Raw genomic sequence first — 144,179 nt, 5'->3', positions numbered from 1 at the left:
CAAGTCCTTGACCTAAACCAAATAAGGTTGGATAGTGGATTTATTACTTCAAATGTTATTTTCAGAAGATCAATTTTGTTTCCACTGGAAGAAATCCACATCAAGAATCATCTATATGCTGATTTGTTTTTTTGAGATGTTATATGCTGACATATTCAAAAGTATAACTTTATCTGATTTGGAATGTGGTCTCAAATTATTCAGGAGTTCACTGATTATTGATAAAGCATTAGATGGTTGGAGGTAAGGGCCATATGTTATTCTCCAATTCATCGCGACCTTTTCTCAAAAAGAGATAGAACGCAAATAGCTAATCTTAAGTTTGTCTAGATTAGTAATCAAGCATAAAATGTTCATCTAGCATTTTACTTGGGGTACTTGGTGCAAACTCAAAGAAATCGAAGCAAGATAATTGAATAATGTAACAGCTGTGAGATACGGGCTGAAGTCAGCAGCCCCAGCCGACTTCAGCCCAACTCTTCTTTTGGGAAGAGCCGGAACAGAGAATCGCGATGGCGATCCTCTCCGGCTCCTCCGGGGACAAATGGGGCAAGGGCGCCGTGGGTATCCCGCGACACCCCCCCTCCGGTCAATCTGCAGCCAACCGCGGCCACGGATTTCGCTCGACCGCCGCGATTTTCACGGCGGAGAGCCGTTACAAGGGGATGATAAAAAACCCTATTTTTTCCTAGGACCACCTCCAAATCCTCTTCCTCTCCTCCCTTTCCTCCCTCTCCTCCCTCTTCTTCCTCTATTCTTACCTCCCAAGTAGGATAAGTCGGGGTAAGGACTTCGTAAACCTTACGACTCTTCCTTCATAGTATAACATCACTTTTTTTAGAATGTGCCATTCTTTCAACTGGCCGGGCGAATCGAAGTTATCTTCCGGTCAACTATCCACCCAGTCTCTTCCTTCTCCTTGTTTGAGGAAGATAAAAGAGGCATTGGAAGAGGAACTCTTGACATCGAAAGCAATAGGAGCGAAGTGAGCGCTTGGTTGCCCTGAGTTGAACTTTTTTGTCACACCCTAGATCGTGCTCAGCTTGACATCCGATCCAACCTAGTAGTAAGCGATCCGCCAAAAGCAACCAAAATATTCCGACCAGCGTGTCTTTCTGACCGAGCGCCGTCCGGATTCCTCTCGCGGCCTTCCCCTATTCCGAGATCCATCTTCTTGGTTCTGAGCACTGCTATCGCTGCCGCTTGTCCACCAGATTGAGCAGCTTTTGTGGCCAGGATCTGCCTCTCCGCCACTCGCCGGTAAGCCCTCGGCCCTTTTTGCTCTTCGATCTAGTCGAATCAAGCATAACTTTTCTCCCTTTGTTTTGGCCCCAAACCGAGACCACTCTCGGTCTCTTCCTCCCCGTCAGTCGCCACCGCAACCGCCGGCCGCTGGCGGCCGGCTGACCATCGACCGAGGGATAGCCTCCGACCACCCAGCCGGCCCTCTCCCTTCTCCCGGTTCCCACCTCCCCTGCCCATGGGGAGTTCGGTGAGGAAGAAGGCCCATTATTGGCCGTGAGCAGTACGATGGGCCCATTGGGCCCTGCTCACCGTGGGCCCCACTTGGGCTCGGTTCAGCTTAGTTGGGCCCTATTTGGGTCATACCCTTGTGGGCCCAACTTGGGTCTAGTCCAAATCCGAAATTCGAAAATTCGAAACCTGAAACCTGAATCCAAAATCCGAAACCCGAAATCCAGTTCAGACCCGAAATCCGAAACCCGAACCCATTTGGCCAATAAATAGAATTTTGCAGTGAAGCACGAATCTCATCGTCAAAACTGATTTCTATTGATTCCAACTGAGCCGTGAGTCCATTGAAGTCGTTGAGATACTCAACCACGCTACCACCATTCTTCATGCGCAGATTGAACAGCCTTTTCATGAGAAAGACTTTGTTTGATGCCGATGGTTTCTCATACATCTTCGACAATGTTGCCATCAAATCCATCGTCGACTTTTCGTTTTTTATATTGAACGCAATCTATGGAGAGAGAGTTAACCTGATTGTGCCAAGCGCCTTCCGATCAAGGACTTCCTAATCCGTGTCGGACATCCTTGCTGGTTTCTGTGCCTTTCCTCCAAGAGGTAAATAGAGATCCTTCTGGTAAAGGTAATCCTCTATTTGCATCTTCCAGAATCCGAAGTTCACACCATTGAACTTTTCGATCTGCATCTTGCCTTCGCTCGCCATGTGTAACAAACCTTGCACTCTGATACCAGTTGTTGGGAGAGCAGGGGATATGCCCTAACCAAGGAGAGCCCGTAATCCCCAGCAACTTCGATAACCTGTTGGGGAGGACAATCCTAACACGGAATTGCAGGATCTTACACCTTGCACGAGACGAAAAATAATACGAAACAAATCGCTATGGAGGACAGTTAACACGACACACCAGAATTTACCGAGGTTCGGCAAAACTTGCCTACTTCCTCAAGACCGCTTGATTCTATCGCAGTAGAACAATTACAATGGAGAACACAATCTCGAGTCAATCACAAACTGATTGCTCGAGCAAAGGAGAAACAACCTTCTTCCATTTACAAGAGAAAAACTCTTCACCTCAATCTCTCACGGGCTTAGGGCTTTCTCTCTATCACGTTGTAACCCTAGCTGCATAGTGCGAGTCGACTCTAGATTGCGCGAGTCGACTCTATCAGGCGAGATAGAAACATCCAAAATCTGGACAAAACTCGAGTCGACTCCGCCAAAGCGCGAGTCGACTCCCGCACAGTGCGAGTCGACTCCAAATTGCGCGAGACGACTCTCTCAGACGAGACAGAAACATCCGAAATCTGGATAAAACGCGAGTCGACTCTGGCACAGTGCGAGTCGACTCCGGCACGGTGCGAGTCGACTCCGGCACGGTGCAAGTCGACTCCTGGACTGCTGGGGTCGATTTCACTGCTGCTGAAAAAACCTGTAGAAGCTTTCTACATCCAAGATTTCGATCCGGAATACATCCATGTGCAATCTGAAACACCTTGGGTCTCCACACACTCCAACAAATTTTATCATCATCAATTAAAGAAAAGAAGATAGAAATCATACTTTTGTAATTTTTTATTTTTTAAAATATAAAATTATATTAAAAAATTAAAACTATAAAATATACATAATATATGATTACATTTTTACTATAATATAATTTTTTACTTTAGTAGTGTAAATAGAAAATAATCATAAATCATTTAATTTAAAAAATTATATAATATATAAATTTTATAATAATTCTAATATTTATAATAGTAAAATTTTCAAATTTCTAAAAAAAATATTTTTTATTTTCTATCAAAGGAAAAAAAATTATTAAAATAGTTGACTATCAAAATATTATGAATAATAATAATATCATACATATCCATACCTATTTAATGAAAAGGAGAGAGAAAGTTGGAGCTCTCTCCAAAATTTAGAAAAAAATTGAAAGTACAAAAAAACAGATGAAAAAGGAACTCCAAGCCCGTACAAAAAATCAGATGCAAAAGGAACTCCATAGAACTTAGATTCTTATTAAGTTTATTTTTCATACAAAGAGGAGAGAGAAAGTTGGAGCCCCTCCAAAATTCAAGAAAAAATTGAAAAAAAAGTGTAAAAGAAAATCAGATAAAAAAGAAATGCACATAGGATTCTTATTAATGTTTTTTATATAAAAATATTTGAACTTTTATTTATTTTTTGGACTTTTATTAAAAAAGAAACCACCAATATGCTAATTCCTATTTAGATGCGGACGTGAAAGTGGGACCAAGGCGGCACGTAATTCTCGCCAAAAGGAAAGTAAGGCCCTGCAGCCCCGTTTGCACCGCATTTTATCTTAACTTTTAGAAGAAAAAAAATGCACAAATTTGAAAGCGTCATCTTGCACCCGGTCGCTTCGTCATCCTATCTCATATAGTTGTACCAATTTAAATATAAGTGTTACCTCTTAATCTACTTAATCTCATAATTTTCTTATCTAGAGATAAGGATTGGCGGAATTCATAATTTTTATATTGAATTTTAATTATAAAATTGGTAAAAAGAATAAAATTGATAACATATTGATAAATTCTTTTTTAATATTATAGAAGAAAATTTGTGGCATGGGGTACCTATAGAGGCCACGCATTTTTTTTTATTTTAACATATGGAAAGTTGTCACGGGCTCGCAAGGTAAGGTTGCATGTACGAAGATACACTGACTATTGACTTCCAAAGCGGACACCTGTTTGCTCGGTTGACCCAAAAAAAATGACGAAGGCTATGTGACACCCGCTAGCTTGACCCCAAAAAATGACAAAACTGCGTGGAGAAGTGACAGCAAAAGATACCGGACCCTCTTATTATATTAATATTCATATTAATATGAACTCTTATATTAATATTTTGATATAGAAGATAAATAAAAGGTTTTCTTATTTTCTTAATACTAATTTAATAAAGAAATTTAATATCTCATATTAACATTTATATTTAATATTCAATATTTACATTTTTTATGAATCTTTATATATTCATACTAATATAAGTTCTTACATTAAAGTTTATATATTTAATATTTTTTGTTCGTGAGATGTTAATAGTAACATTATCAGTGAGTATTAAATATATTTTATTTATAATATTTTTAATTTTATTGTTTTAATTTTTATTATTTTTTATCATCAAATTATATTTTGATTTTCATTATTTTTCTATGCATTGCACGGATATTATTCTTGTATAATATTAATAACAAAGAAAATAATACTTTTGTAATATATAAATAATAAATTATCATAATAATATCATTATAACTGTTTGATAGGACGAGTGAGGTGCCAATGGAAATAGGAATGTATCACCATCAAATGCGGTGCGCTTCGCCACTGAGGTGGTAGCCTAGAGGAACGGGGCTTTATTTCCAACCAAGTGGTTCCGAGTTTGAAACGCGCGCACGTCGATTAAATTATGGAGACCGGATGCTTCCTGCTCGGACATGGAGTCTGGGAGGGCTACTGGTCCGCTGGTAACCTCGGTGGTGCCAGGTGTGACGTACTCACATGGAGGATTCGTGCCGGAGCCCAGAGGGATAACCGAGCCGGGCCCACGGGTGGGGAGGGTATGAGTAAAACCGGCCGGGATGCCCAACATATGGTCATTTTTTTCCGCATCGAACATTCTCCTGGCAGAATGGGGGTCCAGTAGAAGCTGCTACGCAATGGTGGGCTTGTCCCTTTCTTCCCCCTTCCCCTTTTTTTAAGCAAAAAAAAAAAAAAGAAGAAATGGAAAAAAACGTTGTGCGCTTCCGCGTCAATCCGACCCCAAAAGACATTGGCGCTTGAATACCTTGATGGGAGGCAGCCCGCAAAAGGGAATCCCTCTTTGGTGCCCAGCGTTGTTTGGCTTGAACATTGGCTCAGTTCGATTAAAAAAAAAAAGAAATTTCTGGAAGCTGAAGGATCACGAAAAGAAATTTAATATGCACAAGAAATTTATCAGGAAATTGAAAGTCACCAACTACTTGCTTTCCTAACGCTAGCTAGCTAATAGTTTGGAGAGATCACACCTTCCAAAATCGGCATTGTAGAGACTTGCTTTCTTTTACTCCATAAAACCCAGCTTTAACTTGATAATGGCATGACATTTGATCTCCAGACATCATAGGCGTTGTTAGGCTAGTTGTCCCGTCGACCATGTTGAAGCTTCCAAGCACTTCCATTGCAATTTTCCAATTGCAAACCCTAATCTCTCCCCTCACCTTTTTAAGCAAGAAAGATATGAAATGCAAACGCTAATTTGGACCCAATTTCACAATGCAAACCTTCTTGGTGCGAACCCCTAGTCCCTTCGATCTCTAATCTCATGAGTCCCTCTCTATGTATCGGTTACTCTCTCTCTTCTCCCCCTCTAACTACGTACAAAAGCTTTTAATTTCCATTTTAACTTAGTTTATTCCATGTCATTTCCATCTCATTTTTGTTATTTTCCATGCCATTTTCAAAATTTTCATGTTACTTCCACATGGGCACTTTAACAGCAAAATTGAATGCTAGTTGACAACAAGCCGGCATTGCAACAATTAATAAAGTACTGCCCCCATTACAAAAAATTAAAACAATATGCTGTATTTGAAAATTTTGCAAAAATATAGGAATTTTTTTTATCATTTAACCTTTTTTTGCTATTAAAAATTGAAACCTCCTTCAAGAGTCTCAAACTACTTTTTTTGCTCTTTGAATGATCTAGAAGAATAATAGGACTCGATGCGAACCATTTTAGTTACTATAGGTAGTGCGAGATAGGATCCAAAAGCAAAATCTACTATATTGGAAAGCTGAAATCATGCGTCAAACTTCTAGAAGCCATAATTTGGTCATACGACGCTCGATTGAGATGATTTTTTTTCTTTTGAAATCAAATAACTTTTAGAGATCTACATCGTAGAGCCAGTCCTTTAAGGGGGTTAAAATGGACCAAAATTTCATCATTTGGGCTCTGAAGCGGGCTGATCAAATCAAAAATTTTATTTTCAAAAAAAAATTTGACTGAGTGTATCTTCCAATCTGAAAAATTTGATAGAGAGGCAGAAGACAAAATTGATATAGAATTAAGATCTATCTCCAGTAGAATTTTAATTATTTCGAGTTTTTTTTTCTACCATTCATGTCTATTTTACTAAAGTGAATACTATTAGAACTAGAAGAGAAATTTGACCTAACTTGTACAAAGAAGGATCTCATCACTTCTATTATAAATAGAGACATGTACCTTAGTTCTATCATCATTGATGAAAGAAAAGGGATGTAAACCCTACTTTCTTGTACTCATTCTCTTTCTCATCCTTTCTTATATGGTTGCACTGGTTCAAGTATAGATATGTGTTACCTCTTAATTGCCGAGATGATGAAAGAGCTAAAAGAATCTACTTGAGACTACCAAAAAGCTAGGCTAAGTTACAAAATGTTGGAATGACGATGACATATCCTCATCCACCGAAGGTGCTTATATTGTTTATTTATCTTTATCAATTCTTATTTATGTTATATGTATGTATCAGAGACAATCCAACTATAGATATTACATTCCTCTCCAATATCATTGTATTTTCGAAACTGCAAGAAAGTTGTTCGCATTATAAGTTTAGGAGATCATGTTACCAGAGAAGCTAAACTTAATAAAACTAGTACTTGGCACATGCATCTGCATTTCAAAGAAACAGGGCCGGCTCAACTTTTAGACGATTTAGGCGGTCGCCTAAGATTTCGGCTCAAAGAAGGCCCACCACAGTAAAAGCATTAAAGATAAAATAAAAAGAAAAAAAAATTATGAGTTTATCTTAAGCTGATCCACTATAAAAATAAAAAAAAAATCTCAAAGATAAAATAAACTTAGCCTCTTAAATATATTGGGCCGCTCCCGTAAAAGAAAAGGGATGGGATGGAAATGTGAAAAGAAGTAGAGCCAAGGTATATATGCGAGTTGGTGGGAGGCGGCCTTTGTTTGTATCCATAAAGGTGGAGACGACGAAGCGCCGTGGTGGGCCGCATTCACGCAAAAGAGTCCAACGTTGGCTCTTCATGAGAAGTAAGCTGAGAAATAATTACCTGTACGGACCACGCATATATTCTAATTTTAACATACCGAAGGTCCCCAAGATTGGGCGCATGAAGATACATTATCTATTGTCGCTCGCCTGTCTGAAAAGGACGAGAAAAGTTGCGTGGAGAAGTGTGGGTTAAAGACACGGGGCCCTTTTATTATATTAATATTCATATTAATATAAATTCTTATATTAATATTTTGATATAGAAGTTAAATAAAAGGTTTTTAATACTTATTTAATAAAGAAATTTAATATCTTATATTAATATTTATATTTAATATTCAATATTTACATTTTTTATGAATCGTTATATATTCATACTCATAAAAGTTCTTACATTAAAGTTTATATATTTAATATTTTTTGTTGGTTAGATGTTAATTGTAACATTATCAGTAATCATTAAATATATTTTATTTATAATATTTTTAATTTTATTTTTAAAATTTTATTATTCTTCTATTATCATCAAATTATATTTTTTGGCGGTCGCTCTTCAGGTGCGCTTCCGCGTCACTCCGACCCCAAAAGAAAGAAACTGGCGCGATATCATGATGCAGCCCGCAAGAGGGAGTCCCTTTTCAAGATAATATTATTGCTTGGGACATTTTGCATCACATATACCCACCCCGTTCCGCCTACTTTTCAAGATAATATTATGGCTCGGGACATTTTGCACCACATATTCCCCCCTTTAATTGCCCTCGGAACTTATTCCCCTCCCCATCCCCACTTTTTAATTGCACCCAAACCCCCGCCCCCCACCCTTCCCAGCTTGTCCCATTGACAGCTATCTTTTCTGAAGAGTAAGGAAGGAAAGATCCAGACGTTATTATTACAGGTGATTGAAGAATCGTATTCAATATGTCTTCCGCTGGTATATCTCAAACTTAAATACATTATTATTGTGATTCTAAATCTTAGCATATGTATTATGGAACCCAAACTGCTGGTTTCCAACAAGTGCCAATAGAAATGCATGTGCGCATCAATCACCATCCAACGCGGTCGCTGCCTGGGGACGCATCCTTGTCATTCGTCAATCTGATCCTAAAAAAGAAATAATCTGGAAGCTGAAAGAGCACAAAAGGAATGATCTCTCTGCGGCTCAGCCACATGCTAGGCCCTTACTGTAAACAAAGGGACAAAACAGTGACCCTATAAAACTTGATGACCGGGTAGCAATCGCTTTAAATCCTACTTTTCTATTTTTTATTTTTTAAAAAAATATAAAACTATATTAAAAAGTTAAAACTATAAAATATGCATAATATATGATTACATTTCTACTTTAAATACTACTCTTTCAATCATCTTCTGTAGCATAAATAGAAAATAATTTTAATTTAAAAAATTATATAATATAGATATGTTATAATAATTCTATAAGCCACCAACTCGGATACATCAATCCTGGCTTGTTTCGGTAGAACTGGCGATGTCGACCTGGCTTGTTTTCGTTCGGATGAACTTTCTACTGAGGCACAAGACGAAGTCCCCTGCCTTGAGGCCCGGACACGATCTAAATGACTTTGATGATGCCCCCGGCCCCACCACGGTCGTTGCAGATGACGCACTTCATTGAAATTCCGGAACGGAACCCATCGCAGGCATTTTGAGGTCTCTCTCTCTCTCTCTCTCTCTCTCTCTCTCTCTCTCTCTCTCTCTATATATATATATATATATCCATCCGTTTCAGTCCCCTAAATTTAGGAGGGTCTTAGCTCATGGTTAAGATGTGCGAACAATATAAGCAATGAGGATAATGACTATCCATGCATGAAGTACATTGAAAGATAAAGACAAGTATGGCTACTAGTTCTATCTCAATAGATGACGAAATGAAGGAACATTGTACATAACTAGAGAAGATGATTGCCTAACTCATCAAGATCTTGTCTCGATTGGTGATGCCTTTAAGACAAACATCAATAAGTCCTGTAGTAAAGCTATTTTCCATATCTAGAGAGAATAATCTACCATATAATAAAGAAGACTAAGACCAGAAACCATCTCCGTGTAAAGCTAAGTAGTTCAGCTGCAATATGGTGAAGCAAGCATTTTTCTATCTTCAATGTTGATTTAGTAGGAGCTAAATCTTGTAAACTAGAGGAGCCCTGATCTAAGAGGATTATAAGACTCGATATAGACCATTTTAGCTACTATGAGTAGGGTTGAAAAGAATTTAAGAGTAAAATTCACCACATCGAAAAGCCAAATTGCATGCCAAATTTCTGGAGGCCATAATTTGGTCATACGCCGACTAATTGAGATATTTTTTTTAAAAAAAATCGAATAACTTTTTAAGATCTACATAGTAGAGCTAACCTCTTAGGAATCTAAAAGGACAAAAATTATATTGTTTGAGCTCTGAAACGAGCTGGTCAAAAAATATTATAATATAGAAATGTTATATCTTAAGCAAATGTTCTTTCTTTGCCTCCAATCACATCTGAAAATGACTTATAAATTTTATTATGAACATCCCCCATTGGTTGCCTATCCACGACTGCCCCGCCCCCCTCCAATCACATCATATAGAAATGTTATATCTTAAGCAAATGTTCTTTCTTTGCCTCCAATCACATCTGAAAATGACTTATAAATTTTATTATGAACATCCCCCATTGGTTGCCTATCCACGGCTGCCCCGCCCCCCGCCCCCCTCCAATCACATCATATAGAAATGTTATATCTTAAGCAAATGTTCTTTCTTTGCCTCCAATCACATCTGAAAATGACTTATAAATTTTATTATGAACATCCCCCATTGGCACGAAGCCTCATACATGGGTAACAGGGTAGTCAAACCAACCAAATCTTTTCATATGAAAGCATTCTTAGTACAATATGCTGGTCAGTACCCAAATACAGAGTTTCTATGTAGTTTATGTACACAAAAGTATACTTGCTTTACCCGAAAGAAGCCCTGATACAAAAGTAAGTGTCTTTGACAGCTATCAGTGGTGAGGATCTGAAAGAGAAAATGTAAATAACGGGTATGAGCTACACAGCTCAGTAAGTAATCATACATAATCTTACCGGATCGAACATAATGGTAACCATGTTTATGCAGGGTTTGAGAAGCTGACATGCATATTATCTCACAATTTATCAAGGCAAAATATGTATGCTGGGAAAACAAAGCAGTATTTTCAGTCAAACAGAATTTTCATAAAATATGCATATGAAACCGTGCCCCCGGCATGCCGTGGTCCATCCTCTCGGATGCTACTGCGAAGTTAGTCTCGGCCACTGGCGGGGCCAGCTCAGTTATTATTCAGCCACTGGCGGAGCAGGCTCAGTCATTCTCGGCCACGAGCAAGGCCAGCTCAGTTGCATTCGATTAGTAGCATCTTTGAGTCCATTTGTAGTGCCTCTTGGCTAGATAGTATTCCGTTATACTAACTTGCATGCATGATTAAAATATCATCATAATCATGGTGCATACATGGCCATAGTTTATGAGATCAGGTAAGTTACTTATCCATCATAACGTATCATGCATGAATAACACTTTAAAAACTTAACAAACATAGTACTCATATGATCCATAATAAGATTAAAATAGATTACTTACCTCAATTCACTTTCCAAATTTCTCAAGTCCAGGTGACAAATCCTTAATCACCTAAAACAACATCATAGGGATTACATTATTTCCCATTTATTTATCATAAAATTTCTTAGTTCATCATACTATGAACTTACTTGCTTGGATCCCATCCAAGGATCTAGCCCAAGTCCAATTTACCCAATTTAGAGCCTTTGGAGCTCAATTTGGCCTCAAATTAGTTGAATTGGGTTTAAATTGGGCCTGATTCATATTCAATTGAATCTGCTGGAACTAACTCAACTTAATTGGATTCGGACCCAAATTAATTTAGGCTTAATTCGGTTCGGACTTGACCCAATTTGCAGTTTGGGCTCGTCCAGACTTAGCTCAATTGATTGGGCTCGGGTTCAGGTTCAATTGGCTAAACCAATTTCTTATTATTGGGCTTAACGGGTTTCGGACCCGAACCCGATCCGTCCCATTGGGCCGGACCCGTTAAGGATCTCTTCTCTTCTCTTTCTTTTTCTTTTTTTTTTCTTTTCCTTTCCATTTCCCACTTTTTTTTTCTTTCTTTTTCTTTTTCTTTCTCTCTCTTTTCTTTTCTTTTTCTTCTCTTCTCCAGAACCTTCCCGACTCCCTCCTCTCTTCCCCCCTTTTCTCCTCCTCTCTTCTCCGACGAAGGGAGGACGACGAGCGGAGGGGAGGACGGCAAGCGGAGGGGGCCGGGCCACGACCGGCGGCGTCCGCGACCAGGCCCTGAGGCGTCCCCGGCCGAGCCTGCGGCGCTCTTGGCCGCGCCTGCGGTCGACGCTCGTGTCGACGGTGCTCGCGGCCGAAGCCGGCGGCCGCTGCACACGACGACGAGCCGGTGAGTCTCCTCTTCCTCTTTTCTTCTTTTCCTCTCCTCTTCTTTCGTGACCATAGAGGGGGGGGCGACCCCATGCCGGGGCTCGGGGGCCGGATTGAGGTCGGCCGGCGGCTCCCGTGGCGGCTGTAGCAGCCGCGGCCCGTGGTCGCCGACCCTCTCTCCTTCCCGTGGAGAAGAGAGACCTCGAGGAAGGAACAGCCCGCGGCGGGGACCGACGGCGCCGACGACCCTCGCGGCCGCACACGGGAGTCCCCTCTTCCCTCTCTCCTTTTTCTTCTTTCTTTCTTCTTCTTTTCTTTCCTCCCTTCTTCTCTTCACCGAGACCCCCTATCCCACTGAAGATGAAGAAGGGAATGGGGCTCCGGCCGACTGCAACCCCCCGGCCGAGAGCCGGCAGCGGCTGCAGCCGAGAACCGTGTACGGAGTCCCTCCTCTATTTTATTTTGGAACAGGAAAAAAAATAAGGAAGAAACAGAATGATCAGGGAGCTTACCTGGGGATGAACTGCGGTGCCTCCTGCTCCGGTGCTTCAGCCATCGTCCTAGAAAGTCCTTGGGGAGGAAGGAGAGCGGTAAGGCTCTTTTAGGTGGGGTGAGGTGTCACCCCCAGCTTTCCCCTGAAGGACCTAACACCTGGGCCTTCCTCTGATCCCCACCTGGCCCTAGTCCCCTGGACCACCGCCATCGCGCGCGACCTCGCCGTCCCCCTCCTCTCCTTGCACGCCCTCGGCCTCTTCCCCGTCTGCGTCATGGGCGCCTTCCGCTGCCTCTCCCAAGTCCCACCTCGCTGTCTCCAGCGATGACGACCCCTTTCTTGTCCCTTACGTTCCCCACCCCATCCATATGGTCCGGCGCGAGCTCCCCGACTTCCTCCGCGGCGACAGCCCCATCACCGCCGCCATGGACGACCTCAGTGAAGGCGAATCCGGAAGCCTTGGTGTCGTTTTTCAACAGTTTCGCCGAGATCGAGTCCGCCTACGCCGACCTCTACTTCAAAGTCGACCGCATGCGGTCCTGGTTCGTGGGGCCCGTCGCGCTCGCCTCAGCCAACGCCGGTGACCTCGCCGTCCGCGGGGGCGACGACCCAGCCGCCGCTGCCAACCGCGAGCGCTGCCTCTTCTGGCTTGGCACCAAGAAACCAAAGTCGGTGGTGTATGTCTGCTTCGGAAGCTGGAGCCACTTCTCCGGCGAGCAACTGAAGGGCATGGCATTGGGGTTGAAGTTGGCCTGGCACCCGGTTGTTTGGGTGGTGAGCGAGGCCGCCGGCGAGGGGTGGATGCCGGAGGGGTTCGAGAGGCGGTTGGAGGGGAGGGGTCTGGTGATAAGGGGGTGGCCCCTTAGGTAGGGGTTCAGCTGCGAGATGGTGAAGCAAATCTTTAGTAGGAGCTAAATCATCTGAACAAGGGAAGATATAGCTATAGTAGGGTTGAATAAGAAAGTAAAATAGGCCAAATTTTGGTCATACGATTGTTGATTGTGATGATCTTTTTCTTTCTAAAATTAAATAACTTTTTGAGACCTACATTATAAAGCTAATCTCTTAGGAGTTTAAAAGGGCCAAAATTTTATTGTTTGAGTCCTAAAATGAACTACTCAAATTGAAATTTTTTTTTTTCACCGAACGTATTTTCTAATCTGAGAAGAATTCGATAGAGTAATTGAAAGCAAAGTTGACATGGAAGTCGAGATTTACTTTTTATAGAATTTAAACTTTTTCGAGTTTATTTCTACTAATTATATTTATTTAAAAAAAAATAATCTTTTACTGTTTGATCTCCCCTACTGGATTAGAGAAAAAAAGCATTAGAAAAGGAAAAATAAAATATAAGATAAAAAGTAAAAAAGAAGATAAGTCAAGAGAATAGGGGATTAATCACAAATGACTAATAATAAAATATAATTATGTGATTAATTTATATTTTTCTTTTTCCCCACATCAATGAGATTTTGATGGACGGTAAAACTGGTAAGTTCGAGTTCGAGGGAGAGACAAGCTGCCCTGTGTAAAAATTTTAGAAAAGTTGCCCTAATAACCCCTGCAGATAATTTGGATCTCGGCGTGCATCAACTGCCTGCTGTTATACCTACTTTTCAAGATAATATTATAGTTTCTAACATTTTGGATTAAGCCCATGGAATGGCATATTGTTCAAGAATTTGATTGCCTCAACCAACCCCCCCCCCCCCAAATTCCCTCAAATCGATATGAACTTGGCATTCGGCCATATTCTGGCATCTTCTCCAAAACCAATTGCAATGATTCTACCGAAAAAGAAAAAAAGCACAACCAGGCCCAATTTTATTTGGTCAGGTATGGATCAAGAATTTCTTTAATTAGAATGAGATATATGGATACAATTTTCTAATCCAAATTTTAAATAAATCGAGTATGGGTTAGAGCATTGTCCCAATTTGGATTTTAAAGGTCGTATTCTATTTGAAAATTATGATTAAATTAAAGCATTATCCCAATTGGTTACCCAATCTCGGATTAGGCTGAGCATAGGTCACAATATTTTTTGCACTAATTAAAATTTTATGATGGTCAAATTCCCCGGGCAGCAAATTAGTGAGTGGTAGGAATAGAGGAAGTGGGCTGTGAAGGAGACGGTGATGGGAAAAATCCTTGCTTTGGTTGTTTAGGTCTCGTTGACCGGGATAGCTATAATTGGGCCTACTGTAATCTGTCCTTGTTAAGCCGCAGCATTATTTAGTTGAAATTCACTCATCAAGTAGGGCCTCTTCTTTGGAGTCATGCTTTAAATAAGCACCAGTCGTGGGTCTGCTGTCAGCCATGCACTAGATTTTTTTTTTTTTTTTTTTGTCAAAATGGTATTCCATTTCATATACCTCTAACGTGAGTACAGTCAGACATATCAAAAGAAAGTAAACAAAATAAAAAGTGTGGGATGCAATCTAAGCTAGTCTAGAGAACCTCCCTAGTGTACCGGGTAATATAGGAAGCAACCCAGTCTGCTGCACTGTTATTTTCAGTTAACTTTCTTAATAAAAAAACATCATATTTCATGAGATGTTATTTGCATAAATTTTCATGGAGCAGGAAAAATAAATAGGCAAATAGCTAGCACATTGAGAGCATACTTCTGCTTCATATGAGGGTTATTTCATAAAATATGTTAGATGGACGTCAAGATATATTTACATGATATCCTACTACGCAATTCTTTCTAAATAAAGTAAGATTAAGGGAAAAGTTAAGACCATAAATTTTCAATAACGTTTCATATAAACTAACTCTTGTTGAGAGAAAAGAAAGGAGACCCACCCGCATTACAATTATTTAAATCAATATCTTTCGAGATGCATCATTCATGAATCAAACATAAAACATCAAGTTACTAAAGAAAAGGGATATGACCACTGAAGCAAACCCTATTTCACCTAGAGATGGGCATCGGGCCGTGCCGGGTCCGGCCCAGGCCCACTGGGCCACAGACTAAACGGGCCGTGCCTGGCCCGGCCTGTTACTAAACGGGCCGTGCCAGGCACGGCCCGCTTAGCCTGGCCCGGCACGAGGCCCGTGGGGTGGCGGGCCGTGCCGGGCCCTGGCACGAGACGGGTCGTGCCTGGCACGGTCCGTATGGCAAAAAAAAATAGCCGTTACGGGCCGTGCCTGGCACGACCCGTCTGGCAAAAAAAAAATCGTTGCCATAACGGCTATTTTTGGTTTTTACCCAAAATACCCCTCCCAGCAATCATAAAACGGCTAATTTGAGGGGTATTTTGGGAAAAAAATATTTGGAGTCCTATAAATACCCCTTTCCTCCCTCATTCTTACCGCACCAAACCAACTCTTCTCTCCTTCTCTACTACTACTATTTTTCTTTTTTAGCAATATTTAGCAAGTGCTCTTCTAGCAATTCAAAGTACCCTTAATATACAAGGGGGATCACTTTTAGGTAATTTTGCATATAATCATGAAAATCAAAGAAAAATACTTGTAAAATGGATAGTTAAGGATGAATTACCTTTTAGTTTATGTGAATCTTTTAATTTTGAAGAATATGTTCAATTAAACCTACAACCTGCTTACAAAAGAACTAGTAGGCGTACATTTAGAAGAGTAGCTGTGACTAACTTTTTAGCAATGAGACAAAGTTTAATTGAAACACTCTCTACTTTAAATGTAAAAGTTTCATTAACTTCTGATATTTGGTCAGCATCTGTAGGTAGTAATTGTTTTATTGCTATTACTGCTCATTATATTGATAATGATTGGCAATTAAATAAACGTATTCTTGCTTTTCGTGCTTTTGATTTTCCACATTCTAGGCAACAAATTTCAAATGCCATTTATCAAACTGCATGTTCATATAATATTAATGATAAAATTATGTCTATTACTTTTGATAATGCATCTAATAATAATTCTGCTGTTACATTATTAAAGGACTCATTGAATCCCATGTTAAATGGAAATTTATTGCATATTAGATGTGCATGTCATATCTTAAATCTTTCTGTTCAAGCTGGCATGGGCATGATTCAAGATGTCATTTCAAAAATTAGAAATGCAGTTTCTTTTATTCATGCTTCAAGATCAAGATTTCAAGAATTTAAGGAACTATGTATAAATCATGGTAAACATTTTAAAAAATTTAAACTTGATGTAATTACTCGTTGGAACTCAATATATAGCATGATACATGATGCATACCCATATAAAAACTTATTAAGTGCATATATTAATGATCGTGGATTAGGCTTTACATTGACTGAAATTGATTGGAATAAAGAAAAAATTTTGGAAGATTTTTTGCTTAGTTTTTATAATGCTACTAATGTTCTTTCTGGTATTTATTATCCAACTTCATGTTCATTTTTACAACAAGCATATATGATTAGTCAAAAATTTGCAGAATATAGATATGATGATGTTTTAATGCCTATTATTGAACAAATGGAATCTAAATGGAATGAGTATTGGGACAAGATATGTCCTATGCATAACTTAGCTGCTGTATTTGATCCAAGAGTTAAATTGAATGGCGTACTAATTTTACTTGATGCATATTGTAAAAATATGATTCAAGATCCTGAACCTGCTAAAATTGAGATAAAACAACTTCTTTATGATATTTATGCTATATATGATGAAAAAATTCGTGGATCTAGATTTTCCGTACAAAGCTCTATTTCTTCTTCTAGTAGTTCTTGTTCGTCATCTATTTTTTCATTCATTGCACAGAGAAAACACACACATGCTTCAAGTTCATCTTCATCTTCTTCATCTTTAAGTAGTGAACTAGAATTTTATTTACGAAATGATCTTCAGTCTGCATATGATGAAAATCAAATAGAGAGTCTAGATGTATTATCTTGGTGGAAGAGTGTTAAAAATCAATATCCTGTTATGTTTGCAATTGCACGCGATATTTTAGCTGTGCCGATGTCCACAGTAGCATCGAAATCCGCTTTTAGTGCAGGTCGGCATGTTCTTGACGAAAAGAGAAGTAGGATGACTGGCGAAACGGTTGAGATGCTTCTCTGCTTCAAAGATTGGTTGGATGCTGAGGCGAGACTTCAAGATAAAGGTGGACATGATACATCCTCTGATGATGATGATACAAACACTACTGAATAGTGAATACTGATGATTAGTAAGATTTCGATCATTTATTTTTATTTCTTATTTTTTTATAATTGTACATTTTTATTTTTTTAATTGTTAAAGTGAGTCATCTGACTCATCTCTATTATTTTTCCTTTCTTATTGTATTCTGGAGGTCAGACCAAGGTCCAAACCTCCCTTCATGTACCATTTTGATTTAAATTAATAAACTGATAGGGGTCTATGCCAAACCCCCCACCATTAAGGTGGCTTTATATTAATAAATCCTTAGTTCCCAATATTTATTAATTTATTAAAAAAAATTTATTCTCATTTATTTTAAGGGGGACGAGCCGTGCCTGGACTGGCCCAGGCCCGGTTCAGGCCCTTATGGGCCGTTCCGGGCTAGTTCGCGGGCCGTGCCGTGCTTGGCCCACGAATCGTGCCAGCTCAGGCCCTTATGGGCCGTGCCAGGCTAGCTCGCGGGCCGTGCCGTGCTTGGCCCACGAATCGTGCCAGCCCAGGCCCTTATGGGCCGGGCCGGGCCGGGCCTTCACCTTTATATAATCCAACTTTCACCCTTGTGATACTTCTTCTTCCCTTTATTCTCTCTTTTGGAAAGATGAAATTTTCATTCTGTTAATCAATTTGAGCCCCAGACCATTCCCTTAAAAGACAAAAAGGAAAAAAACTTAATTTCGCGTCAACGATAAGCAACAGTAGAAGTTTGAAGATAAGCCAACAGGCTAGCAGGCTCCTTCACATGTTCACATTATCATCCTAAGCCATCAAAAGACCACTTTACTGTATACCAACATATCTTTGATGCTATGTCATACAATTCATGCATTGATAATTATGTGTTGTATAAAATGCTTGAAGATACGTGCATGGCATAAGCCTTAATAACTTTTTCGACCGATTAGTTCGATCGCAGTTATCCATCATTATCCCTCACTCAGCCATCTGCATACCAGAATCTAAGCAACATTTATTAGTTGATAAGATTAAGACTCACCCATATATTCTTCTTTCGCTTGATTGAAAAATCACTCATAAAATTAGTCATGTGCATTACATGGACAAAATTACTTTTAGCAGGTCAGTTAGACATTGTAGCATTTGGTTGTTGCTCCATTCATAAAAGTCATTCAACAAAGTAGTATTTTTCTGTTGCTCCATCCATTAGCCCCAGATAAGTAATTTTCTTATGTGCGAAACGAGATAAGGTATTTATTAAAATGGTAGGAGTCTCAGTTGGCCGTGACGTGGATAGACAAGCGCAATTCCATTCAACCAGAAACAAAAGAAGCCTGATCACCTACAGAGGCATCAAAAGAACCTGCAGGCCCAATAGCCTATTCCAAAAGATGTCAAAGATCGAATATTTGAACTCAGATTTTAGGCCCATGGGCAAACTACCACCCAGAGTTCTAAACCCTGATTAGACTTCGATCTGCCCTAGGCTTAAGTGGGCCAATAGCAGTAAGCTGAGAAATAGTTGCAAAATTAGATTTGGACTCTCCTCACGCATCTTGCTATTCAAACTCGTTATCAAACCCACGGTAAAGATCGGGTTGGCCAACGATCTAGATCATAGGTTCCAATAAATCAATCCACCATACAGAGTTTACATTTAAAATATATTAAAAAAATTAAAATTATAAAATATACATAATATACGATCACATTTCTACTTTAAATACTACTCTTTCAATCATCTACGGTAGCACAAATAGAAAAAATAATAAATCATTTAATTTAAAAAATTATATAATATAGAAATGTAATAATAATTCTGATATTTATAATAGTAAAATTTTCAAATTTCTAAAATAAGACGAAATACATTTTTTATTTTCTTTCGAAGAAAAATCAATTTTTATGAAAATAATTAATTATCAAAATGTTATGAATAATAATAATAATATCATATATATTCATACCTATTTAATGGAAAGGAAAGGAAAGTTAGGGTACTCTTCAAAATTTAGAAAACAATTGAAAGGAGCCGTAGAAAAAAATTAGATTGAAAAGGAATTCCATATAACTTAGATTTTTTTTTTTTCATACAGAAAAGAGAGAGAGAAAGTTGGAGCCCCTCCAAAATTAAAAAAAAATAAAAAAAAATGTAAAAGAAAATCAGATAAAAAAATCCACATAGGATTCTTATTAATTTTTTATATAACAAACTTTTGAACTTTTATTTATTTTTTGGAATTTTATTTAAGAAAACCAACCAATACGCTAATTCCCATTTAGATACGGACGTTAAAGTGGGACCAAGCGGGCACGTAATTCTCGCCAAATAAAAAGTTACATGTAGAACTCCGCAGCCCTGTTTTTTTTTTTTTTTTAGTTTTAGCAGGTGCCTCATAGTATACGAGTACGGACGCACCCAATAAAATTAGAAAACAAAACATCGCGGAGAGCCCTAGGCAGCTCTCCCTCCTACATTCAGAGAGTACCGCCTGAGTGACTAGCCACGTAAGAGGCCACCCAATTGGCGGCCCCATTAGCCTTCCTATAAACATGCTTAGCCAGGAAGGCCTCCTCGTCACTACCCATCGCCCAAATATTACGAAGTAGGGGATGGTCCCACCCCACCACCCGTGGACCCTCCTGAATCCACCCTATAATGGTAGCCGAGTCACCCTCCATAATAATGGAGCCAGCCTGCAGCACTCACCGCGCATATCTGAGGCCCTCCCATGCAGCCCTCAGCTCAGCACTGGGAACCGAGATCTCCAATAGGTGACAACCACCAGCCGCCACTACTCGCGAACTCAGGTTCTGAATAATGAATCCAGCACTCCCTCTATTTCCTCCGTCCAGTACCGATCCGCCGAAGTTAATCTTGAGGAAACTTGGGGATGGGGGCTCCCAGGTAAAAAAACACCGTGCGAGGCGCTACCTGAGCAAAATGGAAGTTTCAGGTATTCCGAGCTATCAAAGGCCCACCTAACGAGATATCCGCAGCTCCATTTGCACCGCATTTTTGTCTTAACTTTTAGGGGAAAAAAAAATAAGTGCACAAATTTGAAGGCGTCATCGCCACAGCACTGGGAAACACTGTATCTCATCGAGCACCCTCCACGTGCGTGGATAAAAAGAGTGCGATACCGGAGGGCCGTTAGAGGAGATGCGAGGAATCTCATCCATCGTCCATTCCAGGGTATCGCAATACATATACGGCGACACAAACTACCTCCGATGCTTCACTTTAAACCCGTCCCTTGGCTACTGAATATAGCAGCCACCTCCTTCCCATGATCATGTGATCATGACCAACTCATTGGAACTGCAAAACAACATTTCTACTAAATCAACAGCTACTGGCTCTCCTAACGTTAGCTAATAATTTGGAAACATCATACCTTACAAAATCGGCGCTGCAGAAATCTCCTTCCTGCCTTTCTCTTACTCCATAAAATATAGGATTTTTTTTGTATGGATACCCTTCTAAATATCGGATTTTGCGTGAATACCCTTCTAAAATTGATATTTGCATGTATACCCTCGTAAAATACTTGTTTTGCTATTCTATCCGTTTTTATTCTTATTTTTGCATATATACCCATGCCATCTAACGCCGTTAAAAAAATTAACGGTTTCAAATTAAAATGACTAAAATACCCTTAATGGATAGGCGTGCAAATAGAAATTTTTATAAGGGTATACAAGCAAATAGTAACTTTACAAGGATATTCATACAATTTTCTATATTTAGAAGGGTATTTACGCAAAAAAAATTCTAGTAGATGGAAAGAATTTAGATACATTAATTAATGTGATAGCTTTTATAATCCTGTATTTATTAAGAAATGTATTTGGTTCTATGGCCAAAGGCCTGTTTCTTTATCATGAATATAACAAAAATATACAATAAAATTTGCAAATTGGTTGTATCTAGATTTACCTCCAGCAATTGATCTGATGATGGGATTAATATCATAAGGGGAGTAGGGTTCAAGCGCGGAAGGATGGCAACAAGCATAGGTTCACAGAATCCAAAGGAACCTCGGTCCGTCAGGATTCTCTCTCGATCTATTACACTGTTGATACCTCAGTGTCTCGGTAGCTGGCTTTTTTTTTTTTTTTCCTTCTGTTTTTTGGTTTTTTGTTTCTTGTAACTTTTGAAGGGAGAAAGTGAGGGAACACTGAACGAAATATGGGTCGTGTCAGTTTTCTGCAATGGAATTGGATTTTGGAAGAAGGTCTGGGATTTTGATTAAAAAAAAAAGAAGGTCTGGGATTTTTTTTGTCCTCGTGAGAGGGGAGCTGGGAGACGCCAAGTTCCGTCCAATCAGTCATATAGATAAAAAATAGTGTGATATGAAATTTGGCTTGGCAAGTCATGAGTCATCTGTTCTGACTGAAGGTCAATTGCAAGTCTTTCAAGTCATGGGTCACCCAGCACCTCATAATTATGATATTTGTGCTTTGTAGTTCTTGATTAAGCCAGCTTTTAATCTTTATCGTTAACTTGGAATTGAACAATAATGGTGCCTGATTAAGGGAGCTCTGCAATTCTCCTGCTAGCTAGGGTTCTTTTTAATGGTACACGTCCTAAGGATAAAAGTCCCACCAGTGCAATCTTAAGTGCTCCTAGCTACGATAACTCCTAGAGAGGAAGAGAGAGAGAGAGTGAGGAAAAAAAACCAAAACAAAAACAAAACAGTGTCACCATAGTTGTAGTAAACAAGAGATGTATTCCTGTACCAAGATTTGCATTTCGGTTTAATAATTCCAGCCATTAAACACCAACCAAGATGAATAGGTAGGAGCAGAAATAATAGCATTAATGCTATCAACCTACTTGTACTAGAGAAAAAAAAAATCTATATCCAACATAATCTTCACTGCTCCAGCAAAACATGCGATCAAATCTGCAATTAGCAAAAAAATGAAAAAGAATAAGTATGAGAATTAACTCTATATCAACTAATAAATTATATTTAGTAATAATGCTAAAAGTGATCCAAATAACTTGAAAGCAAATAAGGTGCAAAAGTTAGGATAAGTATATCCAACATGTACCAATCAAGATTGTGGGTATGCATTATCTTCTCTAACTAAAGTTTCCATTCTCTTAGCTTGCTTGCAGGGTCGTCCTTCATTTTTTTTCCCTCTTGGTGCCACGAACACTGCATGTGTGCCTCCTGAAAATGACACTCTTCCTCTTGAACCATTTCTCTTAGGCCTGCAATATTTCAATAATAACCAAGTGATAAAACACAAACATCATTAAGTTAAAGTAGTGCTATATGTTACCTCCCAAGCTTCTTCGGTGCAGAAGAAGAGGACATTGAAGCTTGAGATTCCTCCACTACTGGATTTTTGCAGGTTTTTGCATGATGCCCAAGCTCACCGCAACGTTTATATTTATGCATCTTCTTCGATGTATTCTCATCTGTACTCCTAATTCTCTTCTTTTTAGGCCTTCCTGGAGGTCTTAGACTGAGCTTAGGAGGCAATACCTTGTATCCAATATCAACTTTTATCCATTGAGCCTTGTCAGGTAATGGTCCAATTTCTAATGCATAGGCAGTCTTATACTTGGCAATAGTGAAGTACTCCGAGACAAAATTTTCTAAATTTGCATCTCTCATACTATAAATAAAAGCTGCAGCATGCACACAAGGAATGCCCGATACCTCCCACAGATGACAAGAGCACCTTCGTTCATTTAGAATTACTTCATGTCTTCCATTAGTCTCAATTACTTCTGCTCTGTAATCACTAGTTCTATAAACATTATAATTACCTAGCTTAAGGCTGATGTCTCAATTACTTCATTAGCTCTACTACACTACCTGGGTTTCTTCTCAAAAGCTCCTCCTTGAAATCCTCCATTCTCTCAAAAAAATCTGCCCAATTACCATGAATCATGGACATGGCAAGCTCCTTTCCTCTCCAAACTCTGTGGTATGGAAGCTCAAGATGATGGAATTGCAACAATCTCCTTCTTAACTCAATAGGCGACAGGTCACCCTCTTTTCGTAGCCAACCAATAATCCTATCACATATCCAAAATTGTGTGGCCATCTTGTTGCCACATTTGTTTATAGATGAGCACGTATGAGGTTCCTTCAATTTTTTAACCTGCACATACAAATAGAATAATATATTAATACATGCAATATTTTTCATAAGCACTGTAATTAAAAGCTAACATATTTCAACCAAAATACCTGAAATGTATGACCATCACATAATAGTGAAGCATGAAGTCTCCAATTACAAGTTTCATCTTTGCAACTCACTGTCATTCTACCAGGCTCACTTTTAAGAACTCTTACGGCAAATTCATTCAATATAGCATACTGACTCAGTGCCACCTTGAACTGTTTTCGACTTGTATATTTTGTCCCTACGGCCATGTTAGGATCCTCAATGTCTATCTCATATGTCTCTCCCTCGTACTCTATGACATTTTCATCATTATCATCAGAATCGATATTATAAATACTGTGATAGCTACTCTCAGAACCATAAATTTCAGTATCTGTTTCCTGCTCTTCTTGAAATAAAGTTTCATCATTTACTTCAACAAAGTCATTATTTTCAATAGTAGTAGCTAAAGTATCAATGCCTACCGTAGCTAGATGCTCATTTTCGTTGTACCTTTGGTTTTCTCTTACTTCATCCTCTCGAATCTCTTCTATTGCAGTTGCAGTGCTTCTACATATTTCAATTTGATCTTGGCTGCCTAGTGTTGATTGAGAAAGTTGTATAATATTGGCCTCTTTTGTGACAAATATAAAGCACTCTTTTAAATCCTTGTACTCTTCAAACAAACTCATCAATTTTTGATCTGTGTCTAATAACATGTAAGACTTAGGCATTAAATGTCTAATCACAGACCAAATCTTTATAGTCTCTTCAAGCTTCAAATTGAAGGTATGCACTATATCATCATATAGGTCCTTGTAGCAATAACAGTCAACATCAACTAACCAGCTCTTTTGTCTTCCAAAGTGGTACTTAAGTCTTGCAGAATCCTTAACCTTCTTAAAATGTCTTCCAAATTTTACCTTCAATTTGAATAGTTGTTGCTCCATTTAAGATCCTGTACATTGAATACATAAATATGCACGATATAAATTGTAAGAGAGTGTGTTTATCAACCAAACCTATCCTAACAAAATAATAAAAAAGAAAGAATAATATACAGTCATACTATGTTTCATTAATCAATCAAAAATGGGTGATATTTCGCCTTTCTTATCCTCAAATAAAGTATATGGTATGGGGTTAGAAACCAAAAAATAGAGTTTTAATAAAGATTCACAGCGAAAAATAGGAATGAAATATAATTAGCTACAACAACCATTATTGTTCTTCTAACACTTGTAATGATATTTTTTTGTTCAGATTAATAGAAAAAATAGTATAAACAAATGAAAGAGAAGAAAAGGTAAGATCATATTGAAATATCTTTTTTATGATCAACAGTTGGAGAGTTTTTGAAGATTTGAAAGATGGATCGCGTCTCCGAAGAGGATAGATTTCGAACCAGAAGATGTGTTTATCATCTGTTGGGTTACAGACCAGGGAGGAAGGAGGAAGGAGGAAGGAGATCGCGCCGTCGGGAACGCCCGCGGCGATCTCGCGAGCGCGAACTCCCGATCGCGTCGCGAGCGCGAACTCCCGATCGCGTCGCCCGCCATCCCGCGGAGGGGGGGGAAGACGGGCGCGGGGGGGAGGGGGTGATGTGGAAGCCGGGCGCGGGGAGTGGGGAAGACGGGCGCGGGGGGGGAGGGGGTGATGTGGAAGCCGGGCGCGGGGAGTGGGGAAGACGGGCGCGGGGAGGGGGTTGGTGGTGGGGGAAGCCGGGCGCGGGGGGTGGGGAAGACGGGCGTGGGGGGGGGGGTGGAGCCGGGCGCGGGTGGAGGAGGGGGAGCCGCGCGCGGGCTCCCCCCCCCCCCCCCCCCCCCCCCCCCCCCCCCCCCCCGCCCCCCGGCGGCGCCCGACTTCCCCACCCTCCGCGGGCTTCCTTCCCACGCCCCCGCGGCACCCCCCCCCCCCCGGCGGCGCCCGACTTCCCCACCCTCCGCGGGCTTCCTTCCCACGCCCCCGCGGCACCCCCCTCCCCCCCCCCCCCCCCCCCCCCCCCGGCGGTGCGTCTTCCCCGACCCCCGCGAGCTCCCCCCCCCCCGGCGGTGCGTCTTCCCCAACCCCCGCGAACTCCCCCCCCCCCCCCCCCCCCCCCCGGCAGCGCGTCTTCCCCAACCCCCGCGAGCTCCCCCCCCCCCCGGCGGTGCGTCTTCCCCAACCCCCGCGAACTCCCCCCCACCCACCGGCAGCGCGTCTTCCCCAACCCCTGCGAACTCCCCCCCCCCCCCCCCCGCGGCGCCCGACTTCCCCACCCTCCGCGGGCTTCCTTCCCACGCCCCCGCGGCAACCCCCCCCCCCCCCCCCCCCCCACCCCGGCTTATCAAAAATCCTGATCGCGGGCGTTCGCGATGGCGAGTCGCGATGCCGCTCGCTCGCGATCTCCTTCCTCTTCCTCCCTGTTCTGTAATCCAACCGACGATAAATAAAAATTCTTCTGACCGTTAGTGGTCAACGCGAGCTATCTTTAAAATCTTTCGGCTCTCTTGATCATTAAAAAAAATATTTCAATATCATCTTATCCTCTCTTCCGTTGATTTATACTATTTTTTTTATTAATTTGAACCAAAAAAATTATTATAAATATTAGAAGAACAATAATAATTATTGTAGCCGATTTTATTTCATTCCTATCTTTCGCTGTCAACCTATATTGAAGCTCTGTTTTTTGGTTCTAGCCGCATACCATATATTTTATTTGAGCATAAATCCTATTAGATATTTTCGTTATATTTATGATAAATAAACATCCCTCTCGTCACAGAATCAAATGCATTTCCTAATAAATACAGGATTATAAAAGCTATCACATTAATTAATGTATCTAAATTCTTTTCATCTAATAAGTTTTTTTTTGCATATATACCCTTCTAAATATAGAAAATTGTATGAATATCCTTGTAAAGTTACTATTTACTTGTATACCTTTATAAAAATTTCTATTTGCACGCCTACCCATTAAGGGTATTTTAGTCATTTTAATTTGAAACCGTTAATTTTTTAACGGCATTAGATGGCATGGGTACATATGCAAAATAAGAATAAAAAAGGGTAGAATAGCAAAACAAATATTTTATGAGGGTATACATGCAAATATCAATTTGGAAGGGTATTTACGCAAAATTCGATATTTAGAAGGGTATCTATGCAAAAAATCCAAAAAAAATAAGTGCACAAATTTGAATGCATCATCTGGCGCCCGGTCGCTTCCTCATCCTATCTCATATGGTTGCGCCAGTTTAAGTATAGGTGTTACTTTTTAATCTGCTTAATCTAATAATTTTTTTATCTAGAGTTGACTAAGTATATCTTTCAATTTGAAAAAGTTGATGGAAAGATAGACGACAAAGTTGATATAGAATGTTGGTTTCCACATGTAAAAGTTGAGGAACAACTTTAGACGCGAACCCAGTTACAAGTTTGGTGGAGCGCCCCCCGGCCCCGCGATAACGACTTTGAGGCCCGGACACAACTTTGAACCCGGACCCGATTGCAACTTGGTGAGCGCGACCCCACGCCCCGGAACCCGATTAGAACAATTCGGTGAGTATCGTAAACAAAGGGCCAAAACCATGGCATTCTAAGACTGGACGACCGGGCTGCAACCACTATGACCAAACCATCGTATGTCTATGTTTTCCCGTCTGGATCAAACCTTGTCGCATGCTAGTTTCGTTGCGTCTTCGATGTAAACAAAGGGACCGCTGTAAAACTATGCCACACAAAAACTCGACGACCGGGCTGCAATCGCTATGACCAACCATGCACCGTGTGTTTATATCTTCCGACTGAGCGGCATTGCCATCTTTCTTCTCCTGTCCAGGAACAACGACTTTGACGAAGCCACGTACGCCCCTCTTCTTCTGCCTAGATACAACTTAGTCGAAGCCACCCCCTTCTTGTCCTGAATAGTCCAAACCATGGACGACTCGGAGCACTACGATCCGGATGGTGGATACGCACGGCCGTCACCTTCACTCCCCTGAGCCTCCCCTTGATAATATATAAATAATAAAATATCACATTGATATCATTATAAATGTTTGGTAGGATGAGAGAGGCGCTTAAGACTATCGATTCCCTCTTTGGCCCCCCCCCCCCAGCGTTGGAACATCTATATGCTCCACGGTACTCGGGTAATTAAACGAAGGGAGACAACCATAGGCGACCGGGATGCACCATTGGCATTGGCATCTTTCTGTCCCCCTCCGTCTTCTTCTTTGAAGAAGCGACCCCCTTCTTCTTCGACGAAGCGACCCCCTTCTTCTTCTGGCGTGTATCTATATATTCCATTAAATGGCTACCCCAACTCATCCTGAAAAGTCCCCCCCATGGACGACTCAGAGCCCTACGATCCGGATGGTGATACGCACCGCTACCTTTACCTCCCTGAGCCTCCCCTTGATCCACAAATAACGTCTTGGCCATCATTCCGCTGGGAAGCCGAACCATTTTCACCATCTCTACCACAAGTCCCCAACAACGATTTTGGCCTTACTTCATATCAAGAAGCTGCTCCAGTGCAAGAGAACGAGCCGTCCCGGACAGTCGACAATACCAAGTCGCTGATCAGAGAAACTGACTTGCTTCCGGAGACAGATTTTGGTAAGATACAAAAGAAAGGGTAGTTTTATTTATCATGAGAATCGGGTAAGCCTCACGAGGATATATAGTTTTGAAACTAGGTTAGTTTTATCATAGTATCGCGATTTCCATAAGGAGTCCATATGTGATCTGTTTACTCTGGTTATCCCTTCTTGTTTGTTTTTTCCTAATTCTGTCTTGATGATTATAGGCGGATCATCACAACTTAGTTCAGCTTATGCTACTGGAACTGAAGGGAGGGGTGCAGGTCTCACCGGACCCCAGAAGAAGAAGACTGGAATCGCAGCACAGGTAGTTAATTATCAGACGCAATCTATGCACTTGGCATTCACTTGGCTAGGTCAATATGGACGCTTGAAAACATCCTCGAAGATGTGGAGCGCACGTGGCTCTAGCTATCTTAGAGTGAGTAATCTGAGTTGGGGCAACCTTCTTCCTAACTTTTACCGTCCGTTGTTGTATGTCTCTCTTTGCAGCGGGAGCGGACGAAGAATATGACTAAGGAAGAGCTAGAACAGTTTTTCGACCTTCCCAGAGAACGAGCCGCACAGGAACTCAACTTGTCTGTAACAACGCTCAAAAAGAAATGCCGGGAACATGGCATAGCATGTTGGCCTTATCAACGACCCGGTTCTCTCTCTTTCTCTCGCTCTCTCTCTCTCTCGCTCTCTCTCTCTCTCTCTCTCTCTCTCTCATATTGTCTAGAAGAAAAATCGGACTCATACCCATTTATTGACCACGTGACAGGACAACCAAAGTGACGACGTGGACTGCACGTGTATCAAATATTTATTAAGCGTTCCATGGAAATAAGTCAAAGGGTATTACATATCTAAATCTTCTTCCTGGTGAAGGCAAGGAATAATTTTTGTTTGGCTGCAATTCTTGAACTACCGGTGATGGGTAGAATTCCTACGCTTGTACTATTATTGTCAGGATTCAGTGGTATTTTATTTAAGATGTTCTTTTGGGGTCATGAAATCGGCCGGAGGGGTGCTCATTTAATTTTCTGGGAGATAATTTGTACACTATTTTTTGCTTTGTTTTGCTTGTCCTTTCTTTACGCTCGCCCAAAAAAAAATTCACGGTTTGACCTCCCCTACCGGATTGGAGGAAAAAAGCGTTAGGAAAAGGGAAAATAAAATATAAGATAAAAAGTAAAGAGAGGATTAAGTCAAGAGAAAAGGGATCGGTCACAAATGATCAATAATAAAATATAGTTATGCGATTAATTTATTTTTTTCTTTCTTCCCTACATTAATAAGATTTTGATGGATGGTAAAAATGGTAAGTTCAAGTTCGAGAGGAAAAAACAACTGCCTTATGTTATACCTATTTTTCAAGATAATATTATGGCTTCTAACATTTTGAATTACACCCATAGAATGGCATATTGTTTAAGAACCAGATTGCCTATTTTTCAATATAATATGATGGCTTCTAACATTTTGGATTACACCCATAGAATGATATATAGTTTAAGAATTAGATTGCCTCTGGCCAACCTCCCATTCCTTCAAATCCATATGAATTGGCATTCAAGCATGTTCTGGCATCTTCTCCAAAACATCAATTGCATGCTCATAAGTTGTTCTCGATGATAGAAGAAGATACAAAAATGTTGAACATAATATTACCACACTCAGGGAGCAATCCTTCCAGGTCACATCAGCGAATAGCTTCTTGACGTTCTACCATTCTGTGCTTCGCATACTTCTTGAGATAATGTTGTAGCTTATAGTGTTCGGATTACGAGTGCGGTCGAGGTACTCATCGCAGGGTGTATTTATTGAGATTGAAAGAGAAAAATATTGACATGACTCTATCACAAATAAAAAAACACATGACCAGGCCCAATTTTATTTGGTCATGTCTAGATCATAAAATTCTTTAATTAGAACAAGATATATAGATAAAATTTTCTAATCCAAATTTTAAATAAATCAAGTATAGTTTAGAGCATTGTCCCAACTTAGATCTTAAAGGAAGTATCCTATTTGAAAACTATGATCAGAGATTAAAGCATTATCCTAATTGGTTGCCCAATCTCGAATTAGGTTGAGTATAGGTCATAATTTTTTTTTGCACTAATTAAAATTTTATGATGGTGAAATATTTTGGGCAGCGAATTAGTGCGCGATGGGAATAGAAAAAGCGGGCCGTGAGGGAGACGGGGTGGTCATTGTCAGGTCCGTTCCCTTACGTATCAAACTCCGACTGTATCCACGTAAAGATTAGAAAGACTTTACCCCACGTGACCCACGATCTCATAGCACGAAATTACATACAGTCAATTTCGGCGTGAACCATTTGCAGCGCGGGCTCAAGTAACCGGAAAAAAGATTCCAACTTCTAGGGTTCAACCAGCCTCCGAATCTCCACTGGCTTTCCACTCTAGTCCGTATCCGTCACCCTCGAATCCATGGGTTCCGTGACTTCCGTCTCCGGCAAAGCGGAGTCCGCGCGCCCACTCCGTGTCTTCTTTATTTCCTCCTTCGCGACGGGCCACATGATCCCCTTGGTCGACATCGCCCGACCTTTCGCCGCCCGCAGCGTCGACTCCACCGTCCTCCTCACCCCGGCCAACGCCGCCCTCGTCCAGCCCACCATCGACCGTGCCGCCGCCGCGGGCCTCCCCCTCTGCCCCCTCCTCTACACCTTCCCATCCGCCTCCGCCGCCCTCCCCTCCGGCGTCGAGAACATCAGCGCCCTCCCCCCCCCCCCCCCCCCTCCGAATGCCATAAAATCGACGCCGCTTCTCTTCTCACCCGCCCCGACCACGACCGCCTCCACCGCCCCGATGCCGTCGTCGTCGACACCCACTTCCCCTGGACCACCGCCATCGAGCGCGACCTCGGCGTGCCCCGCCTCTTAATTTTCCCCGCCCTCGGCCTCTTCCCCGTCTGCGTCATGGGTGCCCTCTTCCGCCACCTCTCCCACCTCGCTCTCCAGCGATGACGACCCCTTTCTTGTCCCGGACCTTCCCCACCCCATCCTTATGGTCCGGCGCGAGCTCCCCGACTTCCTCCGCGGCGACAGCCTCATCACCGCCGCCATGGACGACCTCAGTGAGGGCGAGTCCGGAAGCCTCGGCGTCGTCATCAACAGTTTCGCCGAGATCGAGTCGGCCTACGCCGACCTCTACATCCTCGACCGCATGCGGTCCTGGTTCGTGGGGCCCGTCGCGCTCGCCTCAGCCGACGCCTGTGACCTCGCCGCCCGCGGGGGCAACGACAAGCCGCCGCCTTCAACCGCGAGCGCTGCCTCTACTGCTCGGCACCAGGAAACGAAACTCAGTGGTGTATGTTTGCTTCGGGAGCTGGAGCCACTTCTCCGGCGAGCAACTGAAGGAGATGGCATTGGGGTTGGAGTTGGCCGGGCACCCGTATGTTTGGGTGGTGAGGGAGGCCGCCGGCGTCGGGTGGATGCCGGAGGGGTTCGAGAGGCGGGTGGAGGGGAGAGGTCTGGTGATAAAGGGGTGGGCCCTCAGGTAGTAGTAGTTCGGCTGCCAGACGGTCCAAGCATTTTTCTACGTTCCATGTTGTTTTAGTAGGAGCATCTCCTAAACAGAAAGAGCCTAAGAAGATTATAAAACTCAATATAGGCCATTTGGCCACTGCAAGTTGGGCTCAATAGAATCCAAGAACAAAATTCATCATGGAAAGCCAAATCGCATGCCAAACTTCTGAAGGTCATAATTTAGTCATACGACAACCGTTCAAGACGATCTTTTTTCTAAAATTGATTAACTTTTCGAGAGCTATATTGTAGAGCTAATCTCTTAGAAGTTTAAAAATACTAAAATTCTATTATTTGATTCCTGAAATGAGCTGGTCAAATTGAATTTTTTTTTTAGAAAAGATTTTGACTAGATGTATCTTTCGATGCGAGAAGAATTCAATAGATGAAAAACAAAATTGATATAGAAATCGAAATCTACTTCTTATAGAATTTTAATTTTTTCGAGCTTATTTCTAGTAATCTTATCTATTTCAGCAAAATGAGTTTTATTAGAATTAGAAAAGAAAACTAACCTGAGTTATGTAAGGGAGAAATAAAGATATGACACCCAGTTGCTTCCTCATCCTATCTCATATGGTTGCACCAGTTTAAGTATAGGTGTTACCTCTTAATCTACTTAATCTAATAATTTTTTATCTGGAGATAAATATCGGCATCATTCATCATTTTTATATTAAAAATTAATCATAAAATTGGTAAAATGAATAAAATTGATAATATTGCTAAAAAATTTTAATATTATAGAAGAATATTTGCGGCCCATGATACCTGTACGGAGTACGCATATATTTTAATTTTAACATACCGAAAGTTGTTACAGGTCCCGAAGATAGGGCAGCATAAAGATACATTGCCTATTGACCTCCAAAGCGGACACCCATTTCTGATGCTCGCTTGACTGAAAAGAAGAACAAGAAAAGAAGTGTGGGCAAAAGATACGGGACCCTCTTATTATATTAATATTCGTATTAATATAAATTCTTATATTAATATTTTGATATAGAAGTTAAATAAAAGGTTTTTCTTATTTTTTAAAACTTCTTTGATAAAGAAATTTAATATCTTATATTAACATTTATATTTAATATTTACATTTTGTATGAATTGTTATAGATTCATACATAAGTTTTTACATTAAAGTTTATATATTAATATTTTTTGTTCATTAGAGGTTAATAGTAACATTATCAATAATTATTAAATATATTATATTTGTAATATTTTTTTATATTAAATTATATTTTGATTTTTATTATATTTCCATGCGTTGCGTGGATATTATTATTGTATAATATTAATAACGAAGAAAATAATATTTTTGTAATATATAAATAATAAATTATCATAATAATATCGTTATAAATGTTTGATCGGACGAGAGAAATATGAATGCATCATCATCCAATGCGACTGTTGTCTGGGTCCGCATCCTTGTGAATCCGACCCCAAAAGAAATTGGCACTCAAATATCTTGATGAGAAGCAGCCCGCAAACGGGAAAGCCTCTTAAGTCCCTCTTTGGGGCCAGCGCTGTTTTCGTTTCAACGTAGACCCAAACGTGCTTCGAGAAAGACCAGCGACGCCGTGCATTTAATAAGAACAAATTTTCTTAAAGTTGAAGGATAAAAAGAGGGCACTAAGGGTGGTGGACCAGGCAAATGCCCTCGCGGCAATAATTCAATAATACTCAGCCATATGCTAGGCTCACCACGTTATCTATCATAAACAAAGAGACAAAACCATGCCACTAAAACTTGACAATCATGACTGTTGCTGGAAATTGGACCCGGGGGCTGCCGCGAAGCCAGGGGAGGAGGAGCTCCGCTGCCGGAAGGGCGGACGGTGGTGCGCCGGCCGGCTGCGTCCTCCTGTGGAGTGAGTGAGCGAAGAAGGGAGTGCATCCTGTCCTGTCCTGTCCTGCAAAAAAGTCGGTGGCCGGGCTTTCCGGCGCCGGCCCTCCGATGCTTAAGTCAGAGGGGGCGAGTATATGGAGAGAGCAAGCAAGAGAGCGAAGAAGAGAGATATGTGGAGAAGATAAAGAGAATATTGTGCTCAATTGTGTCTGTGCTGTTTATTTTTTGTCCCGGTCCGAGTCCGGGTCCGGTCCCCCCCTTTCTTTCCCCCAGGTTCCCTTTTATAGAGGGATATTGTGTTACCTGGGAGGTGACAGGGGAATTTGTCCTCTTTTGTAATAATTGGGCACCATTTGGCCCATTAATGGCGTAGTGGAGAATAAGGCTGAATCAGACCGGAACCAGGAAGTTGTCACGGTCGATCGGACCTGTTGGAGTGGTTGAACCGTCGGCCGTGGTGGGCCTGGGATCCGTAGATGGTAAGTGCATTTATTACCGAGTGAACCGGCGGTCAGGGAGAGCCATACGCTTTGATGGTTCAGTGATCCGGAGATCGCCTTGAGCCGTGTTCATTAAATGACTGAGTGCGTCGGAGACTTGAGGGGGTCTCATGCATTAATGGCAGGTCGTGCCGAATACCTGCGGAGATCTTATGCCTTGATAACTTGGAGATAGCGGCAGGTTGTAGTGGAGTTGCCAGGTCCCTTAGAGGGTTAGGCGGGAGTTGAACATTTGGTCAAGGCAATCGGCTCGGCAGGGGTGCCGAGCCGAGCTGGTCGCCCAATGGGGCGCCCTGTGGCGGGGTCACTCCTAGTACTTCTGGTCGGCGCCCTTCGGGCTCACCTTCTAGCCGAGCGCCTCTATTTGGCGCTTTTTGTCTCTGGTCAGCGCTTTCTAGTCGAGCGCTTCTCTGGTCGGCGTCCTCCGGTCGGCTCTTTCTAGCCGAGCACCCCTACTTGGTTATTTTGGTTGGGCGCCTCTTCTTGGCGCTCTCTCCGGTCGGCGCCCTTCAGTCGAGCGCCTTCCTGGTCGGCACTCTTTGACCGAGCATCTTTCTGGTCGGCGCTCTTTGGCCGAGCGCCCTTCTGGTTGGTGCCCTTTGGTTGAGCGCCTCTTCTCGGCGCTCTCTCTGGTCGGCGCCCTTCAAAAGAGCGCCTTCTTGGTCGGCACTCTTTGACCGAGCATCTTTCTGGTCGGCGCTCTTTGGCCGAGCGCCTCCGCGGCGGTATGACTTGGGGTTTTTCCCCCAACACTACCCCCCGACTTCCGAGTTCCAGTTGGCTACCAGCTGGAGCACGGGAAGTAGCTTTAGTTGGGTCATTACGAATTCCGAAAATTTTAATTTATTGCGCATTTTGAATTATCGGACGCCCCGAGGTGCCTCTAATAGGCGGCGTCTCTTCTTTCCCGAAAAGCCTCATTATTGGGACACCTTTTGTGAAGCGTCCTCGCATCGTGGGCTCATAATGGGGCCGCACGATCCGATGGGGCGCTTCGGCGTTCGAAGCGCTAGCCCTAATTAAATGTGTCGTTCTGTCTTTTGGACCGACATGTGTGGTCATCTCAACGGGGTGCGGCTTTTCTTTTTGCCGATCGGGGCCGTTGGGGAGGTTTATATAAACTCTCCCCTGGCCCTCCGTCCCCTTCCTATTGCCTTCTGTTTCCAGCTTTTCTTCTTCCAGTCTTCCTCAGACCGAAGTTCCTTTTCTCCGGCATCTTCCTCAGGTCCCCCTTCTTTTTGGATTTCTTTTTCTCTTGCAATGGGTTCTCTTCCTAGTGAGGTCGAGTCCACCATGAGCATCCTGGAGGTCGAAATGACCGAAGAGTGGTTTTTCCCTCTTCACGAGTTCCATTTGGAGCCCGCCAGGCGAAGGGATCGGGTAACCGATCCTCCGGTAGGCCGGATCGGAGTGCATCTGGAGTCGCTCTGGGCCGGCCTTTGATTTCCTCTTCACGGCTTCGTGAATGAGTTGCTAACAGTTTGCCAGTTGGTTCCGGCGCAACTCACTCCGAATGCCTGGAGGACAGTGGTCGGTTTCCTGTCACTGTGCTTACTGCACGGGATTCCGACTTCTGTCAACGTTTTCCGGCGACTTTTTATCTTTAAGTCGAATCCGGGAGACGGAGAGTGGCTTTATATCGCCCTTCGGGCGGGTCGGCCACTCTTTCATGGTGCCCCCTCGTCCATTCATGACTGGAAGAAGAAATTCTTCTTCCTTAGTTCTGAACGGTCCTGGGGGTTTGACCCCAGGTGGGGGCCGGCCCAGCTTAAGTCTATCAACAGCCCCCCCAGCTTTCTCCACGTGAGCAGGGGATCATCGACACCATCCGCGGCCTCGAGGATGGCATTTTGCTGAACGGCCTCATATGTGAGGACGCTTTAGTGAACGTGGGCCTGAGCTCGGCGCGTCCCCATGGTAAGAGTAATTACAAGGTGTCTATTTATTTCCTTACTGTTCTAATGTTCTAATCCTGTTCGCCTTTGCAGATATCGCAAAGATGGTGACTAAAAGCGAAGTCCTCTACGCTAGCTTCCAGAAGAGGGCAGCCGAGCTCTCGGGCGAGCCCACCGAGCCGAGGAAGAAGCAGAAGGTCTCGGCGACCCCAGTGGCCGAGGCGGGCCCTTCTCGCCTCGCACATTCCGAGGCGGGCCCTTCCCGCTCCGCGCACCCCGATGCTGGTCAGAGGGAGGGCGCGGATTCCAGGGGCTCGGGCTCCCGGGGAGCTTCGGTGGTGCTCCCATGCCCGGTGCCTTTAGCGCAAGTTCCTGGTCGGCAGGATGCTTCAGTTGCCGACCAGGGGAGAAGTCCTGCGGGTCCCGCGCTTGCGCGCCCCGCTCCAGTCGTGCGGCAGTCAGATCGGCCGCTTGTCCGACCCCAGCCCCCTAGCTCCGAGCCGGGGAGCAGTCAGGGAGCCTCGGGGTCGGCTCCGCCTAGGCCAGCCGAAGCTGGCCTTCCGGGCCCATCAGGCTCGGGGGAGCGAGTGCCTCTTGCACTCACCTGGTCGGTATTCGAGGGCGATTCAGCCCTCGAAAACCCTCGAGTGGCGCGCGAAGTATTTCGGGTCGCGCTGCTCCCGGCCGACCGGGCCACGATACAGTCCATGAGCTACAATGCCTTCATGGACGCTACCCGCTGCAACGCCGTCCGGGTAAGTAAAAATTTTCATCTGTGTAATTTGTAAAAAGAGATTTTACTCGCAGCGCCTTATGTTTTTCTTTTCGTCTCTTTTACAGCACTTGCACGAGACGGAAATGCTGATGCACATAGTCCAAGACTACCGGGAGCGGGCCCAGAGGTGCCAGCATGGTTACGAGGAGCCCCAGGCGAGGTACCTGGCCGCCGAGGCGAGGTACCAGGCCTCCGAGGCCGAACGTCAGGTGCTCCAAGAAAGAATTGGAGCATCCAAGGAAAGAATTCGAGCTCTGACCGCCGAGCTCGATGAAGAGAAGGGCGCGCACACACTAACAAGGTCCGAAGTGCGCACCGCCGAGGCTCGTTTGGCCGCAGCCGAGCTGGCGTCGGCCTCCCGCGAGCAGGAGGTGGGGAATGCCCGCCTCCGACACTTAGAACTCGAGCGGGAAATAAAAACCCTTGAGCGGAAGGCCGCATACCACGAGGCTCGGGAGCTCGAGGCTCAGGAGCAAGCCCAGAACGCGGTGAGGCTCTTCCGCGAGTCGGAGGAGTTTCACGACCTTCTAGCAGAGGAGGGCGTGAATGGGCTGATCCAGGGCTTCCGGGATTTCCGCAACCAACTGCGGCGGCTCCTCCCGGATTTTGACGTAAACCTGCTTCAACCGGGAGCAGGGGTCGAGAGGCCGGAGGCGGAGGCAGAAACTCCGGGGGCCGACCAGGGAAGTCTGGCCGAGGCGACCGAAGCCGCCCCCGAAGCCGCCCCCGAGGCTACTCCCATTGCTGCCGAGGCTACTGAAGCCCCGACTGCTGAGCCTACCGCTCCCGATACTGCCGAAGCCGAAGTAGTCGAGCTCGAGCCTTGATGTAATTTTTGTTATTTTGTTTAGTCGGGATGGCCCCCCATACTTGTAAGAGCTAAACCCGAATCTTTGTACTTAGCCTACGGGCTTTTTGAAATGAATATATATATTTTTTTTTTTTGGAAACTCGTCTGTTGTAGTCCAAGTTTCTCCGCTCGATCCATTTTAGGTTCCGAGGATATGGGCTCTAGGGCCTCAGCCTTGCCCGCCACAGGGTTTGGTTTTAGGTTTGGCTAGCCGAGCTCCATTGCTCGGTCCTTCGACCAGTGGTATAGCGACGCTTATGCTTATACTAAGGGGATTTGGGTTTGGAGAATTTTTCCGAGCCTAGTCCAGAATTCGACCAAGCCCTGGGGCGGTCGCTAGGACTTAGATTTTTTAGCGTAGTGAACTTCGAATCCGAGCCTCGGGTTGCCGGGGCGAACCGGATTCTTTTCCAACGAATGGGTCGAATGCTCGTCAGCTCATGACGGAGATTCAACAGACTAGGTTTATACCAAGTTTGTTGGTATCGTGAGTGTTTTCACGCCGAGGCGACTAAAAACATTCTGCTCGGAGTCCACTCTTTGAGGACGTCGGCAGAGATCCAAAACAGATAGGATCATGCAGAAACATTAAATAAATGGGTACCTTGTACCGTGTGCGTCCTTGCGCCGGGGCGACTGAAGACGCTCCTCTGCTCGGGGTCCGTTCTTTGAGGACATCGGCAGAGATCCAAGAACAGATAAGATAATGTAAAAAATACTAAATAAATGGGTATCTTGTACCGTGTGCGTCCTTGCGCCGGGGCGACTGAAGACGCTCCTCTGCTCGGGGTCCGTTCTTTGAGGACGTCGGCAGAGATCCAAGAATAGATAAGATAATGTAAAAATACTAAATAAATGGGTACCTTGTACCGTGTGCGTCCTTGCGCCGAGGCGACTGAAGACGCTCCTCTGCTCAGGGTCCGTTCTTTGAGGACGTCGGCAGAGAAATCCGGCGATGGAGAACGAGCCGAGCTCGTTGGTTGAAGCCGGTGGAGAACGAGCCGAGCTCGTCTTGGTCAGTGAAGACCGCATCCCAACGTATCGAGGCATCCCGAAGAATCGGGGCATCCCGAAGAATCGGGGCATCTCGACGTCTCGAGGCATCCCGGCCGAGGTCGGGGTAGGAGAACGAGCCGAGCTCATCGGTGGAAGTCGATGGAGAACGAGCCGAGCTCGTCTGGTCAGTGAGGACCGCAACTCATATCTCGACGTCTCGAGCTTCCCTATAACCGGGGCATCCCGATGTCTCGGGGCATCCTGACCGTGGTCAGGGTAGGAGAACGAGCCGAGCTCGTTGGCCGATGGAGCACGAGCCGAGCTCGTCGGTGGAAGTCGATGGAGAACGAGCCGAGCTCGTCTGGTCAGTGAGGACCGCAACTCATATCTCGACGTCTCGAGCTTCCCTATAACCGGGGCATCCCGACGTCTCGGGGCATCCTGACCGTGGTCAGGGTAGGAGAACGAGCCGAGCTCGTTGGCCGATGGAGCACGAGCCGAGCTCATCGGTGGAAGTCGATGGAGAACGAGCCGAGCTCGTCTGGTCAGTGAGGACCGCAACTCATATCTCGACGTCTCGAGCTTCCCTATAACCGGGGCATCCCAACGTCTCGGGGCATCCTGACCGTGGTCAGGGTAGGAGAACGAGCCGAGCTCGTTGGCCGATGGAGCACGAGCCGAGCTCGTCGGTGGAAGTCGATGGAGAACGAGCCGAGCTCGTCTGGTCAGTGAGGACCGCAACTCATATCTCGACGTCTCGAGCATCCCTATAGCCGGGGCATCCCGACGTCTCGGGGCATCCTGACCGTGGTCAGGGTAGGAGAACGAGCCGAGCTCGTTGGCTGATGGAGAACGAGCCAAGCTCGCCGGCGGAAGTCGATGGAGAACGAGCCGAGCTCGTCTGGTCACTTAAGATCGCATCTCGACGTCTCGAGCCATCCCGACGGATCGGGGCATCCCGTTGTGGCAGGGCATCCCAATATATTGGGGCATCCTGACGTCTCAGGGCATCCCGACGGATCGGGGCATCCCGACGTCTCGGGGCATCCTGACCGTGGTCAGGGTAGGAGAACGAGCCGAGCTCGTTGGCCGATGGAGCACGAGCCGAGCTCGTCGGTGGAAGTCGATGGAGAACGAGCCGTGCTCGTCTGGTCACTTAAGACCGCATCTCGACGTCTCGAGCCATCCCGACGGATCGGGGCATCCCGTTGTGTCGGGGCATCCCGACCGTGGTCGGGATAGGAGAACGAGCCGAGCTCATTGGTCGATGGAGAACGCGTCACGAACTCACGAACATCTTCAGGGAGTCCTCGTAAGTCCCCCATCATCCCGAGACATCGGGGCATCCTAACCGTGGTCAGGGGAGGAGAATAAACCTGGTATCATGAGATAACCAGGAAAATCGGTGAGCTTGAAATGAGTATGCAGACCATAAGTTTATTATGAAATGAAATTCATAGAATGAAATTCAATAGTTGAATAATGAGGGACCCATTGGGGTTCTACTGGTGGTACGCGCGGAGATTTTCAGAGCTCCAGCTCCGCGAAATGGGAGTCCCATCTAGAGACTCCAATTTATAAGTTCTGGGTCGGCGGATGCGCGTGACTCGGTATGGTCCTTCCCAATTCGGGGCCAGCTTCCCTTGCTCAGTTGGTCGGGAGGCTTCAGCTCTTCTGAGGACGAGGTCCCCTGGTCTGAAAGATTTGATTTTGACCCTGGCGTTGTAGTACTAAGCTGTCTTTTGCTGGTACCTCGCCATACGAACTCGGGCGACCTCCCTTGTTTTCTCGACTAGGTCAAGGTTGTTTCTGAGCTGCAAAGAGTTGGAGCTGGCGTCGTGATGCTCGACTCTTGGAGAAGGAAGCCCAATCTCTAGTGGGATAACAGCCTCCGTCCCATATGTCAGGTTGAAGGGAGTCTCGCCGGTGGGGACGCGGAACGTCGTCCGGTAAGCCCACAGGATATTGTATAGGTCTTCGACCCACTGTCCTTTGGATTTGTCGAGCCTGGCTTTAAGACCCTGCAAAATAGTACGGTTTGTTACCTCGGTTTCTCCGTTTGTCTGCGGGTGCGCGACCGAGGTGAAGCAGTGGTCGATGCCAAGCTCGGAGCAGAATTTTCTGAAGTGAATGTTGTCAAACTGGCGACCGTTGTCAGAGATAAGGATGCGGGGAAGTCCGAATCTGCATATTATGGACTTCCAGACGAAATCCCGCATCTTCTGCTCGGTGATCCAGGCGAGGGGCTCAGCTTCCACCCACTTTGTGAAATAGTCGATGGAGACGACCAGGAACTTCCTTTGCCCGGTGGCCAGCGGGAATGGCCCTAGGATGTCAATTCCCCACTGGGCAAAAGGCCAAGGGGAACTGATCGAAGTCAAGGGAGCCGAGGGCCGGCGTTGAACATTGGCGTTCCTCTGGCACCGGTCACATCTTTGGACGAAGTCCACAGCATCCTTCTGGAGTGTCGGCCAATAGTATCCTTGGCGCAAAATTTTGTGGGCCAATGCTCGCCCTCCCAGATGATTTCCACAAATTCCTTCATGGACTTCGCGCATGGCGTAATCAGCCTCCGTTGGGCGGAGGCATCTGAGGAGGGGAGATGTGAAAGATCTCCGATAGAGCCTTCCCTCATATAATATGTACCGGGTGGCGGAGCGCTTGATTCGGCGAGCCTCTCTTTCATCAGTGGGGAGGACTTCATCTTGCAGATAGCTGATGAGTTCGTCCATCCAGCTCGGCTCGAGCTCAGTGCAGAGGGTCTGCTCGGGCTCGTCTGTACTGGGCTTTTGGAGATACTCCAGTACTGCCTCCTTGGGTGTGGAGTGATTGATTAAAACTCCATTTGATTTTGATGAGCTCAAAGCAATTGAGTATATCTTGTGATTACTAATGAATTCAATTGAGTGTTTCAGTGAAAATCTTGTCCAAGTGTTTCTAGACTTGGTTCATAGTATTTTGGATAAGTTAAGAAGTCTGCATGAACCAATGTCTGAGACTCGAGTCGACTCCCGAGTATCACGAGTCGACTCCAAGCGTATCAAGTTCACTGGCACGAGCTCGAGTCGACTCCAGATTAGTACGAGTCGACTCCGACTGAGAACAGAAAGAAGAACAGAAAGCTTCATCTCAGAACCTGTCAACGAGTCGACTCCTGAAGTGCGCGAGTCGACTCCAATGTTCACCGAGTCGACTCCAGGGAAGTAAGAGTCGACTCCAAGCAGTCACAGGCAGAAAAGTCAGAGAGCAGTTTTCGGGTCTGAGATTCGAGTCGACTCCAGTGGAACGCGAGTCAACTCCGATGGTTGGCAGGTCGACTCCAAAGAAGGTAAGAGTCGACTCTCAGAGGAACACAAGGAAAAAGTCAGAGAACAATTTTCGGACTCTGAGATTCGAGTCGACTCCCGCATTGCACGAGTCGACTCCGAGACTCCGCGACCATCGACAGACAGAAAACCATGTTACTGCCTCTGAGATTCGAGTCGACTCCCAGATAGCTCGAGTCGACTCCAAGACAAGCTTCACGTCAAAAGGCAGAAGACCAACTTTCGGAAACTGAGAGCCGAGTCGACTCCAAGGAAGTTCGAGTCGACTCCAAGACTGGATGAGCCAAAAGACAGAGGATCGGGAGTTCGGGCTCTGAGATTCGAGTCGACTCCAAGGACAGTCGAGTCGACTCGAGTGGACAAAATTCAAAATTGGATCCACGGACTTCTGTGGATGAGCCGACTCCAAAAATTGCCAGGTCAACTTCAGAAGTTGGCGAGTCGACTCCAGGTCAAGACGAGTCGACTCCCAGTCAAGACGGCAACTTTAATTCAAATTTGGAACAGTTGCCGAGTCGACTCCAGAAAAGCGTGAGTCGACTCCTGCTACAGCCGAGTCGACTCCTGATCGCGCGAGTCGACTCCAACCCACCAACGGTCATATTGTCAGGCTGTGCAGAGTGTGCAGAACGGCCAGAAAAAGCAGAGTAACGGCTAGTTTCCGTAGGGGTTGGCTTAAATAGCCACAGAGGACTGTAGCAAGGCAGAGAACAGATATTCCACTCCAAGCATTCAAGCTTTCAAGCTCTGCAAGTGCTCTTCAACGAAAAAAGGGGAAGATCTGCAATAACTGCATCCAACTACTTCTTCCCAACAATCAAAGTTTCCTCCTCCTGCATTCAAGTCGACTACTCATTCGAGAGGAGACCGGAGTTCAAGAAGCCATTCCTCTACTTCAGCTTAAAAGCGTTTGAGGGCTTCTAAACTCCTCTTTTGATTATATTGTTTTACATCTGCTTTTGAGAAGCTTATTTTCTGTTTTCTTTCTACACACTTGTATTTACTTGGTTCAATCGGGGGATTGAATCAAGGAGATTGAGGTTGGTTGGTGAGCCGCTTTAAAACCAACGTGTGTAAGGGTTTGATTGTGAGCCCGGAAAAACAATCGGGGTTGGTTCTAGTCGGTGAGCCTGGGAAAACCGACCGAGTTCGTTGTGAGCTCGTAAAACAACAAGTTTGGTTGTGAGCTTGTAAAACAACCGGCTGTAATCCAAGGGGGTTATAGTGAAATTCCCAAGTGTGACTTGGGGAGTGGACGTAGGAGCAAGGGTTAGCTCCGAACCACTATAAAATCTTGTGTTTGTGATTGATTGACTCTTATCTTCTTCCTCTCACATCACTCACAGCACTTAGGATTAATTAAATAACTTACAATAGTTTTTAATTAATCATCCATAAGTTTTTAAATATCTAAGTTAATTTTAAAACCCAATTCACCCCCCCCCCCCTCTTGGGTTGTCTATCTGGGCAACAGGTGGTATCAGAGCCAAAAACTCTTCCACTCAAGAGTTAAAAGATCAAAATGACAACCCCATTTGGATCTTCTCACATTGAGGGTCAGTCCACCCAAAGACCCCCTTTCTTCAATGGATCTGACTACTCATACTGGAAGGCTAGGATGAGAATATTCATCCAAGCCCAAGACTATGAGATGTGGACCATTGTAGTAAATGGGCCATACATCCCATCCATATACGTAGATGGTGTTAAGGTACCTAAACTAGAAATGGACTGGGATGAACATGACATGAGGAAGGCACAATTAAACTCTAAAGCTATGAATGTGTTTTACTGTGCCTTAGACCGTAATGAATTCAATAGGGTCTCTACATGCAATTCTGCAAAAGAGATTTGGGACAGACTTGAAGTGACCCATGAGGGCACGAATCAAGTGAAAGAGTCCAAAATAAATATTTTGGTTCATAAATATGAACTATTTAAAATGGACTCTAACGAAACAATTACATGCATGTTCACTAGGTTTACTGATATTGTCAATGGCCTAAAAAGCCTTGGCAAGAACTATACTAACAGTGAACTTGTCAGGAAAATCCTTCGGTGTCTACCAAGGTCGTGGGAAGCTAAAGTGACGTCAATCCAAGAAGCTAAAGACTTGAACAAGCTTCCACTTGAAGAGCTCCTTGGATCCCTTATGACGCATGAGCTTACCATGAAACAACACAACGAGGAAGAGTCCTCCCATAAGAAAAAGGTAATAGCTTTAAAATCTACTTCTTCTAACAAGGACTTGTCTTGCAGCAGCAACAGTGAAGAAGAAGAAGATGAGGAAGATGGTGGTGAGGCTCTTCTTGTGCGCAAGTTCAAGAAATTCATCAACCACAAGAAGTCCTATCATCAAAGGAGAGGCCCCTCAAATTCCTACCGCAAGGACAAAGGTAAGAAAAGGGAAAGTGAGGGGATCGGGTGCTATGAGTGCAAAAAGCCGGGACACATCCGAGCTGAGTGTCCCTTACTAAAGAAGAGCAGCAAGTACAAGAAGAAGAAGAAAGCCCTTGTCACCACCCTATCGGACTCCGACGCATCATCTTCATCATCGGATGAAGAACAAGAAGAGAAGGCCAATTTTTGTTTCATGGCCAACGAAAATGAGGTAACTTCCGATACGCACTATGATTTTTCATTTGATGAACTTTATGATGCGTTTAACGAACTAATGATTGAATATAAGGATGTTAATGTTAAAAACAGGGAACTAAAAGTAACTAACCAAACTTATATCCGTAAGTATGATTCTTTAATTAAGGATAAAGATGCTATTACCAAAGAAAATCTAGAACTTAAGACAAGCAACCAACTCTTAATTAAGAAAACTAATACCTTAACTAAAGATAATGAAAAACTAACTAAGGAACTTTCAGAACTCAAAAACCATAAACAAGTCTTAAACAAGGATCTAACAAAAGAACTAAATGATCTAAAAGCCGAAAATCAAACATTAACTAAAGAACTTAACAAATACAAACCCTTAGTTGAAAAATTCACATATAGTTCTGAAAAGTTAAACATGATACTTAACAGTCAACGAGCCGTATTCAATAAAGCGGGTTTAGGGTATAAACCGAAAAATAAACAAAAACTTCTTAGTAACTTCTTTGTCAAAGCTGGGGAAAATAAAACTAAGAAAATGACCTGTTTTTGTTGTGGAAATATAGGACATAAGGCAAATGCATGTGACTATAGGAAAAGAAAAACTAAAAGAAAAATTAAATGGGTATGGGTTCCAAAAGGAACCAACTTGACTAACCATGAAGGACCCAAGAAAACTTGGGTACCTAAGATGACATGATTTGCTTGTGTAGGAGTGTCTTGCAGCCAAGGTCAACAAAAACTGCTGGTATTTGGATAGTGGCTGCTCAAGGCACATGACGGGTGATAAAGACCAATTTTTCACCCTTGAAGCTAAGAAGGGAGGTGCTGTGACGTTTGGAGACAACAACCAAGGTCACATCATTGGTATTGGTAAAGTTCAAATCACCCCTTCTACTTTTATAGATAATGTTAGATATGTTGATGGTCTTAAACATAACTTGTTAAGCATTAGTCAATTATGTGATAAAGGATATGATGTTATGTTTAAACCATCACTATGTATTATAACAAATCCTAATGATAATAGTTTAGTTTTTAAAGGGATAGACGTGGAAATGTATATGTTGTAGACCTAGAAGATCTTGCAAAACATAACCAATGTCTAGTTGTAAATGAAACTAAAGATAATGATGCTAGTTGGTTATGGCACCGTAAGTTAGGTCATGCAAGCATGGACACAATAACTAAATTAGTTAAAAGAGACTCCGTGATAGGTTTGCCAAAATTAAATTTTGAAAAGAACAAAATATGTGAGGCATGTCAATTTGGCAAACAATCTAGGAACTCTTTTAAATCCATAAAATGTGTCTCTACCTCTAGGCCTCTAGAATTATTACACATGGACCTATTTGGTCCAACTAGAACAACAAGCCTAGGTGGAAATAAATATGGCCTAGTTATTGTAGATGATTACTCTAGGTACACATGGGTCATGTTCCTAGCGCATAAGGACCAAGCATTTTCTATGTTTAAGAAGTTCCATAAGGAAGTAACAAATGCTAGAGAGTCTTCAGTCATAGCCATTAGAAGTGACCATGGTACCGAATTCGAAAATCAATTATTTGATGAATTTTGTAGTAAAAAGGGGATAACCCATAATTTTTCTGCACCTAGGACACCACAACAAAATGGAGTTGTGGAAAGGAAAAATAGAACTCTAGAGGAAATGGCTAGAACGATGTTATGTGAAAGTAACCTCCCTAAGTACTTTTGGGGAGAAGCCATTAATACTTCCTGCCATATATTAAATAGAGTTTTATTAAGACCCATTATAAAGAAAACACCATATGAACTGTGGAAAAACAGAAAACCAAAAGTTAATTACTTTCATGTTTTTGGATGTAGGTGTTTTATCCATAATAATGGGAAAGATAATCTAGGAAAATTTGATCCTAAATCTGATGAAGGAATATTCTTAAGTTATTCTACAACTAGTAAAGCCTATAGAGTCTTTAATAAAAGAACCCTAGTTATAGAAGAATCTATACATGTTGTTTTTGATGACTCTAATGACATCTCATCTAGTAAGAAGGTTAATTGTGATGATGATATTGAAATACTTGAAGAAAAGATAGATGAGATGGGATTACAAGATGATAATCAAAAATTGATTGAAGAAGCATCATCAAGCCAAGAGCCTATTGTGGATCATGGGTTAACAAAAGCTTGGAGGTATGCTCACGGGCATCCTAAGGAACTCATTCTAGATGATCCATCTCAACCGGTTAGGACTAGAGCATCTCTTAGGAATTTGAATAACCATCTAGCTTTTGTTTCACACTTTGAGCCCAAACATATAGAAGAAGCCGAGAATGATGTAAATTGGATAAATGCAATGCAAGAAGAACTAAACCAATTTACTAGGAACAAAGTGTGGGATCTAGTAGAGAGACCTTCTGAATATCCAATAATAGGTACAAAATGGATATATAAAAATAAGCTAGATAAAAATGGAATTGTTATAAGGAATAAGGCTAGACTAGTAGCAAAGGGTTATAATCAAGAAGAAGGCATAGATTTTGATGAAACCTTTGCTCCCGTAGCTAGACTTGAGGCTATTAGACTATTATTAGCATATGCATGCTCTAAGGATTTCAAACTATTTTAAATGGATGTAAAAAGTGCATTTTTAAATGGGTATATAAATGAGGAAGTGTATGTAGAACAACCTCCTGGTTTTGAAAATCATCAATACCCTAATCATATGTATAAACTGAACAAAGCACTTTATGGATTAAAACAAGCACCTAGAGCATGGTATGAGAGACTTAGTAAATTCCTATTAGAACATGAATTCTCTAGGGGAAATGTAGACACAACATTATTTTTGAAAAAGCAAAACAAAGATATGTTATTAGTACAGATTTATGTTGATGATATCATTTTCGGTGCTACTAACAATCGCCTCTGCGAAGAGTTTGCTGATTTGATGCAGAGTGAGTTTGAGATGAGCATGATGGGAGAGCTGAACTACTTCCTCGGGCTTCAAATCAAACAATCTGAAGGAGGCATCTTCATCAATCAAGCAAAATATGTCAAGGAGATGCTCAAGAAGTTTGATATGGAAGGAAACAAATCAATCAGCACCCCCATGAGCTCATCATGCAAATTAGATCAAGATGAATCAGGTAAATCTGTAGATCAAAAACTTTATAGAGGTATGATAGGATCTTTACTATATCTTACTGCAAGTAGACCTGATATTATGTTTAGTGTGTGCATGTGTGCTAGATATCAGGCTAATCCTAAAGAATCACACCCAGCTGCAGTTAAGAGAATATTTAAATACTTAATAGGAACTAAGAACATAGGGCTATGGTACTCTAAAGAATCTAGCCTAAACTTAATAGGGTACACAGATTCAGACTTCGCTGGATGTAAGCTTGATAGAAAAAGTACCAGCGGGTCGTGTCAGTTTCTAGGAGAAAACCTAATCTCATGGTTTAGCAAGAAACAAAACTCGGTTGCATTATCCACTGCAGAAGCTGAATATGTGGCAGCCGGAAGTTGTTGTGCTCAAATCTTGTGGATTAAACAACAATTAGAAGATTATGGCATTAAACAAGATAAAATCCCCATTAATTGTGATAATACAAGTGCCATAAATCTAACTAAAAATCCAATTCAACATTCAAGAACTAAACACATTGAGATAAGACATCACTTCATAAGAGATCATGTATTGAATGGTGATGTGTCACTCCAATTTGTTTGTACTGATAATCAATTAGCAGATATTTTTACAAAACCCCTAAGTGAAGAGAGGTTTAGTGTGCTTAGGAGGGGATTAGGAGTGATTGATCCATCCTAGTGGGAGTTTCCACTAGATTAATTGATTTTGATGATTAGAATGTGGTAAAAATAGAGTTTCTATTCAATGATCATCAAATCAGATCCCAATTAGGTGATTTTTCCTCATTTGGCACGGTTATAGCATGATTTTTAGGTACGTGCCAAGGTTAGAGACGACTCGAGTAAGTTTCAGAGCCGGCTCCTAAGGGGGAGTCGACTCGCGCATTTGCGGGAGTCGACTCGCAAAGATAGCAGCTGAGGGGGAGTCGACTCGCATATTGTCGGGAGTCGACTCGCGCATATTCTGGAGTCGACTCGAGGTCGAGTCGACTCGCGACTCAGGGGAGTCGACTCGCAGTCGGGATCCGACTTTTTAACCCTAGGTTTGTAGTTTCGCAAACACTTTTCTTTCAAGCCGCCACTGTTCAAAAAGCCCTAGAGCCGACTCCTAGGTCGTCCCTGATCGTTTCCAACCTCTGTTCGGTCGATTTTTCACCGGTTCTTAGGGTTTTCGTCCGTTCCTAGGTCGTCTCCGGTCCGTCCCGAGTCTCCTCCGTCGACCTTTCTCCGTCCTTTAGGTGTTTCTTCCCGTTTAGGTCAAGATGCCTCGTAAGACCGTGGTTAGGAAGAGGTCCCGTCCCGAGGCCGGTCCCGAGCGGGGCTCCAAGGCGCGGCACGATCCCGCGAGGCAACCACCTCCGGCTCGTTCCCCGCCTAGGGCGGTTCCCGCGAGGCCATTGGCCGGGAAGGTCGTCACCTCCGGGAGGTTTGTCGATTTCGACTATCTCTCCCGGGAGGGGTTCACCATAGGCGATAGGCTTAGAGCCCAGGGCCTAGAGTACTTCCTCACCTTGGACCTTCCCACCTATCCTGGCCTAGTTCAAGAGTTTTACAGTACCGTCCATCGGGGAGATGGAGGTATCGAGGGTACGGTAGTAGGTGTCCCGTTGCGTGTCACAGAGGACCTCATTGCCCATATCCTTCACCTTCCATTAGTAGGGGTGGCTCCCGCACACCCTGAGGATAGAGTTGCGGCCCTTACGGTCGTCTTAGGGCATCCACCTCAGTCCCCCCTAGATGAGGTATCTGCGAGCTCACTTCCTATTGAAGTGAGAATCCTTTTGAGCATTCTGTCCAGGTCCATCTTCCCTAAGACAGGGAGATTTGATTTTGTGAATGAGAGGGACTTAGCTATTATGTCTTATATCCTTCAGGACACCCCGATCAACTTCCCAAAGCTCATTTATAGGTATATGTGTGAGCCCCTAGATAGACCTAGGCTCTCACTCCCATACGGGATGTTATTCACTCTTCTTTTTAGGCAGTACGAGATTCCCATTCCTGAGAGGGAACCCTCTCGTGCCTTGCGATGGACTGATCGCTTATGTACGGGGACTATGCACAGGATGGGGTTTTGGAAGAGAGAAGGGATCTGGGTTAGGAAGTCCACTCTCACTGCTCAGACCACCAGACCATCACCCAGTCCTGAGCCAGATTCAAACTACCCAGACCTTCCAGACCATCCAGACCTCCCATCCACTCCTCCTGCTCCTACCACCTCTGCCGGACCTTCCTCCTCAGTTCCACCATCTATGGAGGTCCGTATTGATACAGAGCAGCTCTGGGAGCTGCGGCAGGAGATCGTCCGAGATCTGAGGGACGAGCTGCTTCGGGAGCTCCGAGGTGCGGTGCCTGCTCCCACTCCTGCACCCGTATCTTCTCAGTTGGTCCCTTCCTTGACAGCCGTGACTGACATGACGGCTCATGTACGGGAAGAGATCTACAATATCCGGAGTTTGGTCCAGGCCCAGTTCCAAAGCATGAATGAGGTCACGAGCTCCACTCGACAGATGCGAGAGGAGATAGGTCGTGACATGCACACCACCACCGAGGGGGCCGAGCGCTTGTCGAATGTACTCATCGACAAGCTGGACGCACTTCAGACATCGGTGACTGGGCTTCAGGCGTCGGTGACAGAGCTCTCCACTACACATAGCAGAGCCACCACGTCTATCATCACACAGCTTGGCCATGTCACAGATGCAGTCACCCTCCTCATGGAGCAGAGCCGATTGAGAGGAGGAGCACCATCCTCGAGAGGAGGTGCCACATCCTCGAGAGGAGGAGCCACATCCTCCAGAGGAGGAGATGCATCCTCGAGAGGGGGAGCTTCATCCTCGAGGAGGACATAGATGTGTTTGAGTTTTGTTTTGTATTGTGTTACTTTACTTATTGTATGCTCAAATCTACTTCAATTCATATCAATACAATAAGTAGACATTTTATCTTCAATTATGTGCCATTTGATGATTGGTTGTGCCATTGATTGTGTGTGATTACCTCCTTTTTGATATGATGACAAAAAGGGGGAGAAATATGTATAAAATATGTATAAAGGGGAGAAATATGGATAAAATATGTAAAAGAAATCAATAAAAAGATAAACTCTTAAAAACACACACAAATTTGTTCTAAGTGGATTCGGTACCTCGAGGCTCATTATCTCTCTTTTGGGGCTCCTAATGGAGTAATCTCCAGAATCTATTCAAGGGATATTCGGAGATTAGCTGAATCCTACTCAAGAACAAATTGACAGATTTTTCCTCTAAAAACAAAAAATTCAGTTCAAAAACTTCAAAACATGAAAAGGGAATTCAGAAAATCAAAACATAGTTGAATGCATATGTTGAGGGGGAGAATCTAAATTTTAATCAAACTAAATCATTAATGACATATAAGCCAAACAATTGATTGAATAATATGAAGGCTTATATAATTCCAAATGAAAGGGGGAGCTTTAACTCCGAAATTTAATGTTTCACTCCTTTCAAACTTGGATAAATTAAATTATCAGACATTTGAATTCATTTATGGATTTTACTTCATTGTTTTATGAGCAATTCATTTTACATATACTCAAAGTTTTGTCATCATCAAAAAGGGGAAGATTGTGGAGTGATTGATTAAAACCCCATTTGATTTTGATGAGCTCAAAGCAATTGAGTATATCTTGTGATTACTAATGAATTCAATTGAGTGTTTCAGTGAAAATCCTGTCCAAGTGTTTCTAGACTTGGTTCATAGTATTTTGGATAAGTTAAGAAGTCTGCATGAACCAATGTCTGAGACTCGAGTCGACTCCCGAGTATCACGAGTCGACTCCAAGCGTATCAAGTTCACTGGCACGAGCTCGAGTCGACTCCAGATTAGTACGAGTCGACTCCGACTGAGAACAGAAAGAAGAACAGAAAGCTTCAACTCAGAACCTGTCAACGAGTCGACTCCTGAAGTGCGCGAGTCGACTCCAATGTTCACCGAGTCGACTCCAGGAAAGTAAGAGTCGACTCCAAGCAGTCACAGGCAGAAAAGTCAAAGAGCAGTTTTCGGGTCTGAGATTCGAGTCGACTCCAGTGGAACGCGAGTCGACTCCGATGGTTGGCAGGTCGACTCCAAAGAAGGTAAGAGTCGACTCTCAGAGGAACACAAGGAAAAAGTCAGAGAACAATTTTCGGACTCTGAGATTCGAGTCGACTCCCGCATTGCACGAGTCGACTCCAAGACTCCGCGACCATCGACAGACAGAAAACCATGTTACTGCCTCTGAGATTCGAGTCGACTCCCAGACAGCTCGAGTCGACTCCAAGACAAGCTTCACGTCAAAAGGCAGAAGACCAACTTTCGGAAACTGAGAGCCGAGTCGACTCCAAGGAAGTTCGAGTCAACTCCAAGACTGGATGAGCCAAAAGACAGAGGATCGGGAGTTCGGGCTCTGAGATTCGAGTCGACTCCAAGGACAGTCGAGTCGACTCGAGTGGACAAAATTCAAAATTGGATCCACGGACTTCTGTGGATGAGCCGACTCCAAAAATTGCCAGGTCAACTCCAGAAGTTGGCGAGTCGACTCCAGGTCAAGACGAGTCGACTCCCAGTCAAGACGGCAACTTTAATTCAAATTTGGAACAGTTGCCGAGTCGACTCCGAAAAAGCGTGAGTCGACTCCTGCTACAGCCGAGTCGACTCCTGATCGCGCGAGTCGACTCCAACCCACCAACGGTCATATTGTCAGGCTGCGCAGAGTGTGCAGAACGGCCAGAAAAAGCAGAGTAACGGCTAGTTTTCGTGGGGGTTGGCTTAAATAGCCACAGAGGACTGTAGCAAGGCAGAGAACAGATATTCCACTCCAAGCATTCAAGCTTTCAAGCTCTGCAAGTGCTCTTCAACGAAAAAAGGGGAAGATCTGCAATAACTGCATCCAACTACTTCTTCCCAACAATCAAAGTTTCCTCCTCCTGTATTCAAGTCGACTACTCATTCGAGAGGAGACCGGAGTTCAAGAAGCCATTCCTCTACTTCAGCTTAAAAGCGTTTGAGGGCTTCTAAACTCCTCTTTTGATTATATTGTTTTACATCTGCTTTTGAGAAGCTTATTTTCTGTTTTCTTTCTACACACTTGTATTTACTTGGTTCAATCGGGGGATTGAATCAAGGGGATTGAGGTTGGTTGGTGAGCCGCTTTAAAACCAACGTGTGTAAGGGTTTGATTGTGAGCCCGGGAAAACAATCGGGGTTGGTTCTAGTCGGTGAGCCTGGGAAAACCGACCGAGTTCGTTGTGAGCTCGTAAAACAACAAGTTTGGTTGTGAGCTTGTAAAACAACCGGCTGTAATCCAAGGGGGTTATAGTGAAATTCCCAAGTGTGACTTGGAGAGTGGACGTAGGAGCAAGGGTTAGCTCCGAACCACTATAAAATCTTGTGTTTGTGATTGATTGACTCTTATCTTCTTCCTCTCACATCACTCACAGCACTTAGGATTAATTAAATAACTTACAATAGTTTTTAATTAATCATCCATAAGTTTTTAAATATCTAAGTTAATTTTAAAACCCAATTCACCCCCCCCCCCTCTTGGGTTGTCTATCTGGGCAACATTGGGAAGCTCGCTTATGCGAAAGGACGCCAGCTTTGACAGCTAGTCGGCCCTGAGATTCTCCGACCTGGCAACATGTTGGATGTGAAAAGAGTCTAGGGTCAAGGCGAGATCCCGTACCTTCTGAAGATACTTTTGCATGGTCGGGTCTCTGGCTTCGAAGTCGCCCACGATTTGGTTCACGACGAGCTGAGAGTCACTGAAGGCCTTCAAGTCCTTCACTCCTAGCTCTTTGGCTAGCTTGAGCCCGGCGACGAGCGCTTCGTACTCCGCCATGTTATTGGAAGCAGGAAACTCGAGGCGCAAGGCTCGCTCGGCGACCACCCCCTCCGGGCTGGTGAGGATGAGCCCTGCTCCGCTACCCCCCGAGTTTGAAGAGCCATCGACATGCAAAGTCCATGTCAAACTCGGGGTCGGCTCCGTTGGTGGCTCAGGCTCGGGCTCGGCCTCGTCCGGTATGGTGCACTCGACTATGAAGTCTGCGAGCGCTTGTGCTTTGATCGCCGGTCTGGGTCGGTACTCGAGGTCGAATTCTCCGAGCTCGATGGCCCATTTAGTGATCCGGCCCGCACGGTCTGATTTCTGCAAGATCTGCTTGACCGGCTGGTCGGTCAGTACGGCCACTGTGTGGGCTTGGAAGTAGGGTCGGAGCTTTCGAGCTGAGATGACCAGAGCATAGACAGTCTTCTCCAGCTTGGAGTATCGGGTCTCGGCGTCCCTCAAGACCCGGCTGGTGTAATATACTGGCTTTTGGAGTTTACCCTCCTCTCGGACCAGGACCGAGCTTACTGCTACAGGGGAGACAGCTAGATATAGATAGAGAAGCTCTCCCTGTTGAGGCTTCGTGAGCAGGGGAGGGGAAGCCAGTAGATGCTTGAGCTCCTCAAAAGATTGCTGGCACTCGTCCGACCACAAAAAGTTCTTCGGCTTCTTGAGGGCTGCAAAGAATGGAAGGCAGCGCTCGGCCGAGCGGGAGATGAATCTCCCGAGGGCTGCCACTCGGCCCGTGAGTCGTTGTACCTCCTTGACCGTCCTGGGAGGCGTCATCTTTTGGAGGGCTCGGATTTTTTCGGGGTTGGCCTCGATTCCCCGTTGTGTAATAATGAAGCCGAGAAATTTGCCGGAGGTGACTCCGAATGCACATTTGGCTGGATTGAGCTTCATCTGGTACTTTCGGAGTGTGGAGAGGGCTTCATTGAGGTCGGCTATATGATCTTGTGCCACCTTGCTTTTCACCAGCATATCATCAACATAGACCTCCATGTTTCGGCCTATCTGGTCTTTGAAGATCCGGCTGACCAGCCTTTGATAAGTTGCCCCGGCATTTTTTAAACCGAACGGCATCACTTTGTAGCAGTAGGTTCTCCCGTCGGTGATGAAGGCTGTCTTTTCCTCATCTTCTGGCGCCATGCGGATCTGGTTATATCCGGAAAAGGCATCCATAAATGCCAGCAGCTCGTGACCTGAGGTGGAGTCCACGAGTTGGTCGATGCTGGGGAGTGGGAAGCTGTCCTTTGGGCAGGCTTTATTCAGGTCGGTGTAGTCCACGCACATACGCCACTTTCCGCTGGCTTTCTTGACGAGGACCACATTGGCGAGCCACTCCGGGTAGGATATTTCCCGGATGAAGCCAGCCTTAAGGAGCTTGCTGACCTCCTCGGCTGCTGCTCGCTGTCGTTCAGGGGCGGCGCCTCGCTTCTTTTGTCGCACGGGCTTGCTGGTTGGCTTCACTTGGAGCCGGTGGACTATGATCTCCGGATCTATCCCCAGCATGTCTGCAGGCGACCATGCGAAGACATCCATGTTGTCTCGTAGAAAATTGACGAGGCGACCCCTCTCATGCTCGTTGAGGCCAGAGCCGATCTGCACGGTTAGCCCGGGAGAGTTCTCTCGTAAAGGAACTTGAATTAATAACTCACCAGGCTCTACCCGCTCTTTCTGAGGGTGGACCCGTTCCTCCAGAGTCCTAGTCGAGGGCTGGCCGGTCGCTGGGACAGGCACCTCGGCTGGTCGCTTTGTCTCGTGGGTCGCCAGGTAGCATCGCCTTGCCACCATTTGATCTCCTCGAACTTCGCCGACTCCCTGGCCGGTGGGGAACCGCATGAGCAAGTGGTGAGTCGAGACCACTGCTCGGAGGGCGTTGAGGCCTGGCCTTCCGAGGATGGCATTGTAGACTGAGGGAAGGAGTATCACGAGGAAGCTCATCCCCACGGTGCTTTCACGGGGGGCGAGCCCAGCTGTGACCAGAAGGTCAATTTCGCCCTCTACTGGGACTGAATCCCCAGTAAATCCAACTAACGGAGCATTCATCCTCCGTAGCTGCTCTTTGGTCATCCCCATTTTACAATAGGCACCAAAATACAAAACATTCGCCGAGCTTCCATTATCAACCAGGACGCGTTTTACATCAAATTTATTTATGATCATGGAGATGACCACGGCATCATCATGGGGAGTTTCGACTCCCTCTAGATCATCATCTGAAAAGGAGATGGCTTCAGAGGCGCGCAGGCGCTTTGAGGAGGTTTCTTCCCCTGAAGCTTCTCCGGCCGAGGCCCCGCCCCGGATGGTGTTGATGATGCCGGCGATGGGCCTGTTGGCATTTGAACCTTCAGGCTGGGCGGCTCCTTCGGCTGGCTTCTCTTCACGCCGGCCTTGCACGAATCGATCAAGCACCCCTCGGCAGATGAGTGCTTCGATCTCGTTTCGGAGCTGATAACAATCCTCAGTATCATGGCCGTGATCCCGGTGGAAACGGCAATACTTCCGAGAATTACGCCGGATTCTGGTATCTTGTTTTGGAGGTGGGAGCCGGATGCGATCCCGACCGTCGATCTCCATGAGGATTTCAGCCCGAGGAGCATTGAGGGGAGTGTATTTTTCATACCTCTCCTCGGGTGCATGGGCCCGCAGTGGGAACCTCGGGCGGAGTGGTGACCTTTGCGGTGGCGGTCCCCTTAACCGGAATGGACTCTTCGGATGGGGCGGATTCTTAGCTCGTTGCGGAGACGGGCTCCTGGGTTGGCCGCGCTCCTCACGGCGTCTCTTCTTGGGGTTCTGCTCGGTCCCGCCCCGCCTAACAGCCACGGCTTCCTCAGCCTTGGTATACTTCCGCGCCCGAGCGAACATTTCGGTGAGGTCCACGGGGAAATTCTTCTCGATCGAGAAGAGAAACCTGTAAGAACGGGCTCCAGTCTTTAGCGCTGACATGGCGATGGACTGGTCAAGCTCCCGGACCTCCCATATTGCGGCGGTGAACCGGTCCAAATACTCCTTGAAGGATTCTCCCTCCTTTTGCTTAATGTCTAGGAGGGAGTCGGACGTCCGTCGCTGGGGCTGGCTTGCGGCAAAGTTGCCGGCAAATTGTCTGCCGAGCTGCTCAAAGGAGGAGACCGTACTCGGCTTCAGTCCGGTAAACCACGGCCGGGCTAGTCCTCGGAGTGTCGCCGGGAAAGCTTTGCACATCATGGCCTCCGAGGCTCCTTGTAGGGCCATCAAGACCCGGTAGCTTTCCAGGTGGTCAAGGGGATCAGCCTTGCCGTTGTAAGGCTCCACCTGGGGCATCTTGAACCGTAGTGGAACCGGTTCATCTTCAATCTCCGGGGAGAAGGGCGACTTCGTAGTAAACTCGAAGTCGCCATCACGTCCTGATTTTCTTCCGTGGAGTGCCTGGATTTGGCGCTCCAGCTTCTCGACCTTCTTGTCGAGTTCGTCATTTTGGAGGATCGCTGCAGCGGTTCGTTCGGGTGCAGGTTGCCCTGGAACCGACTCAGCTTCTGAAGGCTGTGGCCAGCCTCCGTGGCCTCTGACTGGGTGCTCTCTCCAGAGGGAGGCCTGGACTTGAGAGTCCTGACCTTGAAGGGGAAGTCCGCTTGTAGGAGGTTCCGGTTGAACTGGAGCCGGAGGAAGTGGTGCTGTTGGGATGCCCCGGGGTTGCAAGCTTTGGACGGCGGTAGCCAAGGCTTGCACTTGTTGCACCAGGGCATCAAACTGCTCAGGCCGAACTTGAGGTGCTGACTCGGCCGGAGGTGGTGAGTTTCGGATAGAATGTTCCGGCTGGGTGGAGGACGTCGAGAGGCGTTGGAAGCCCCTTTGCTTCTTAGCTTCATGGCAGCGACTCGGGCCCTTCCTCTAGCGCCAACTGTTGCTGGAAATTGGACCCGGGGGCTGCCGCGAAGCCAGGGGAGGAGGAGCTCCGCTGCCGGAAGGGCGGACGGTGGTGCGCCGGCCGGCTGCGTCCTCCTGTGGAGTGAGTGAGCGAAGAAGGGAGTGCATCCTGTCCTGTCCTGTCCTGCAAAAAAGCCGGTGGCCGGGCTTTCCGGCGCCGGCCCTCCGATGCTTAAGTCAGAGGGGGCGAGTATGTGGAGAGAGCAAGCAAGAGAGCGAAGAAGAGAGATATGTGGAGAAGATAAAGAGAATATTGTGCTCAATTGTGTCTGTGCTGTTTATTTTTTGTCCCGGTCCGAGTCCGGGTCCGGTCCCCCCCTTTCTTTCCCCCAGGTTCCCTTTTATGGAGGGATATTGTGTTACCTGGGAGGTGACAGGGGAATTTGTCCTCTTTTGTAATAATTGGGCACCATTTGGCCCATTAATGGCGTAGTGGAGAATAAGGCCGAATCAGACCGGAACCAGGGAGTTGTCACGGTCGATCGGACCTGTTGGAGTGGTTGAACCGTTGGCCGTGGTGGGCCTGGGATCCGTGGATGGTAAGTGCATTTATTACCGAGTGAACCGGCGGTCAGGGAGAGCCATACGCTTTGATGGTTCAGTGATCCGGAGATCGCCTTGAGCCGTGTTCATTAAATGACTGAGTGCATCGGAGACTTGAGGGGGTCTCATGCATTAATGGCAGGTCGTGCTGAATACCTGCGGAGATCTTATGCCTTGATAACTTGGAGATAGCGGCAGGTTGTAGTGGAGTTGCCAGGTCCCTTAGAGGGTTAGGCGGGAGTTGAACATTTGGTCAAGGCAATCGGCTCCGCAGGGGTGCCGAGCCGAGCTGGTCGCCCAATGGGGCGCCCTGTGGCGGGGTCACTCCTAGTACTTCTGGTCGGTGCCCTTCGGGCGAGTACCTTCTAGCCGAGCGCCTCTATTTGGCGCTTTTTGTCTCTGGTCAGCGCTTTCTAGTCGAGCGCTTCTCTGGTCGGCGTCCTCCGGTTGGCTCTTTCTAGCCGAGCACCCCTACTTGGTTATTTTGGTTGGGCGCCTCTTCTTGGCGCTCTCTCCGGTCGGCGCCCTTCAGTCGAGCGCCTTCCTGGTCGGCACTCTTTGACCGAGCATCTTTCTGGTCGGCACTCTTTGGCCGAGCGCCCTTCTGGTTGGTGCCCTTTGGTTGAGCGCCTCTCCTCGGCGCTCTCTCTGGTCGGCGCCCTTCAAAAGAGCGCCTTCCTGGTCGGCACTCTTTGACCGAGCATCTTTCTGGTCGGCGCTCTTTGGCCGAGCGCCTCCGCGGCGGTATGACTTGGGGTTTTTCCCCCAACAGTGACCTTCATTATCCTAATTTCAAAAGGCAGGATACCACGGAGTCGAGTCACTACCGCCCAATTAGTCTATGCACTAATCTTTACAAGGTTATTGCAAAGATTCTAGTGAAACAGGTATGGGGTATCCTGCCCGAGCTTATTAGCCCAGAGTAGGAGTCTTTTGTTAGGGAGCGCAACATCGCCGACAATATCCTTATAGCCCAAGAGTTTATGTTCGACCACCAAAGAGCATCGGGCAGAAGAAGTCTGATGGTCATCAACGATGACATGGAGGGAGCCTATGACAGAATGAATGGGAGTTTTCTAACGCACTCCTTGGAGAGCTTTGGATTTCATCAGCTATGGATCAGATAGATCTTGGGTTGCATTCGGGCTCCCTCCTTCGCCATTCTGGTGAATGGCACCCCCACTCTGGTTTTTTAGTTCTCCGTAGGTCTGCAGTTGGGGTGTCCGCTCTTACCACTCCTCTTCATTCTTTGTGCGGACGCATTGTCTATATCACTCTGGCATGCTTTTGAGGTTCACGCGGTAGAGCCTTATAGGCCGGTGGCAGGGTCCTTCCAGATCTATCACTTGTTATTTGTCGATAACTACATATTGATGGCCTATGCAACGAGACACTCTGCATGGGCAAACTGGAGAACCGTTGAGGATTATTGCAGGCTGTCTGGGCAACAGGTGAATATGGCCAAGTCAACTATTTGCTTCAACCCAAGGACAAAGCCACGACTGAAGGGAACCATCATGGAGATTCTGGGGGTGGGCGAGCAGGGGGGCTCCATGAGATATCTTAGGGTTCCTATTACCAAGCGGTGCCTTCATAGAGGGGATTGATCAGTCTTTGAGCTGAGTATCAGGCACAGGCTGGAGGGGTGGCAGGCGAGCGCTCTCTCCATTATGAGCAGAGTCACTCTTGTCAGGTTAATTCTTAGCTCCATCCTAGTCTAGTTGTTGTCCAACACTTTCGTATCGCTGGCACCGCTAAGGATGCTGGAGCACTTGTTTATAAGTTTTATTTGGGGCAGACGAGGGGGCAGGAGCAGCATCCACCTGCTTGTATGGGACGTGATTTGTCAGCCGACTAGCAGTGGGGGGCTGCGCATTTACTCTTTGATTGCAAGATGAGAGATCATACCGACTAGGCATGTGTCAAGTACCTCCTGGAATCTAAGAGTCTTTGGAGCACACTGATGAGAACCAAGTATGAGGATCTGGTTATTGGGTCTGTCTTTCACACCGAGAGTCATAGCTCCTTTATCTAGATGGAGATCTACGCATGTGCCCTGACGGTGCTCCCTTCGATCAGATAGGCGATTGGGGATGGGTGGGCTATTGATGCTCTAGAGGAGAGGGGTCCTTTAAGACACCGAGATAAGATCCAAGAGCGAAATCCATCATATTGCAAAGTTGAAATTGTGCGTCAAACTTCTAGAGGTCATAATTTGGTCATTCGACCCTCGATTGAGATGACCTTTTTCTTTTGAAATCGAATAACTTTTAGAGATCTACATCATAGAGCCAGCCCTTTAAGGGGTTAAAATGGACCAAAATTTATTTGGGCCCTGAAGCGGCTGGTCAAATCAAAAATTTTATTTTTAAAAAAGATTTTGACTGAGCGTATCTTTCAATCTGAAAAATTTGATGGAGAAGCAGAAACAAAATTGATATAGAATCGAGATCTATCTCCAGTAGAATTTTAATTATTTCGAGTTTTTTTTCTATTGTTCATGTCTATTTTAGAAAAGTGAGTACTATTAGAGCCTAAATTGTGTAAAGAAGGATCTGATCACTACTATTATAAATAGAGGCATGTACCTTAGTTTTATCATTATCAATGAAAGAAAAGAGATGTAAACTCTACTTTCGTATGTTTTATTTAAAAAAAAATTCCCTTGAGAGATTCGAGTTGGGCGACTTGAGGAAATTCTTTCTGCTCTCCGATTGGACCAAGTTGGTGTCAGAGTTTCAATCCTCTAAATTTGCAAAGGTCTTAGCTCATGGTCAAGATGTGTGAACAATACAAGCAATGAGGATAACGACTATCCATGCATGAAGTACATTGAAAGACAAGGGCAAGTATGGCTACTAGTTCTATCTTAATAGATGATGAGATGAAGGAACATCCCACATTACTAGAGAAGATGATTACCCAACTCATCGAGATCTTATCTCGATTGGTAATGCCTTTAAGACAAACATCAATAAGTCCTATAGTAAAGCTATCTTCCACATCTAGAGAGAAGGATCTACTATCTAGCAAAGAAGACCAAGACCAAAAACCATCTCCATGTAAAGCTAAGTAGTTCAACTACAAGATGGTGAAGCAAGCATTTTCCTATCTTCAATGTTGCTTTAGTAGGAGCTAAATCTTTTAAACTGGAGGAGCCCTAATCTAAGAGGATTATAAGACTCGATATAGACCATTTTGGCCACTACGAGTAGGGTTAAAAAGGATCCAAGAGCAAAATTCACTGCATCGAATAGCCAAATTGCATGCCAAACTTCTGAAGGCTATAATTTGGTCATACAACGACCAATTGAAATAATTTTTTTTTTTGAAATCGGATACCTTTTTGAGATCTACGTAGTGGAGTGAACCTCTTAGGAATTTAAAAGGGCCAAAATTTCATTGTTTGAGCCCTGAAACGAACTGGTCAAAAAATTATATAATATAGAAATGTTATAATAATTCTGATAAGCCACTCCATTTCAATAAGCGACCCCCTCATTTCAATTAGCGTCTGGATCCCCTCGCTCCCCCCGCGACCACCACCTCATTTCAATTCCCCACCCCCGCGACCACCCCTCGCGCCGTCTGGACTCTAGATCCCCTCCCTTCCCCCGCGACCCCCTCATTTCAATGCCCACCCCGAGTTAGGCGGGCCCCCACCGGCCACAACACCCCCCACCAGTCTGAATCCCCTCCCTCCCCCCGCGACCCCCTCACTTCAATGCCCACCCCGGCCAAGGTGGCACTAGGAAGAAATCACCATCCAACGTTGTTGCCGTCCGGTCCGCATCCTGGTCAATGGATCGGACCCTTTTTGAGGAGCAGCGTTTTGCCTATGCACTCCAAATATCCTCCACACATGCCTAAAAAGGATGAGCTGAGGCTTCCCCACCCCTCTCCCTCCCGCCGCCCCCCACCCCGCCCCGCCCCCTTCTTCTTTGTCTCCCCAACACCGTACCCAACATTATAAAAGCCCACCCCAACCCACACCGCAAAATTATTCAAGCTCGTCAATTCATCTCTTGCTCCTCTTCCTCCTCCTCCTCCTCCTCCTCCTCTTCTTCTTCTTCTTCTTTTCTGACTTCTAATCTCGTTCTTCTTCTGCCTCTATATATAGCCATTCCATCTCCATTAAGGGCTACCTCAGCTCATCCTGAATAGTCCAAACCATGCCAGGGCCTCCGTTTGAACAACCATGGTGTTGGCCACCACCCCTTTGGTGCAACAACGATCTTGGCTCAACTTCCTATCAAACAGATGCTCTAGAGCAAGAGAACGTGCCGTCCCGCTACCTTCGCTCCCCTGAGTCTCCCCTTGATTCTCCACTATTACCCGGGCCAGCTGGACCATTTTCACCATCTCTACCACCAGTCCCCAACAACGGTGTTGAACCTCTCCTTTATCCACAATCGTCTTGCTCACCATTACAACGGCCAGAGGAATCATTTCCACCACCAGTCGCCGTTGACGATTTTATTAGCCTTCTTACTCCCTATCAACTACCTGCTATAGCGCAAGAGAACGTGCCGTTCCGCTACCCACACTCCACTGAGCCTCCCTTTGGTCCACAATCGTCTCGGTCATCATCATTCCCCGGGCAAGCTGAATCATTTCCACCATCTCTACCACCGGTCTTCAGCAACGATGTTGGCCTTGCTTCATATCAAGCAGCTGCTCCAGAGAACGTGCCGTCGTGGACAGTCGAAATAACCAAGTCGCTGATCAGAGAATCTGACTTGCCTCCGGAGACAGTTCTTGGTAAGATATTTATTTATCATGAGAATCGGGTAAGCCTCACGAGGATATATAGTTTTGAAACAAGGGTACGTAGTTTTATCATGGTGACCAGGTGATTTCCATAAGGAGTCCATTTGTCATCTGTTTTCTCTGGTTATCCCTTCTTGTTTTTTTTCTAATTGTGTCTTCATGATTATAGGCGGATCATCACAACTTAGTTCAGCTTATGCTAGTGGAACTGAAGGGAGGGGTGGTCTCACCGGACCCAAGAAGAAGAAGACTGGAATCGCAGCCCAGGTAGTTAATTATCAGACGCAATCTCTGCACTTGGCATTTACGTACCAACAAAAATACTAGTCTAACTAAAATAGGTCACCGGACGCTTGAAAAAATCGCTCGAAGATGAATAGCTATCTTAGAGCAATGCTTCAGTAACTCGTATGCCCGAGTTTTCTACCAGAATGGCATGCCGCAATGCCACATGTTCCAGCGATTTATTATTTATTACTGTGAGTAATCTGAGTTTGGGCAACCTTCTTCCTAACTTTTACCGTGCGTTGTTGTGTGATTTTCTTTGCAGAGGGAGCGGAGGAAGAATGTCACTGGGGAAGAGCTGCAACAGTTATTTCACCTTCCCCGAAAAGACGCAGCACGGAAGCTCGGCATGTCGCTAACAACGTTCAGACTCCGCTGCGGTGACCATGGCATAAAACCCTGGCCTTATAAACAACCAGGTTCTCTCTCTTTCTCCCTTTCTCTCTCTCATCTTGTGATTTTTTTTGTTTTTAGTGAAGAGGGAGGCAAAGCCACCCGGCCTGTAGTAGAAAAGTGGAGTTTACAGAAAGTATTAATATAGAATTTGCAAGAAAAAAAAAATAAACAAAAATATTTTTTTTAAACAAAAGGTAGTGGTCTGTATTTAGACTTATTAAACTACTCAACAAGCTGAACAATCTTATAAGTAATTTGAATGATCTCTCTTATCTTATAGTCGTCATACTATGTATAAAAGACCATTAGAGTTACCCCACTCAGTTGTCTGCAGTGAACAGATGTACCCAAAATACTAGGCATAGTAGTAGCACTACAGAAGTTCATAAGCTGAAGGCACGGATGGAGAAGATGGGGCAGAGCCATCAGATAGAAATGCAATCTTTGAGGGCTGAACTTAATAATATTGTATCTTTGATGCATAGGTTTGTCCCTTCTCAGGTAAATAACAACATCTATTTAAATATTTTACATAATTATTCTGTATTTTTGTATGAGCTAAATGATTTATAAAATTTTGTGATTTTCGTATTCTTAACTTCTAAATTTCTTATCTTTTTCTTGTAGGTTTCTGATACTTTCAATAGTCGTAGAGATGATGATGATGCTGCTATCGGTCCCTGATAGCCCTTAGATTGTCATTTTAGGATTTTTATGGCTATATTTTTTATGTTTCTTGAAGCACATTGAGTTGTAAATTGACTTTCAATCATGTTTGATAATGCAAATGTAATCATATTTGACAATATGAGTATTTGCTATTTCTATATATATTATATGTGTTATTATATGACTTCTGTTTCATATATGTTTGGTGTATATATTTGTATATGGAGTTTTAAATTTTTTAAAATATTTTTTTACAAAAATTATATTTACGATGCATTAAAGCATCGTTAAAACATACATTACTAATGCTTATTTGTGTTGTTAACTAGAGACACAAATAAGCATGGCTAATATAAGATACTTAGCGCCAACGCTATTTAAAAACATCGGCGATTAGCGACGCTTATAAGCGTCGTTTGTTATAACTCACGATATAAACCAAAGGCATTGTAAAATTATTTTTTCACAGTACCATTGCCAACACTTTTGCAACGCTTTAAAAAGCGTCGAAAATCAAACTTGCGGCACTTTTTCTAAGTCGGCGTATACATTAAAAAGCGACGGTAATGCTAGATGTTCTTGTAGTGAATCGTGGGTCTGCTGTCGGTCATGCACTAGATTTTCAATTAACTTTCTTAATCAAACATCATATTTCATGAGATGTTATTTGCATAAATTTTCATGTAGTGGAGCAAATAAATAGGCAAATAGCCAGCACATTGAGAGCATACTTCTGCTTCATATGAGGATTATTTCACAAAAATATGTTAGATGGACTTTAAGATATATTTACATGATATCCTACTACGCAATTCTTTCTACATAAAGTAAGATTAAGGGAAAAGTTAAGACCATAAATTTTGAATAACATTTTATATAAACTAACTCTCGTTGAGAGAAAAGAAAGGAGACCCACCTGCATTATAATTATTCAAATCAATATTTTTCGAGATGCACCATCCAGGAAATCAAACATAAAACATCAAGTTACTAAAGAAAAGGGGCATGACCACTAAAGCAAACCCTATTTCACCTTTATATAATCCAACTTTCACCCCTGTGATGATACCTCTTCTTCCCTTTTATTCTCTCTTTTGGGAGGATGTAATCTTCATTCTATTAATCAATTTGAGCCCCAGACTATTCCCTTAAAAGACAAAAAGGAAAAAAAACTTCCGCCTCTATGATAAGCAACAGTAGAAGTTTAAAGATAAGCCAACAGGCTAGCTGGCTCCTTCACATTTTTCACATATCATCCTAAGCCATCAAAAGACCACTTTACTGTATAACAACAGATCTTTGATGCTATGTCATACAATTCTTGCATTGATAATTATGTCTTGTATAAAATGGTTGAAGATACGCGCATGACATAAGCCTTAATAACTTCTTCAACTGATTAATTCGATTGCAGTCATCCATCATTATCCCTCACTCAGCCATCTGCATACCAGATTCTAAGCAAAATTTATTCGTTGATAAGATTATGACTCACCCATATATTCTTCTTTCTCTTGATTGAAAAATTAGTCATAAAATTAGTCATGTGCATTACATGCACAAAATTACTTTTAGCAGGTCAGTAAGACATTGTTGCATTTGGTTGTTGTTTAATTCATAAAAGTCACTCAACAAAGTAGTATTTTACTGTTGCTCCATTCATTAGCCCCAGATAAGTAATTTTCTTATGTGCGAAACGAGGTAAGGTAATTATTAAAATGTTAGGAGTCACTCGGCCATGACTTGGATAGACATGGGCAATTCCATTCAACCAGAAACAAAAGAAGCCTGATCACCTACAGAGGCATCAAAGAACCTGCAGTCCCAATAGCCCAATCCAAAAATGTCAATGATCGAATTGGAACTCAGATTTTAGGCCCATGGGCAAACAACCACCTAGAGTTCTAAAACATGATTAGGTTCCATCCGGCTTAAGTGGGCCAATAGAAGCCTATCGGAGGCCAGGTCTGGGCCTGCTTTCAATGGTGGGCTGAATCTAGGCCTCCACCAGTCCAACCCAACCCGGTAAGACTTCAATAAAGACAGAGGCAACATTCTTAGTAGGGACAAATGCTCCAGCTTTAGCATGAGTAATCCAAGCTAGGAGCCGTCTACATTAGCAGTGTCATCATTCGGCTTCTTCACCGGAGGATTAATTAGAAGCATCTCCATAAAAAACACCGCCAGTCCCTCCAGATACTGCTTAAAGCTGATCAGATATTCTATCATTTCTCATATAAAATAAAAATATATAAATAATACCATCTTTATCCTCTAAATAACCTCGAACAAATCGCCGAATTCATCAGTTCCCATCACTAAGCAACAATATCCAGTGCTCCTCATAGAACAATGCCGAGGAAGAAATCAGTATAAAAGACGCCCTTACCACTAGTTTCTCCCTCTTCCCTTTTCTTCAATTCATTGTTTCTGTACACAAAGTTAAGCAGAAACTATGAGCATCCAGCAGAAGGATCAGCAGATTAAACAAAGAAAGATACCGACCGGTCAACCATCAACTCCCATCCAGAGATCTCCAGTAGTGGGGAGGAAGTCTCAACAGCATGGGGGATGCTGCAGGGTCTTTGCCATGTTATTCTCTGCGCTCCCAGAGACGCAGCAGTCAACCATGGCAGGTCTTCAGCAGCAGGTATCAAGCAGCAATAAGGTCTTGGTAACTCATAATGAAGCATGAGTTAAGTTTTTCAGAATTTCAGTTACCATTTTCTATGACCGCACCATCAACTATGAACTGCTTGTAGATGCCCATATTTCAGCATAAATAAGAGAGAACCAAAATCTTACCTCTCCACAATATTTCAGCATTCCTCAAGCAATGTGCTGGAGACTGGAGAAGCCATCTTCCCAACCAATGCACCAAATGATATTTTAGGACAACTCAGATCCCTGGATTTCAAAAAAGAACAGGAATTTGAAAAATTAAAAACAATCAGCAAAAATTCCTCAAGCATTACAGTGGAGACTAGAGAAGACATCTTAAATGCACCAAATGGTATTTCAGGATGACTTCAGAACCCTGGATTTCAAAAAAGAACAGAAATTTGAAGGTGAAAAATGAAAAATTGAAAAACAAACAACAAATAGTTATGGTTTAGATAGGAAAACTAGCTCTTTCTGGATGTTGAAGTATTTTTCTGTTTTGCAATCAAGGTTGACGAACTCAGAGAGGAGCTTCAACGTCAGAGAGATCTCAAGGATACTTACAAAGCTCGTCTGGAGAGCATGAAGGAATATCTCAGTTTCTGCTTAGACATTGCACAGCAGAATGGCTTCCTGCACCACATATCCAACAACCAGCAACCCTCTCATCCCACAAAACTCAATCATGAAACAATCTCAAAACCAGTTGATACAATGACCGGTGATCCTCAATTAGCAGCCATCAGGGATCAAGCAAAGATCAATGGATGGTTTATTCAGCCGCATGAGGTGAGCATTTGTATTCTTCTCTTTCAATCTTATTATCATTCTTATGTAATGCCTCTGCAGAGTGTACCCCACTAAACTCCTCCATTTGCAACAGTTGACAACACAAGACTTCATAGCATGTGAAGCAAGGATGCTAATACATAGGCATCCACGTAGAGATAATCATGCCTAAAGCTCATTAAGAGCATTATCCATGATATTGCACAAGAAATTGCAGCTTATATCCACTTTTAACCAGGAGAAAAGCATATTACAAATAAATAGGTTCTAACAAGAGGACCAAGATATTAATCAGACAGAAACAATGAAAGTTAACTACAAACCCAACAACATGAGAAAAAAAAAGCTACTTCATATGTGACATTGGGGACATGACATAGCACCAAATTCCTTCCAACAGAATAATCATATTTTGATCATGTACGGGGATTGCATTACTGTCATAAATTCTGACATCAATATAAATATTGCTAGGTAACACTTAAGTTCAGATATGCATGTCCATGGCAATCCAAGTTTGACTTTTTGATAATCCTCAAAGTGCTATTTAGAGCCGCTGGCAAAAATCAATAACATTTGTCTCAACTGTTTACTTCAAGCCAACCATAGTGATGAAATCTGTATGATATTTCATCATCTTGAGCCATCTCAGCAAGAAACAGATATTTGACAACCTGGATGGTGTATTAGTCATCAAGTACTGACTTATTTATCATGAATGAAACTATATTACAGGTTTTATGTTTATTATAGTATCATGACAAAAGTGGTTCATAACTCAACAACTTACTTTATTTTGGCTGCTAATACCGCATAAAGAATATATCTCTATGTATAATATTGTTAAAAGAATGAAGGAATGATGTGCTAAAACTTCCTTCACTTAACTGATTGTACAGTTAAAAGTTATTCAATACTGGAAAAACATTTGAACAAGCTGATATATTTACAGAAACTAAGGATCCAAGGTTGAAAAGTTATTAGTCATCATTTATCAAAAATCGTAATATCTGTAATCACAATAAACACTATAGATTAATTATCAAATAATCTATCACTATTTTTTAAGAAAAAAAAATCTTAAGCTTTGAGCAACAACCTCGGTTGTTACAATCTCTGGACAAATTTACATGTAGCAAAAAAACAAAAAGCACATTTTGTATTGAGTGCTGAGCGGTGTCTCTGGTGTCAAGGTTTCAAGGTACCCACCTGAGATGGTTATCAGATACCAATGTTAATAACTCTTCAAGCTCACAAAAGACATGAACTTTTTATCATCATAAACTACAATCTAGTGACAGATAGCGATAGGTTGAGATTCTAATTAAGGTACCACAATGAGATGGTGTCGCTAAGTGAAGATGTTTATGATAGCAAGTTCAAAAGACATTAATTGGAACCGATCACAAGCACATCCCGAACCACAAACTTCTGGGATTAGCCTATTTGCTATGGTTATAACTGCATGCTAATTGTTTAATATCCATGCAGAAGGTAATAGACATGCTGCTTCCCATCGACAACTAACAATGAAAAATGCAATTTACTCCAAGCAGATAGAGTTGCATGAACAAATAGGCCAAGGGACAACTGCTGACATATACAGGGGGACTTGGCGAGGCCTTGATGTTGCTGTTAAGTGGATATACCCCACATACTTCCAATTAAATGAAGGTGGTGAAGCATTCTTTGCACAGGAACTTGATACTCTTTCACGTCAACACCACCCTTATGTGTTGCGATTAATTGGCGCATGTCTCCTGCCACCAGAAAATGGATGGGTGGTCACAGAGCTGTTGAGTGGAAAGACTTTAAAAGAATGGCTGCATGGGAATAAGAAGAGGCAAAGAGAAAGGTCAGTACCTCTTCCCCCTTTGAAAGAAAGGATAGAGAAGGGTTTGGAAATTGCTCAGGCGATGCAATACCTTCACGAACAAAAACCCAAGGTCATCCACAGAGACTTGAAGCCAAGTAACATACTCCTGGATGATTGTTTGCATGTGCGAGTGGCTGACTTTGGGCATGCTCGATTCCTGCCTGAGGGAGAGGCAGCACTAACAGGAGAATTGGGTAAGAATCTAATGTCTACAAACTTGCGTGAAGTAATGTAGGATTGCATATTGTCCATGAAAATCATCATCCAACAGATGCCAATTCTCAAATGCCATCCCTTGCCCTTACAAAAATCTCGGCCTCAAACCTGGAAACCAGGTGACTGCTAGACTGCAAGGATTTTTTTTTTCCTTCATAGTTGGTCAGATATGTAACACACGATTTAATTGAAGCCAACCTTATCTTCAGTTCAGTTCTCAATGCAGTAAAAGACTGGGCTACTGATGTGAGATTAAGTCATCAATTCATCCTGAATTTTTAGTAACGACCAGCAATAGAAAAACATCATTTCAATTAAATAACCAGGTGCATAACATGCACAGGGCTGACCTTTCATATATACTGACAGAGGGACAAACAAATTTATGTTCAATAGTTAGCGAGAAGGAAAAAAAAACTTTGTATTAATATTAAATTAATTTGCTTCTGTAATGTTTGACTCCTAAATGCTTCCTCTTCAATTTTCAGGGACTTATGAGTACATGGCACCTGAGGTAATCCGTTGTGAACCATACAATGAAAAATGTGATGTTTATAGCTTTGGCATCATATTGAATGAGCTGATCACCGGTCAACATCCATACATAGAGACCAGCTTCAATCCTAGTAAGGTATAATCCAATCACCTGCTCAGACCTTCAAGATGAACCTTCCTAAACATGTATGCTCTAGCTTTCTAGGAACAATATGCATATGGTTCACAATAATAATGCATTTCAGATATTATCTTATGTTGAAGCAAGTCAAAATTATCTTTGTAATATCAAATAACAAGCCAAATCTAAAAATTCTGAAGTTGAGTAGTCCCTAAGTACATTAAACATCATATCACAAGTTCAATATCTTTCCCCAAAAGTTACTGGGAGCTACTCCACATTTCCCAGCTACTAACAAGCAATGTATATGCCCACCAAGCTTCTGCGAAGATACTAAATTTACCAAAAAAAACTCAATGCCCATAAATAAAGTCATACAAAAGATCAAGGTGCAATCTAGATCTTGATAAAATCATGCTGTCGTGCAATATCTTTTCATGCAAAGATCAGCAGATAATCTTATTCTTATATGCGTTCCCTTACAGATTGCATTGGAAGTTGGAGAAGGCAGGCTTCGGCCAGCACTGCCCGAGGATGATGGCCAATTCAAAGAGCTCATAGACCTCATATGTTGTTCATGGAATGAAGATGCTTCAACTAGACCTTCATTTGCAATTATCACTTCTAACCTTAGAACGATCCAGAAGAAATTCAACTAGATTTAGATGCTTATTGTAATTAGTAATGATTATTAACATTTCTTTCTTCCCCACATCAATGAGATTTTGACAGACGGTAAAAATGGTAAGTTCGAGTTCGAGAGGGAGAGATAAGCTGCCCTATGTTAAAATTTTAGAAAAACTACCCTAGTAACCCTTGCGGATCATTTGGGCCCTGGCGTGCATCAACTACCTTCTCTTATTCCTACTTTTCAAGATAATATTATGGCTTGGGACATTTTGCACCACATATTCTCCCCTTTAATTGCCCCCTCCCCCTCCCCACTTGTTAATTGCACCCAATAGTTTTTCCTCCTCCCCTTCCCCAAAGAAAAAATCCAGATTGCGGTCTGGATTTTCTTCACGCGGTGTATTGAGTGTTCGGATGACGAGTGCGGTCTGGATTCCCTTCACGCGGTGTATGGACAATTTGACATTAGGAAAGAAAAAAATTGACATGCCTCTACCAAAACAAAAAAGACACGACCATGCCCAATTTTATTTGGTCAGGTCTAAAAAAAAAAAAAATTAATTAGAATAAGACATATGGATAAAATTTTCTAATTCAAATTTTAAATAAATTGAGTATGGATTAGAGCATTGTCACAACTTGGATCTTAAAGGTAGTATTCTATTTGAAAATTATGATCAGATTAAAGCATTATCCCAATTGGTTGCCCAATCTCTAATTAGGTTGAGCATAGGTCACAATTTTTTTTTTTTGCACCAATTAAAATTTTATGATGATCAAATTTCCCATTCAGCGAATTAGTGAGTGGTAGAAATAGAGGAAGTGGGTTATGAAATAGGCCGTGATGGGAGAAACTCCTTGCTCTAGTTGTTTACGTCTCGTTGACCGGGATAGACATAATTGGGTCTACTGTAATTTGTCCTTGTTTAGCCGCAGCTATATTCCACATCTAGTGAGAAGGATCTACCGCATGACAAAGAAGACCCAGACTAGAAATCATCTCTGTGTAAAGCTAAGTGGATTAGCTGCGAGATGGTGAAGTATTTTTCTATCTTCAATGTTGATTTCGTAGGAGCTAAATCTCTTAAACTGGAGGAGCTCTAATTCAAAAGAATTACAAGATTTGATATAGACCATTTTGGCCACTACAAGTAGGGTTGAACAGAATCCAAGAGCAAGATTCGCCACATCGAAAAGTCAAATTACATGCCAAACTTCTGGATGCTATAATTTGGTCATATGATGACTGATTAATATAATCTTTTTTTTTTTTAAATCGGATAACTTTTTGAGATCTACATTGTAGAGCTAACTTGGGAGTTTAAAAGGGCCAAAATTCAATTTTTTTGAGCCTAACTTTTCTAAGTTTATTTCTACTAATCATATCTATTTCAACAAAGTGAGGTCTATTAGAACTAGGAGATGCATTTGACCTGAGTTATGTAAGGAAAGAATAAAGAGAGGCTAGGTACCTCAATTTTATCATTATTAATTAAAGAAAAAGAGATAGAGATCCTGCTTTTGTATTTTATTTTTTTTTTGAGCGATTCGAGTTGAAGGAATTGAGAAAAATTTTCTTACTCTCCAATTGAATTATTAAAAGGCACAAAAAAAAAACCTATAAAAGTCAAATAGCATCCATAAGGCTTTATAATGGTTGATTAATTGGTCACCCGAAAGCTTTGCAATCGCAACTCGGAATGTGCAATCGCCGAGACGATGAAAGAGCTAAAAAATCTACTTGAGACTACCAAAAAGCTGGGCTAAGTTACAAATTGTTGGAATGACGTTGACATGAAAGGATACATTGAAGCACGCGATATTGCGTTAGTAGACCACGATTTTATGACATCCGTGTTTTGCGTTATTGTGGAAGCGGCCTTTCTTTTTACGGAAAATTAATTTCCCATCCTTCTGAAAAGGCAAAAGCTCCTTTGTAACAAAAAGTCCTTACTGACTAAGACGGAGACAGAGATGACGAAGCGTTGTGGTGGATTCATGCAGAGGAGTCCAACTTGTCCCTGTATGAGAAGCAAGCTGAGATATAGTTGCAAAATTAGAGTTGGACTCTCCTATCTTGCTATTCAAACTTGTTATCAAACCCAAGGTAAAGATCGAACTGGCCAACGATCTAGATCACAGGTTCCAATAAATCAATCCACCAGACAGAGTTTACATTTAAAATATATTAAAAATATTAAAATTATAAAATATACATAATATACGATTACATTTCTATTTTAAAAACTACGCTTTCAATCATCTACGGTAGCACAAATCGATAATAATCATAAATCATTTAATTTAAAAAATTATATAATATAGAAATGTAATAATAATTCTGATATTTTATAATAGTAAAATTTTCAAATTTCTAAAATAAAACGAAATACATTTTTTTATTTTCTATCAAAGAAAAATTAATTTTTATGAAAATAATTAATTATCAAAATATTATGAATAATAATAATATCATATATATCCATACCTATTTAATGGAAAGGAGAGAGAAAGTTAGTGCTCCCTCCGAAATTTAGAAAAAAAATGAAAGGAGCCCGTCGAAAAAAATCAGATGAAAAAGGAACTCCATATAACTTAGATTTTTATTAACTTTTTTTTTTCATACGGAAAAGAGAGAGAAAGTTGGAGCCCCTCCAAAATTAAAAAAAATAAAAAAATTGTAAAAGAAAATCAGTTAAAAAAATTCACATAGGATTCTTATTAATTTTTTATATAAAAAACTTTTGAACTTTTATTAATTTTTTGGAATTTTTTTAAAAAAAACCACCAATACGCTAATTCCCATTTAGATACAGATGTCAAAGTGGGACCAAGTCGGCACGCAATTCTCGCCAAATGAAAAGTAGCACGTAGAACTCCGCAGCTCCGTTTGCACCGCATTTTTATCTTAACTTTTAGAAAAAAGAAAAAATAAGTGCACAAATTTGAAGGCGTCATCGCCAGTTGCTGGGGAACACTGTATCTCATCCAGCACGCTCCACCTACGTGGATAAAAAGAGTGCGATACCGGAGGGCCATTAGATTAGATACGAGGAATCTCATCCACCGTCCATTCCAGGGTATCACGATACATATACGGCGGCACAAACTACCTCCGATGCTTCACTTTAAGCCCGTCCCTTGGTTACTGAATATAGCAGCCGCCTCCTTCCCATGATCATGTGATCATGATCAACTCATTGGAAATGCAAAACAACATTTCTACTAAATCAACAAGTACTGGCTCTCCTAACGTTAGCTAATAAAAAAAAACATCGTACCTTCCAAAATCGGCATTGCAGAATTCTCCTTTTTGGCTTTCTTTTACTCCATAAAATATAAAACCCAGCTTTAACTTTATCATGGCATAACATATGATCCCCTAGACGTTGTTGAGCTAGTTGTCCCCTCGACCATATTGAAGCTTCCAAGCACATCCATTGCAATTTTCCAAATGCAAACTCTAATCTCTCCCGTCACCTCTTTAAGCAAGAACGAAATGAAATGCAAATGCTAATTTGGACCCAATTTCACAATGCAAACCTTCTTGGTGCAAACCCTAGTCCCCTTGATCCCTAATCTCGTGAGTCTCTATCTATGCATCAGTTACTCTCTCTCTTCTCCCCCCTCTAATTATGTACAAAAGCTTTTAATTTCCAATTTAACTTAGTTTATTCCACATCATTTCCATCTCATTTTTGTTATTTTCCATGCCATTTTCAAAATTTTCATGTCATTTCCACATGGGCACTTTAACAGCAAAATTGGATGCTAGTTGACAACAAGCTAGTATTGCAACAATTAATAAGGTACTGCCCCCCCATTACCAAAAAATTGAAACGATATGCTGTATTTGAAAAATTTGTAAAAATATAAGAATTTTTTTATCATTTAAACTTTTTTTGCTATTAAAATTTGAAACCTTCTTCAAGAGTCTCAAACTACAGTTTTTGCTCTTTGAATGACCTAGAAGGATCATAAGACACTATAGGTATTGCGAGATAGGATCCAAGAGCGAAATCCACCATATTAGAAAGCTGAAATTGTGCGTCAAACTTCTAAAGGTCATATTTTGGTCATTCGACCCTCGTTTGAGATGACCTTTTTTTAAAAAAAATCGAATAACTTTTAGAGATCTACACCGTAGAGCCAGTCCTTTAAGAGGTTTAAATGGACCAAAATTTCATCATTTGGGCCTGAAGCGGCTGGTCAAATCAAAAATTTCATTTTTTAAAAAAGATTTTGACTGAGCGTATCTTTCAATCTGAAAATTTGATGGGGAAGCAAAAGACAAAGTTGATATAGAATCGAGATCTATCTCCAGTAGAATTTTAATTGTTTCGAGTTTTTTTTCTACTGTTCATGTCTATTTTAGAAAAGTAAGTACTATTAGAACCTAAATCGTGTAAAGGAGAATCTGATCACTACGATTATAAATAGAGGCATGTACCTTTGTTTTATCATCATCAATGAAAGAAAAGGGATGTAAACCCTACTTTCGTATTTTTTATTTTTTTTTAAATTTCTTTTGAGAGATTCGAGTTGGGCGACTTGAGGAAATTCTTTCTGCTTTCCGATTGGACCAAGTTGGTGTTAAAGTTTCAGTCCTCTAAATTTACGAGGGTTTTAGTTCATGGTCAAGATTTGCGAACAATACAAGCAATGAGGATAACGACTATCCATGCATGAAGTACATTGAAAGACAAAGGCAAATATGGCTACTAGTTCTATCTCAATAGATGATGAGATGAAGGAACATCTCACATAACTAGAGAAGATGATTGCCTAACTCATCGAGATCTTGTCTCGATTGGTGATGCCTTTAAGACAAACATCAATAAGTCCTGTAGTAAACCTATCTTCCACATCTAGAGAGAATGATCTACCATCTAGCAAAGAAGACCAAAACCAGAAACCATCTCCGTGTAAAGCTAAGTAGTTCAGCTGCAAGATGGTGAAGCAAGCATTTTCCTATCTTCAATGTTGATTTAGTAGGAGCTAAATCTTTTAAACTGGAGGAGCTCTGATCTAAAAGGATTGTAAGACTCGATATAGACCATTTTTGCTACTATGAGTAGGGTTGAAAGGGATCTGAGAGCAAAATTCACCACATCGAAAAGCTAAATTGCATGCCAAATTTCTGGAGGCCATAATTTGGTCATACGGCGACCAATTGAGATTTTTTTTTTTTTTAAATCAAATAACTTTGTAAGATCTACATAGTAGAGCTAACCTCTTAGGAATCTAAAAGGACCAAAATTCTATTGTTTGAGCTTTGAAACGAGCTGGTCAAAAAATATTATACCCCCCCTTCTCCACTTTAGCAAGCAGTCTCATAAAATCTTTCTTTTGCCTTCCACATCCGAAAAGCACTTGGGTCCCCCCACGAAAAGGACTGGAGTCCCAAGGCTGTGTATTTTTCAGACTCCCATTCTAAAGTGAGCCAAAGTTCAGATGAGATTTTCTGAGGTAAGGATTGAGAAACCAGTGAGATTCTTCTTTCAGTCATTGTCTGAACTTCCTGTGCGGGACGACTTTTAGGTCTGGGACGAGATCTCCGGGCGTCCGCGACGTCTTTCCCCACCTGCCGTCCGAATCTCCCTTCCCCCGCGACCCCCTTGCTTTAATTCGTACCCCGAGTCAAGCGGGCCCCACCCCAACCTCGCCGTCTGGATCCCTTCCCTCCCCCCGCGACCCATGCACTCCAACCATCCTCCACACATGCCTAAAAAAGAAGAGCTGAGGCTTCCCCACCCCTCTCCCTCCCGCCGCGCCCCGCCCCGCCCCGCCCCCTTCTTCTTTGTCCGCCCAACATTATAAAAGCCCACCCCAACCCACACCGCAAAATTATTCAAGCTCGTCAATTCATCTCTTGCTCCTCTTCCTCCTCTTCTTCTTCTTCTTTTGTTTTTGTTTTTGTTTTTTTTTTTTCTGACTTCTAGTCTCGTTCTTCTTCTGCCTCTAAATATAGCCATTCCATCTCCATTAAGGGCTACCTCAGCTCATCCTGAATAGTCCAAACCATGCCAGAGCCTCCCCTTGAACAACAATGGTGTTCGTCACCACCTCTTTGGTGGTGCAACAACGATTTTGGCTCAACTTCCTATCAAACAGATGCTCTAGAGCAAGAGAACGTGCCGTCCCGCTACCTTCGGTCCCCTGAGTCTCCCCTTGATTCACCATCGTCTTTGCCACCATTACCCGGGCCAGCTGAACCAATTTCACCATCTCTACCAACAGTCCCCAACAACGGTGTTGACCCTCTCCTTTATCCACAATCGTCTTGCTCACCATTACAACGGCCAGATGAATCATTTCCACCACCAGTCGCCGGCGACGATTTTATTAGCTGTCTTGCTCCCTATCAACTACCTGCTCTAGAGCAAGAAAACGTGCCGTTCCGCTACCCATACTCCACTGAGCCTCCCCTTGGTCCACAATCGTCTAGGTCATCATCATTCCCCGGGCAAGCTGAATCATTTCCACCATCTCTACCACCGGTCTCCAGCAACGGTGTTGAACCTCTCCTTTATCCACAATCGTCTTGCTCACCGTTACAACGTCCAGATGAATCATTTCCACCACCAGTCGCCGGCGACGATTTTATTAGCTTTCTTGCTCCCTATCAACTACCTGCTCTAGAGCAAGAAAACGTGCCGTTCCGCTACCCATACTCCACTGAACCTCCCCTTGGTCCACAATCGTCTCGGTCATCATCATTCCCCGGGCCAGCTGAACCATTTTCACCATCTCTACCACCTGTCCCCAACAACGGTGTTGAACCTCTCCTTTATCCACAATCGTCTTGCTCACCATTACAACGTCCAGATGAATCATTTCCACCACCAGTAGCCGGCGACGATTTTATTATTAGCCTTCTTACTCCTTATCAAGTACCTGTTCTAGCGCAAGAGAACGTGCCGTTCCTCTACCCACACTCCACTGAGCCTCCCCTTGGTCCACAATCGTCTTGGCCACCATCATTCCCCGGGCAAGCTGAATCATTTCCACCATCTCTACAACCGGTCTTCAGCAACGTTGTTGGTCTTGCTTCAGATCAAGCAGCTGCTGTAGAGAACGTGCCGTCCCGGACAGTCGAAATAACCAAGTCGCGGATCGGAGAATCTGACTTGCCTCCGGAGACAGATGATCTTGGTAAGATATTTATTTATCATGAGCATCGGGTAAGCCTCACGAGGATAGTTTTGAAACAAGGTTAGCTTTATCATGGTACCGTGATTTCGATGAGGAGTCCATTTGTCAACTGTTTTCTCTGGTTATCCCTTTTTTTTTCTAATTCTGTCTTGATGATTATAGGCGGATCCTCGCAACTTAGTTCAGGTTATGCCACTGGAACGTTACCAGTTAGTGGAACTGTAGGGAGGGGTGGTCTCACCGGACCCAAGAAGACTGGACGCGCAGCCAAGGTATTTAATTATCAGATGCAACCTTTGCATTTTTGCATTTGCAGGCTGGCTTAACTCTTAGGCGACCCACCTAAAGAAGGCCGCTACCGAAGTTAAATATCACAAGTTAAATATGAGGCCCACTACCGAAGTTGGGCTTTTGTTGGGTCAAGTCCATGGAACATTAATTATAACTGCATCTTTGTATTCGGTCTTTAATTTTTTGCAGAATTTTGGTAGTTACTCGCGCCGGCAACCAAAGACGCCCAAAATGCATGTAAGATATCAGGCGAGGCCCGTCAGGCGGTACCAACAAAAATACTAGTCTAACTAAAATAGGTCACCGGACGCTTGAAAAAATCGCTCGAAGATGAATAGCTATCTTAGAGCAATGCTTCAGTAACTCGTATGCCCGAGTTTTCTACCAGGATGGCACGCCACAGTGCCACATCTTCCAGCGATTTATTATTTATTACAGTGAGTAATCTGAGTTTGGGCAACCTTCTTCCTAACTTTTACCGTGCGTTGTTGTGTGATTTTCTTTGCAGAGGGAGCGGAGGAAGAATGTCACTAGGGAAGAGCTACAACAGTTATCTCACCTTCCCCGAAAAGACGCGGCACAGAAGCTCGGCATGTCGCTAACAACGTTCAGACTCCGCTGCGGTGACCATGGCATGAAACCCTGGCCTTATAAACAACCAGGTTCTCTCTCTCTCTCTCTCTCTCTCTCTCTCTCTCTCTCTCTCTCTCTCTCATCTTGTGATTTTTTTGTTTTTAATGAAGAGGGAGGCAAAGCCACCCGGCGGCCTGTAGTAGAAAGGTAGGGTTTACAGAAAGTATTAATATAGAATTTGCAAGAAAAAAAATATATTTTTTTAAACAAAAGGTAGTGGTCTATAAGTAGACTTGTTAAACTACTCAACAAGCTGAACGATCTTATAAGTAATTTGAATGATCTCTCTTATCTTATAGTCGCCATACTATGTATAAAAAACCATTAGAGTTACCCCACTCAATTGTCTGCAGTGAACAGATGTACCCAAAATACTAGACTTAGTAGTAGCACTACAGAAGTTCATAAGCTGAAGGCACAGATGGAGAAGATGGGGCAGAGCCATCAGATAGAAATGCAATCTTTGAGGGCTGAACTTAATAATATTGTATCTTTGATGCATAGGTTTGTCCCTTCTCAGGTAAATAACTACATCTATTTAAATATTTTACATAATTATTTTGTATTTTTGTATGAGCTAAATGATTTATAAGACTTTGTGATTTTCATATTCTTAACTTCTAAAGTTTTTATCTTTTTCTTGTAGGTTTCTGATACTTTCAATAGTCGTAGAGATGATGATGATGCTGCCATCGATCCCTGATAGCCCTTAGATTGTCATTTTAGGATATTTATGGCTATATTTTTTATGTTTCTTGAAACACATTGAGTTGTAAATTGACTTTCAATCATATTTGATAATGCAAATGTAATCATATTTGACAATATGAGTATTTGCTATTTCTTTATATATTATATGCGCTATTATATGACTTCTGTTACATATATGTTTGGTGTATATATTTGTATATGGAGTTTTAAATTTTTTAAAATATTTTTTTTACAAAAATTATATTTACGATGCTTTAAAGCATCGTTAAAACATACATTACTAATGCTTATTTGTGTCGTTAATTAGAGACACAAATAAGCGTGGTTAATATAAGATGCTTAGCGCCGACGCTATTTAAAAGCATCGGCAATTAGATATGCTTATAAGCGTCGTTTGTTATAACTCACGATGTAAACCAAAGGCATTGTAAAATTATTTTTTCACAGTAGCATTGCCAATACTTTTGCAACGCTTTAAAAAGCATCGAAAATCAAACTTGCGGCACTTTTTCTAAGTCGGCGTATACATTAAAAAGCGACGGTAATGCTAGATGTTCTTGTAGTGAATCGTGGGCCGGTCATGCACTAGATTTTCAATTAACTTTCTTAATCAAATATCATATTTCATGAGATGTTATTTGCATAAATTTTCATGTAGTGGAGCAAATAAATAGGCAAATAGCTAGCACATTGAGAGCATACTTCTGCTTCATATGAGGGTTATTTCACAAAAATATGTTAGATGGACTTTAAGATATATTTACATGATATCCTACTACGCAATTCTTTCTACACAAAGTAAGATTAAGGGAAAAGTTAAGACCATAAATTTTGAATAACATTTTATATAAACTAACTCTCGTTGAGAGAAAAGAAAGGAGACCCACCTGCATTATAATTATTCAAATCAATATTTTTCGAGATGCACCATCCAAGAAATCAAACATAAAACATCAAGTTACTAAAGAAAAGGGGCATGACCACTAAAGCAAACCCTATTTCACCTTTATATAATCCAACTTTCACCCCTGAGATGATACTTCTTCTTCCCTTTTATTCTCTCTTTTGGGAGGATGTAATCTTCATTCTATTAATCAATTTGAGCCCCAGACTATTCCCTTAAAAGACAAAAAGGAAAAAAAACTTCCGCCTCTATGATAAGCAACAGTAGAAGTTTGAAGATAAGCCAACAGGCTAGCTGGCTCCTTCACATTTTTCACATATCATCCTAAGCCATCAAAAGACAACTTAACTGTATAACAACAGATCTTTGATGCAATGTCATACAATTCTTGCATTGATAATTATGTCTTGTATAAAATGGTTGAAGATACGCGCATGACATAAGCCTTAATAACTTCTTCAACTGATTAATTCAATTGCAGTCATCCATCATTATCCCTCACTCAGCCATCTGCATACCAGATTCTAAGCAAAATTTATTCGTTGATAAGATTATGACTCACCCATATATTCTTCTTTCTCTTGATTGAAAAATTAGTCATGTGCATTACATGCACAAAATTACTTTTAGCAGGTCAGTAAGACATTGTTGCATTTGGTTGTTGTTTAATTCATAAAAGTCACTCAACAAAGTAGTATTTTACTGTTGCTCCATTCATTAGCCCCAGATAAGTAATTTTCTTATGTGCGAAACGAGGTAAGGTAATTATTAAAATGTTAGGAGTCACTCGGCCATGACTTGGATAGACATGGGCAATTCCATTCAACCAGAAACAAAAGAAGCCTGATCACCTACAGAGGCATCAAAAGAACCTGCAGTCCCAATAGCCCAATCCAAAAATGTCAATGATCGAATATTGGAACTCAAATTTTAGGCCCATGGGCAAACAACCACCTAGAGTTGTAAAACATGATTAGGTTCCATCCGCCCTAGGCTTAAGTGGGCCAATAGAAGCCTATCGGAGGTCAGGTCTGGGCCTGCTTTCAATGGTGGGCTGAATCTAGGCCTCCACCAGTCCAACCCACCCAGTAAGACTTCAATAAAGACAGAGGCAACATTCTTAGTAGGGACAAATGCTCCAGCTTTAGCATGAGTAATCCAAGCTAGGAGCCGTCTACATTAGCAGTGTCACCATTCGGCTTCTTCACCTGAGGATTAATTAGAAGCATCTCCATAAAAAACACCGCCAGTCCCCCCAGATACAGCTTAAAGCTAATCAGATATTCTATCATTACTCATATAAAATAAAAATATATAAATAATACCATCTTTATCCTCTAAATAACCTCGAACAAATCGCCGAATTCATCAGTTCCCATCACTAAGCAACAATATCCAGTGCTCCTCATAGAACAATGCCGAGGAAGAAATCAGTATAAAAGACGCCCTTACCACTAGTTTCTCCCTCCTCCCTTTCCTTCAATTCATTGTTTCTGTACAAAAAGTTAAGCAGAAACTATGAGCATCCAGCAGAAGGATCAGCAGATTAAACAAAGAAAAATACCGACCAGTCAACCATCATCTCCCATCCAGAGATCTCCAGTAGTGGGGAGGAAGTCTCAACAGCATGGTGGATGCTGCAGGGTCTTTGCCATGTTATTCTCTGCGCTCCAGAGACGCAGCAGTCAACCATGGCAAGTCTTCAGCAGCAGGTATCAAGCAGCAATAAGGTCTTGGTAACTCATAATGAAGCATGAGTTAAGTTTTTCAGAATTTCAGTTACCATTTTCTATGACTGCACCATCAACTATGAACTGCTTGTAGATGCCCATATTTCAGCATAAATAAGAGAGAACCAAAATCTTACCTCTCCACAATATTTCAGCATTCCTCAAGCAATGTGCTGGAGACTGGAGAAGCCATCTTCCCCAACCAATGCACCAAATGATATTTTAGGACAACTCAGATCCCTGAATTTCAAAAAAGAACAGGAATTTGAGAAATTAAAAACAATCAGCAAAAATTCCTCGAGCATTACAGTGGAGACTAGAGAAGACATCTTAAATGCACCAAATGGTATTTCAGGATGACTTCAGAACCCTGGATTTCAAAAAAGAACAGAAATTTGAAGGTGAAAAATGAAAAATTGAAAAACAAACAACAAATAGTTATGGTTTAGATAGGAAAACTAGCTCTTTCTGGATGTTGAAGTATTTTTCTGTTTTGCAATCAAGGCTGACGAACTCAGAGAGGAGCTTCAACGTCAGAGAGATCTCAAGGATACTTACAAAGCTCGTCTGGAGAACATGAAGGAATATCTCAGGTTCTGCTTAGACATTGCACAGCAGAATGGCTTCCTGCACCACATATCCAACAACCAGCAACCCTCTCATCCCACAAAACTCAATCATGAAACAATCTCAAAACCAGTTGATACAATGACCGGTGATCCTCAATTAGCAGCCATCAGGGATCAAGCAAAGATCAATGGATGGTTTATTCAGCCGCATGAGGTGAGCATTTGTATTCTTCTCTTTCAATCTTATTATCATTCTTATGTAATGCCTCTGCAGAGTGTACCCCACTAAACTCCTCCATTTGCAACAGTTGACAACACAAGACTTCATAGCATGTGAAGCAAGGATGCTAATACATAGGCATCCACGTAGAGATAATCATGCCTAAAGCTCATTAAGAGCATTATCCATGATATTGCACAAGAAATTGCAGCTTATATCCACTTTTAACCAGGAGAAAAGCATATTACAAATAAATAGGTTCTAACAAGAGGACCAAGATATTAATCAGACAGAAACAATGAAAGTTAACTACAAACCCAACAACATGAGAAAAAAAAAGCTACTTCATATGTGACATTGGGGACATGACATAGCACCAAATTCCTTCCAACAGAATAATCATATTTTGATCATGTACGGGGATTGCATTACTGTCATAAATTCTGACATCAATATAAATATTGCTAGGTAACACTTAAGTTCAGATATGCATGTCCATGGCAATCCAAGTTTGACTTTTTGATAATCCTCAAAGTGCTATTTAGAGCCGCTGGCAAAAATCAATAACATTTGTCTCAACTGTTTACTTCAAGCCAACCATAGTGATGAAATCTGTATGATATTTCATCATCTTGAGCCATCTCAGCAAGAAACAGATATTTGACAACCTGGATGGTGTATTAGTCATCAAGTACTGACTTATTTATCATGAATGAAACTATATTACAGGTTTTATGTTTATTATAGTATCATGACAAAAGTGGTTCATAACTCAACAACTTACTTTATTTTGGCTGCTAATACCGCATAAAGAATATATCTCTATGTATAATATTGTTAAAAGAATGAAGGAATGATGTGCTAAAACTTCCTTCACTTAACTGATTGTACAGTTAAAAGTTATTCAATACTGGAAAAACATTTGAACAAGCTGATATATTTACAGAAACTAAGGATCCAAGGTTGAAAAGTTATTAGTCATCATTTATCAAAAATCGTAATATCTGTAATCACAATAAACACTATAGATTAATTATCAAATAATCTATCACTATTTTTTAAGAAAAAAAAAATCTTAAGCTTTGAGCAACAACCTCGGTTGTTACAATCTCTGGACAAATTTACATGTAGCAAAAAAACAAAAAGCACATTTTGTATTGAGTGCTGAGCGGTGTCTCTGGTGTCAAGGTTTCAAGGTACCCACCTGAGATGGTTATCAGATACCAATGTTAATAACTCTTCAAGCTCACAAAAGACATGAACTTTTTATCATCATAAACTACAATCTAGTGACAGATAGCGATAGGTTGAGATTCTAATTAAGGTACCACAATGAGATGGTGTCGCTAAGTGAAGATGTTTATGATAGCAAGTTCAAAAGACATTAATTGGAACCGATCACAAGCACATCCCGAACCACAAACTTCTGGGATTAGCCTATTTGCTATGGTTATAACTGCATGCTAATTGTTTAATATCCATGCAGAAGGTAATAGACATGCTGCTTCCCATCGACAACTAACAATGAAAAATGCAATTTACTCCAAGCAGATAGAGTTGCATGAACAAATAGGCCAAGGGACAACTGCTGACATATACAGGGGGACTTGGCGAGGCCTTGATGTTGCTGTTAAGTGGATATACCCCACATACTTCCAATTAAATGAAGGTGGTGAAGCATTCTTTGCACAGGAACTTGATACTCTTTCACGTCAACACCACCCTTATGTGTTGCGATTAATTGGCGCATGTCTCCTGCCACCAGAAAATGGATGGGTGGTCACAGAGCTGTTGAGTGGAAAGACTTTAAAAGAATGGCTGCATGGGAATAAGAAGAGGCAAAGAGAAAGGTCAGTACCTCTTCCCCCTTTGAAAGAAAGGATAGAGAAGGGGTTGGAAATTGCTCAGGCGATGCAATACCTTCACGAACAAAAACCCAAGGTCATCCACAGAGACTTGAAGCCAAGTAACATACTCCTGGATGATTGTTTGCATGTGCGAGTGGCTGACTTTGGGCATGCTCGATTCCTGCCTGAGGGAGAGGCAGCACTAACAGGAGAATTGGGTAAGAATCTAATGTCTACAAACTTGCGTGAAGTAATGTAGGATTGCATATTGTCCATGAAAATCATCATCCAACAGATGCCAATTCTCAAATGCCATCCCTTGCCCTTACAAAAATCTCGGCCTCAAACCTGGAAACCAGGTGACTGCTAGACTGCAAGGATTTTTTTTTTCCTTCATAGTTGGTCAGATATGTAACACACGATTTAATTGAAGCCAACCTTATCTTCAGTTCAGTTCTCAATACAGTAAAAGACTGGGCTACTGATGTGAGATTAAGTCATCAATTCATCCTGAATTTTTAGTAACGACCAGCAATAGAAAAACATCATTTCAATTAAATAACCAGGTGCATAACATGCACAGGGCTGACCTTTCATATATACTGACAGAGGGACAAACAAATTTATGTTCAATAGTTAGCGAGAAGGAAAAAAAAACTTTGTATTAATATTAAATTAATTTGCTTCTGTAATGTTTGACTCCTAAATGCTTCCTCTTCAATTTTCAGGGACTTATGAGTACATGGCACCTGAGGTAATCCATTGTGAACCATACAATGAAAAATGTGATGTTTATAGCTTTGGCATCATATTGAATGAGCTGATCACCGGTCAACATCCATACATAGAGACCAGCTTCAATCCTAGTAAGGTATAATCCAATCACCTGCTCAGACCTTCAAGATGAACCTTCCTAAACATGTATGCTCTAGCTTTCTAGGAACAATATGCATATGGTTCACAATAATAATGCATTTCAGATATTATCTTATGTTGAAGCAAGTCAAAATTATCTTTGTAATATCAAATAACAAGCCAAATCTAAAAATTCTGAGCTTGAGTAGTCCCTAAGTACATTAAACATCATATCACAAGTTCAATATCTTTCCCCAAAAGTTACTGGGAGCTACTCCACACTTCCCAGCTACTAACAAGCAATGTATATGCCCACCAAGCTTCTGCGAAGATACTAAATTTACCAAAAAAAACTCAATGCCCATAAATAAAGTCATACAAAAGATCAAGGTGCAATCTAGATCTTGATAAAATCATGCTGTCGTGCAATTTCTTTTCATGCAAAGATCAGCAGATAATCTTATTCTTATATGCGTTCCCTTACAGATTGCATTGGAAGTTGGAGAAGGCAGGCTTCGGCCAGCACTGCCCGAGGATGATGGCCAATTCAAAGAGCTCATAGACCTCATATGTTGTTCATGGAATGAAGATGCTTCAACTAGACCTTCATTTGCAATTATCACTTCTAACCTTAGAACGATCCAGAAGAAATTCAACTAGATTTAGATGCTTATTGTAATTAGTAATGATTATTAACATGAAAATGAAAAAGAAAAAAAAGAACCAGACAAAGCAAACATGTATGGCCTAGAGCCAACATGGTCGTTTATTCAATTTCTTTCAGGAAAAACTGGCAGTTTCTAGCTGCAATCCCACTCCAAGACTCTAATTTTGCAATCCTACAGCAGAATATTTCTTTCTTAATTCATGTTTCAGAATACATAACCATGCATGAATGCAATTACAGGAGTCAAGAGGCCCTGGCTTAAGTCAAATTCAGTTTTATGTGTTTCTGGTCTAAGTCACATGAATACAATATTATCTCCTCCAGAGGGAGAGTGACTTGACAGCGGTGGTTGGCAAATATGGGCCCAGAATGGGTAGTTTTATAGTTTGGGAGGCAACATTTCCTCCAAAGTCTGACCTGAGAGGGTATTGAGACAATAATATAGCTTGTATAGCTTATATCTGAGAAAACAAATATTAGTATTTCATATGTAATGATTTCTAATAATGCCAAGACATCATTATGCTGGAATGCAGGGAGAAAAGAATTTTTCTGCAGACAAGATGTTAGACAAACAAGTGGCAACAATGGCATGACACAACATACTATTCGTAAAAATACAGTGTGAAGTAAAGCTGCATGGCTTTCTTTACTGGTATTTTGTGAGCTAAACTTGGCTGAGGGAATACAAACAAAATATATTGAATTCAATTTTGAAATTTGTTGCGAAAACCTCGAAGTTTCCCCAAGTACCCACACCCAAGACTTAGAAAGGGGTATGATAATGACACTTGGGTGTGGATCTGCAAGAAGAAATTCCTAACAATTACCCAATATTTAGACACATATTTACACCTGACAATCGTACTCAAGTCCATGTAACATAGATCTTCAATCAATAAAACCCATACAAACTTGCATGTTATTTAGATTTGTATACACTAGTAGCATAATGAAAATAGGATCAGAAGCACGTAATTCACATAAATTTTTCATATACAAATATATTAGAGCTCATGTCCCATCTTTTGCTTGTTCAACATTTTATGTTTGTGTTGCTTTCTGTAGTTCTGAAATCTGAATTGTACTGAAGTAGACATAGATACATTATTAATCAAAGAAAAGATCAAGAAGACAAAGTTTGACTAGACTGAAGAATAAAATTTGAGCAAACATCAGTTACCAGAAAAGCAATTCCTGAAGTTATAGATACAACAATCATATCTGATATTTCTCATAAATTATTCTGCTACTAGTTAATGTACTTCAACATATGGATACAACAAGAAAGAGGTAATAGAGGAGCCATGCTAGTTCTTATCCAACTGAATAACTTCATATTAGAGATGCAAGAATATTTCCATGAGCATCACTGAGCATTCCCTCCAAGGACATCAACCATCTTGTACATATCTCCCTGCCTTTGCACCTCAAGAGGAAGGTACTCCCTGCAGACATTCCATTGTTTAGTTAGATATGTGAATCTTAATGATACTTCAGTGACTACTACAGAACCATACCTCTGGAACTGGATCAGAGAATAATCGATCTCCGCAATGACTGTTGTCTCTTCATTCCCCGCTGTTGCAATTATTTCACCGAACTTCAAAAATGTGAAAAGTAAAAGACTTACTAAAAGGCCTCTATATAACAGCAGTTGTCAGGATACAGAGCAATTTGCTACCTTTATTTTACACTTACCGGTCCAACAAGACCAGAATGACCCCATGTAATGTAATCAGCACTGGTATTAGGGTCCTGGGCTGGTGCACAAGTTGCAACAAACAACTGCCACGGAAATTAGTATTATTTAAGCTTAATTTGGAAAACAGGATTTATGCATTAGGAAGCATAAAGCAAGTGAAATGAGGAGAAAAAAGCAGAAAGCAAGAGATTATTACCTGATTATCAGCAGCCCTGCATATATGCAATGATTGAACCAAATAATAGCAATAGTTAGCGCAATTGAAGTTACATTTCAAGAGAAAATTAAAAAGGCATATGCAGGGATGCATCATGCATGTGCATGTTCACACATTATGGACCATCTATCAGTTTGTGTTCATAATCCATATGCAAAGGACACATATTTTTCTTCAAAACAATTTCAGTTTAAGAAAGTCTATAAGACATAAGGAAAATGACCGTCCAAGGCAATGAAAGAAGTCTAAGCAAACAGTTATAATATGTTTGGACCTTGCTCTTTGCATCAATTCCCACAGCAATTCACCAGTACTCATGTTAAATGCTCCAGGATAGCATATCAAATGAGCCCCTGAGGTCAAGGACACAGGCTACAATCACCAATCTTTTATAACAAGCTCCAATATAACGAATTTAAAAGTCAAATATCAGATATATTGATGCTGGAATATAATTGTGAAGGAAACATCTCTTGATTTTTAAGATGTTATCCTAGCTGAGAAAAAAAATGAACTATTTGAATAGAACATTGCAATCTAACACTACATGATTTTTACTATTTAGATATTGATGGTTTTTATTCAACCCACGCAAAGTGTCAAAAAATTCTCATTGAAGAATATACTTAGCAGATTGTAAGTCTAGGACGTGTGGACCTTTCGCTTGATGTTTCTGTTGTAACCAGTTTGATGTCCTTCGTATCCCTTACACAACTCTCCAGGGCATCATCCAAACTTCTTTCTCATCTTTCATTAATATAGATCTGGACATATGCTTCCCTCTTTTGTGTAAGTGGTCTGACTGATCAATAATTTTCCCATTAGCTTTGCAGCTTTTCTGGAACTCTAGAACTTAAGGGAAGGAAAAATTTGACAGAGTAGCTCAATTGTATTGCCTTGAGTATCAAGGCTGAGAATCATCTGAAGTCCCATGCATCCATGGAGATTGTTTGTCTTTGTTCCTTCTGACAAACTTATAGCATCACTTAGTCGTACCGCTCTCTATTGGTGGCTTGATAGAGAATGGCAGTAAGCTGCTATCTTATGGACTACACTTTGATCTTGTCCCCCACCATTACTCCGTGGATACGGTTCCACTTCCTTATCTACAGTTTGCTGATGGATTTCTAAGACATATTAATTTGTTTTTCTGATACCTTCTGAGAAAACTCTCACTTTATGATTTATTATGATCTAAAAGAAAGGGTTACATAAGATTCCAAGTTGCTAGTTAAGGACCGGCAGACAACAAAACAAGAACCATAGAAGGTGGCAGTCTACTGTTGACAATGAATATTAGCATAGAACAGTGATCTAGAGTCAAAAGCGCACCAAGAATGCATTACAAGGTGATCCTTGCTAGAAAAGGTGACATTACCAAATTTTGGATACATGAATCAGCCAAAAAAAAATAACAAAGAAATGAAATGCATTTTAAGGCCCTGTTTGCGGGGAGCTTTAGGAGGGCCAAAAAGCACTTTCTGGCCCTCCAAATGTACTTTTAGATAAAAAATGGTTGTTTGGTAAAATTTTTAGGAAGCTGTTTCAGCTTTTGCGGAAAGCTGAAAATAGCTTTTTGGCAGAAGCTCCATTTTGGAGCTTTCCGAAAACGGTATTTTAAGCTTTGTCGCAAAACTCTATTTTTGACCAAAATATCCCCATTTTTTAAAAAAAAATTCCTCTCCCACCGCCTGTTCCTCTCCCACCCAACCCCCCCTGCCCCGCCCCGCCCCACGCCGCTGCAGCGCCGCACCCCCTCCCTCTCCCCCACCGCCGCAGTGCCGCACCCCCTCCCTCTCCCCCTTCCCCAGTGGGGAGGTGCTGAAGAAGAGGGAGACGGGTCGGTCTTCCCCTTCCCGCGGCCGCCGCCGGCCACGATTTCTCCGTCATGGACGGATGGGAAGGTGCCAAAGAAGGAGGTCCCCACAGTGGGGAGGTGTCGAAGAAGAGGAAGAAGAAGGGGGCGCCCTGCCCCTTCCTGCGGCCGCCGGCGGTCACGACTCGCCCGCCTCCCGCGTTTGCCGAAGGAGTTTCCCATGGTGGGGAGATGCCGAAGAAGAGGAAGAAGAAGGGGGCGCCCTCCCCCTTCCTGCGGCCGCCGCCGGTCACGACTCGCCCCCCTCCCGCGTCCGCCACGGCCCAGCCCCTTTCCGGCGTCGTCGGCCTCGCGGGAGGAGAACACGTCCCAGGGGGCCAGCCGCGGCAGCCAAGACTGCCACAAGCGCCGCCGGCCACGGCCCGGCCCCCTCCCGCGGCTGCCGTGGGCTGGCCTCCTTCCGGCGCCACCGGCCGCGCGGGAGGAGAAGAAAGGAGAAGGGGGAGAGGAAGGAGAAGAAGAGAAGAAAAAAAGAAAAGAAAGGAAAAGGAAAAAAAAGAAGAAAAAGGAAAGAAAAGAAAAAAGAAGAAAAGAAAAGAATACATTAATCATACTACATAAATATAATATTATATTACATTATATCATAATACATTAATATGTTTTGTTAAATAATTTAATATTATGTTATATTATGAGAAATTAATTTATATTAATAATTATATTATTTTATACCTTTATTATTGTATTATACTATACATATTATATTATATTACATTATATCATAATACATTGATATGTTATTTTAAATAATTTAATATTATGTTATATTATGAAAATTAATTAATACTTATAATTATAATATTTTATATCTTTATTATTGTATTATACTATAAATATAATATATATTACATTATATCATAATACATTAATATGTTATGTTAAATAATTTAATATTATGTTATATTATGAAAAATTAATTTACTCTAATAATTATATTACTATTATGCTCTGCTATGCAATGTCATATTACTATATTATAATAATATTATTTTATATTACAGTAATATTATACTATATCGTATATTATGTATTAATATATGTTATGTTTTATTATGCTCTGTTGTATAATACTATGCAATGTCCTTTATGGTAATTTTGTCATACAAAAGTACTTCTCAGTTTGCTTACCAAACATATGTTAAAGTGCTACAGCACTTTAGAAATGTAAAGACTTACAAAGTTGAAGTTAAATTCTTAAACCTAGTTCCTACCACATCTGGACTTCATGATCAGATCAAGTCGCTACGGATCTTCATGTTCCTAAATTTAGTAAAAAAAAATCATGTTGGACCTACATGCTCTCAAACTAACAAGTCAAGTTGAAATGAACCTCTAGGTCCCTCAACTAGGTTTGTTTTCTCTTGTGATGTCTGATGTAACTCAATGCAAAACAAATACGAATACATTATTCATTCACACACATTTAACTTAAGCATTGTAATACAAAGGAATCAAAATTAATAGAAGAAAACTTTTATATTATTTTAGTCTTCTTTTCAGCATTTATACAAGGTCATTTGATTGAAGTTAGCCCAATATCAAGGGTTGGCTAACAGAAAATTCTTGAGCTAGCTAGAACCACAAACAAACATGAATAAAAATGCCCTCTCCTATAGGTTCAATTATATTATAGGATTTTTTGCATGAATACCCTCCTAAATATCGATTTTTGCATGAATACCCTCCCAAAATTGATATTTGCATATATACTTTCTTAAAATACTTGTTTTTCTATTCTACCTATTTTTTATCTTTGTTTTTACATATGTACCCACGCCATCTAACAATGTTAAAAAATTAACGGTTTCAAATTAAAATGACTAAAATACCCTTAATGGATAGATGGGTAAAAAAAATATTTCTAAAACGATCGCGATGGGGGATAAAAAAGTAATTCCAAATTTTTATTTTATTTTTAGTTAAAATAAATATGGTTTTTATTAATGGTGTTAAAAGAATCATTATATTAGGGGCATTTATGCAAAAATAGTGTTTTATGAGGGTACAGAAATAAATATAAATTTGGGTTTTTTATATGGATACCCTTCCAAATATCGAATTTTACATGAATACCCTTCCAAAATTAATATTTATATGTATACCCTCGTAAAACTCTATTATTGTACAAATGCCCCCAATATAACAATTATTCTAACGGAGTTAAGAAAAATCAAATTTATATTAATTAAAAATAAAAAAAATGAAAATTACACTATTGTCCCTATATTCTTCCGGGATCGTGATCAATTTGCATGTCTACCCATTAAGGATATTTTAGTCATTTTAATTTGAAACCATTAATTTTTTAACGTTGTTAGATAGCATAGGTACATATGCAAAAACAAAAATAAAAAAAGGTAGAATAGCAAAACAAGTGTTTTACAAGGGTATACATGTAAATATTAATTTTGGAAGGGTATTGATGCAAAACCCAATATTTAGGAGGGTATTCATGCAAAAAACCCTATAAATTTTAAGAGGGTATTCAAGCAAATTTGAATTTTTAGAAGGATATTCATACAAAAAATCCTATATTATATAACTAAAATAGAAGCTTAGCTTGTGTTGAGCTCTCCATTCGCCACATGGATGCCCATATTAGTAATGTTATTAATGCATTTCTTTATTTTGGATAATAAGTAGAGCTCTTGCTCAATAGGGTTCTTCTTTTGGGATGTATTAATAATGCATTAGTATGGTCCTTTATTTTAGATAATAAGCAAAACTCTCATGTAATATGGTTCTTTATGTTGGATAGTCTATTGTATATATCTACAATGACTATAGTCATTCATCAAACTTCCTACTTTTGATGAGAACCAATCATATTCATCAAAAAAAAAATTGCTCTTAATAAGTTTATAAATTCTTAATACCTTCCTTCTTGATAAATAAATTTCTTACTTTTGATAAATGTATCTCTTATAACACAATAGTTATTGTTATTATAGTTGGTTTTGATGTCAATAACAACTGTTATTTTCATTTGCATCATTTTTAACTAAATATTTTTTTTCAAAGTTCAATTTTTTGCATCAATTTTTCTAAAAAAATGTATATTTTGAGAAATAATATGTTTATCAAATGAAAGGTGATTAAAACTATCACTATGTTTTGTTATTACATATTGCTATTATAATATCCATCATACAATATTAAATGCTAAATTAATAAAGTAATATATGTTGTTGTGAAAAATGGTTATTATTTACATTTATAGCTGATATAAGAGGAAGATAGGTCTATAAGGGTCACTTTTAAATAGATATCTATTATAAGTATTATATTATTTGTTGCCTTAATGATAAGTGAGTAAAGTACTAGATAATAGAGTATCTTACTACCATCAACATTTAGTATCAATTAAAAGTAATTGATACTTAAAGTTATTTGTTTAATGTGAAGCAAAAATTTGGCTATTAAAGATTTCTATTTATTATAATTTATCATATGTCTAATTATATTTCAAGAACAAATAGAAAAACTATACCTGGTGCATCGCGCAAATTATACTTTTTATAGATGCCTATAAAATGAGCGTTAAATTTGTGATTTGACAACCAATTTTACCTAAAATTTCTTATTTATTATAAAAAGAGGGGAAATACAATAAATTGATAATTTTCAATTCTAAAAATTTGAAAAAATAAGCTAAGTTATGACTAAAAAATTTTAATGTCAACAATTCATTTAGCCTTTGCCCATTAAATATTGTCATCCTCTTTGAAGTTTTTGTTGCTTTTGCTTTCACTTTTCCAATGATAGACATGCAAAAATTCTCTCTTTTAAATCTAGCCCCTTGCTTATCAGCAACTACAAGAGTAGTTCTTTGAAATGCGATGAATGTGGCCACCTATGCAGATGACGTCTTCCAACCACACAGCTTACCTATATGTTATCATATTGCATATGGATAGAAAAGGTGGTCAACTTAGCATTCCACGACTACATATGCAGCCTGTGTAGAATTGTCCAGCTGCATATACAACATGCTTAGCATTGTGGGGCCATCTATACAAACCTCTATTATGTGGATGTAAGCAGATGGAGGGGGTTCAAGCTGATAGAAGGTCATACATAGATTTGAAGTGGGGCAAGTACACGAATTAATAATATTAATATGTTACTTATGTTGTAACCATTGCTATTAGTTATAAAGTATTATGTAATAAAAACTAATTGTTAGTTGTCGTTGTTGTTGTTGTTCTTAAAATTGCTGCTGTTTATCAAAAAAATATTACTATAGTTATGTTGTTTTTATTGTATTTAGTATATTTATTTATTTTAAATAGTTTAAAATACTAACTACTTATGCACTTTGCAGTCCCTTAACTAGTTGCATGCTTCAACTGCCTTTTAAAGCATTGTGTGGAAATATCTTTTCATTCCTCTATTCCTTCATTTTTTTGGTCATAACATCTAGCTCTTAACGGACCTTCTAACTTATACCATTTTCTGCTCCCATGTATTTGCTAATCAGTATATACCCTCATCTTCTCCTAAGCTCAATGTATCTATATACATCACTATATGCTACAAGTTTAGCCCGACCAATTTCATGCAACTACACCAAAACAAACAAATATTAAGTAATAAACATGAATTGCATGGAGCCAAGGTAAAGATAGTATGTCAACATGATTAATAAAGGGAAAAAATGATACCTCTTGATCCATACAACATTGCAAGTTCTGGAAAACGGATATCATGACATACACCTATCCCAATACGCCCTACATCTGCACCAATCTTCCACATCAGTTATTTGAAATATATGGGATTCTTAAAAAAGAAGCCAAATAAACGGTTATCACATCCTCAAATCTATAGTTATAAGAGAAACTCTGATGGAACATGAGATATATAATGATTTAATTTTAGATAATTCTAATACTGGCATTGTAGCTTTAGATGATTCAGAAAATTAGCCACCTCAAGCGTCAAGCTTTTATCTTAATTATCTGCCAATTCCTTGACCTAAACCAAATAAGGTTGGATAGTGGCTTTATTACTCCAAATGTTATTTCACTAAGATATCTCAATAATGTTCTTAATTTCAGAAAATCAATTTTGTTTCCACTGAAAGAAATCCACATCAAGAATCATCTATATGCTGATTTTTTTTTTTCGAGATGTTATATGCTAACATATTCAAAAGTATAACTTCATCTGATTTGGAATGTGGTCTCAAATTATTCAGGAGTTCATTGATTATTGATAAAGCATTAGATAGTTGGAGGTAAGGGCCATATGTTATTGTCCAATTCATCGCTACCTTTTCTCAAAAAAGACATAGAACGCAAATAGCTAATCTTAAGTTTGTCGAGATTAGTAATCAAGCATAAAATGTTCATCTAGCATTTTATTTGGAGTACTTGGTGCAAAGTGAAATTGGTGCAAGATAATTGAATAATGAACAGCACTGAGCCTTGAGAAGTACCTGTGTCTACAATAGTTGGTTCCTCTCCAGCTGTAAGAAAATCAGATTCCCTGAAGGTAACCTCTCCCGGGATGTCAAAATCAAACAGATGCAGCTGTAAATCATATCAACGTCACTGAAACACTAGACTTTTCTTGATCCATCAATTATGACTGAAGAACTTAGTGTACTTGGAAGTGTACTTTTTTTTCATAATTATATGAATCACATGAAAAGCAGTACAGTCCTTACTTTTCTATGCTTGGCCTTTAACTTCCCGTCTGGTCCAAAAACACAACATGTGTTAAATAACTGACCTGCAGCCAGTTCAGGTATTGATCCACCTACTATCGTGATTGCATTACAAAGAGCAACTTCTGATAGCATTGAGATTGACGGGCATGCAGCTTCAGCATCTATATCCTCCGCATATTTTGACAAGTTCTGAAGTGATAAAGGACAATTCCATATTTCCTATTATAAATGTTTAAAAAAAAAATAACTCCCACATGATTTTTCAGTTAAGCATAAGCAAAGATTAGGACTTGTGAATAAAAGTGACTGACAACAAGCAAAATTTCGACAGTCATACTCATATCATTTTACCACCATGTTTTCACTGTCAAATTTAAGAGGCAGACGCCAATTGTTAGGACAAAATTATTATAAATTACAATTAAAGCTACAAATCTTCTATGCAAAATGTCGATGACTACATCATCAGAAGTACTAAATCAAATTTAGCCATAATAGAAGTTAAACCATCATTCCATAGGCATCAAAATAACAAATTAAGTTTAGAAAAGGAATGGTCAAGAAACAGAATTTGCAGTCACAACAACAAACTCTTCCGGTTCATAGTATATTCTTCGATACAAGCTACAGGTTGAGATGGCTCCAGTAGATCAACCTATAAATCAAGGTGCAATGCCAACTTATAATCTTTCATGACCATACCTTATGTTATTTTGATGCACTCGTAACAACTATAAGAAACTAATACCTAGTCATTATGAATCCATAAAAGGAAATAAAGTGAAAAGACAGAGATAAGTCTTATTCCGTTTGGATTTGGCTATAACTGGATTTGCTAGTTCCAATCCCAAGTCAAGTCCTCTAAAGTAGAAACTATCTTCAAACCCCTTAGAAATCCCATTCCAATATTCTCTTGTCTACATTTTCTTCTAACCTTTCAACATGAGTGGCCAAACAATCTCATATAGTTTTCACTTGTAATCTTCAATGATTCTACTACTAAAATTCCCTATTCAACTTGATGTCGTCTATGATTTTTTTGATTTTACCAAATACCCACCTCAATATTCTCTTAGCACCATGCTCCTTGTACACTTGTCCACCCTGTCAAATCTCTTAATAACAGTCGCACAAAACTTCCCGTCCAGTCTAAATGAAATTCAATGATTACATGACATCTAAAGGTGTATTTCTGTTTAATCCACCCAACTTCAATCCTAGTTTTGACATTGTTGTGTCTCTCTATCTCTTTGTATAAAAGATGCTAGCAAGAGAGAAGATTCTTTTTTTTTAATGTAAATCCCAAACCAAAATAGGCCTGTGAACTTGTTCATTATCTTTTAGATGTGTTCTGAAACATATATATCATGAAGCATCCAACTGGCCTTGCAGAAGAAACCTAAAATCTGCAATTTCCAAATTGGACCACCCATCTCATATCAAACTAGACCACTCATCATCATTACAAATACCATTGGCTAATGGAGCTGCATTTTAATTAAGAGTACATAAATCCATGATGAATGCAAACCAAGTTTCAAAGAGAATATATGGAGAGATTGGTAAGCACAATAACTATAAGTAGTCCAAACAGCTTTTTTCTTTTTTGACGGGGGAGCAGGGGGTTAGGGTGGATACAATTCTATTGTTGATATTAAAAAATCAGCTTGACTATTAATCATACTTGTATGTAGAAAACATAATTTTCAAAAATTCTTGTTATTTGTCTAAGCCTTTAATTGTCCATGCACTCTCATAACTTCATAATACAGCACATAAGTTTGATAATGCATTGGTTTATGCAATTTTTCCTCCCTATTATAAATGTGTATCATGTGCTCGCATCTATTCATCAAGCATTTCTCTACTCTTGAAGATTGATGCAGCCTCTTAGAAGATAGTATACTCCAAGATTTAAGCCAACAGAAATTTCGATTCAGATCTGAAGTTAGGTCTGAATCCTGACATTTTCAAAGTTATTTCTTTCAATGATGATATAAACAGCCTCTGATCTGATTTTCTATCAGCAAGATTTCTGCTGTTTGGCAGCAGTGCTGTAAGACAGGAAGAGAGGAGATAGGGCAAAGTAGAGCAAGATAAAGAAGAATACAAAGAATAAGAAGAAGAGAGACTACTTTAAGACCAATCAGGGTTCCTAGTTAAGAAAAAATATACCCGATTACTGTTCTTGATTGCAACTAACTTTCCACCAAAAAAAAATCATACTTACCGTACCCCTACCTTTTCTTTTATTAGTGACTCTTGTCCTTGAAATATCCGTTGTCAAGCACCAAACCCCCTAAAGAAGCATCTAATAAAAAATCACCAGTTGCCAATGTACAAGATAAGATGGATCAACTGCCCTTAGTATTCCAAGGTTTTCACTTTTGAGATTCAAAATACCAACACATCTCAATTAATTAATAAGAAAGTACACACATTTGCAATTACTAATATTAAATTGAAGATGTGTTCATAGAATGTTATATTAAGCTTCCAATCGAGCATCACCATACTGTTGCATGGAAGACATAGATCTTACAGGCAATACAACCAGCTTTGCACCCTTCCTTGCTGCATCTTCGATCGATTTCCGAGCATGAGCAATGTTCCTCTCCTTGTCCGGAGTGACCAGCAACTGGCAGAGTGCAATCTTGAACTAAATCCCAAGTCAAAAGTTACATACATTAATCAACTAAAAACCCCAAAAAAAATTGATACATGATAACATGATTCATTTAATATTTTCCAACTCACAAGAGAATATTAAGAATGAAGATAAATTTTGGTTGATTTGAATTTTAATTTGAGATCAATCAATGATTAGACGAGTCCAGAGAGAGACCTTTGGGATCTTTGGTTGGGGCGGAGGGACAGGGGGCGGGATCCGGGCGTTGGAAACCATAGCTGGCGGGCCAAGTCGCTCACCGTTATGAGCAGGGGTTGACCGTACAAAAGAGAGATGGTGAAGCGGAACTGGTTTCCCCAAAGAACAGCCGGAGGTATAAATTTGATAGTGTTGGGCACGTGCGTTGCGCGTGACAAACTGTGGCTGCAAATTCTGAAGTCAGAGTGCAAGGCCGCTTGATTGGGTCTCTCAGCAGGATTTTTTTTTTTTTTTTTGAATCCGATTTGTTATAGCATACGTGAATAAATTCATGAGAATCAGAATATAAAATATTCAAAAAAAAATTATAAAAAATATTTGTAGCTGAGTTCTATAATATAGTACTCGTGCTATTAGCATTATTAGCTTTCATGTAAAAGGGTGTTGTCTCAAAAAAAAAAAAAACAACGAATGTACGGATCATCAACAATCTTAAACAAAACGATGAAGTCGAATGTTGAAGCATATTTTAGGCCCTCAAGCGAGATTTTATTTTAAAAAATATGAAAGAGATAAGAGCTGCCTAAGAGCAACTATTTTTTTTTTAAGAGAGAAAATAAACTAACATTGGAAATTAGATCAGTTATCGTGCTAATATTCAACTAGGAAGTTTCGCCATAGTTCCAAGAGAAAGATCTACAAGTCTGATCTATAGGATCTTTCAGAACCCCAAAAAGATCTGAATCTATATTACAAACTGTTCGTGGCTTCATCTCATCCACTCCTGCATAGTGCTACAGGGCACCCAATATGTGACGAAAGTACTCTTCACATGTGGGAAATGGCAAGAAGGGGTTCGTGCAGCTCAAAGAACTTACTGTTTTTTTTTTTAGAGTCTTATGAGGTTTTGTTCCTATACCTGGAGGTCAGCTGATTATAAAATTGCTAAAACAAGCAGGTGTGGTCTGTATAAACTTATGGACGCATAAATTACCTTCTGCATAGCCTCACGGTGAATAAGAACGTAGAGGCAAAGGTAGCAGGTGGGGCCAAGTCTGGGTATCTTCAAAGTTGGAGCCATTCGAGAGTACATTTAGATCCAAACCTTAGGATATAGCCTGAGTAGGGACATACCAGGTGCATTCACTATTTCGATTCCCACATTAATGTATTACATCAACCCTCATTCCGAAGTAGTACTCACTACCTGTCACAGAAGACAGCTTTTTCACCACTATCTACGTAAACACATCTTTTTTCTTACGTGATCTCCTCGGCCGAGAAGGAAAGAAGATTCGGCAAAATTGCGCAGCTTCACAAGGTCCAATGATCCATCGAGTAATCCAGCTTTGCAAAATAAGACATCACTGCAGCTAATAAAGCGCATCTATCCTCTACATTAAAAGACGATCAAAAGAAAGACCTGAGTGCGATGCGTGTCTGATTTCTTCACGGCCACATGCCCGTCAGTAGCAACCACCTCTTTTCTGGCTACTCTATCGGATGTGCGGCACGTGTCGAGCTGCTTCGCATCTCCATGTTGCAGCATAGATCATCCATAGCGCCCCCTCTTATTTCATGACCATTGGTCTTATTTCATGACCATTGGATTTGATGCATCCAAAAGTTACCCCGAGAGCAATATATATATATATATATATGTATATATATATATTATATATATATATATAATAGTGTCCCAAAATGAGGAAGTTTCCAAAATTAGAGCGTAAATAAATTTGAGCCCTGGTCTGATCCTATCCGACAAGCTGAAGAAAAGTCCCAGAATAGAAAAAAAAATGTTGTATTAGAAGAATGGGAGGGGATAGGCAGAACATGCCTTCCTCTCCCTACAATCTGCCCGTATCATTTATGGAGCATGTGACATTTTTTATTTGGATGGTAGGGACGGATGGGTCAGAGCCTCTTCAATAGGCCCTACCCTATTCCCCATCCGGTCCTAATCACTAGATGTTCAGAGGAGACAAAGGTCAAATCAGGGTGGTAGGTTCGTATCAATAGGAAATTAATGTAGGGATGGTGCAGTCGATACAACTGTGATGTGCGGAAGTGCGCTATATGCTGCAGTCGCTTCCGCCTATTTGTGCAACCTGAATTGAGGCTTGTTACCGCACCTCTTTGGTGGCTCGGATTAGGTATACCACACCTTTTACTTTGCCCAGGGAGGGTAGCTACGACGTACCGACCTTCGACATTCCACGGGGAGAAGAGTGGAAACGAAAGTAGGTACAGAGGGCAACTGGGTATGGAAAGTTGCTTTCCTCTCTCAAGTCCGTAAGCAAGGCACATTGTCAAGTGGCTACCATACAGGAAAAAAAAGTCTCGAGGTGTGAAGGAAGAAAATTTTTTAAAAAATATATTTATTTATTTTCTAAAAGATTATCAGAAAGAATTGATTTTTTTGAAAAAAAAAAAAAAGCTTATCCGATGCATCCGCAGAGATCTGCACCATTTTTAGTAAGACAAAAAAAGGCTTCAGTTAAAAACAACTTATTCCCAAAAAATAACGACTTTTACAAATATGGTGGGAGATTCAAAACAAAAAAGAAAAATTTAAGAAATCCCCCCCCCCCCACCCCTCTTTGGATCTGCTAGTAAGATTTTTTTTTAAATGGTGAAAAAAATAGACCTGGTTGTGGATCTAATGGAACATGCTCACTTTGGAAACGAAGCGAACACCATGATCGAATTGATGTGGCTTAGCATGGAGCTGCGATAGTCGGTCCGTGATCTCACCTTACCATTTTTGACACTTTTTTTTGGTAGCATCATCAAGGGGTTGCTGCCGGTTGCGGCAGCCTTCCATATCTTGGGAGACCCTAGGGAAAAAAAAAAGAGAGAGAGAGAGAGAAGTAGGAGAGGGTGCTATCGTTAGGGATTGATGCCGGTTGTGGCAGCCTTAGGAGGGAGAAGGGGAAAAAATAAAAGAAGGTAGTAGGAGAGAAAGAACATGCAGACTTCCCTAAAAAAAATATTAAAATATTTGCAAAAAAAAAAGAAAAAAAAGAGATAAAAGTAATTTTATTTTTTTGTTCCATCATATTCGGTACATCTCAAAGATTATATATACTTGTATACAGACTCTATACAAGAAAAGTAATAAAAAATGATATAGGATCATACTAACAATAAAAATTATTACTGACTGATACAAGTTGTTAGGTGATCCCTAAAACCAATCTAACAAGATCATATTAATAAAAATAATAATATAGATTGATACAAAATCACGATAATAAAGAAAAATATTATAGGTGATGTAGATTGTTACGTGATCTCTAAAATTATGCTAACATTCCTCCTCAAACTCAAGATGGCACTATAGATGCCAACTTAAGTTTAGAAATTAGATCATGAATGTACCGAAAAACTGTCGTACTAGATGAAGAGCTGAAGTAATAGCTCGAAAGCTGACGTGATAGACTAGAAGTTGACATAGCAGCTCAGAGACTAATATGGTAGTAGATCAAAAGCTGACATGGCAGCATGAAGCCTGATGTGACAAAACTTGAGCTATTATAGTAACTCAGAAGCTAATGTAGGAGATTAGAAGTTAACATAACAACTCAGAAGCCAATATGGCATACGGATGTGTCTGACTAGCATGATAGACTAACATGTCTGTCGATGTGGCTGATTGACTTGTTCGATAATGTGACTGTGAGAAGACACATGACAGTTGTAGCAAAAACAAAACTCGAAGAGAATGCAACCGAAGATCAACAATCTTCGTAGATAAATGCGCCATTGAAGAAAAGCAATTAGCTTCGAACTAGGGATGAAGAAGTCAAAGGCAGCAAATAAAACAGGAGATGGAGAGAGTGGAGCCGAGAGACGGTGAGGAAAGACGATCGGAGATCTGAAGCTGAAAAAAAAAAAGCGGTAGAGAGGAGTTGTAAATCCATAGAAAATAAAGGATCTTCAGATAGTAATCTAGCAAAAATAGAGGATATGCAGATCTAGTGATAAGATCAATATTGATTCATCAGAAAATAAAGGTCTGCAGAGAAATAGAGGATCTGCAGATCCCCCAAAAAAATAGATAATTTTCGGATGTTGATTCACCCGAAAACAGAGAACCAAACAGTCCCAGAGGATAAATCTGCAAAAAGCTAACTAAAAAATGCAGCTAGGAATTGTAAACGAACTCAATCAAGTATTTGTACAATCCTAAACATCCAAGCCACTCATAATAAAGCATAATCAACAATCAGGTGTCACTAAACCAAGACTGGCTTGGTATTAACCCGACTCCAGAGGATTCATACCAACAGACTCAAACTGGATTCCATCAGCAGTCCTACATTGCTTATAGAAATATAAAAAACTGGCAAAACAAGTAGAGGCAAACTATGCTCAAGTAAATTTAGCTCGCACCCGGTGAAGGATGAATGGTATTACACATAATAAAATAAATGACAAGCTAAATCATACTAATAATAATGATTCCTTTTGCCACAACTGTAGAAAAATTGCTAGGACAGACGTATAAAAACTGTAAAGCAAGTGTAGACAAGCCATGCTCAAGCGGTTTTAGCTTCACACCCAGCAAAGGGTGAATGGTATTTCACCTCATAAAAGAAATGACACAAGCTCAAATCAAAACACTAATCACAATGCCCCTTTCTACCGCAAATAAGAAGCAAGATCCATCTTGTTTATCTTTTTGTTGCTCTAAGTGAAAACCATGGAAACCACAAGGCTGCTTCAGAAATTAAGCTCATGTTATTGAATAACTGTACTCATAAACTTGATGATCTCTGGTAGTACAGAAATGTCTCTTCCTGCCAGCAACATTGTTAGTTATGACTTGTAGAAAACCAAAAAAAATTAAACAAAACAAAAAACAAAATGAGGTACTCACTAGAAAGTTTTGAGTAACAGATAATATGAACAGGAAAATTATCAGATTATTGCAGAAGGGACATTATCCATGAATGGCAATCATAGATGGTAAAAGAGGATAAGCAGGGATGCCGTATACCTTCTAAACCAAAATTTGTTTAAGATGCAAAAGCCGACCTTCCTGGAGGAGGAAGTGCAACAACTTTCCCTACTGCAACTGTTTTCCCTGTTGTAAAAGCACAAACCATGTCACCGACTATTACGGTAAGCACAACAGCATCATCACCCCAGAATTTTCTCTCCTCACCTTCAGTACGAAGGGTAAACCTTCCAAGCTGGGGAAAATCGGAAAACTTCTCGATGCATATCAAGTTATTCACCTAGATGGCAGATTTGAGTAGATATTTAGTCCTATGAAAGTGTATAGTATACATTAAGAGTATTTCAAAGGGCATACCTGAATGCAGCAGAGAACAACAGCACCATTCTTAACAAAAAGAGGCTTTCTCTTTGGCTTCTTTTTCTTAGGATCAGTGTTCTTTTTCTTTGTGTCAATTTCTTCTATAAGATCTACAATCTCACACTCCTCAACAATTGCATGGATGTGTAATACTGCCTTGTAACCAGCAGTAAAAATTGCCTAGCACAATAGTACAGCATCAATAATGCTTGCTGATTAAGAGACATTTGTTTCCACAAGCCAAACAGAGCTGTCATAGCCAAGACAGACTTTTCTTTTTTTTCTTTTTTAAGGGAACGGACTTACATTGTCAAGCAATTCAAGAATCTGCAACTGGGCATTGAATTCAGTAACAGCACTTATTGGATTTGCTGCACAGACATGAAAAATTTTGTTAGCATGTATTACCAGCACAACTTTTTGGATATGCAATTTCTAAATTTCAGTATAGTTGAAGAATTCCTTGTATCAAAAATATAAATATATATTTTTATTTCAAAAAGAAACTGCCAGCAGAAACAAAGCAATTGGGAAAAAATATGAAGAGAGCCTACAGTCATCTGGAATTTCAATGATTTTTATCAAGTGAATGGCCCTGTAAAGATCTAATCACCTACAGGTAAACCTAAATTGAGTCATGGTCAATCCCACCACCAAAAAAAATAATACGGCCAAAATTTCATGCAAGATTTTAACAGAGCATGTGCATAAGGAAAACCATCCAAACTAAGAGAATGCAAGAAAACCGTAAGGTACATCACAAGACCTGCAAACTTGGAATTATTATATGATAGTGGTTGATAAGAATCAATCCAACGAGACACATAGTAGGTGGGAGAAACTGGAGGAGAAGCAACTGAGAAAATTATGGGCATGTTTAAGATTTAAGAAGGCCGCAACAAGAAATAGTTTGAAAAAGCCAGGTGGAAAATGATTTCAATAAAAGGGATGGAAGTTGAGTAAGGGCTTGGAAATAGTAATAGCAAATGAATCCAGGGACAAATGTCAAAGTTAATGAAGCCAGATCCATACAACTGGAAATGGTTTCTTGGTTAAGGTGTTGACTTTTTTAAGATAAAGAAATTAATAGTGAAATGCATATCTCATCCAGACAGCAATCACCATACATCCCTAATAAAGATTTGACATGCATAGATTTTAAATAGAGATCAGATATCCCAAGATTCCTTAACAACATCAGGACACCAAGAAGGCACAAAAACAGAAACAAAACAAAACAAAATCTGATTTGTTCGAGTTACCTTGATATGCTCTTGTCGAGTCAACGAAGAAATGACCAAGGAAGAAATGCTATTTAAATCAATAGGTACATTGAAGACCACAGTAAAGACAGTTAATTCATCATCCATTAGCTATTATTTACATTTGGGTTCCCATGACTCATAATTCAAGCATATTGAGAACTTGAAATCCAATGCATGCATACACTGTCAAAGAGCATTCTGTAAAACCGATCATTTCTGGCAGGTGCTTGCAGCATCCAAATGGCCTAAATTGTTGACTAAACCTCTTTCTTTATCAAATCTTTCTTAGTCAATCTACCCTATATAAATAAATTCAAAAGACTGTCATTTTGTCCATGGCTTCCACCTTATATATTCATGGTTTCATTAGAATATTCATTGAAAACTTACATAGCCAGACATGGCGGTGCCTAGAGAATATATCAGTAGCCTAGTAATTTTAGTTCTGGAGTAATAATTATCTGTATCAGACTTCAGGTGAATCTTTTCACTTCTATAATTTATGACTTCAGGAGAATCTTTTCATTTCTATGATTTACAGTAAAAAAAATTCCAGTATAATAACTATATGAAATGGAAACAGCAAATCATCTGGATGCTCTCACCACAATATTTTTCTAAAATTTAAGGGCATAGCTTCCTCAAATTTGCCACTTTCCCCTACTATGTACTAACGGTGGTTTACTCTGGTGTTATTTGCAAGAATGTCCAAAACAAAATATAGAACTTTTCAAGCACCATCAGAGAAGGCCAATTTATGCTGTATATTTTCAAGACTAAGTTTTCATAAAAAACTACTACATACCAATGCTTGAAAGGACAAAACCTTCAATGATATCCTCCTCTTCAATCCCTGACAATTTGACCCGGACATTCTCACCAGGCCCCGCACATTTTACTTTATTTTCATCACAATGAATAGCAATCACTTTTACATTAGCCTGTAGATCAGCAAGCAATACAACATAACTGACCCAAGAATAGTTTTAAAAATATGAACAGATTGAGCCTAAGATGAGATTATACTTTGTTGGGCATGACCCACAAGTTGTCACCTTCACGAATTCTTCCGGACTCTATTTTTCCCATCACAACAGTCCCCATGTCTTTGTACTTATCAATGACTGGCATCCTGCATATCAAACTTTATCATTCTCTTATAGAAACTTTTCAAATGGCATTTCCAAGAAACTCTAAATGATTAAGCACAATGATGCAAAAAAATTAACATGAATCTCCATCACATCAATGAAAGTGCTATGATTGGGCAAAAGAGGAAAGCTGAAGTTCTGATCATAAAGCTGGCTAAACATAATTATTTCAAACCTTCTATACCCCATACTACTATATAAAGGAAACTACCATCCAATTCTACAAGACTCTTCAATCTACAGTATGTGCTCGCCTTTTCCTCTTCCAAGCTTACCTTGAACCTTTTTTCTCTTCTCCCAATTTTATCCTTTTAAAAATGACAGATTATAAATACATTCTGTCTTATAATAACCAAACTAAATGTGTATCCAATTGTTTCACAACTGAAGACCACTTGGTGCATCAAATCATGATCATTCATCCTGAATTATAGTACCATTTGCAGCACATGTAATGGGATCACAACCATATACGTTGTTCAGATCAAGAGTTGAAGCACTGGCTACCAGTGCCTACACTAGTATAAAACCAGTACGGCATGCATCCATATATTATGGTGCCATACTAAAACAAACCACCCATTGGTGCTGGCACAGCATGACTAAGATGCATAGCAAGAAATGTACCAGTACTTTACTAGTACATACACTGGTATGCACCAGTACTTTACTGGTACACACACTGGTATGCACCAGTACTTAAATCCTTTATTTGAAATAAAAAGAAAAATTAATGGTAAACTACGTGATTCATTAATTACTCCTTTCTGTTTGATGCATCACATGCAATATAATGTATGAAATCCATCATGCCCATTCTGGGTGCCAATAATTGGTTGGCAACTAGAAGAAATAGAAGTGATTTCTGACCTGAGAGGACCTTTAGGATCCCGTGGAGGAACTTCAATTGAATCCAGAACTTCAAACAAGCATGGACCATTCCACCAATCACAAATGCTTTTCTCCACTCTAGTCTTCATATTGGTACCCACCAAACCAGAGATAGGAAGAAATTGAACATCTGGATAAAGTGCATAAGGAACAGATAACTGCATCAGTGAGTACTGAACCTCATTTTTTAATGATAATGATGAATTGATCATTATCTTTCACTTCAAATCTTAACACATAAAAGAAATGAGGGGTACAATTTTAGCAAAAATATCCATAGCAAATGGAAAAATCACAAGGTTCATACTCATGGCAGAACCCAAGAATAACAATTTAAAGAGGCTTGCATGGTAGATCAAAAATAATTCCTTGAAAGAGGCAAACTTAATTAATTGCATCTAAACAAAAATATGGTTGGCAAGTTTCACATCATTCCTTAAACTTTTAAAGCAAGAGAACAAGCACCACCAAAAAAGGAACCTAGTGCGCTGTTAAAATAAATACTCAATAATTGTACCAAAAAAAAAATGGCCTAAGCTATGAAGCAGAGACATGGATATACGAAAATAAGGCATGATGTGAATACACCAATACAGAACTTGAAAAATATGATCCAGTGGCAGGAATGTTGCAATCAATAAATATGCATTTACTTTACATACATGTTATTTATGTTACATACAAGCGAAAAAGATTGCTGAAAACATAATGGCATATTATAGCAACACAGTCCATATTCTGCAATAACATAAATATCCACAAACTCCAGTTAGTTATCATTCTATTCACAGATCAAAATTCATACTCCATCCTATCACATCAACATCACAATCTATAATTTCCCACCCATGATGTCCATGATTAAGAGGTTAAGATTTATGGGGAAAAGGCCCCATAATCCTTCATCTCTAAATCCAACTGCTGCTTCCCTCTCTCTCCCTCATCATTAAAAAATTAAGATCCATAACCCCCAAAAACAACTCCCAACTCACCTCAAAGTCCAACCACAGCATCCCCCTTTATCTCTCTCCTCCCTATTGGAATTAGGGCAGATTATCTTGAGATCGAGGATTTAAGTACCAGGTGATATCACTCCATACCGCCTAGACAGGGCATACCATAACAGACCATCAGGGAGCTCACATTCAATATGCCCCCTGCACTAAGTGCCAATACCAAGGATGTACCATAAGTACACTCAGTACGGCCTGCATTGGTTGGGTGTAAATACAGGTGCTGAAACCAATAATTAAATCCTTGCATGAGATAGGGGCTAGAGGCCCAAGTTTAGCGGATGTCAATCTAGGTTCAAAACCAGCCTAACCCAACCCAATGCCCAATCAATTGTCCAGAGACACATCCAAGAAATATCTAAGGGCTTTCTAATACTTAAAATTGTTGTTTAATGTTTGTCCAGCTGTACTCGATGAGTCAAGATATATGATTCATACTTGGAATGGCCACAGCATGCAACTTTGAAGCATCAGTGAGTCCTAACCAAGAAAGGCAATGCATAGAATTGCCAATGACCAAATGACTAGTTTTATGTAACAGTGTATTGATTTGGAATAAATAAGCCTCCTCAGATCAAAATGTAACAACCAATAGATTCATCAACAGCTTGTTGACGTGGATAGTGGAATCTAATGGATTGTACTACCCACGATTTGGATCGTACAGTCCAAAAAAGTGGATCACCTGATCATTTCCAAAAACAATGCGGATACCCGACTTGGACATTTGGCAATCGAACAGTAGCCAGCCAGCTCATCAATGTTTACTGGTGGATAAGTCAGTGGCGATGGGTACAGTGGCACCAGTGGCTAATGCTAGTACCACACTTGGATAATCTTTTTTTTTAACCTCTCCCTCTCCCCCCCCCCCCAATCACCCACCAGGAAAAGAAAAAAAACTTTTTTCTTTTTCTTCTACTGATTTTTTTTTCATCTGCTTCCCCTGTTTTTCTGTTTTCCCCTTGCTATACTTGCTAGCCTTTGTTTTGCCTGCCTCCTTCCCCTCAACCTTTTCTTCTTCATGTTCGTTTTGCAGCACATTTGCTACTGCTTCCCAGCCATTCTCCTTCTCTTTCTCCTTGCCAGGGGCTGGCTTCCTTGCTACAGCCCTGCATCCTATTGTGTGCTGCAGTGGCAGCAATGCTGTTGCTGCCCTCCATTTCTTCTTCTTGTGGACTTTGATCTTTGGTCATTTACGCATGAAAACCGGTCTAATGATGCCATATATAGTGAAAAAGGTTCATGTGCGTGTGCACATGGTTATGCATATCATCAAAAGCATGTATATTACTAAAGGTGTGCATAATTAAGGCATGGAAGCTTTCCTCCCTATGCAGCTGCCAAAACCTAGGCTCCCACCTAGGTCGTATAGAGGAGGGTCCACTGCTTGGGCTTGCCCAGGCAGTTCGACAAGCAGGAGATTAGGTTTTTATTTGCTCAACCTGCAAGTTGTTTAGTCACCGGTCACCCAACCAGGTTGTTCAAATAGTTGGTGCACCCAATTCACCGGTTTGGGCAGGTTCACCAACTACTGAACTCCAAGTTTTACCATGATATAACATGCTTAGCAGGTGGCAGGTTAACCGGGTCAACCCAAACGGTCAACCAGGTTTCAAAAAGCTGCTTAGCACAACTTTGAAATATATGGTTGTGAGCTAACTAAACTAGCAAAGATATCATAAGAGAAAGCAGCACCAACCAACAAATGAAAATAGCTCACAACACCAAAAATAAATAAATAAATAAGCTAAAATACTCGTCCACCAATATAGCAATAGTGTGCATGGTAAAGCAAGAATGCAACAAAAAAGCAGCCCAGTACACGAGTCTCCTGGTCTGAGGAGGGTCAAATATACGCAGCATTACCCTACATGCTAAGAGGTTGTTTCTATATTTTGAACCCATGACACTGTCGTCATAGTGGAGCAACCTTACCGCTGCACTAAGGCTCACCCTCAAAGTAAGAATGCAATGTCATATTTAATTCTACCAACCAAACAACCATTACAAGAATATGAAAAAGAAAATAATGTTGATGACAGAACGAGGATTCCTGAAAATTTTGCATGTTTGCTGTTCTTTTATTTCAAAAAAATAGTTCAGAATGAAAACAATTCAATTAAAAAGCCAACACAGAAATGTCAAATAAGTAGATGATCGCAAAAAAAAAAGTGAATATGAAAAGGTAATGGGTCAAGTAAATTATATAAGTAGATGATCACAAAAAAAAAAGTGGATATGAAAAGGTAAAGATGTGGGAAAGGGAATAAAATCAATAGTGGGAAAATGTGAAAAGCATGAATATAGCTCATGAAAACTTGACCACAATACCTTTCCTTAAGTAACCTGAAGACTTGAGGAAAGGACCCATCTTACTCTCTATTTCATCAAACCTGAAAAGAAAAAGCCCGAAAAAAAACAAAAAACCTACCAATCTTGAGCAGAAAGATCATAAATTTAAATTACTCACAGAAAAAAAAGGATGAGAACATTCGAACAAACCTTTCTTTGGACCATTTCACGGTAGGTTCATCCATTTTGTTGACAACAACAACCAACTTAGCAACACCCAAAGTTTTTGCAAGTTGTACATGCTCACGAGTCTGTCCTCCTTTTTCAAATCCAGTTTCGAATTCACCCTTACGAGCAGATATGACCTTAAAATAATAACACATCATAAGATTACACTACGAACTTTCAAAATGTAACATTGAACAAACAAGATGCCAAGATATCTTTACCAGAACTCCAATATCAGCTTGAGATGCACCACTGATCATGTTTGGCACATAACTTTTATGACCCTGCAGAGTAGGCAATTAGATGCGCCATTGTCAACAAAACTTCTCAAGATATCGGAATTATTTATGTGATACCCAATGATCGAAAATAGTAATATAAACACAATACTGAAAAATAATTTAGGATATTCACTAGACTGATAGCATTCCCATAACGTGCTAGATTCAACATTAACAATGCCCGTAGATACCATTTACTTATCAACCAGTAAGCAAACAGATTGAGCTCATCTGATAGAACACAACAAAGCATTTACACACTCGCAATTTAATCCTTCCAAAAATGCAGGACTCTGATACTGATGCATAGCACATTTTTCAGGAACCAAGAAAACAGGAATTAGTTGTAAGTTGATAGAAATATAAGATCCACCAATTTCAGGTTGCATATGAGAGTTATGGAGTTAATAACAATGGCATCATCTTTCCATGCCACATATCATCAAATAGAGAAGTCAGAATACTAATGACACCAACATCAAAGATTTTGACTTTTGCAGTTGTGATGCTGTTCCTTAAGTAATATTCACCAGTCTTGTTACATAACCCACTCAAAGCCTGTTACGAAACCCAGAATCTTGGAAATTCATTTGTGAAAAATGAAAATAAATTCCTTGTTCTGAGAAAGCAGATGTTATCCAATAACAAATAATGAATGCTAAAATATTAGTAGAAAAATACCGGAGCATCTAAAATTGTGAATCTTGTATTTTCTGTCTCAAAATGAGCTCTGCCAACCTCCACAGTCTTTCCCTGAAATCCATTAAACATAAAAGCAATAAGCAAAAATAATTGATTGGAAAAACCATGCAGTCCATTAGTGCGACAAAATGTTAAGCAAAAAATACATAGAACACATGAGTCCAGTCTTGACAAGTAAGGATAATGTTTTGAAACATAACATAAATGACAAGATGCCTATAACCAAGGTCTGCTGAACCGACCTGTACCGGTCGGTTCAGCCCGTACCGGTAACATAAATGACAAGATGCCTATAACCAAGGTCTGCTGAACCGACCTGTACCGGTCGGTTCAGCCCGTACCGGACTGGTGCCGACTGGCACCGGTCCGGTACAGGGGTATAAAACGGTTCCGACCCAAACTGGGTCGGAATCGATTGGTTCTGTACCTGGACCGGTGCGAACCGGCCCGGTTCGCGCCGGTACAGGCCGGTACCGGTGCGAACCGGCCCGGTACAGGCCGGTACCGGTGCGAACCGGCCCGGTTCGCACCGGTCTAAGCCACACTTTCCCCGCGCGGGGAAGAGCGCCCGCGCGCGGGGCAACGCGCCCCACGCGCGGGGAAGAGCGCCCACGCGGCTGGAGCCCGCGTGGGCCTCTTAATGCCACAGAGTGGCATTTAAAGCCACTCGGTGGCATTTGTTTTTTTTTTTTTTTGAAAAACGTGTGCGGACGTGCGAGCGGAGAACGCGCGCCCGCGCGCGATTCCCTGCGGGGCACCGTGCCCACGCGGGCTGGCAGCCCTCGTTTGACGCGTCCGCGCGCGTCCGCGGACGCGCGCGGACGCGTTTTTTTTTTAATTGGGAAACGCGCGCGAGCGGAGCGCGCGCCAGTGCGCGTTTCCCCGCGTAGGAAACGCGCCCGCGCGCGATTCCCTGCTGGGAATCGCGCCCGAGCGCGGTTCCCCGTGCGGGGCACCGTGCCCACGCGGGCTGGCAGCCCGCGTGGGGGCATTAAATGCCACAGAGTGGCATTAAATGCCACTGTGGCATTTGAAGCGTCCGCGCGCGTCCCAGACGCGCGCGGACGCGTTTTGTTGTTTTTTTTTTAATTTCCGCGCGCGCGTCCGCGCGCGCGGCTCCGGTTCGGTACCGGTTCCAATCCGGTACCGAACCGGAACCGTACCGGTGCCGGTGCTCACCGGTACGCCGGTACAATCGGTTCTGCAGACCCTGCCTATAACAATAAAACCTTATCACATTCATAAACTATTAAAAGCACATGAACCAGGGATAACAGCACATGTAAGCATAAAAATATCTGAAGCTTGGTAAAAAGATCATAAAAGAAGTTTAACCCACAATAGATTTAGATAGGAGGAAGACTGAAATTCCATAAGATTCAGGGCAGCAAAACACACACCTTTATGCGCTCTTCCTCATTTGTGTCCATAATATAAGCCATGTACCTAGAATATCAAAGACCAAGCTGCTAAATATATATACATATAAGAACTTTAAAAAAGAAAAAATAATCATGAATTTATTCAAGACCAGACCATAGTGAATTGTGAAAGAAAAGACCCAGCAAACGCTACATAACATGCAAATATGTCAAAGTAACAATAACTTGAAAAATACATTAGTTGCAAAATAGAACAATTCAACCACCCACATACCACATAAATAACTTTTAAGAACTCAGTCCCCTGATGTATCCTTAATTTGGTATTCACAGGAATTTTATGGCATCCCAACAAAACTTGCATTTCCTGACATGACATATAGTTGTGAAAAAAAAATAGATATTTTCTCGAGAACGTATGCTCCTAAGTCTAGACATTAGAAGGCTTAGAGCACAATATTCTAGCCCTTCAAAATACAAAAGATTAAGAAAATATGGAAAGGGTACAAAACAAACAAAGAATTTGATAAAGTACGAAAAGATAAAAGAAGATATCTTGAATTTACTCATGAACTTAAACAAAGTTCAACAAGTTTAAAGGTATTCAATTTTTCTGTGCTCTTTCATGTACTTATATAAATATTTGTCCTCTTTCTCCTTTCAGAAGAATATTTTTTTCACTAGAGAAACAAACAAGAAGATTCTGTTGATTCTTTTTTGACAATGGATGAAAGATGATCAATTTATAAAAAGGCAATATACCATCAAAATATGTTCACCATACCAACACACTATGACCATGGTGGGTAAGGCAACGCTCTCGACCCCCAAAATCTCCTCAATCAACAGAAAACATCCCTAGTATATCATGCGTCCATTCCATATAGTAAGTAAATGCCTCAGCCTAGTGTTCATGGAACAGAAATCATATCACAGCATTAGTTCCTCCAGTCAGAATTATGAACCCCAAAAAGAGTCATTATAGAGAGCCAATTCACCAAGACTAACCAAATCTAATAACAGCAACCACAATCTTGGCAGGCATCTCAATGTAGGTGACTAACAAATTCTCTTTTGAAAATGGACTGCACGGAAGAGAACGTTGCGATTTACCCGATTATTGAATCTATTCACCAAGATGTTCCTATTACCAAAGGAATGTTCATCATGTTCCTTGACAATCTCCGCATGCCACTACGTTCATAGTGACTTTCAAGTTTCTTTTACCAATAAAGCTCGCAGCTTCAGAAACTAATAAAGAAAACATTTAAGGAAATCCCAATTTTATACATATCCTCTGCAAAGGGATCCCAGATTCTTTATGAAATTTCAGTACACTAATAGATGATTAACCAATTTTTTGTTCTCTTTGAGCACATAGACGAACAAAGCACCATATTAGGATTGTGTTCTAGAAGTACATTCCATATATTTTAATGAATAAAAACATAGTCAACCTAAAAAGAGACAAATCCGCTTGAAAATCCAACACCTGACACAGAAATAAAAGGAAAGATGTGTAGGATGGAAGTCATAGAAGGAAATTTAATAGATGAAGTAGGTGACAACTTCCTCATATCTTCAAAATAAAATGAAGATAGATAAGAATGCAGCAAAGCAAAAGACATCCTCAACCACAAGATCTCCTCCAACATACAATGGTGCACACAACTGTATCACCTAAAAATTGCTTAGGCACTCACAGAATGATTTTGATGATTTTAATGAATAAAGTATTTTTTAGGAGATGTATCACCTAAAAAGTACTTTCCATGTAGAAAATTGCATGCTAAGAATGAAGGGAGTTCTTGACATGGTGTTTACACTTGGCAATTGGTTCCCCATTTGCCTGAGAGGGGATGGCTTGAAGCATCATGGCCCTCTCTTCTTCAACCATGCCTAGCTCTTTGCAGTCTCATGGCATAGCTTCAGAAATGGGATCGATTAGTCTCTGACATTAATCCACCGCAATGGAGACCACTTGGAACTCCGTTGAAAAAGGTGAGGAAGAGGGAGGGAGAGAGGGAGAGAGGCACAAAGAACGGAAGATTAATTGGAATACGGACAGAGTAATGGAGGGAGGGGAAGTATATGGAAAATTAGTATATGGCCCTCTCTTCTTCAACCATGCCTAGCTCTTCGCAGGCTCATGGCATAGCTTCAGAAATGGGATTGATTAGTCTCTGACATTAATCCACCGCAACGGAGACCACTTGGAACTCTGTTGAAAAAGGTGAGGAAGAGGGAGGGAGAGAGGGAGAGAGGCACAAAGAACGGAAGATTAATTGGAAGACAGACAGAGTAATGGAGGGAGGGAAAGTATATGGAAAATTAGTAAGATTTTCTTTCTCAGGAGAAAACAAAAATTGCCTATGAACCTTGACATTCCTTTTTTCCATGAGTCAATAAATTATAGGCAATAAGAACTATATTGTAATTTGTCTTCTACAAATACTAATCAAGAATAAGATATGAACCACTTTGCTTGGTCCAATGCTCTGCCTAGGCCCACAGTTTGCTAATGCTTCAGGTGAGTCTATTGCATTTACAAAACATAATTGCTATGCACCTTTATCTAGGAAAGGGAAAAATAAAAGCCCAATTAATTGTTCTAATTTGAAGCCTTCATCAACATATATATAATATGAAACAAATCAAAGATTTGCATCTTTATGATATTCCAAAAAAATCAAAAACATGGCATGTTAGCTCATGGAGTATTACCTCTACTAGCACAACAAAAATGCATAGTTATCCCTTCAAGCCAAAATTTACCATACCGGTCGGTATAGTGTGTACCGACCTTACCGTACCATAATGGTACCAAACCGGTATACGGTACATAGGCATACTGAGTATCAGTACGTCGAACCAGTACCGAGCGTGCCGATATAGTAATAGCATGGTACTGATACGGGATCCAGTACTGAGATGGCAAATCTTGCTTCAAGTTCTTTCTTTCTAGATATTGTCATTGGAATGCAACGACGACAACACATAATAAGAAAAGGTCCAATACAAGGATCATGAGAATATAATATCAAGATTTGAGAGCATTTGCTTCACTCTTTTACATCTTCAACCCACCTCCTACCAACCTTGCTTATTCTTACAAGTTTGATGTTTCTACAAAACCACAGAACTAAAAAGTCTACCAGAAATTTCTTCTCAAATTCTTTATTCCCCTCATTCTCCTGACAATCTCCTCTAACACGCACAATCTTGACTTCTTCAAGAACCTATCAGATATTCTAACATCCAGGAAACTGCTATCTTTCTTCAGCATCTCCAATCAATTCATTTTTGCTCTCTCATATAGTTGCAGAAATCACTCCTTACCTTTCCCTTTTCAGACTTCCACAATCTCAAACCATAAAAATTTCAAATTTTCTTTTTTGGTAAGCCAAAATTTTCAAGGAGATTATTAAAGTGATGTACTAAAATTCCAAAGAACCAGAACAATGGTCCAATAGTCAAAAATGAGCCTGGGCACCATGGATCCACAAGATCATCTTATAATAATACATCCGCAAGCTCGAAGCTTTTTAACTTATCAAAAGCTAGATATCAAAACACTGGCATCACATCCTCCTTTCTTTTCACAAGAAATTCCCATCACATTCAATTCTTCAATAATATAGGAAGAAAATGCCATTTAGTGCAAGCAAATTTAGCTCCTTGCAACAATCTGCCCTTTCAAGAAGCAAGCTAAGGGCATATAAACCCAGGAGATACCCTTTATAGCCCAACTTTTTCCAAAGGTGCCACAAAAAAAAAGAGAGAATCAACCTCAAATTCTTTTGTATCTATTTGTCTCCATTCCTTTATAACAATTGTACTGACCAAGAAAGGCCATACTGCCCCAAACTGCCTCGTTTGGGGTGCACTGAACCTACCGCCCCTGAATCGGGATTATATAGGCCTTTGGCTCAAGATAGGGTTCGAATCGGGCAATTGAAGCCTGAACGGAGCAGTAGAAGCCCGAACCGAGTTGAACCGACAGATTCAGCTTGGTTTAGGATGGTTCAGCTCTCTCCCCTTTAAATGATTAAGAGGGAGGCAGGGACAGTCTCATGTGCCTTCTTCGCCTCACCTTTCTTATTTTTTTTCTTTCAGCTGAAAAAATCAAGAAAAAGAGGGATTTTTTACAGATTTCAGCTTAGACCCAACCCCAAAACAGATAAAGGGTCTTCTACCCTTCCCTCTCCTCGCTTTTCTTTTTTTCTTTTTTCTTGCCAAGAATCGTGGGGGGGTGGGGGGGAGGGGGGAATGAGAGAAGACCATGCCAAAATTCTGGATTTTGGCATGATTTTCATGATACGTTGTAAATCTACGAATGATCTAATGCAATGTAGCCAAAATCATAAATTTTCATTAAGTCTATGAATTTTATATTAACATAATAAAAATTAATAAAATAATAATCAAAAAATATATGCTCGGGAGAATACCGCTGCATGAAAGAAATGAGCCTGTCAAGGTTATTCGGAACATGACGTTGCTAATGTAGATGACCTCACAAGTGGAGTAAGATCTCTAGATGTATCTGGACCCGAGTCGTACACAGGATCCTACTCCACACAGTTATGCTATGACCAGCATGAATATCCTTCGTATGAGACATCGTATTCGAGTGGGTACTATCCTCCATAGCCTTAAGCAATTTACATGCTCAAGTTCACTGCCACGATCTTCAAATGGCGAACCCAGTAGCAGATAGGGGATCGGTATCAGGGTGGCTATCCAACGGGTGCATATTATAGATGCAAGAATATGGGGCAACCCTCTTGGAATCTTGGAGTAGTATCCCATGGCTAGACTATGATCACAATCCCAACGTCTATAAGGGACACCGGCACTCCACAAAATTTTAGATGTTGATACATATTTTGTACTTTAAATTCATTAAATCGACTCCATTTGTTATATTTTGTACTTTAAATTCGTTTATAAATAGTTTAATTGTACTTTAATTCCATTTCATGACCAACAAAGCAGCAAAGTGACATCAAAATTACAAATTAAACAACCATAATCATCAAAATAAGAAGTGAAAAAAAAAGATAGAAGAAATAAGTAACTGAAAAATAAAAATTAAGAAAATGGTGTATTGGTTAGATAACCGGATGTCACTCCGCATTGGTGACCGACCAGTACAGCACTCGGCACCAATTCAGCGATCTTTGGTAATTACCTTCCATTGACACATCAAAGCCTCAGCTAATATCTTGACCCAAAAAAGGGATTCTTTTTATATCCTCACAAACAAGAATTTAAATTTATTGTTTCTCCAGTACCTTCTTTTGCCACAATCCTCTTTTCTTCCATCCCTCCCTTATACATTTGGAGCTACCAATAAGAGTTAGCAGTGATTTCATTAAAAAATTAGAACTGAGGTTAAGTAATTACCCAGCTGCTTTGGAACTTATATTACCTCGTTACACTCAAAAACTACATCCTTACACTTGGAAGTCAAGAAAATCTTATACTGTTGTCTAAATCAAAACATCAAATTGATAGTACCCTGTCACTATTTCACTCCCTATAAGATTGTTGAAACAACCCACATTCAAATCAAAATTTTCAAGACTCCTAAAAATTTTCAAGACTCCTATCAGAGAAAATTAAAGCTTGATCTTAAGAAGATACAGTGCAAAGCATAGCATTCATAATGAAAATATATAGTACAAAGAAGAAAATCTCATAACATTATAAACCCAGATATAGTTTAAATAAATCTCTAAGTCAGATGTTTCTATAAAGATGCACTGATCTTTCTCGATCTCATGATATCAAGCTTAAGTTGCAAATACATCATCCTTCAGGCACATGTGAGTTGTGATCTCAACTTCCTAATGATATATATAAATATATAAATGTATACACTCTTGCAAGAGGCAATACCTAGCATGACAAGGTGATGTTTGCTTGGTAGCATAGAAGCACAACCCTGAATTAATGAAGCATTATTCCCCTAATACAGCAGCAATCAGAGACTCCAAGTATGTAATAAAAATATAGGACTGGATACATCTCTTTTAGAAAAGTATGACATGGCAAGGACATCCATCAATAAGCATATTACTTTGATGCCAATAGAACAAAAGAAAAAGAAATCTGCCAAACATTCAAACTTTATAATATGACAATATTCAAAATATATCATTATCAACAACACAAAAGTTCAAAACAGATGTGGTAGATAAATGTTGGATCAAATTATTTATAATAGCGGCAGAGTTTGTGACATATAGCAACATATAGCATGTAAAGGAATAACAAACAGCAGCACCTCAATAACAAATAAAAATAACAAACAATGAAGACAACAAGAGCATACCAGCTTTCTCTGCTTTTATCTTTTGCTTCCTTCTCATATTTCTGTATAGTTCGGTCATCAACCTGACCACTGAGGAAAAGTATCTGGCCTCCAGTTGTAGACTTACCAGCATCTGCATTGATGGAAATACAAGAACAGAGAAAAACATGATCCATTAGCTGCTTTTATTAATATAACAATTAATGTGAATTAGAATGATGAATGCAGTCTGTGCCACAACCCACCAACAGATATTCACAGGATCAATGGACCAGGCAGTAACATCAGGTTGGACATGAATATGTAGTACAATAACATAAACAATCTTGATAGATGCTTTAAAGTCATGAATGAAACTGGGAAGTTGGTATTTACATTAGACATAGTATACAACTAACAGATAATAAGAGGGGAGAAAGGGAGCATTTCATCCATATATCTCATACTACATAGACTTATCTATACCAGTAAACTAAGAGAAACAAGGATCAAGACTACATAGACTTATCTATACCAGTAAACTAAGAGAAACAAGGATCAAGATAATCTTTGATCAGAAACATATCTGCATTAAACATTGAGTTAACATTTAGACATCGGATTTGGTTCCATATCATCTATATCCTGAACTTTTTCTGGTTTGAATTCACAAAATAATTAATAAACTGCAAAGAATTAGAACTCCAAATGTGAAATCCACTCTCAATGAACTCTCACTTACATGTTTGTCGAATCATAATCTCAAACATATAACATGTCCCAAACTTTTGGCTGATATTAAATCCTTTTCAAATTCAGAAAAATAATCAAAAAAAATGACATAGATCCTATCAGCAGTTAACTGTGCTCGGACTTGTTTAATGATTCCAAATGAATGTGCACTGGAAATATATTATATATATATAGACTTGTGGTGGACCTTATAACTAGCAGAAAAAGAAACCAGCACGGATTGAAAGAAACATATCAAAATCTAAAAGTGATGCTTAGTGAGATCAAAAAACTCCAAGGGAAAGAGAACACAAGTAATTCTAATATAAAAGAAATAGAAATAGCAATTATAACAAGATAACATGCTGGAAAGATATCGATGACCATTAAAGTGTTTTTTGATATGAAAAAAGCAGAAGAAAGGTGAAGAAAATGAGTAATGAGGTGAAGAAAGCTGAAGAAAATGAGTAATGAAAGGTGAAGCAGAAGAAAGCAAAGTTGTAAGAATGAGGACGTACCAACATGACCAATGAAAACAACATTTAGGTGCCGCTTCTTGTCTTCTTTCTTTTCATCCAGCTCTTCAACTTCCTCAGTTGCAGCCGCCTCCTTATCTTTCACTGTGATTTTACCAAAACAAGCATTAACACGGAGAAAAAAAAATCATGAATATGGTGTAAATGATGAGGATGAAGATCAAGCAATATTGGATCTGTTGAATGGCTCAGTAAAAGAAAGTCAAATGCCTTGATCCAAAGATCTTAGTACATTGGTAGGCATCGAGGAGGTAAAAAACAGTGATTGAAAAGCCAACTCATAAATAGTTGAATGAATGTTTCCTAATTATGGTGGAAGTAATCATCAACTGATATAACATGAATGATGAATTTTAATCAACCTGCCTGCCGGGGCAACATTTCACAAAAAAAAAAAAATATTATTATTATTATTATTACCCATCAACTACACTATATTTGTGAATCTACATAAGACACTTCACCTTTTGTTTCCAACTGCAATGACTGAAGGTTTGACTGAATCACTTTCACATCTGCAAAAAAGAAAAATAAACATTAAAATTGCTTAAAGCTAGATTTCTAGAAAAGTATCACAAAGATAATTATCCTATATCAAATGGTGGAGAAATTTCTTTAAACAAGTTTCCGTCCTTCAGGCTTATTAGAAAAAGCTAACAGTTATGATTGTACAGAGACAACAGTGATAGTTCATCAAAAAATGAATTGGCATCATAGCACTTCCATATGCATGTTTTGCAACAAAGCTAACTAATTTATGACTTTTTTTTTTGTATATTGGTCACACTCCCAATAATCAGCTAATAAGCATGGGACTTATTCTGGTAATTAGTCCCTCTGGATCTTAGTTGTTATAACTACGAGCAGGTCTGGGAACGGGTGCAAGTATGGGTGCCAAGAATCAAATATTTTAGAAAAACTTTAAAGGAGATGTTATGAACTGAATGTGCATTTGATATTCTGAAGAGATTCTGAAGCAGGTACGCTATCCTAGATAGATGAGTCCAACTAGCCATCATTCATGATTCGAACTAAGATATTCTAGCAATGCTCCTTGGGGGCTTGTCGGGTATTTGAATACCAAGACATGAGTAATATCAAGGGCAACAAATAACATGATAAGATTTTGTGGTTCAAGCAAAAGGAAGAAAACATTATTGCACTAAGAAGATGCATTAAGCCTGTCGGTTTCTATCCTAATCTAGATCATCTATAAAAGCATTCAAACAGTAGATAAAGGAAACAATTATGGTATCTTTTTTCCTTTTAAAATAATGACTGCAAAAGAAGGATAAATAAAAACCAACCTGGAACTGATGGGAGAAGGCTTGTTGATTATTATTATGGGAAACCTTTGAAGATTTTTTTTAACATTTACCATCGCAAATATCCTCAGCTATCATTACAAAAGTGCATGAAAAAGATTAAATGCCTTGCCACCAGACATGTGACCAGTCATTGTTGAGAAATTACATCAGATAACAACAGTTGAGATAATGTCACTCAATTGAAACCACAACAGGATACAAAAGACATGATGGCAGATCTTTGATGTACATAAACACCAATAGAGTATATTCGTTAACATCCAGCTAATACTTTTATCCATCTGTCATAGAAGAGTATTTAAAGCACATACAGCCCATTTTTTGGCAAGTCAGCCACTCTAAGTTAACACCACCAAATGTGTAGACAGAGTGGTCTTTCTAGATTATTAATTAACAGATTATCCAGCACCTCAAATCAGCTTCATTGTTTTTAAAAATTCCAAATACTTTTTGAACATAATATAAATAGGTCTACCTAAACCTAAAAAACCTTGCTAAATCAATGAAGGAAAGAAATGCCAAAGAGACAACTATAAGGGTGTCCTGAAGCTAATTCATGGCTTTCATCTTTGCCCAGATATCATTTTGCATGGATATTGGGCAGTCACCAGTATAACATAACCTGTTATCTGGGCCCAAAATATATTGGCCGGTATAAATTGATAAATCCCAATATATTGATATGACATCAAAATATTGGCCAGGAAACCTACTATGTCTTTTAGAATCTTACAAAAATGTTTTGACCATTAAATGCTTACTTTGTTGTCTTTATATGGAAGTTATCTGAGTTACTACATTAACCAAGATGTCTCGGTTCTTATAACATTGGCTGAGATCTCAAAAATCTTGAGCTCCCTACTTTTGCAATACATCCTATCTCAGCGAGATGAGGAAGATGTTGGTCCATCTCATTATCACGCACCGTATGAGATGGTTGAGATCTCAGTTATTAAAAACCTTGAGCAAACTTATCCAGATATTATCAGAAATATCTGAACAAATACACTCAAATAATATTGTAAAATTGTGTGTGTGTGTGTGTGAGAGAGAGAGAGAGAGAGACTCACCGCATAGCATTATTTTCTTGCTCTTTGTTTGAATTTTGAGAAGTTGCAAAGTTCATAAAATCAAGAAAAAAATGGATGGCATAAAACAGACAGCATGATTCCTACAAAGTGACATGCCGTAAGATCATTCTTCAGTTAAGGACAACACAGTTATATGTCATAGAAACCATTAGTCCCTGGATCCTATTACAAAATCAAAAGCAATGACAGGACTGATCCAATCCACATTAAGCCTCACTAAACAAATGCTTTCTAATTCAAGATTTATGCCATAATCGACACCTATAGAACCATGAAGATAAAAACATTTTCCCATAAATAACTACATTAAAGGCCAACAGCATCCCAAATATATTTTGTTGCTTCTGCAAATACTCATTACATCTTCTTGTCATACAGGGGGGGGAGAACCGGTGATATGAATATCTACGATGTACTGCTTGATCAACAAATGATGTAGCAATCTGTAGCAATTTCCAATAAATTCTAGATAAACAGAAGCAAAATATACTGAATGATACTAGCTAGATCATCTTACATCCTTTAAATTTTCCTTTTGTTGGACAAGTCGCAAGATGATTTCAGTTCTTGGGAAAAAAAGAAATATAAAAGCTACTGAGACAGAATTAGAAAAATCCGCATCATCGCAGAATTTCCGTCAAAGAATAAGGCTTTTGTAATAATCCAGTATCCAAAAGAACCCCAAGACAAATTATTTAGGAACCAAACCATCGAGAAATACAAAAGATACAAAGATACAATTCGAAAATCCACATCATCACAGATTTTATGGGTAAGAATAAGGCTTACGCAAGAATCCAGCAGCCAAAGAAACTATAATCCAACAAAAAAAAAATATTTCCGAACAAAATCATCAAGAAAGCTAAAGCTCGAACGATCTGAGCTATACTACTGCGACCCTGTGTCCAAGAAAACATCATTCCAAAGAGACACATCAGCTTTCCAACGAGACTCAGATCTAAATCCACGGAAAGCTCTTCCAATATGTAATTAGGGTTTATGGTACAGGGTGGACCTTCGGAGGGAGGAGGCGCTAGGGTTTCATCGGCGGAAGGGGGCGGATTCTCCGCCATGGGCTCGTCCTCCTCCTTGCTCCAGTCGTTGATCTCGACGTCGTCGACGAGGGCGGGGGGGTGGTGAGCGATCTCCGCTCTCGCACGTTCCTCCATGTCTTCGCGAGGGCAGCGAAGGGGCCTCTCGAGCCCTCCGCTCGGGCGCCTACGGTTTTATCGCGAGGAGGGAGGGTTTCGACCAGTGGGAGCCCTGGGGGATGCGGCGCTGGTAGCTAGAGGAGAGAGACGGTCCATTAGTAGGCGAAAAATGCTTAGAAATCTTTGGCTGGGGATGTTTACATATCGGCCCCTGGAGAATTTTATTTAGACGAAATGCCTTTAGATCTTTATTTGGGGAATTGTACTTATTGCCCCTGGACAAATGCGAAATCTCCATGCATGATGAGAAGCGGAATATAACATTGTGCTCCATTGATGGATGCGATAAACAAGTAGGACTCGTTTGGTTCCCTCACTCGTATACTTTTCCGGAGGGCAATATATAACATATTGAAGGATTAGTTGGCCATAAAAAAATAACATATTTCAAAATAGTTTATTTTTTTTATTGAAAATCTGTTTTTTTAAAAAAATTATGTGATATATGTTATGCTCTTAACAAAAGAAAATATCTTATCTCATGTTATCTAAAAGCTTGAAAGCATTTTTTGAAAAAAAAAAAAAGTATCACTGGGCTTCCAGATGTAAGCTATTTTTCCATCATTCTTCTTTTAAAACCCAACCAAACATATGGCATTTCTCTATTTTCTTTTAATCCCACTTTTTTCCTCTTTTTACGAACCAAACGGAGTCCGTAGCATTGCTCCTTTGCGACTGGTCCAAGGCAGTATGGTAGGCTGTAATATTGAAAAATTACTATGTTCAACCATCCCCTGGGATGGAACATGGTGTTTTATAACAAAGGAATGACTTTTTAGAGTGTGTCATCGGTAATGAACTCAGATTCGTTGCATTTGCCAGAATTAATCAGAATGCTAGCAAAGGGATAAAAAATATTGAGCTTGACTGCCTATACAGAGAGAAAACTATATCTAATTTATGCATATCTTAAGGCTATAGCGATGTGCAGCGACATTATTTGCTCTCTTAATATAGATCAATGGACAACTTCTCTTGATATAGATTTTAGTGAAGCTGTCCATCATCGTCTTGACCAGCCTGCTTCCTTGGATAGGGAGTTTGGTAGAATCATCGACCGTGGTATATACTGCTCGTTCATAATGCAACTCTTTGTATATTTTGTTATGTCACACTCTTGGTCTGTTGGAAAAAATCAAAATGCTCTAAGACTATTTTATGCATGATTTAGGGTGAATCCTCAAAAAGGAACAAGAAGGAGAATATAGAAGAATGAAATTAGATTTCTTTCACTCATCCTGGAAACCATTTCTTAGGGCTTAGCCCAAAAACAGTTGCAATGGTTATTAGGGCTCTGTTGAGCTTCCTCCAAGCCACAATCAGAAATGTTCTTCATAAATGGACACAGAGGAGATATGGTGCTGCTCATTTGTTGTTGGCCGAAGGAAACATGGTAGGCCTTGATGTACAAATGTAGGGAAATTACCAACTATCCAACGGTATGGATGATGACGTTTTGGACCAAGAGAATTCTGAAGCAGGGTCGTACATCCTTCATATTAGTGGGATGCCCATAACTATAGTTTTGTGTACATATGCAAGACTAAAGATTGTAACAACCCATGGGAGGAAGAAGTTGCCACTAATGCAGGTGCAAAATGGACCCATGCAGCAAGGGCGGCCAAAAGAAAGACTTTTTTGGAGTGCAATTGCAACAATAGACTGCAGTTTCATTACATATGGATTGTACCAATGCTAGTAAAGGGATAAAAATACATTAGCATAATTATTTTGCCCATCAAATTGATTGTATTTGAAGAGTTGGAACTATCTAACTAATGCATATCAAGAGACCTTAGCCATATGTACCGTGGCATCATTAATTACTTCCATGTTCATTAGTAGATATAGAGTTCAATAAAGTTGTCAATCAATATTCTTCACCAATTGGCTTCATTAGATATAGAGTTTGGTGGAGCAATCGTTTGTGACTTCTATTCCTTTGTTGCCTCCACTAAACAGCAATACATATTAGCCGTTCATAATGCAACTTTTCAAATATTTTGTTATATCGCACCTAGGGGTGGCAATCGGGTCAGGTCAGGCATAAACAGGTCGGGTCAAATACAGGTCGGGTCAAAAAACTATAAATCTGAACCCGACCTATTTATTAAACGGGACAGGAATTACAAACCTGAACCTGACCTGTTTATTAAACAGGTAACCCGACCCGACCCGTTTAACCTGTTTAATAAACAGGTAACCTGTTTATCCAACCCGACCCGACCTGTTTAACCTGTTTGCCCAACCTGACCCGTTTAACCTGTTTAGACCTGTTTAATCTGTCCAACCTGTTTAACCTGCCCAACCCGACATGTTTAGACCTGTTTAGACCCGTTTAACCTGTTTAGACCTGTTTAACCCGTTTAACCTGTTTAACCCGTTTAACCTGTTTAGACCTATTTAACCTGCCCAACAGTTAAACGTGTTAAACGGTTTAAACGGGTCAGACATCTAAAACCCGTATCCGACCCAATTAATAAACAGGTTAAACGGGTCGACCTGTTTATGATCCGAACCTGTTTAGGCCAAACCCAAACCTGTTTATGGCGGGTCGAACACAGGTCGGGTTGGCGGGTCGGGTCATATTTTGCCACCCCTAATCGCACCCTTTGATTGGGAACTAGTTGGGATATGCTCATCCACATGTTCGACGCATCCAAGATATTTGCTAGAAAGTGAACTGGAAGTCTTCTATATGACAACAAGTATATTTCGTATTTTCTAGTTAGAACTTATCTATTCCACGCCTTTAGCCATTCCACAGTACTATTAGGATCTTTCCATTTTTTTTAGTGATTGTAATATTAATAAATATTTTGTTTATGTGTTTTAAAATTTTTGAATTTTGGTATTTCTACTAATATACGTGTAGCATTGATGAGGCTAGACAAATTTAGCCATGACTACATTGTGATATGGCACATATAGGCATGTGTTCTCCTTAACCCACGTGCTTCCTTTGACTTTTCACCTTATATGATTTTAGGCATATTTATTTTGAATTTTTTGACTGAAATTTCTCATATATTTAACATATATATATACCACTTTTGCACCTAAGAAACTGCTAGATTTTGTTTTGATTCTATGGTTTGATTGGTTCAATGAATTAATCATTTATTCCATATTAGGCAACCAAACTCTTAACCACTCTGAGACTTGAACCTAGCCTTTTTATAAGCCAATTCATTTTTATAACTCCTAAATAATGATTTTCAATTTCTCACCTATTTTTAGGGCAAACTTTCAACGTTCTATCATAATAATAGTTTTAGAGCTTTCAAACCTGGTGTAAACCTAGCATAGATCAATCTCAATCTCGACCTATCCAATTAGAACTTAATCCAAGAACCATAAACTATAGCTCAATTGATCAGAACATCTAAAACAATACTATCCTAGAGAAATCTCACTAAGGATCTACTTGCACTTGCTAAGTACTATAGTAAGAGCTTAGTGAAAAATCCTCTTTATTATGCCCTGACCAAAAATGTTTAGAGTGAAACATTCTCTTTATTAGCACCCATCATACTTTCCTTTCCAAAGCACCCTTTAGTTAAGTAGGATACTAAAAGTGAAGCAAAATTTAGCAGCGCAAAAAAGTGAATCTGATATGATCTTCAATAAGAACTCCAATGCCGATTATATTATTGTGAGGATATGTGTCGGCGTGTGTTTAGTCCCATATCGTTTATTCGCTGGGTAGATCTTGGGTACTTTTATAGTATTAAGGAACCCAAATAATACTTTTCAGCTAGTCATTTTGGGTAAGATCCTGGGTTGTTACAAATGGTATCAGAGCGGACCCAACCCATAACCAATATGGACTAGGGGACACTACGACATGGATCTATTGGAGTTGACCACGAGCCGATCTTGGTGTTTGTGATTAGATTTGAATGGATTTGAACCCTTAGCCTGACGAGGACGTCAGGGATCCTACATCGGTTATTCGCTGGGTAGATCTTGGGTATTTTTACAGGATCAAGGAACTCAAATAATACCTTTTGGCTAGCCATTTTGGATGAGATTATGGGTTGTTACAATTATCTTGTAGATCACCATCAAAATTAGTTTTTCAAACAACACAAGCTACATGGGTGCCAAGCAACAAAAAGTTAATCGGGTGGAGCTTAAGCTCTTCTTCGGCAGCAATAAGATCACCCGTTTGGTTTCATTTAAACAATTTTTCTCAAACATATCCGTTTTATCATATCAATGTCTAGAACCGAAGAGCGGCATGAGATCATTTCACAAGCAACTTTTACAGCACATAAAAATTTATATGCGAGTGTCCGCAAGCTAGTCTTGTTCCAATTGGCTTCATTCCTACCACAATTGGCTTCGGGGTCGACGCTTTTTGCGTGCCAAAGAAGCCTCAAACGCCTTGCGATCATCAGCCATCCAAATCCCACCCCGCTGCATCCCCGCAGTTGAATCTCGTTCCCCCAACTCTTTTCGAATGAACTGCTCCCCATTCGCCCTGGCTCTTGGTACCTATCCGTTCGATTCGAATCCCCTATTCTCTCTCCCCTTCCGCGTCCAAGTTCTTTTCTCCCTCTTTTCCCCCTTTTAAATCGCCGCTTCTCCCCTCTTTGATTCGGGAATTATTGGAGCCAATGCCGAGGAGATCGCCTCAGTGATCTGTTCACTGTTCTATGGTGAGTTCAAGGAATCATCATGAATCGTTTTTGTCTGAATTTTTTTTTGGTGAATCGATGGTAATTTAGTTCTTGGGACACTGAATTCGAGCTTGGCGAGTTGCTGGTTGTATTTGATCGAATTTTGGTGGTAGATTACCGTGGGAATTGGGAATTAGGGTTTGGTTCTTGGACTTAGTGAAGCTAATTTGGTGTATTCTTGAAAATTTTCAATTCCTTTCTTTCGTTTGACTGTGAAATTTGCACTGTTATGAAGTTGTTGATGTTTTCTTTGTTTCGTTTAAGTAGTCGTTCATTTGAATTGCATGAGGTGGAGTTTTCCATGGGAACAGTCGTTGACATACAGGTTGATGGGGAGAAGGAGTCTGAAGAGAGTGATTTTGGAAAGGCTGGGGTGGAGTTTTCCATGAGAACAGCCGTTGATGGGGAAAAGGGCACTGAAGAGAGTGATTTTCGAAAGATCGTTGCTTCCGACCCGGTGGTTTACCAACTTGTCAGGGTATTTGTTTGCATTGCTTGTTTGTTATCATTTGAGTACAATTTACTGAGATTTTGTGTGGATGTAGTTCAATTGTAGCATCAGTTTAACGAAATTAGATAGGGATTTTTGCATCATAGTTTTTGGAACTGAAATGTTGATGTAATTATCAAATGAGTATGCTTGGAATTTCTTTTGTGCCTTGTGGATTGTGGAGTTTGAGCTACATTCTGTAATGCGGCTAAATTGTAAATAGTTACTAATACAACTCTATTTTGGAACTTGAATATCAGCGTATAAGTTTTTGTTCATGAATTCATATGTTAAGCTTTCTTGCCTGCCAACTTAGGAATGTGTGGACTTTGTTCTAAGATGTTAGTTGGCATTCACCTTCTGGAGCTTCTTAGTAACTCATAAAAAATCCTGTTATTTCATATTTGTTACTAAATGACTGTCATGATGGTCACCTTTCCTTTGTGATAGTATGTACTACCATTTTGGTGCTTAGAAAAACTTGATAACAACTTCACATCATGTTATGAACAAAAGAAAACACAATAGAGGTGATTGATGAAGATGGATGGAAGTTTCCAGAGATGATGTCCTTTATTGCCACGTGCATTTTGACATATTTTTGAAGGAGAATGCAAAATTTTAGTCTGAACATGACAATTATGGAGATTTGTATTGTTTTTGCGTTTTTCCTATTTTTAACAATCAAAATTCTGATTGGGCATGGTATTTATCTCTCAGTATTTGTAGGATAACAGAGGTGCAAACTTGGGGAAGAGTATCCAAGGAGCTTACAATGATGTAGCTGACAAAATTACAGAGGTTGTTGCATGAAGCAAAATAGAGGAAATATTGCTGAGGTTTTTAGGATCAATCGGTGGTTAATAGCCTTTCGGCTAAACAATTCATCTATTGAGTTTAGGTGCTCTTATCTGATGTGTTGGGGGGAAGGGGGTGCAGACTAGGAAATAAAGTTCAAAAGCACAGCTTTGGTTTTTGGTTTTGGCTGGATCAGATGATTTTCCATTTAGGTATTTTTGGTTGTTTCAGCTGTTTTTCTCTAGTTTAAGTAGTTATAGCTAAGATCATGAAGAAATTCAAAAATACAGGTAAAATTAAGTGAAGAAATACAGAAGAAACATAAAGTCAGTCATAAATTATAAATTAAGGATCATTTCAGAATAAGTTATATACTTGTATTGTTTGGATTTTGGAACCTTACAAGTATTGTTTCGATAATTTCCATTTAAACCATCGAAAGATTGAATTTTGAAATGAAACGATTTTAACAAAGTTTTTTAGATTACTGTAACACTAGCTATCCAACATATAGTAGTACAACTTTCTAACAAAATTCAACCTCTTGAAGCAAGAAATTTGTCAAAAAAAAATATTTCCTCTCAATCTATTTGGAATCTATTGTCCTCTTGCTTCTAAAATTTTTCAAAACTTGCATAATTCCAAGTTCACTAGGAGAAAATGATCCTGGACATTTCAATAAATAAAAATTCAAATACTTAGAAACCAAAATATTTATATATTAAATTTGGCCTCATAATTAGTTTTGGCCAAAACTCTCGAACCAACCACAGTTCCGGATTGGGTTTTAATGGAAAATGAAACTAGTTATGATAAAAGTTCAGACATGACAGGGAAAGAACAGGGGAGGTACTCACGTGCCATGCGGTGGCAAAAATGAAAAACAAAGATATCAAGGACAAGGGGTGTAATAAGTGTCTGCTTTTTTGTTTTGTTTGAGTAGTCTCTCATTGCTAGTACAGTGATATTGAATTACTTTCATGTTTCATTTTACAATCATCTTGATAATAGTACAGAAAACCCCACACTGAAATCCTTTTTCATTCTTCTATTTTTCAATTAACATTGCTGATACTAAGTAACTTCCTCCCTCTTTATTATAGGCATGCTTGTGAATCTATTCGTTCAGATACATATCCGTCTGCTATTCATAAATATTGATATGGACAAGATATTCTTCACTTTTGATATTCTAGCTTTTTTTGTTTTCAGGTTGAAGGAGATGGAAGGTTAGTTCCTGCTACAGACGACGAGGTTATGGAAGTCGAGCATCTGCTTGAGGAAGACAAGAGTGGACTAGCTTCAGATGGAGATAAAAAGCATTTTGATGGACGTGTTTCTAATGAAGGGTTGCCCTCTAAAAAGTCTGACTTTGAAGGTATTAGTGTTATGTCTTTCTTTTCTTGTTTTTACACTTTTCTCTTATGTACTAGAGAAACTTGTCTACTTACAAGTTACAATACATGTATTTTAACATAGATTTTGGGTGTATACTCTTGTTATATTGTTCTTGTCCTCTTGATTTGACTGTAGCTGTTTTGCTGTTAAAAGTGAGATTTTGGCCAGTTAGTTTGTGCTTTTGAAGTATGTCCCACATGCTCTCTTCCTTTGATATGTCAAATTTCTTCTATGTGATGCATAGGCTGTGTACTTTTTTTATGCTGCTGCTCCAGCTTCAGTTTCTTTTGGAAATGAATGAAATTTTCTTCTCTTTATTTTATTTTTGGTTACTTTGAACTGGAGTAATTGGCTGTCAGAATTAGAAGTAGATAGCCATCTCTTTCCTTGTTTTATATATAAATAGACATTTATTAAATCTTTTGGTTCTTTATGGCATTTTAATTCCCCCTTTGATTTGTAGGGAGGAATTTGTTTGTAAAAGATAAGTATGAAAAATCACTTCTTCTTCTTCTTCTTCTTCTTCTTCAGGCTTTGTTGCCAAACTGAGTGCAATTGCTCCACACAACCGTGATTTCAGAAAATATGGTATGTGTGAGACCATGAGAAGTGAGAAGAGTCTGTTCAAAAAAAAAAGAAAAAAGAAAAGCACCATGCTGTGATTTCAGAAAATATGGTAAGCGTGAGACCCTGAGAAGTGAGAATAGTCTGTTGAAAAAAAAAGAAATCAGTTGCTGGGGTGCAATTGCTGGAGCACCACACGGTGATTTCAGAAAATTTGTTAAAGTGCGAGACCTCGAGAAGTGAGAAGAGTCTGCTAAAAAAAAAAAGGAAATCAGTTGTTAGGCCACTATTTAGATTAATATTTGGATAAATTGGATCTACTTCTATATGGTTGCTCTTTTCAGAAGCAAGTTAGACAACTAATAGTCAATGTTGTGATCTTGATTAGAGAAAGAAGGAGTATGCTACTAATAAGAAATGCCAGACGAAATAGGGGATGAAAGTATTATGATGTGGGTGAAAGATTGGAAACGCAAGCAATATACAGAGCTAGTGGGAGTCTTGATAAACTAGATAGAAAGTTCTGGCTACTCAGGATGCAGAGTATATGCCAAAGATATAGAGTTCATTGTGGCAGTCGGCTTCATATAATTAATTAATGAATAAGTCCTCAAAATTAACCCATAAGTTTCTCGCTTTGAATGTGATACACCTTTTTACTCATTGAGTTTGCATCACATTTTTGTTAATTTCAAGTCATTGAAGGTTCAATTATCATATCTACCTTCTAGCCCATGCATATCTCTCTTAGCCCTTTTATTTGACAAAACTTTTAATTTATAAAAGTTTAAGGGATCAATTAGCAGATATATTCTGGAAGTCATATGATGAGCTGCTTGAAATTACAATCAAAAGCATTTCTCAGACTCAACACATTTGGACATGGTTGATCTGTTGCTTCCACCCTACAAAGCAACATCCAAATAATCTCTTCGTTAACTAGGAATTTGAATGAGAAACCTCAGTTACTGTCAGGATTGATTGGTTTAAATATCCTAATCCACTATTTCTACCTAGAATGGTTTACTTCTGAATGCCTGAGGCAACACCAGAAACATTATTCTATTCTCTTAGTGGATTAAATTTTTTCCCCTCAAGACAAATGAGCTTGGATTGGGGAGAAATATAAGCTTCAATGAGAAGCATATCTACATGCAGTGGTTTAAAGTGTGATGCATGAGATCGCATATGTGGCTGGATTATGTGGATGCAGTCTTCTAAACCACACCATGTTCCCAGTATGTGGTCATACTGTATATGGGGTCGAAAAGGTGGTCCACTTAGAATTGTGCGGCTGCACATGTAGCCTACTTAGCATGATGTGGCCGCATATGCAACCTGCTTAGCATTGTGTAGCTGCATATGTGGCCTGCTTAACATTTTGGGCCCACACTATAGCCTACCCTTATGTAGGTTTGTGCCGATAGAGTGGGTTTAAATTGGTGGTTATGTTGTAGGAGAGTTTCACAGGCTTGATACAGTTATTGATAATGTTAATAGTTGGCATAACTATTGCTGTTAGGTATTAACTACTAGGTAGTAAGCAATAATTGTTAGTTGTTATTGTTATTAATACTGCTCTTAGTTATCTGAGAAAATATTGCTATTACTTATCTAAGAAAATATTACTGTTGTTTTGCTGTTTTTATTGTATTTACTATTTAATTTTTTATTTGTTTTAAATATTTAAAAATAATTCTGTATATTCAACCACATATGCAGTATGCATATGCAGTCTGCAAACTGCACATGCATTATGCGGTCTCTTGACCACCCGCATACCGCAGCTGCCTTTTAAAACACTGAATTTAGGTAATATTAAAGTAACAAACGATGCTCTATTGTATATACGAATAATTCAAATAGAAATTGTTAGATTGAGTGATGAACTGCTATTCTTCAAGATTAGAAGTTACAGCTTGGTCTGTTGTTTATACATTTTGTCCAGTTAAATTTTTCTTTTTTCTCTTCTTTCTGTGGGTTAAACATGGACAACATGATTTTTGTTGTCAGGCTTTTCTGACTGGTAAACACCAGTGAGTAAAGCGTCTTGAACTTCATTTCTGTTTACTCTTAAGAAAAGTTGTCCCACTGACTGGTGGTTGATTGATTTGATTCGGTATGTGTGGTATCACACCCTTGTAGTGTTTAAGATATATGTTTTTTAAGTCCAAACTAGCACTTTATTATCCTGTTCATATGGATAATAGATCTCGTTTGGCCCTCAGGGTCCTGCAATGCAGAATAGAATGGTGCTTCATTATGTGCTGGACATGGTCTCACCCATGCTCATTTAGACTATTGCAAAAGTCTCTTTGTGGAGGATCTGTTTCTTATTCTGAATCACATTGTCCTTTTTCTAGAACTTTGTGTCAGTAGGAAAAAGAACTTGATTTACTAAGTTCCTATGCAGTTTTGCTTTCGAGGGTTATCTAGATCTTACTTTAATACTATAGATTTCAATGGAACCTTTGCTGTTTCTCAATGATGATATATGTAATATTTTGAGTTGATTTGCCTTTTCCTTGTATCTCTTTTCTAGAGAGATTACAAACACAGAGATACACTGGTAGAAAGGGAAACAATGATTAGAAAAAGTAATGTGAATTAACCTAGTCAAATCAATTATTACATGTGAACCAAATACTTACCTAATTAACCCATGGATCAGCTTCAACCAGCTAATTTGCCTTTTCCTTGTATCTCCTTTCTAGAGAGATTACAAACACAGAGATTCACTGGTAGAAAGGGAAACAATGATTAGAAAAAAGTAATGTGAATTAACCAAGTCAAATCAAATTATTACATGTAAACCAAATAATTACTTAATTAACCCATGGATCAGCTTCAACCAGCCAATTTTCAGGCAGGAATTAATGTGAAACTCCTGATTCAGACCAATTCAATTTAATGCTGCCCATTCATGCCTTCCCAAATTTTGTTCAACGTTAAGTTGCATTTAAATATTCTAAAGAGATGAAGTTTTGCAACTATATCAGCATTTAATATATTGAAATTTCAAAATATATATGACTCGCAGAGCAAAACCAATTAACAATTATCTGTTGTTGCTGATACATATTATAATTTCAAATTTACAGAGTTCTTTTCTGAGTGTTTTTTGCCCCATGTTTTTCTTGGTTGAGTTAAATTAATGTCTCTTTCTTCTTTACCATCTCTATTTTCCTATCATATGTGTGTCTTTATGTGCATTCATGCATGCATGTGCTTGCACGAGCACAAGTGCATGTTTATTCACACACGCAAGCCATATCCCAATGAACATTGAATGTTTACCATTTTCTTGATTTGGTCCCTGGCTGAATGTGAATCAGAGGATTGTGGCTATAAATGTGGAAAAACCAATGAAGTAAAACCATGAAACAGGAGTTTCAGAAACACAGGGGGAAAGGAACTAAAGAAGAAATACAAAGCAGTAGTATTTCTAGTAGCACCCTCTCGGTTGGATATGCTTATAAGTTATAACTGCAGCCCGAATTTACAAAACTGGGAGAGGACTCTCTGATGCTGCAAAAGCACCAATGGCCAGAAGAGCTACAAAATATTCCTTGCTTTATAGGATGAGGAACTCAGTCATGATATCCAGTTCAGTTTTCACATGGTTGACATCTTAAATAATATTTATCTCAGTTTAGTCTGAACTTTTGAAGATGATAAAGCTGATTGATAAGATAGTATCAGTAATTAGCCTCAAGTCTGTTGTGTTCCTTGAGATCATGTAGTTTGATTCTGAAGACTGAAAAGGACACATTGAAGAATGAATTGTACAAAAAATGTTAATGCACAGCAGGCTCACATATTTTCCATTAGGTTATCTTCATCGTGTTGCATTTCTCGTCTTGCATTTCTGGACTTCCTAAGCTATTGGCTCGATATTGAGATTCAGCTTGTTATATGAGTAGAATTGGTCCGAAGTGAGCGGAACTGCCCCATGCTGCCTGATTCTATGTTGTACTGATCCGTACGACTTGGTTTCATCAGGTACCGTGGCTGGAAGTGATAAAATACTGTGTTGGCACAATGTGCACACCATATTATACCAACCGTATTGTACCATATCAATGAAGTACTGGAACAGCAGTGATTGTCGGTATAACGGGCCTTGGTTGATCACATACCAGTCTCTTGGCCAATGGAAGCAATACCCACCTCCCATGGTTTGTCGTTGCTTTTTCAACCCCAACCAAACAACACTAATCAAAATTAATAATTGTTGCTCCTAAAAATGGCTTCATTTTTGTTATCCTTAGGGGCTGGTTCATGGATTTGCAGAATTGCACATAACTTGACCTCCCATAAGAAGGTAGCTAAACGCTTTTGGTTCTCAGTGGAGACTAAAATATATCCTTACAGCTATAACTGCTACAATGTAGAGCCATTGAGCAAGCATTAACTTACCTTTATGCATGCTTGTGTTCAAATGAACCTTATGGTTTTCTCTTCTATTTGTTTCTGTTGTATATGACTTTGTATATTGTTTATGAAAGTTGAATCTTCAGTATTCACTAGTAGAGACTAAAAATGCCTGCTATCTCTCCGCATTAGTCTTGAATTTTTGCTTGTCACTTGCTGCTCGCTTCAAAGGAAGCTCGTATCTCATCAAGCTGTTGTATCAGGACTTTCACAATCAGAAAATACTGAAGTTGATTCACAGGAGTTGAATGCTAGGCTTGAGGTGTGTTTTCACACTTGGTATACATTATGAGTTTTTAATATTACGAATCAATCTTTTAACTATTTTCTGATTATGTCATGTCCTCCATCATATCACTCTACAGCTCCGACCTCCACAACACACTCCCTCCCCATTGAAATCTTGAGTGATATTACTGGAAGACAATGCAGATAGGTTCAAACTTCAAACAAGTTTAGTTTCCAGTTATAGCAACAACCTTTTGACTTTCTGGTCTCTCAGTTTAATGTAAACCGTTTCTTTTAATGTTTGGTTGGATTTTCGAAATACGGATGTTTGGACACTTATTCTGCTACAGTTTAATTGCACAACTTTTGTGGTAGAATTTGTGTATTAGGGGAACCACGTGCATGTCTCAATCTTGTAGGACATTCAATTTTTCAGTAAACTTCTTTTCCCATAACTATATCAATATAGAAGCCAATTAGTATTGATTATACACATGGAGTCAGTATTTGAATGAAGATATAAACATTACAAGAAGAAAATCACACTCTTGTAAATGCCCAGCTTATTGTTAAATCTATTGGAATTCTCAAGATCATATTTTGTTTTAGATGCTTTGTCGGCGATCTAGTGACAGTTTATACCAAGCTCTATAATCTTGGTACTCGATACCGTACTGCTATATTGTCGTTCGGTACGGTATGGTATGCATCCCGTACCGAGATAGCTCCTCATCCTATTTTCTCACTTTTTGTCACGGTACTAGACAATTCCGCTGGATTCGGATATGTACGGACTGGTTCCTATATTGAACTAGCAAATTGACGTGGTTTTGCACCGGTTCGGTATGGTAGACTACCATACCAGGCAGTTTAGGTCAGTTTTGCATTTATACCATATTTTTAGTAACTAATGCAAATAATGGATTCATCAATAAGTGCAAATGTTTTTTACCGTTTAAAATTACAAATCTGACTTCTTGGTGATAATGAGCAAGGAATATCCTTCTTTATGCTAAATAGATCTTCTAAACTTATAATTTATTAGATACTTTTATCAACGTCAACAAGTACTATAAGTAAATTGATCCCGGTTATTCAGTCACTTGATCACTAGAGTCATTCTTTGATAAATGATGGATCATATAATTTGATCATTTATCAATAGAATTAGTAATTGCATTTCATTTATTTGGAAAGGATCTTTTCACTATTCATGGATCTGAACCTGTTGAACGCAGCCTGAGCATAAAATGAAAATTTAAATACTTTTATCTTTCTATTAAGCATGCATAGAGGTGCTGATTTTTATTAAAAACCTTTGTCTTAAATTAATTGGATACCTTGGGAATGCAGTAATTGGAGCAAAGATCTACTCTGCTCCAAGTTGAAGTGACCTAAAAATGGTTACAAAATAAGATGTGAACATGATTTTTAAAAGCAAGCGTAATAAATGCCCAGTCCTGGAGATGATTTAGTAGTAGAATAAGAGACTATGTGATCAGAGTTTAAAGATCTAGAAGATTCTCATGAGGAGTAATAAATTAAATCAAAGAAGTCATGAGATTGCACTAGATGATATTGTAAAACATAAAAACTGTTGCTTTATACACAAAAAGTAAATGAGAAACAAATGTAGTATATCTGAAGACATCAATTTTAGGAAGATCAAACAAGATAAAAAAGGACAACATATTTGAAGGGGAAACTATCATTTTGATGGGGGTTGGTGTGGGAAAGTAAGAGTTTAATGGGAATTTGAGGTACTGAGAAGAAAGCCGCCCTGCCACTTCCATCTTTATTGAACTGTGATCTAGCGTCTCCAAAATTTTGCTTATGTTGTCAAAATTGCAGGTATAGCTGTTTCCTTTAGATTGGATTACTTGTGTGTACCTAGGTATTTCAGCTAGTGCCTGTTTGGGTTCAGATTGGCTTGCACTTATTTGATACTTGTTTTGTTTTGACTGTATAGTCTAGTACATACTCTATAAGCTTCTAAACCAGATTTCTTTGTTACCTCTTTGGATATTTGAGCTTTTTTTGGCCTCAATTGAAGTGTAGTCTCCCACTTTGAGGTTTTGAATTCCCAATCTTCAGACTGGACACATCAATCAACATGTAGAAATTTAGGTAAATCTAATTTCCATTTATTCTTTTGGCTTTCTTTGAGGACAAGTAATTCAAGAAAGCTCCACTTGCCTTCTCTTTATGTTGAATGACAACTAGAGAGTGCGCCACATATTCCTCTCACTTTGCATCGTGACAGTGCCTACATGGAGATGATAGAGTTATTGTGGTTTAATTGATGCACGCATAGAAATATGGCACATTTTATTCTCATAAGAAAGTGCTTTCAATCATTGTGACCCAAAAATCTAAAATTCAGACTCTCCTTGTTCTTTCCTCTGAACAAAATAGCCACTTCCTTTATTTAAAGTTGTTGGGCTCTTTTCATTGAATCACAACAAACTATTCTTCATGTTATATCGGCTATTCAATGCGCTTTAGTAAAAAGAAGAAGAGTTTGTTGAAATTCCTGGTCAGCCTCACATGTTTTCTTAATCAGATTTCTATTTATGCTTTACTTTTTCAAAACATTTGGAAAATTTATGATCTTAATCGAAGTCAAAAATTCATATAGATATTCATCAGACATGTTGCTTTATCAGCAAGCTTTTGGCCCATATGACATTCTGCTGACACCATTAAGCTTGTTATAACTTTGTATTGACTCCATTTCTTCATATAAAACTCATCAATTTGAAGATGAATCTAAACTATGAAATCATAAAAACGTAAAAAATTAGTATTGTTTGCAGATGTTTGCTATTTGTCTTGACATAATAATTGGTGTTAATATAAGTAACACTAGGTGATGTTGTTATCAGTATTAATGGAGGTTGTTATCAGTATTAGTTGAGGCATCTCCAGAAAAGATTGGTGCTTCATTATTGTACTGGCACTGCATTAGCAAATGCCTATAGCTATTAGAATTGAGCTGTAATGCTTTGTATTCTTTTAATAACTAGACTAGCTATTCTAGATCTTTCATCCAGTATATTTTGTTTTGGCTGGTCTTTATGCCATGCTATAAAAGAGAGCAATGATGATTAACTAAGATAACATAATTGCCAACTGATTTTTATTACTACTATGAGCATGAGCTAGACATTTTTCAGTTTTAATTGCATTTGACAATTGCACATCTACATGCTACAACTTATCATATCGTTAATAGTTCATCTTCCTTCACCACTTTGTTTGCATATACTTGGTTATGAAGTTGAAAAATGCATTTTGTTTTCTGAGTTCATATTTTCCTTCCCATTCTGTCCTTTTGGTTTAAATTCTATCTTGTAGTATATAGAGGTGATGTTGCCGAAGGTTAAACAGGAAGAGAGGTTACGGATGTCACCTGAGTCTGCAAATCATTCTACCAAGTGTATGGATGTGAATCATCAGACTTTTGATGGTCGTGACGAGACACAAGCCTGCAAGGACAAGCTCCAACCCGAGAATACTTCAATGGAAACTGCTCCTTCTTCTATGGCTTTAAATGGCAGACAGGGTGTTCAGTTAGAAAGTGCAGAAACATGCTCAGGACCTACAAATCAGGCAGTCACTGGTAGTTCAACAGTTTCTGGAACATGCACTAGTTCAATGCCTGATTTTTCTATTCTAAAAGGGGAGATCTGTTTGGATAATCTGTCAATAAGAGAGCTTCAGGAAGCTTTCAGAGCTACCTTTGGCCGTCAGACTTCTGTCAAAGACAAATTGTGGCTTAAGCGACGGATTACAATGGGATTAACTAACTCATGTGATGTTCCGACTTCAAATTTTGTGATGAAGGATAATAAAATAGTTCTCAAGGAAGTGAAAGAAGAACCATCCAAGTTGCAAATGTCTAAGACTGAAGCGAGTTCTTTGCCCACAGATCAAGTTACTGATCCAACAAATAGTAATTTCCAAGATTTACCAACTAGTCCTACTAGCCAAACAGAAGATCAGCAAGTGGCCAGCAAGCGGCTTAGAAAACCTCTTTCAGAATATGATGAGAAGAATGAAAATCTACAAATGGAGCAGTTTGCTGCCAAAAGGGTGAGGAAGCCTACTAGGCGGTACATCGAAGAACTTTCAGAATTTGAGACGAGGGAGTGCTCTGCTAGATTGTTGTCTTCAGTTAAAAATTCTGGACACGACCAGTCCTCTCCAAAATCTCGGATCAGGCCAGTTCGTGATATTGGTTCCCGGGGCCCAAGCTTTTCCACTAGGCAGGATTCTCTAGGAGGATTTGGAATTCAGGTACCATATGTCTCCAGAGTGAGAAGAGGGCGCCCAAGGAAGAATTTTGTGACTCTCATGGTATGTAAACTACTGACTTAAGCCTGGCAAGTAGGCTTTTGGCAATATTTAGTATTGCAAAAAGTTACTATGCTTCATGATAATAATTGATATTAATTGCTTATTTGTTACTCCATTCATGCTTTACCATAGTGTATTTTTGCTAGCCAGAAGACTTGGGTCATTGCCAATTTAGGCTGCTGTTGAGGTGTTTCATAGACCATACATATTGGAACAATATATCATCTTTTTTTTTTTTTGTCTCTCTCTCTCTTAACCTTCCATTTATCCACACCCCACTATTTTTGCTTCACCACCCATAATCTTCTGTCTTTCTTCAATTTGTTTGTTGTTTGTGTGTGTAAACACACTAACATTTATATTGTTTTTCTTTAAAATAAAGAAAACCTATTTTACCCCTAAAAAAATCTGCTTCCTGTATGTTGTTGGCTACATCTTCATCACTGTTAATATTTTGTCCTTACACATTCTGTTTCTGCTGTTGTGTCTATGAAAATATAAGTAGAGTTGACCAAGGAACAAAGTTTCATGTTTCTGATGATACTCTGTGGCTCATCACTATGACCAAATTGTGCCTTTTGTTTGATATTCTCTGTACTAGGCAGTAATAACATATAAGACAAGATTTTAACTTTTATAACAGTTTTATTACTATGATGATCTGGGCTTTGAACCAGATATTATTTGTGATAACATTATAGCACTCTGTTATTTGGCTTAAAGCTTCAGAAACTATTTTTATATTATTTTTAACAGCGTTGTAATGTGGAATTATCTGTTAGTAATTGGAAAGTAACAACATTATTTGACAGAACCACTGTTTACAGATTATACTATTAATCTTTTAGACCAATATTTCTGTATATACAATGAGATAGTAATGCAATTTATTCTTCTTCCTTAATCACGTAAACATCAAATTAAAAAGGGAGGCCTGGTGCATGAGGCTCCAGCTATTGCAGGGTTTGGAGAAGGTCAGATGCATGTAGCCTTACCTCCGCATGTGTGGAGGCTGTTTCCGTATTATAAACATCAAGTAATGTATGACAATGGTCACGGTGTCAGGCCATTATGTTTTCTAATTGCTATACATGCAGTAATTGAAAAAAGAAGTACCCTGAGACAAAGGTTCAAGTGCCAGCCAAGCTGGTCTGTGCTGGTGGGCTTGTATCGCCATAGGCCTGTACTGCAAGCTGGCCTGGGTCAACATGACACCTATTGTTTTTATCATTTAAATATTCTAATTAAGGAAAGGGTAGTACAACATATTTTATTTTTTTGAAGTTTTATGATTTTGGAATTGTGTGGTGCATGTCCCAGCACATCTGTCATGGCTGGTGACCAGCCGGTGCATTGCATCAGCACTCGAAACCTTGCCTGAGAGCTTTGTAACAGTTGTTATACAAAACAATGATAGAGTATGGTTTTAATTATAACAATGATGCAACCACAACTCAGACTGGCACCTTTGTATCTACCTAGCTTTCTTTTGACTGGTAAAACTTTTCTATATTTTTAATTGAGGAGAGGCAAGGTTAGAAGTGGGGTAGAAAAAGGTTACGAAAGGGAAGGAGAAGATTGATAATAGGAACACCGATGACACAAATTGTTGAAACAAAAATTAATGTTATAAGCTCTTTAGAAGTACATATTAGGTTGAAGTGGTTTTAAGTTTAAAAGTAGAGCTATATATCCATTGGTAGTTTTTTTTTTTGGGTGCCATTAGATAGTTTGCACGAGAATTGAAGTCTCAACACATTGGATCGTGAAGCTATACTCTTTGAGAATTCCTTAGCTCATTGACTTGTGACCTTTAGGCCTTTAAGAGAAGACATGATTTTTTCTTTACCATGTAGTGCAAGTTTCCTTCTGCAACTGATTAATGGCAGCATCTTTTGAAGGTCTGTGTATTACTGAGTGACATGCTTTTCACTAGGTTTGTTATCCTAGTCATCTTCCTTGATATACAAAGGGCTCAGGCATTTAATGCAGGGTGAAGATGTCTAGTTGGTCAGTTGCTATTCGTCTATACAGGCTGGCCTTGCAGAAATAGCCCTAAGCACTGTTCTGACTTCTATGGGGAACTTCATTTCTTAAAACGTGCCCTTGTTTTCAATTATTTTTGCTTATCTAATCTGGTTCTTTTTCCCTGAAGTGTGTATGTCCATGTGAATCTTTTCATTTTCATGAAAATTATGATTAATGTAGCCAAAGCCAAAAATATTTCTTGATATATGTTCTTGTTTCCCCTTTCAGTTTGTTCGTTATAACTATGATAAATTTCCGTTGATGCAAGGATTATTTTGTGGAATTTGTAGATCATTGTGATCCAACAAGTTATCAAAATTTCAACCTGTTTGAATGGACATAGGTAGGTTTATTAAGGACCTTGTGACATTTAGGATATGGTTAAGGATGACATTTATTTATTTATTTTAAATCTAAGTGAACCCAATAATGTATTCCTTCAATTAATGGTTTATAAGGATGGCAATGGGTTGAGTATGGGTCGGGTAGGCCAATACCCTTGCTTGCCCCGCAATGGGAAACCCTGTACTAATACCTGTTCCATACCAGTCTTCGGGTGGGTGGGTTAGACGGGGTGGATTGTGGTGGATAGGGTCAAGTAAATCTGCAATTTTTTTTCTTTTACATGCAAATCAA

General features: G+C 40.3%; 7 protein-coding genes, 1 long non-coding RNA gene and 1 pseudogene across 54 annotated transcripts in view; 5 read left to right on the top strand and 4 right to left on the bottom strand.

Moving 5' to 3' along the window:
- Positions 1 to 10,373: 10,373 nt before the first annotated feature.
- LOC120110914 (uncharacterized) lies at positions 10,374 to 13,665 on the bottom strand. The gene is made up of 3 exons (XR_005512055.2): positions 12,486 to 13,665; positions 11,149 to 11,199; positions 10,374 to 10,542 (listed from the first exon to the last, which is right to left on the bottom strand). It is a non-coding gene; the product is annotated as an uncharacterized LOC120110914 (long non-coding RNA).
- Positions 13,666 to 22,668: 9,003 nt separating this feature from the next.
- On the bottom strand, positions 22,669 to 24,627 carry LOC148703319 (uncharacterized). The gene is made up of 3 exons (XM_089931123.1): positions 23,772 to 24,627; positions 23,358 to 23,721; positions 22,669 to 23,311 (listed from the first exon to the last, which is right to left on the bottom strand). Exons 1-3 carry the CDS (start codon positions 24,625 to 24,627, stop codon positions 22,834 to 22,836), a joined length of 1,698 nt encoding a protein of 565 aa, XP_089787249.1. The 3' UTR covers positions 22,669 to 22,833.
- A 6,061-nt stretch (positions 24,628 to 30,688) lies between these two features.
- LOC148703318 (putative UDP-glucosyl transferase 73B6 pseudogene) lies at positions 30,689 to 31,779 on the top strand (annotated as a pseudogene).
- A 30,312-nt stretch (positions 31,780 to 62,091) lies between these two features.
- LOC149753434 (uncharacterized) lies at positions 62,092 to 64,248 on the top strand. The gene is made up of 4 exons (XM_089923497.1): positions 62,092 to 62,801; positions 62,980 to 63,077; positions 63,361 to 63,514; positions 63,826 to 64,248. Exons 1-4 carry the CDS (start codon positions 62,213 to 62,215, stop codon positions 64,062 to 64,064), a joined length of 1,080 nt encoding a protein of 359 aa, XP_089779623.1. The 5' UTR covers positions 62,092 to 62,212; the 3' UTR covers positions 64,065 to 64,248.
- A 4,124-nt stretch (positions 64,249 to 68,372) lies between these two features.
- Positions 68,373 to 69,798, top strand: LOC120111673 (uncharacterized). Its single transcript, XM_089930607.1, has one exon. The coding sequence runs from the start codon at positions 69,140 to 69,142 to the stop codon at positions 69,719 to 69,721; it is 582 nt and encodes a 193-aa protein (XP_089786733.1). The 5' UTR covers positions 68,373 to 69,139; the 3' UTR covers positions 69,722 to 69,798.
- Positions 69,799 to 82,276: 12,478 nt separating this feature from the next.
- LOC103704884 (serine/threonine-protein kinase STY46-like) lies at positions 82,277 to 86,652 on the top strand. Its single transcript, XM_088722934.1, has 5 exons — positions 82,277 to 82,378; positions 82,877 to 83,155; positions 84,713 to 85,226; positions 85,737 to 85,879; positions 86,350 to 86,652. The coding sequence occupies exons 1-5, from the start codon at positions 82,277 to 82,279 to the stop codon at positions 86,521 to 86,523; spliced, it is 1,212 nt and encodes a 403-aa protein (XP_088579060.1). The 3' UTR covers positions 86,524 to 86,652.
- Positions 83,153 to 99,008, bottom strand: LOC103704883 (omega-amidase, chloroplastic-like). Of its 6 annotated transcripts, XR_016413117.1 has the most exons (11): positions 98,851 to 99,008; positions 98,548 to 98,664; positions 96,003 to 96,224; positions 95,772 to 95,865; positions 94,996 to 95,070; positions 88,727 to 88,805; positions 88,432 to 88,447; positions 88,232 to 88,318; positions 88,051 to 88,133; positions 87,842 to 87,978; positions 83,153 to 83,829 (listed from the first exon to the last, which is right to left on the bottom strand). XR_016413117.1 is itself a non-coding variant. In XM_039129428.2 (10 exons), exons 1-10 carry the CDS (start codon positions 98,908 to 98,910, stop codon positions 87,900 to 87,902), a joined length of 912 nt encoding a protein of 303 aa, XP_038985356.2. In that variant the 5' UTR covers positions 98,911 to 99,008; the 3' UTR covers positions 87,677 to 87,899. The 6 variants fall into 6 exon arrangements, 3 of the variants coding, with proteins under 3 accessions (XP_038985356.2, XP_038985358.2, XP_038985357.2); XM_039129428.2 differs by lacking the exon at positions 83,153 to 83,829 and having other exon boundaries at positions 87,677 to 87,978; XM_039129430.2 differs by lacking the exon at positions 83,153 to 83,829 and having other exon boundaries at positions 87,677 to 87,978; positions 88,051 to 88,111.
- Positions 99,009 to 103,195: 4,187 nt separating this feature from the next.
- Positions 103,196 to 124,869, bottom strand: LOC103704886 (uncharacterized). Its single transcript, XM_008788357.5, has 17 exons — positions 124,364 to 124,869; positions 121,394 to 121,444; positions 120,912 to 121,013; positions 119,704 to 119,815; positions 113,382 to 113,427; positions 111,961 to 112,032; positions 111,220 to 111,282; positions 110,981 to 111,135; positions 110,810 to 110,871; positions 107,445 to 107,595; positions 106,450 to 106,555; positions 106,229 to 106,364; positions 104,465 to 104,529; positions 104,156 to 104,338; positions 104,006 to 104,078; positions 103,838 to 103,924; positions 103,196 to 103,637 (listed from the first exon to the last, which is right to left on the bottom strand). Exons 1-16 carry the CDS (start codon positions 124,515 to 124,517, stop codon positions 103,857 to 103,859), a joined length of 1,599 nt encoding a protein of 532 aa, XP_008786579.3. The 5' UTR covers positions 124,518 to 124,869; the 3' UTR covers positions 103,196 to 103,637; positions 103,838 to 103,856.
- A 4,053-nt stretch (positions 124,870 to 128,922) lies between these two features.
- LOC103704887 (uncharacterized) overlaps positions 128,923 to 144,179 on the top strand; it is a 19,272-nt gene continuing 4,015 nt past the window's right edge. For 2 of the 42 annotated variants that reach the window (XR_015986882.2, XM_088721395.2), the window contains exons 1-4: positions 129,252 to 129,722; positions 131,745 to 131,910; positions 137,132 to 137,190; positions 140,514 to 141,515. Coding sequence is in view for 40 of the 42 variants with exons in the window: in XM_088721395.2 (XP_088577521.1) it covers positions 129,474 to 129,722; positions 131,745 to 131,910; positions 137,132 to 137,190; positions 140,514 to 141,515 (1,476 nt within the window). In the remaining 2 variants the exon portion in view is untranslated. Of the gene's footprint in view, positions 129,224 to 129,248; positions 129,723 to 129,762; positions 130,745 to 131,728; positions 131,911 to 137,131; positions 137,191 to 137,243; positions 137,382 to 140,513; positions 141,516 to 144,179 lie in introns of those variants that run through there. The other 40 variants (XM_017842242.5, XM_088721409.2, XM_088721406.2 and 37 more) reach the window with 40 other exon arrangements.

This window comes from Phoenix dactylifera, chromosome 5 (genome assembly GCF_051530095.1).
Source record: "Phoenix dactylifera cultivar Ajwa chromosome 5, Ajwa_hap1_PhDact_Kaust_v1.1, whole genome shotgun sequence".
NCBI lineage: Eukaryota > Viridiplantae > Streptophyta > Magnoliopsida > Arecales > Arecaceae > Phoenix > Phoenix dactylifera.
Note: the sequence above shows the minus strand (reverse complement) of the source record. Positions and strands in the feature narration are given on the sequence as shown.

Coding starts and splice junctions, on each gene's coding strand:
- LOC103704883 (XM_039129428.2), bottom strand. CDS start 98,910: ATGGTTTCCAACGCCCGGATCCCGCCCCCTGTCCCTCCGCCCCAACCA. Junction 95,071..95,771: donor ACCAACTATTGTAGACACAG/GTACTTCTCAAG, acceptor AGATTGGTGCAG/ATGTAGGGCGTATTGGGATA. Junction 88,806..94,995: donor AATGTTGTATGGATCAAGAG/GTATCATTTTTT, acceptor CCTTGACCTCAG/GGGCTCATTTGATATGCTAT.
- LOC120111673 (XM_089930607.1), top strand. CDS start 69,140: ATGAAAAATGCAATTTACTCCAAGCAGATAGAGTTGCATGAACAAATA.
- LOC103704884 (XM_088722934.1), top strand. CDS start 82,277: ATGCTGCAGGGTCTTTGCCATGTTATTCTCTGCGCTCCAGAGACGCAG. Junction 85,227..85,736: donor AGCACTAACAGGAGAATTGG/GTAAGAATCTAA, acceptor TTCAATTTTCAG/GGACTTATGAGTACATGGCA. Junction 85,880..86,349: donor CCAGCTTCAATCCTAGTAAG/GTATAATCCAAT, acceptor GTTCCCTTACAG/ATTGCATTGGAAGTTGGAGA.
- LOC103704886 (XM_008788357.5), bottom strand. CDS start 124,517: ATGGAGGAACGTGCGAGAGCGGAGATCGCTCACCACCCCCCCGCCCTC. Junction 106,365..106,449: donor TGTGGGTCATGCCCAACAAA/GTATAATCTCAT, acceptor GCTGATCTACAG/GCTAATGTAAAAGTGATTGC. Junction 104,339..104,464: donor TTCTTGAATTGCTTGACAAT/GTAAGTCCGTTC, acceptor CTATTGTGCTAG/GCAATTTTTACTGCTGGTTA.
- LOC148703319 (XM_089931123.1), bottom strand. CDS start 24,627: ATGGAGCAACAACTATTCAAATTGAAGGTAAAATTTGGAAGACATTTT. Junction 23,722..23,771: donor TGCTTCACTATTATGTGATG/GTCATACATTTC, acceptor TTTTAATTACAG/TGCTTATGAAAAATATTGCA. Junction 23,312..23,357: donor AGTGTAGTAGAGCTAATGAA/GTAATTGAGACA, acceptor TAATGTTTATAG/AACTAGTGATTACAGAGCAG.
- LOC149753434 (XM_089923497.1), top strand. CDS start 62,213: ATGCCAGGGCCTCCGTTTGAACAACCATGGTGTTGGCCACCACCCCTT. Junction 62,802..62,979: donor GCCTCCGGAGACAGTTCTTG/GTAAGATATTTA, acceptor TCATGATTATAG/GCGGATCATCACAACTTAGT. Junction 63,515..63,825: donor CTGGCCTTATAAACAACCAG/GTTCTCTCTCTT, acceptor AGTTGTCTGCAG/TGAACAGATGTACCCAAAAT.